Raw genomic sequence first — 144,179 nt, 5'->3', positions numbered from 1 at the left:
GCGTGAGAATAATCTGTTTGCTAAGTTAGAAAAATGTATTTTCCATGCTTCGGAAGTGGAATTTCTGGGGTATGAGATAACCAGTAAAGGAATCCAAATGAGCCAGTCTAAGGTTAAAGTGGTTTTGGAATGGCCTCCGCCCACCTCTTTGAAAGCCCTGCAATCCTTTTAGGTTTTGCAAACTTTTACAGGCGGTTTATTAAGGATTTCTCCACTTTGGTCGCCCCATTGACCTCTTTGACGAGCAGTAAAGCGGTTTTTATTTGGGACGATGTTTGTGATCAAGCCTTCCAGAGTCTCAAGGCAGCTTTCACCAGCGCTCCGGTGCTTCAACACCCTAATCCGAATCTACCATGTGTCGTAGGGGCTGACGCTTCGGACATTGCTCTTGGTGCCATATTGTCTCAGGAGTGCCCAGAAACCAAGGGGTTGCATCCAGTGGCATTTCATTCAAGGAAACTGACTTCCTATGAGCGGAACTATACTATAACTGAAAGAGAGTTATTAGCGGTACGGGACTCCTTTTTGACCTGGCGTCATCATTTACTGGGTAGAGCATTCCCTGTTCAGGTTTTTACTGACCACAAGAATTTAGTAGCCTTACAGTCTGTTAAGTGTTCCACTGCTCGGCATGCTAGGTGGCATGAATTCTTTTCAATGTTCAATTTCACCATTACTTACCGGCCCGGTTCTTTAAACACGAAGGCCGATGCACTCTCACGCATTCATGGGGAGTCATCTTCTCCAAGTACAGATGGTCGTACTCTATTACCACACCAAGTGATCTGTGCGTGTACTCTACAACCCACCTTGCGTGATGGATTACGGGAATGGGTGAGAGACAATCCTGTGGAAACCGCCAGACTTAACATTGAAGTCATACAAGGGTTGCCTCATATCAAGGGTCTGCTATTTCTTCCAGATGAAGATACACGTAAGAAGGCCATCAAGTGGTGTCATGATTCAATGCTAGCAGCACACCCGGGTACCAAGAAGACCATCAATCTGCTACAACGGTGGTGCTGGTGGCCTTCTATGGCTAAAGATGTTACTGAACACATTGCTTGTTGTTACGTATGTGCCGATATAAAAGTCCTCGTTCCAAACCTGTCGGCTTGCGTCAGTCTATGCCTATCCCTGATTATCCATGGTATATGATTTCCATGGACTTTGTGGTGGATTTGTGTCATGATGCCTACCCCCGGAGCACCAGGCCAGGCCCAGCACCCCCGGGAGCAGGCATCATGCCCCCGGGTAAAAGCCCAGCGGCCCATTATAGGGGCTCTTTGGACTCTGTCCTGGCGCCGTTGGCGCCAGGCTCATGTTGGACATCAGTCCTGGCGCCATAGGCACCAGGCTCATAAAGGAAGGTGTTTTGTGCACTTACCTGATGCAGATCATGCTGCAAGATTCAGGCCTCCCTGTGACCTGAAAGGGACTATTTTTTCATTGGGACTATTTTGCCACTCGGGCGTGGCCAGGGAAGGATACTTACCTGGAACTACTTTGGGGGCTATTTAAGCCACGCCCAAACAGTAGCTCACGCTTTGCGTTGTTCTGCATCCAAGCAGCTGAACGCTCACCGTGTCTGCTCTTGCATCTGGTCTCCAGCCACACCCGCCTCGATCCTGGAACACCTGTAAGGAAAGAAGAGAAGAGAAAGGTGAAAACCAAGAATTTTATCAAACTTCTTACCTGCATCCGGAACCTTCACGCCAGCGTTCCTGTTCCAGAGATAAGACTTTCATTTAAAAGCACTGCGTTGCTCGCTGCAGCGCTGCGCTTCACTCACCTGTCCTCGGGAGTTCTTCTGGTTCCACCGCGACTGTCTGCACCGGTCGCCACATCTCTGCGCCTCGGGGAGAGAAGAAGAGACAAAAGGTGAGCAGAAGGAACATATGAGGAAAGCCTAATTTTCCGCCATAACACTTACCGGTCTTCTGTTGGTGGATCATTCCTCATATCGGGTTGGCGCCGCTTCGTTGGCAGGTACCGCACCCCGGCCCCTATGGGGAAAGGACAAAAGACATTACTGGAGGAATATAAAGACATTAAGAGGGATCGCCCCCTTCGCTAACTCACCTGAGTTTACCATCGGCAATTCAATCCCTCAACGCATCGCCTTCATTCTGCACCTGAAATAAAGGACGGATCACAGTTTAGGAAGGCAACAGAAAAGGAGGCTCAACACTTGAACTTTTGTAATCTTCATACTTACGGCGTTCCGCTCGGAAAAGTCAAGTGGATTTTGCCAGCGCCATTCTGAAAACCAGTGAAGTAACTGGACAAACACGCGCCCCTGCACCAGAAGCAGGATGGAGAGTTCATCCTTTCAAACCATAAGGTGAGCTTCAACCGGGGATTTCGGAGGAAGTTAGAGAAGAACGAAGGGGGGAAGGAGGGAGCAAGCACACTATTCTGCAGACTGTTAATCTCCTTTCTCATCTGCAGAAGGATATTCCTACGGGCCAGACAAGCAAGATTTGATGGTCCTGTTCAGTCGGTGTTCCGAGTTCTGCGCATCACGCTCGAAGAGGCCACAGCAATCCAGACTAGACCAGCGCCTCCGTGGGAGTCAGGTGAGCGTTACAATTTGCCCCCGGTTTCTGGCTTCAATACCATTTGGGTGATCATTGATTACTTTACTAAATTGGCGTTGTTCGTACCTTGCCAAGGACTCCCTGTCGCTCCTACATTGGCGGATCTGTTTCTTAAACATGTTTTCCGTTTTTTTGACCTCCCTTGCATTATCATTACTGATTGGGGCTCACAATTCACTTCTCGTTTCTGGAAATCTCTTACCGCTTCTTTTGGTATTGATGAGCGCTATTCCATCTCGTACCATCCTTAAACGGACGGACAGACCGAACTTCTCAATTCAACTATGGAACAGTATCTTAGATGTCTTACTCACCAGTATTAGGACACCTGGTTGTCCATGCTTCCTATGGCAGAGTTCGCTTATAATAATTCTCTCCATACCTCTACACGTTCTTCGCCATTTTTTGCTTTATATGGTAGGCATCGTAGGTCGATGCCTCTTTCTCCGGCCATGCCCGCTCACCACCCTGCAGCTTCCTCTTGCATTCAGTGACTTGTTTCGATACAGACGCAGGTTAAACTACACCTGGACAGTGCTCAGTCTACTGCCAGACGATTCGCTGACGCCCATCGCTCTCCGTCTCCTAAGTATGTTGTGGGGGGTAAAGTTTGGCTCTCCATGAAGAATTTGCGTATCCCTGGTAGACGAGCGCTTCTCCCACGATACGTCGGTCCGTTTGTTATCACTGCGGTAATAAATCCTGTCGTTTTACGGCTGTCTCTCCCTGCCAAATGGAAAGTACACCCTGTTTTCCATGTGTCCCTCGTCAAGGCCTTTTATCCTGGTACCTCTCTCCCTTCCCGCCCACCTCCCCTGTCTGTGAAGGGTGAGGAGGAGTATGAAGTCCACAAGATCCTGGATACCAAGGTTTCCAGGGGTGTCAGAATGTATTATGTGGATTGGAAGGGTTACGGTCCAGAAGAGAGGACATGGGAACCTGTCGATCATATTCATGCTCCTCGTTTGTTGTCTGAGTTTTGGGCCTCAAGAAGACGGAGCCCATCTTTGGGGGAGGGTACTGTTATGTGCGCAGGTTCTCGGAATGGTGTACGTACTTTTCATGCAACCAGAAAAAACACGGGAGTCAGCCGAACTTTGTGTAGTGGTTCACGGGGAGGAATATCTCGAGCCTCGGTCTTCCGAGGCGGCTGGAGGTTGCCATGGAAGCTTAGCAATGCGTTGCGAAGGAGACGCAACGTGCGTGCTGGTTCACGGCGGTGATCATGTGACATTGGGTATTTAACCTCGCCCCCCTGCTTGCTCAGTGCTTCTGATCAAACATTTTTGGCGCTACTTGTTTACTTACCTTGCATTTTGTTTACCTGGTATCTTGAACCCTTGCTTCTCTAACCGACCTTGCTTTTGGATATTCCTAGTCTGTTTTGGTGCTTCAGTGATTTACTGGTTTTCGACCCTTGCCTTCTGCCCTTGGATATTGTTATTGCCTAATCCTCAGTCTAAGTTAGCTCGTATGGATTTGACCCGGATTCTTTAAAGGATTTCTTTTGAAGTTGTTGACTTCAGTCACTCTTGCTATTTTCTTGTTACTTCTTGTACTGTTAAACACAGTATCTGTTACTTCGTGGAACAGCCTCCGCTGCAACGTGGGACAGCCTCAGCTGCACCGCAGGACAGCCTCCGCTGCAACGTGGGACAGCATCAGCTGCGCCGCGGGAGCGACGTGGGAAGGCATCCACCGTCCAGCGAAACAGCCTCCGCTGCAACATGGGACAGCGTCCGCTGCATCGCAGGAGTTGTTTCACCGTTTGGTAAAACACTTTGACTTTTCGTATTCCTTCTAACTCAGACGGAAATGATCTTTCTCTTTCATCACGAACCTTTACCATGTGCAATTAACCCTGGAATCCCTCTGGTAAGAATCTCTGTGTCTTTTCTTGTTATTGGTAGTCTAGTATTAATAGGGATTGTAACCAGAGAGGTCACTTGTTTTTGCAGAATATTCCTAGTATTTCCCGATTCCTGCTCAGATCGTGGTTAATCTTCTTAGGATCAATTCTATCATTGAGCAGGTTAGTGTGGGAGGAGTGTTAGTATTTAGTGAAGCCACACAGTATACTTGGATACTAATTGTGCTTCTTTCCTTCTACAGCTACGGTGGTCTCGGAGGGATATCCAAACATCTTTCAATTAATTGATCCCTCTGTATGTGTATTGTTACCATTCAGAGGGGTACATTGGTGGGAAGAATTCTTCTTCTACACTACGGGGTCAACCAGTGAAGAGGAATTCTGACAGAGCTGATTTCAATTTCTTTGGTGGTAGTATTGGGAGATCATGTATAAGTTCTGATTGCATGAGTTTTCTTTTACAAAGTTTGTGTTTTTGAGGAAGAGGGTACATTTTGAGATGGGGTGTGTAGAGTGCATGTAGTCTATTGTACTCTACGATACAAGGAATGTCAGCGTTGACTTTAGTTGCATAAAAATTTACTAGAAATAGTCCTTCAAGTATACGTAAGCGTGACAGTGCTATGTAACTAATGCCGTCTTTAAAATTTGTGTTGCCAATATCAATCAATGCTTGATCTAGAGTTAGACCATGCGATTTATGAATAGTGACTATGTATGATAGCGACAGAGAAAACTGTTCTCTGCGTACATACATGTCTTTGAAAAGAAGGAATCGGGCTGTTGAGCATCCTATCCTTTTAACTTCTGAAAGTTTGTCAAAGTGAACATTGATAAACTGAATGCTGTTGTCACATGAGTATGTCCGGAAGCCAACAAATGTACCAAGTGCTCCATTAACTAAATCTTGATCCACGTCAAGATTATGCTTCAGCATCATTCTACAGTTTAAACACAATGGGCCTCATTACAAGCTTGCCGGTCCGGAACCAACGGTACCGGTAAGCTTGCCGGTACCATTGTTTTGGGACCAGCAAACTACAAGGTCTGCGAGCGGGTGCCTTACAGCCCGCCAGGTCTGACCTGGCGGGCAGACTGGCACCCACTCGCAGACCTACATGGTAGCACCGGCACCGTTATAAACGGTGCCGGAGCTACTGTCCTCCCCATTCCATTGAGCCCTACGGGGCTCAAATGGGAATGGGGACTAATAATTACCGGCAGCCAGCAATGGGCAATTACCGGGTCTGCCGGGGCCGGAATTCCCCGGTAATTGCCGATTGCCGGTAAAGAAATGAGTCTGGCAGGTACCGGCACGGCTTCCGCCAGTCTCATAATGAGGCCTAATAGGTATTTAGTTGTGCTGTGACTTGTTGACACATAGGTAGTGTCATGCCGTGCACGTCCAGTTTGTCTGTGGAGTAAATTTGCACTAGTGGTTGCATTTCTTTTTTCAGCATTGTTTCATTGAATTGAGCGCAGCTTGCAAGAGTTGGCAGGACATACAGTTTACATTTTTGTGTGCTAATTGTTCCATGACATCAGTAGCACATGTGTTATGGCCGTATTGCTCATGGATGCATCTGGTATTTAAGATAGAATGTGCTCCCTTAGATAGTACGCCAACCCGAATACTTTTCTAAATGTTGGCATAAGTGAGGTCTGCAGACTGACGCATGTTTTCAGGTAGTTCTTTGTATTGGAAATGTTGCCAGAGATTTACATTCCCTATGCTGCCAAGAGTTTTACGGTACAGTTTGTGTCCTAAGTTTTTCAAAATAGGTTCACCTTTCACTGGTGTTAATTGAAGAAGATGTTACCCGGGGCTCAAGGGGTTAATGCCCATGAGCCCCCTCCGTTGTAAAGGCGGAGTTTGGAGTGGGCAAGGGAGTTATGGGGCACGTGCGCAGCAAGCGCCAGTTCCTGCTTGGTTGTAGAAGAATAAAGAAGTTCCTCCTATCTCTCCGTGTGTGCGTCCTTCATTGGGCCTAGATCCCTAGGCAACATTTGGCGACGAGGATTTCTCCCGCACACTGGAGTCTTCCTCCTCCAGCAGCCCGCTCGTGGTGGGCAACCCAGCGAACCTCCTCCTCCTGCTCCACCTCCACGCAACACGACACTCCGCCGGTTCCGCCTCGCCGGACCTCCTCCACCGAAGCTCCGCGGAAGCGATACCGCCCACGCCTCCGTCCTGTACCCTGCCTGTCGACACCTGGCCGTTGAAGTGGCCTGAATCGGCAAAGGCGGCGGACTCCCTTTGCCGGGCGCCGGGTGCACGTAGGCTCGGCCTCGGCCCGACTACCTCGCCCCACGCGTCGCCTACGCAAGTGCGGGCCTCGTCTCCCAGGCGCCATGAGCATCTCCAACCCTGGGTCCAGCCAGGGCTCTCCTCAACTGCCGCGGGCGGCGAAGTCGATTCAACTACGTCTGCCCCCGCCGTTCACCATGACTCCTCAAGCCACCAAAGGCCCCAGGTGGACCGACTGGATGGATGATTTTCGTCATTTCGTGAGAGGATCCGGCGACGGGGACTCCCCCAACATGAGAGACATTTTCCTCAACCTGGTAGGGGGGGAAATCAAAACGGTCGTCAAGGCCATTCCGGCCGCAGACCAAGATACATTTCCCAAGTTGATTGGTGCGTTGGACAGACTGCTGATTATTGAGGTCAACCGGGACTATGAAAGATATTTGTTCAACCAGTGCACCCAACTCCCGCAAGAGACTGTCGACGAATTCATCACACGCCTACGAGTGAAAGGGGCGAACTGCCAATTTGATGCGTTCTCGCTAGAGGAAGCCATTCGACTGAGGGTAATCGAAGGGTGCCTCTCCCCCGCACTCAAGAAACAGCTACTCAAAAAACCGCTCACCATGCCCGAGGTCAGCGAACTTGCCCGCATTCACGAGAGAGTGGATGCGCAGGCCTCAGCCATGGGACACTCCAGCAACCCTAAAGCAGACACGGGGGAACTTGTGGCCGCCATACTGCCCCCCCGTCAAGGCGACAGGGGCCCTCAGCCATACAGGCCGCCGACACCCTCTTCGACGTCCACCCCGCGTCTACAAAGACAGTGCTACCGCTGCGGGATGTCCTTCCCCCATTCGGGGTCCTGCCCAGCCCTGTCCCAGCGATGCACCAACTGCGGGAGAGAAGGACACTTTCACTCCGTCTGCAGGGAGGGCGTACCTTTTCCGATGCGACCCCAGGCGGCCCCCAGAATGCTCTTCGGGCCGCAGCCCCTGCAGTACAGTCAGCCTAGACCATACCAACAGGGTTTCGGGCAGAGGCGCTACGTTCGAGCGATGGATGAATACCAAGCGACAGGATACGCCCCACCGTATGATCAGGCTGATCAGCCTAGACACTTCACAGACGAATATGACAACCCTCCTGCAGATTACAGGCCTGAGACCCTCTACCAAGAAGACCAGGCGATGGCCTACTACGCACCGCAGGACCAATACGACCACGACGAGTTTGTGAACCTCATACTCGACAACAAAGAGGCCAGGGAGGCCCCGCAAATCCCGCTCAAGATGGGGAACTGCCAATTTCAATTTATGATTGACTCCGGGGCCACAGTGAACATCATGGGTGAACAAGACTATGATCGTATACCATGCCCACCACAGCTCAATCCGTCCCGTTCCAGAATTTTCCAGTGGGGAGCTGCCACCCCGTTACAGACGGTGGGCCAATTCACCCAATGCCTTCTCCTGAATGGGCGGCAAGTGGATGCGACCATTCACGTGATACGGTCTCTCGCCAGGAGTCGATGCCTCCTCAGCTACCACACGGCGTCGCTTCTGGGGCTGATCGAGATCCACGTGAATGTGGGAGACGTAATCACCGCCGCAGAGGCCAACCCCAGCCTGGGGAACGCTGTAGGATCGATAGCTTCTCATCAGACTCAATCGCTCGTCTCACAAGAAGACATCGTGGGTGCTTTCCCCAAGCTATGCGAGGGGCTAGGGAAGCTCCGGGGACCCCCCATCAGGCTCCACATCGACCCCGACGTACGGCCAGTGCCGCAACATCCCAGAAGGGTTGGTTTCCACCTCCAGGAGACAGTTTCGGAGGCACTCCAGCAACTGCTCCACGACGGCATCATCGAACCGGCGACGGGGCCGACGCCGTGGGTGTCCCCCCTCGTGGTAGTACCCAAGGAAGGGGGAAAGATCCGGTTGTGTGTGGACATGAGGGTGGCCAACACGGCGATTCAACGGGAGAGACACCCGGGACCATGTATCGAGGACATGATTGTGCTGCTGAACAGTGCCCAAATGTTCTCCAAACTGAACCTAAATCAGGGATACCATCAGTTGGAGCTCCACCCTGATTCCCGGCCCATAACCACGTTTGCGACACACGATGGGCTTTTCAGATACCGGAGACTGAACTTTGGAATCTCATCGGCCGCTGAGATTTTCCAGGAGGCAATACGCCAGATCATCCGACCTATAAAAGGGGCGCTTAATTACAGCGACGACATTCTCGTCTTTGGATCGTCCAAGGAAGCCCATGACAGGGCACTACACGACACTTGCGAAGCCCTTCAGAGAGCCGGCCTCACGCTTAACATCTTGAAGTGCCGGTTCAGTAAAACGAAACTCAAATTCTTTGGACACATCTTTTCCAAGGATGGCATGATGCCTGACCCCGAGAAGGTCGAGACGATCTCCAACCTCGGCGAGCCCCGGCAGGTGGCAGACGTCCGCTCGTTCCTCGGCATGGCAGGATACTGCGCGAGGTACATCCCCCACTACGCCTCCATCACAGACCCGCTGAGGAAACTGCTGCAGAAGGAGTCGTCGTTCGAATGGACACCGGCCTGCCAACAGGCCTTTGCGGACATCAAGCAAGCCCTTGCGGAGGCTCACCGTCTAGCATACTTCAACCCGCTGTGGCACACCGAGGTGGTAGTGGATGCCAGCCCCGTAGGCCTCGGTGCCATCCTGGCCCAGACCAGTGGTGCGGATGTTAACCCCAGACACGTGGTTGCATACGCGAGCCGGGCGCTGTCGACGCCTGAACTAGCCTACTCCCAGGCCGAGAAGGAGAGCTTGGCAGCGGTCTGGGCGTGTGAGCACTTCCACAACTTCATAATCGGCAAAAGGTTCACGCTGGTCACCGACCACCAGGCACTTCTATCACTGTTCGGGAACCCGCACACCAAGATGCCACCGAGGATTGAGAGGTGGGGCATCCGCCTCCAGGAATATGATTATGACATTGTACACCGCCCGGGGGGCGACCTCAACCCCGCAGACTACCTCTCCCGACACCCCGTAGGGGCCCCGCTTGCACGGAAGGGCGACGTCACGTATGTGCAGTACGTGGCGGCCCAGGCGCTGCCTCCGGCGCTGTCCCTTGAAAGGGTAGCGGCCGCATCGGCAGCAGACCCAACGACAGCCTTGGCGATTAGCCTCACGACGGCCAGCAAGTGGAAACATCACCACAGAGCCATCCTAGCTCACCCGGGGGTGAACAAACAAGAAATCGAACGGCTAGCCCGTGTACATGGTGAACTTGCGGTGAAGGACAATAATATCCTGCTCAGAGGATGCAGGATCGTCATCCCCGCCACACTCAGGAGCGAGGTGGTCAGCATAGCGCACGAAGGTCACAGAGGAGCCGAGAACACGAAGAAGCAGCTCAGGTGCCACGTGTGGTTCCCCCTCCTGGATGTGGCCGTTGACGAGTGGGTAAGGAACTGCCACGCCTGTCAGTGCACAGCCCCTGCAGAACGTCCGCCCCCACTCCAACATACTCAAATACCTGATCACCCATGGGAACGAGTAGCCATGGACTTCTACGGGCCGACTGAAGCGGGTGACTACATTTTACTCTTCATAGATGAGCACTCAAGGTTCCCGATTGCCAAGGTGGTCAATTCCACGGCGTTCACTCAAGTGGCGGCGACGATAGAAGAGGTGTTCAGTGAGTGGGGGATCCCCAAGTGGGTCAAGTCCGACAACGGACCACCATTCTGTGGACACGAGTTTGGAACACTGGCAGAGCACCTGGGGTTCAGGCACATGAAGATCACACCACGCCACCCCCAGGCAAATGGAATGGCGGAGCGCTTCATGGCGTCGATCAAGAAGACCCTACAGAGAGCACGGCTTGACGCAGTCGATACACACCAAGCACTATGCCGCCTGTTAAGAGACTACAGGAACACTCCCCATGAGGTCACAAATAAGACGCCCGCCGAGCTCATGTTCCGATATGAGGTGCGAACCCGCATCCCGAGAAGTACGGCGCAGGCAGAGCCGGCCGACCATGATCTACTCCAGAGAGACGCGGCGGCAAAGGAAAATGCAAGGCTCCGTACCGATGCACGGAGAGGAGCGGTGCCGCCGGAGCTCCAGGTAGGAGATGAAGTTCTGGTGCAACAGCCGGTGAATAGAAAGACAGATTCGCGGTTTGCTCCAAGCCCCATGAGGATCGTTGCAGTGAAAGGTACAATGGTGACGGCTGAAGACCAGAATAGGACCGTCACCAGAAACTGTCAGCAGTTCAAGCAATATGCAAGAAGAGAAAACACAGAAGGACCTCAGAGGGCACTTTCACCAGAACCATGGAGGCAGAGGGATGATGAGTGGTTTCCCCCGGAAGGAGATCCCGGGGACATGGGCCAGAGTGGGGCGACTGAAGAGGAGCCAGATCTTGGGACTCGAGGTGAGAGGCCGAGACGACTCATAAAGAAGCCGATGAGACTTGTTGAAGAGTGCTGAGTTATTGTTTGGACACAGAGTGTCAAGTTGATGTTTGGACATATTGTCCGGGGGTAGTGTTACCCGGGGCTCAAGGGGTTAATGCCCATGAGCCCCCTCCGTTGTAAAGGCGGAGTTTGGAGTGGGCAAGGGAGTTATGGGGCACGTGCGCAGCAAGCGCCAGTTCCTGCTTGGTTGTAGAAGAATAAAGAAGTTCCTCCTATCTCTCCGTGTGTGCGTCCTTCATTGGGCCTAGATCCCTAGGCAACAGAAGACCTCCAAAAAAAATAACATGTTTTCCACCAAAGAGTTGTTCGTAGGCTGTTTTGAGGACCTCTTGCAATCTGAGGTGAATCAAAGCTAACATTAGGTTGGAGACCATGCTCACCTCCTCTATTAGGAGCACATTAGTTTAGTTTAGTTTAGTTTATTATTTGATAATGTGCTCCAAACCCAGGGGTAGCCGGGCACAGCAGTTACAAGAATACTTAGGCTTAAGTTGCATACCTACAGAGGATACATACAGAAGATGCATTATGTGAGTTATTAACATATACATAATACAAATATACAAATGTACAAGAGATACAAAATGTGAGTCCCTCTCATTGGTCTGGTGTCGGAAGAATCAAAAGTGGTTATGCGCAGTGATAAGACCGGGTTCAATAGGTTAGTTGTCGTTGCTCCAAAGCCAACTTTTCACCTTACATCTGAATCTAGCGTAGGGTAGATTGGCTCTCAATGCTGTAGGGAGTGCATTCCAGGCACAGGCAGCTCTAACAGGGAAGCTTGCACCGCCTGCTTTAGTTAGTCTAAATCTGGGCGTTTCAACATTCATTTGTTTTAAAACTCTGCGTAGCTTCTTAGCAGCTTCTGCTGAAGGTTTGTAGTAGTCTAACTTGTTTTGGTGTTCTACTAGAAGGAGAAATAATCAGTGCAAAGCGACACCACCTATGTTGAAGGCAGCTAAACCTGTGGGGGCAGTTACAACAGCTGAAAGCTTGCTGTTTTACAATTGTCGGAGGAACTTGCTGATGATTTTTATTAAGAATGTTTTGCCTGAGCCAGCTTGACCACTTACATACAGCAGTATAGGTTTATAGTGTTGACAGGTACAAGTTTTAGTTTTGTGTTGCACACCATGTTCTTTTGCTTTAGTTACTTCTAGGAAAATGCTACGCTGATCATTGTTTAACTGTGATTTCAGTAGAGCAAAGTCTTCTGCAGATTGCTCATACTGACACATGCGGCCTCATTACACGGTAGGCGGTAGGGATTTAACATTACCGGTAATGGAATACCGGTAACGTTAAATCCCCATGCTAATTACGACCCGGCTCACCGCTATTAGCGGCACCGCTAAGTACGGTGCCACTAATAGTGGCCAGTCCACGGGCGCGCGACCCTCCATCCCGTAAATAACGCCATGCCGCTAATAGCACACCATCACAAGGCGAGCGGACATGCCAATAGCGGCATGGTAAAGCCCCCAAAACCCCTTACCAGCATGGCGCTAATACCGCCATCGTGAACCACCCTTTAAAATAACTGTGCAGTGTTACCACCTGCCACAGGTGGCCACAATCAGCACAGGTGGAGGCAATGGAGACTGTGGCTGCTCAAAAGGAGCACACCACACCCTTTCCTACACCCCTTCCCACACCAAGATGGTTCCAATACTAGCAGCATTACATGGCCTGGAGGACACGATAGCAGCACAGCTGCAACAACAACAGGCAGCACAGAGGAGATGCAGGAGGAGGAGGGCAAGACAGGCACAGCAAGCACCACCACGGCACCTAATCATACCACAGAGGCACCCACCAATTCCCAGGATCAGAGCCAGTCCATTTAACCTCACACCTGAGCAGATACACACCCTGTACCATCTGGACCGGGATAACATCACCAGCATCGTGGACATGATACACAACGACATTGTGAGCCTCATAGACATCAGAACTGCCATCCCCCCACTACTCAAGGTGGTGACTGTGCTCCACTTCCTGGCCACAGGCACCTACCAGCATACAGTGGGGCAGATGCATGGCATCTCCCAACCAGTATTCTCACGCACACTGAACCAGGTACTCGATGCCCTCCTGAAGCATGCATTCGAACACATATACATGCCACGGACTGCTCAGGAGATTGCAAACACCAAAGTCAGTTTCTATTCACTGGCAAGCATCCCAAGTTGCATCGGGGCCATCGACTGTACACATGTGGAATTTGTCGTCCCACATCACAATGAAGTAGTGTACCGAAACAGGAAGCAATTCCACTTCATCAATGTCCAAATGGTATGTGACGCCAACAAGATAATCACACATTGCTGTGCCAGATTTCCCAGATCTACCCATGATTCCATGGTCCTGCGGAACTCAACTATCCCACGCTACATGGAGCGACAAACGGGACAGCGTTCGTGGCTACTTGGTGAGTAGCAGGCCAAGCAGTGGCAGTGTGCGTGGGGGGGTGGAGAGATAGATACTCCAACTGGGTGTGCGTGGGGGGGAGAGATAGATACTCCAACTGGGTGTGCATGGGGGGAGAGATAGATACTCCAACTGGGTGTGCGTGGGGGGCGAGAGATAGATACTCCCACTGGGTGTGCGAGGGGGGGAGAGATAGATACTCCAACTGGGTGTAGCCTGTAGTCCATCGTTCAAATGCACATACAGATGTAAGCCAATGAAATGAACAGGCCACACTTGAGGTGAACAGTAACAGGACCCCATTCCTTCCCCCATATAGGTGATGCCAGCTATCCCCTGAAGAGGTGGATCCTCACACCTCTACGGAACCCACAGAACAGGCACGAAGAGGAATACAATCGTGCACATACCAGTACCCGCATCGTGATCGGGCAGACTTTTGGCCTATTGAAGTCACGGTTTAGGTGCATTAGCAGGTCTGGTGGCACTCTCCTGTATGGCCATGAGAAGGTGGCCAAGATCCCCATGGCATGTGTCATGCTGCACAATATGTGTATCAGACGGAATGTGCCACTGCCCCCTGACATTGAAATAGAATCACCTGATGAGGATGATGATGGTGATGAGGATGGAGGTGAAGGGGATGCAGGTCATGCAAGAGGACGTGCTGTGAGACTGCATCTGATCAACCAAATTTTCTGAGTAACAAGTTCTCGTACTGTCACCTGGATATGGCTAGTGATGCACTGGTGTCTGTTTGTTAGCTCACAATGGACCCTGGCTTCAATAAATTAAAAATACACAATGAAGAAGTCCAGGCCTGTATTTTGCTCTGGTGTCCAGTCAATTGGTCGACAACAAACTGGTCGACTGCAATTTGGTCGACACCATTTGGTCGAATGCCAAATGGTCGAATTTTTTATTTTTTTTTATAAATGTGTTTTGTGGGTTTTCGTGTGGGGAAAAAAAAAAGAAAAAAAAGGGGGTTGGGGTGGGACCCCCCCAAAAAAAACCAAAAAAGGGGTAAAAAAAAAAATTTAAAAAAAATTCGACCATTTGGCATTCGACCAAATGGTGTCGACCAGTTGTCCCGTCGACCAAATGTTTTCGACCAATTGACCTATAACCTTTTGCTCTAACACCAGTGTATTTATGAACTCAAACAGGAAAATGTGCATGTACCCAAACATCCCACCACCCTACTCCCCACCCCCCACCCCCCACAACTGTCCCATCACACCCTACCCCCCACCCCCACAACTGTCCCATCACACCCTACCCCCCACGCCCCACAACTGTCCCATCACACCCTACCCCCCACCCCCCACAACTGTCCCTCATGTGTCTTCCACAATTTTTGCATTAAGGCATGCACGCGGAAGCATGGATATTCACTCCCTATTGGTCATTGCCTAATCCAGCATTTGGAGGTTGCCGGGAGGAGCGCCTGGTGGTGCGTCCGGAGCATCGGAGTGGGCTTGTCTGCCGCGAACTGGCGGACGAAGAAGTGGCAGACTGTCCTGGTGCTGGTGGTGGTGGAAATTGACGGTCCATTGCATGAGCAATGCGTGTGAGGACCTCACGACCTCTGATATGCTCCCCACACAGCCTGTCTGTGCAGGTCTCCATACCCTCCCTGGAGTGCCTGGATGTCTCCCCAATCTCCACCCTGAGACGGGCAGCCTCCGCCACATGCTGACCAACCAGCGCAGTGAGACCCTGTTGCCGCTGGCTGATGCTGGCCAGGTCAAGGGCAGTGTCGGCCTCTGGTGGTGTGGCTGCTGTGCATTGTGATGCTGGCAGGTGTACAGATGGAGGGCCCGGGGGGCTACTGAATGATCCCATGGCCTCGTCACCAGTGATGTTGGAGCCAGGTGTGTGATGGGGTGATGGCTCAGGGGTTCTAGGTGGGCTTGGGGTGTGCATGCCCAGCTCGAATTCAGTTGGGTCCTCCACATCAGATAATGGTGCGGTGGTTGCTGCCTCTCCTGCTGAACTAGCAGTAGCTGAGGGTGGTCCCTCGGTGGCTGTGAGTGGTGGTGGTGAGTGCACCTCCTGAGGTGGGGCAGTTGGGTTTGGCGTGGCCTTGGCAGTGGCGCTTGAACAATGTTTGGAACTCTGCAAATGGAGCCTTGCGCCTTTCCCCTTGATGGCATGGGGGTGTCCTCGGTGGGCTGTGGCCTTTTCTTCTTCTGTGCAGGGGGTGCCTGGGATGCTTCCTCACTGTCTGTATGTGACCCTGTCGGGGACAAGAAGGGGGATGGCATTGGTTAGGGCTCGATGTACTTAATGCAGGATACATCATCAATGCAGTTGTGGGCATTTGCAATTCATTGTGAAGGGTGCAGGTGATGTGCCAGTTCAGTGGCTCATCCATGCAGTGTTGTGTGTGGCACTTGGCTCTGTTGATGTGTGCATGTGTGTGTGTTTGGGTCTGGCACTGACATGGGCAGGGTGGGATGCATGTGTGGATATATGGCCATCCATGAGGTGAGCCTGGGCTGACATTTGTGGGGACCTGTAGATACACATTGCATGCTTTCATCAGTACACTTACCTCCATCCGACATGTCTGCCACGCCATGCTCCATCCTCCCGACTCCCTCGATACATTCGACTCCAATCAGGTTGGCGCATGTCTCCTCCCATTCCTTTAGCTTGATTGGCAACCCAGATCTGCCAGCGGTGGCAGTTTTATGATTCTCTGCCAGGACTATTCTGACCCGGAGTCTCAGGTCATCCCATCTTTTCCTGCACTCACGTACATTGCGGGTGCTGGTGCCCACAGCACTTACTTTCATTGCCACTTCGGCCCAGATAGCCTTTTTCTTAAGGAGGGTCTGCCGCCGCATGTCGTTAGTGAAGACCACTGCAGCATTGTCTGCTAAGGTTTGGGTCAGCATGAGTAACTCCTCATTAGAGAACTTTTCTTTCCACTGGCGGTCAGTTGTTTTTTTCAGTGCCTTGGGCATTTTAAGGGTATTCCAGTAAATCTCAGACAGCAAAGTACCACAAACAAGTCCAGGGGGCAGAGGATGGCAATGGATTGTGTTTTTAAAGATGGCCGCCGTGCTCTTTCCCGTTCCTGTGTGATGACGCTATTTCCGGTTCCGCAATTTAACGGTGACCGCTAATAGCGGGGACCGCTATTTGCATGCAGCGTGAGGTGCTATCTGCACTTTCGTCGAGGACGGTAAGTGACTTTTTGGGGTCTTTAGCGGCATGGCGGTTGGGTCATTACCGGCATGGCGCTATGCTTGTGTCCGCGTACTCGTAATGGTGTGCTATTAGCGCCCTCTTGCGAGGGCGGACACGTTAAGAGCACCATGCCGGTAATTGTGGATTTTTACCGCACAACGTGTAATGAGGCCATTGGTGTTTTCTACTTCTGTCATGGCTAATTCTGCCTCATTTACTATGAGTGGTTGCCCAAGTGGTTCTTGGCTTCCTGTTAGAAAAGGAGTGTCTATATTTAGTTGTGCTTGAAATTCTTCTTCTTGTTGGCGTTCATTGTCCAACATGGTTTGTACTGTATAAAATGTATATCTGTTATAGTGCTTTCACTTGCATTGAAAGCATCTTCATAGGAGGCATGCCTGTCTAAGAAATCTTCTTCCTTTCTTCATGGTTAAAAAGGTTGCAGCAGGGCCATGAAGTACAGTTCTTTATGTTGAGGAGTTTTTAATAGCAACTTCATATGATTAATCAGACTGCATTTGGTAAGTTTAACTAGGCTGCACTCACAACGTTTGACTATGTAATTACCTTTTTTCTCATCTGGTTTAATAATATTTTTGTATGAGAAGTTTTGGGCTATGTGGTATAGACACATGTTTTCCAAAGCAGTACTCCTGTTTGGGTAGTATGTGTCTAATAAGTTGTTTTTCAAATTGTCCTGGCTGTTGCAATCGTTTTTTGGCAATTGTTTCTATGGGCCTCAATACACGGATGGCGGTAAGGATTTACCGGTACCGGTAAAATACCGGTACCGGTAAATCCTTACCGCCTTACTACGAGGTCCCTTTGCAGGTTGGGGGATTTAACGCCTGCTTTTTGCAGGCATTAAAAACCAACCCGCAAAGGGACCCAGGGAGCTAATTACGGTACCGCAATTTGCGGTACCGTAATTAGCGCCTTCCCCATTCCCATAGAGCCCTATGGAGCAAAAATGGGAATGGGGAAGGGCAATGGTGGAAGGGGGAATTACCGCCCTGCCAACCTTGGAATGGGGCGGTAATTCCCCTTTCCGCCAAGGCGGTGCCGGTATTTTACCGACATGAACCATGGCGCTAATAGCACCATGGTTCTCGGCCATCCGTGTAATGAGGCCCTATGTCTTGGTTTGATTTGAGAACTATTTTTCTGCATGCTGCAGGACCAAGGCTTAGCCAGACTATGGGCCTCATCATGAGTTTGGCGGTAACCCTTAAATGCGGCGGTACCGCCGCATTTAAGGGTCTGCCAGATCATGGCCTTGGCGGATTTCCCCCCAGCTCTGAGCTGGGGGTAAATACGCAGCAAATTTGCTGAGTTTCACCGCTATTACCGCCGGCAGGAAATCCGCCGGCGGTAATAGCGCAAATTTTCCCCATTGGGCCCAATGGGGAATGAGGAATTCTCAAATGGGCCCAATGGGGAATGGGCACTAACCATTCCGGCAAACCCGTGATCCGGCGCTAATAGTGCCGGGGGGTTTGGCGGTAGGGCTAATAGTGCCGGCGGTAATAGCACCGGCGTTACCGCCCAACTCGTGATGAGGCCTATGTTTTCAGATTTCCCATACAAGGCGGTGCCGGTTAAACGGTCTACAGCTTCTATGGGAGAGCATGTTTAAACCAAAGCTGTACAATTTCTGTGACAGTGTTTTGTCAGATGACATGTCATCCTAGAAGTCTTTGAGCTCTGTTTTCTCTGCTTTGGTTAAGTAGGCTATGACATATCGTGCAACTGCAGTCGAATTGTCTGCAATGTACTGCACATCTGTAGTTGCATTCCATAGGAGGGCAATGATTGCATTGTAATCATTGATATACTTTGATGCTTTGCTTCTTTTTATGCAGTATGTGTTCTTAGGAGATTTGCTTTTCACACTGTGTCTAGCAGAAGACATGAAGCTGTTCACTTGTCCTGCTGCTGAAACTGGTCTATGGAAACCAAAGCACCATTTGGTGTAGTGTTTCCCTTTTTTTTTATATTTGCACCGACAATACATGCACTCTTGTGTCTTTGAAACTGCAAAATGTGTGCATGTAGCTCGCTATGTGTACTTTCTGAAGGGGTTTCGCAAGTGACATATTTGTGAATGAACTGCCAAACAGTGGCATCACTGTCCTGACCAAATGTAAAAGCATGTGGATATGTGGTGCTCCCCTGGCTTGATATTCTTTTCTCCAAAAGAAGTGTTCCACTTCCCCAAGAGGAGGATGTGTTTTATTACACATAAAGTTCAGCATGGCTATAAAGCGATGATGGAAGTACCTTGATACATTTACAGGATCAAGATGTAGAGTTCTCCTGGTGTTTTTACGTCTATCCCTGCTTTGTTTTCGTTTGCTATGTGTAGGAAGTCGTGCAAGTCTTCCCATCCATACTCTGCACAACTTAAAGTGACAAACCATGTGGGTGGGCTTAGGTTGCGTAGCATACACTGTACATCTGCGTGACGTCGGAGCCAGTACTCTTTCGTACCACGCATGTTTGCCAAGAGATTTGTAATACTGGAATGTAAACCTTCTTCTTTCTCTTGCACCTTTTGGAGTAGCTGCGTAGCAGACATGTTTTGAAAATTGAAAACTGTTTTCAATGTGTGTGCAACTCCGTAACATAGAGTTGCTAGTTCACTTTCAAACAGGAGGTGGAATATGTATTCAATGTTTTGTCTGAATCTGGGGTCTTCAGAATACATGTGTAAACAGCAGCATTCTGATGCAGTTATTTGTGTGCATCCTTCATCATATCTTCCCCCTTTTCCAGTCGGAAAGAGTAGAGGAAATGCGCATGCTTCTACACTTTTTCCCATATGCTGATTGGAGATCCTTTGCCTTGCCGCATTTGGTATGTTTCCAGTGCATAGTCTATGGTGTCTTTGGAGTGCAGTGGGTGAATTGTATAATGGTCTAAAATATTGGAGGCTGCAGTAGGATCTAGAAGTTCAAATTGTCCAGTTTCTGAGGAATCCTGAATTATTTCGGTCATTTCTCTCAGATTTTCTTCAATGTTTACTTCTTTGTAGTATTCATTGTTGTATTTAAGATATTTCAGGGCTTCTCTCACTTTGTTTAAGTCTACTAGTTTCTGCCAAATTATTTTGACTTTTGTAGGTACACCATACACTAGGATAATCAGAGATTGATCTATTGGCCGTTGTACTCCTAGAGTGTCTACATTTTCTTTGAGATCTAATGGCAAATAGATTACTTTGCCACAAATGCCTTTCAGTAATTCAGAGGGAGGCAACTTCGCTGTTTTTGGTTGAAGGTGTATTATCACTTGAAATGGGTGTACTGTTTGGATTATAATGCTCTCATATAAATTAAGCTGTTGGAGTGGTTTTGGCAGTGGGAATATTTCTAAGTTGTTACTGATTGCCCGTGAAGGCATTTTGTTATTGTCCAGTTTTGCAGTGCAGTACTTGCACAGTATTGAGGGGTTAATAATTTCGTATTTGTTTTCTGCTATAAGGTAGAGAGCTAATTGGAACCATTGGGATTCTTCATTGGGCCTCATTACACATTGTCCGGTAAAAATCGGAATTTTACGGCATGGCGCTATTAGCGGGACCACCCTCGCAAGAGGACGCTAATAGCGTCCCATTACGAGTTCGCGGACACGAGCATAGCGCCATAGCATAAAAGTCCATACCGCCATGCCGCAAAAGTCCCCAAAATGCCCCTTACCGGCTTCGACCAAAGTGCTGATAGCACCTCTGCCCCCACGCTACATGCAAATAGCGGTCCCCGCCATTAGCGGTCACCGCTATTAGCGGTCACCGTAAAAAAGCGGAACCGGAAATAGCGTCATCGCACAGGAACGGGAAAGAGCACGGCGGCCATCTTTAAAAACACAATCCATTGCCATCCTCTGCATCCAGGACCTCTTTCCGGAGAACTCCGACAAGAAATCATCCAGGAAAGCCCGAAGATGCCCAAGGCGCTAATAAAATCTTCAGATCGTCAGCGGAAAGAAAAATTCTCAAATGAGGAGCTGATCATGTTGACCGGGACACTTGCAGCTAATGCTGACGTTGTTTTTGCCAATGATATGCGGCGGGAGGCCATCAACAAGAAAAAGGCCATCTGGGCCGAAGTTGCCCGCAAAGTCAGTGTGGTGGGCACTACCACCTGCAGTATCAAGGACTGCCGCTTTGAAGCTGAAGGAGTGGGAGGACACATGTGCCTCCACAATTGGAATCGAATCCATAGAGGGAGTCAGAGATATGGAGCATGGTGTGGCCATTTCATCCGATGGAGGTGAGTGTATACATCAAACAATGCACAGTGAAGGGTGAGGGGTCCCCCAAATATGTGTCCATGACCAGGCCATTGATCCAGCAACACACTATATGCATGCATCACCATATGCACGTGCAACAGAGACCCATCCATGCATGACCAACCTGACATCCCCATTACTAGAATCAATGATAAAGAGGCCCCAATGCATAGAGCAGCATGACGTGAACATTCTGCATAAGGCACCTAGAACCATTAACGATGATATACCCTATTTTTGTCCACTACAGGATCACCGACAGACACTGAAGGCACATGCACTGCAACACGTACCCCCCCAGCAGCCGAAAAGGCCAGGATGAATGAGAAAGGTGACACCGCCACCACCTCTAGGGGAACTGGGCGGAGTGTCCATCAGCAGAGGCCCAAAGGCAGCAGGAGCACCAGTTCCACACAGCCTGAGGGCACGGCTGCTGTTATTACTGAACCCACGCCAGTGTGCCCCATCATAGGTGAAATGGGCACGGAGGGCATGCACTCCGCTGCCACCAGTTCAACTGGTGAGGCAGCAGCCCCCGCACTGCTCACTGATGAGGAGGACGCAATTGACATTCTAGAACAAAGCCATTCCCCAAGCCCGACACATTGCATTGCAGAAAGTCCAAGGGCAACGTCCAGATCAGGTAGCCATGGAGCACATGACACCCACACCGTTGAAGGGGCATGGAGCCGTCAGGTGCCCTCACGTGACGCCGGAGGCACGACCAGGACGCAGCAGCCAGCCCAACATCACATACCACCCAACCTGACCTTGCAACCATCAGCCGGAGGCAGGCAGACATTACTGCGCTGGTCGCCCAGCATGTGGCCGAGACAGGCCGTCTGAGGGATGACCTCAGCAAATATGCAGGCCAAACAAGGGAGGCCATTGAGGCCTGCACTGACAGGATCTGCAAAGGAAATGGGCCAACTCCGCCAGGCCATTAACCATATTGTGGACATCATGGAGCGGCAATACCAACCCCCAACACGGGATCAACCGGGCACCTCCTCCTCCTCGGGTTCCCAGCAGACAAGCCCCCTGCGCCGCTCTCTGTGCAACCTGAGGCGCCCCACGTCACAACCACCCAATGGTGGAGGAGGCCCTGTGGCTTAGGTCCAGCAAGGACTAGGTGGCACTTGTGGAGCAGGACACGTAGACACTATAAGGCTCACATGGGGGTGTTGTGGGGGGAGGGGGGAGAAGGTGTTTTTGGGGGTGTTGTGGGGGGAGGGGGGAGAGGGTGTTTTTGGGGGTGTTGTGGGGGGAGGGGGGAAAAGGGTGTTTTTGGGGGTGTTGTGGGTGGAGGGGGGAGGGGGTGTTTTTGGGGGTGATGTGGGGGAAGGGGGGAGAGGGTGTTTTTGGGGGTGTTGTGGGGGAAGGGGGGAGAGGGTGTTTTTGGGGGTGTTGTGGGGGGAGGAGGGAGAGGGTGTATTTGGGGGTGTTGTGGGGGGAGGGGGGAAGGGGCATTTGCAAAGTTGGGGTCGTGCACATTTTTATCACATTATGTTCACAATACACTGTTCTGAAGTTGAAAACCAGGCGTCGTCTCCATCATTGTGTATGTGTCATTTATTGTGGACAGGGTCCTTTGTGGGCCTCAAAACATGCACCAGGGCAACAATACCCATCTACGTCCATGTAATTTCACCTTTGTACCTGATGAAATTCCTGATTCAGATGCTGACGCACATCGTGTGCCTCCTTGACATCGCCTCTTGCATGTCCTGCCGGAGCATTTCACCCATACTCAGCCCCATCCACATCATCCCCATCTGGCGGTTGCATGTCAATGTCAAGTGGCATAGGCACATAGATGCACATTTTGTGATGCTCTACACATGCCATGGTTGTCTTTGCCACTTTGTCACGGTCGTACAGGAGAGCCTCACCCAGGCCGCTTAGGCACCAGCGCACTGTCATTGGAAGGCCGAATGACGGCTCTATCACGATGCGGGTACGGGTATGTGCAATATTGTAGTCCTCTTCCTGCTGGTTCTGTGGGTTCCGTACAGGGGTTAGGAGCCACCTCGTAAGTGGATAGCTGGCATCGCCTGTATGGTGTGAGGAATGGGTACCTGTTACGGGTCACCTCTGGTGCAGCCTGTTGTTGTTGGTGCTGCACTGCAATCATGTACTGAAGTCCATGTCATAATGGTGGTATTGGGACCATCTTGGTGTGGGAAGGGGTGTGGGAAGGGTGTGGGAAGGGGTGTGGTGTGCTCTTTTGTGCTGCGTGTCTCCATTGCCTCCACCTGTGCTGATTGTGTCCATCTGTGACAGATGGGAACACTGCTCAGGTCTCTTAACGGGTGCTTTTAGATGCTGTAATTTGCGCCATGCCGGTAAGGGGTTTTGGGGTCTTTTTCATGCCGCTAATGCCATGTCCGCATGGCTTGTGATGGCGTGATATTAGCACCATGGTGCTATTTCTGGTATGGGGGTCGCCCGCCCACGGCCTTGCCGCTATTAGTGGCACCGTACTTACCGGGTCGCTAATAGCGGTGGGTCAGGGTCGTGATTGGCTTGGGAAATTACCGGTACCGGTAATTCTTTACCGGTATTCCCTTACCGGACAACGTGTAATGAGGCCCATTGTCTTTTATTTTGTGCATTATAGCTAAAGTTTTGGTGCTTTTTGTATAAAAAGTTCTGCGGCACCACATACATACTTGGTTTGGTACATCAGCAGATGTGCGCTTAAACTTTTCTATTTCTTTTTTGTATGTGTGTAATAGAAGGTTGACATCGGCAATGGTGTCGCTATACTTTTCTAACGTTACTGGATTTTGAAAATGCTCATCAGTTCCAAAATATTCGCAGGACTTTTTGCATAGTACAGTTTGTTAACGAGATTTCTTACAGCTGAATGGTGGGTTGCTAAGATTTTGATATGGTGGTAGGTGCTTTTGCAAGCAGGTCCAGAAATGCAGGCTAATGAATGTCCTCGTAGTCCTGTGTATTTGCGCACTGGACAGGAATCCATAGTTTGCAATATGTACATTTTTACTTTGTCCTTGGCTTTTACATATCGAATGAGGAACTGCTGCAAAGATTTGAAAGTTTGTTTGTGCACTTTTGTCATGACCCGGAGTACGAATCCAGTGTCCCACCATACTGCCAGCAATACCTGGAGGTTGACTTGGCATTTAATGCAATCCCGACACCGGAGGCACTACATTTCCCAGCATCCCAGAGTCCGACACGGTCACGTGACTCACGCACGACTTGCCTCCCATCACTTGCAGAAAGTTATATGAAGGAACTGTTAACACTGTTCAAGTGCTCCTTAACTGTGGATTTGCTCGTTAAGTCGTGCTACGTTTCTCTGTGTTTCCTACTATACCTTGGTACATCGATTATGGACTGCTCTACGCATTGCCTCGGTTTTTGCCTTCTCTGTTTCCTGATGCCAGGTCCCTCCCCTTGTTGAACTTACTGGTTACCGACTTCTGCTTCGTCCCTGACACCGCCTCTGTGATTTCCCTCGGAACCTTTGCCTCATCTCTTGCCTTGACCTGCTCCATGCTTGGACACCACAACCAGTGTGTGTCTGATTTCGGAAGGAAGTTCGCATCGATATTTCTTTTAGCGTTCCACTTCACATCCGCTCCTTTTGAGTCCCACTGTTTATTCACTTTGCTGAATTACTCCCTCTGCTCCTTTTCGACCACTTATTTCATCACTGCTCTTCACTGTGTCCTAAGCTTTTTCTCTCCTTCAACCTTTTGGACGCTATGCAGCTTGATTATTTCATGTACCATTTTCACCTCTACTAAGGGTACTGGATGCTTTGCTTATTCTACCCTTCTCGTCACGTCTACACTTTTGGATTGACTAAATGGACGCTTTGCTGCTCCTGGTGGATTGTTATGGACACTGGTTAGTTGCGCCCTCGTGCCGTTAGGGATAGGTGTTTTGGAACTTCTTCTTTGAGAACATTTCTTGGGGACATTTCTTCAGTCTTCACTACCTTCATATACAAGTACCTGGTGTTTCACTGTTATCACAGTCAAGTAGGTTCTTCACAGTTTCACCATACACTGCAGGTAAGAGTGGGGTTGTGTGGGGGAGGATTTACGGATGTACTATGTGATCAAGTTCTCTGATTATTGACCTTGTAACCTCACCCTTTCTTCCTTAGCTCTGTTGCTGCTCCTGACTTTTCACCCAAGCCCCTGGCCTGTCAGGTGTATTTCCTACCCTGCAAGCTGAGCTCTTGGGGGGAAGGTTTTTTTCTGTCATCGGTCCACGGAATACGACTGAACCAACTACTAGGAAGTGATCAGAGCAGGCTCATCGTTCTAGTGGTTCACGACAACTTTACACATTGATATGCACGGCCATTTGTAGACGAGCCGTATTGGGTTGTTGGATTGGAGAGTTGATGCTAAGTTTGCAAGGGTTAGTCTTGCTATCAGTGTTTCTTCTTCCATAATGATATTGTCTACCTTTTCATACCCTCGCTCACTGCAATGTATGGCAACTTGGTTTGTTTGCTTTTGTTTGTATGCTTCTTCATTCAAATATGGTTCTGTGCTGGTGGTGTGACTCCACTCACCTGTACAGATGTTTCCAAAGGTATCTCTGCTGATATTGCATTTGTTTTGAAACGCTTGTAGTTTTGTAATACATTTTGTTAGTGGTTTCATTCTGTTCAAAGTTAATATAAAGATGTTCCTTTTGAGGAGCATTGCACTGTCTACGAGAGCGTCCAGGATCAGTTTTCTGCAGTAAGTTTTAAGGGTTGAGCGTAACTTCTCGCCTGTTTTTAAAAGGTTCTGAATGACTCTGTTGTGGAAAATGTTTTGTAAAATGTATTTTTTGGAATGCTTCCTTGTGGCTACATTAACATTGGTAGGTGCAGTGTTAGCACTAGTGGTTGTTGAAAGCTTCTTAAGAAATTTCTTTTTATATTTACATTTTGAAAGAGGAGTCACAGGGCCTCATTATGACTTTTGCGGAATGGGTTAACGGGTTCCGCTAATGGAGGCGGAAACGTTAAACCCATTCCGCAAGATTACAAGGTCCCCTCGCGGGACCCGGTAAGGATGCCTGGGCGTCCTTACCGGGTCCCGCGAGGGGACCAGAGAGCTAACAACGGGCCGGTCGTAATCGGCCTGTTGTTAGCTCCCGCTCCCATTCCCATTGAGCCCTATGGGGGCTCAAATGGGAATGGGGAAGGTCCATGCGTGTGCTCCCTGAGGGAGGAATTACCGGGCCCTCCGACTTGGAATGTCCCGGTAATTCCCCATTCAGGGAACCCGGAACCGGACTCGGTTTTGGAGACAGCAATGGCGCCAATAGCGCCATGGCTACCGCCAAACCCGTAATGAGGTCCACAGTTTCTTTCCTGTTAGCTGCTTCATTTTGGCTTAGTGACTGTATTAGCTGTTTTGTTTGAACTTTGTGTACAAATTCTGCTAGAGACGGATGCCTATTTGTACGCTTTTAGTTTGATTTGCTCTATTTCTATTTCTACAGAGTTGCTTTTTGGTAGGCATTCTTTGGTGTCAGTTGGAGAAAAAAGAAAGTGTGGGTTGGGAAGTTGAACAATGTATATGTGTGCACTGTAAATGAGTGTCTGAGTATGAGAGTAGACATACATGTAGAGGTGTGTGATTGTGGAATGGGCTGTTACTTCACATTGGGAAGGCTGTACTCATGTCTGTGTGTTACTATACTGTAGTTCAGATGACAATCCAAAGTGTGCACCTGCTTAGGTGTAATCAGTAATAGTGAATAAAATGCTGTTGGGTTGATACAATTGTGCAGCCTACAATAGAAGAACACTGCACTGTCTGAGTAACAGGCAGAACACTACGGCAGTATTGCACTTACTTTGTTGGATGTGAAGAGTAGGTTTCTTCTGGGTTCTGTTTTGCACTTCAGACACCACTGGCTATGAGGAGTGTCGTCTTCACTGCATTTGCAAAAGAAGGAATTTAGTACATATGTGTGTTAGTGGCATAGTAATTGCACTTGAAAAACAGATTAGTTAAATTTGTAGAATGATTTCTTGACAGGAAGAGAAGGTGTATGTGTTAAATTGCACAGCTTTGTATATGAATGGAGACTTTGGCGCATCAGCATCATTGCTAAGGGGCTTTGGGCCTTATTACAACTCAGGCGGTAAGGGTTTTACGGCGCCGTAAACAGCGCCGACCCTTACCGCCTGAGTACGAGGTCCCTTAGCGCCATGGCGGATTTAACACCTGCTTTTAGCAGGTGTTAAAATCCATGGCGCTAAGGGACCATGGAGTTAATTACGCCACCGTAATTTATGGTGGCGTAATTAACGCCTTCCCCACTCCCATTATGCCCTATGGGGCAAAAATGGGAATGGGGAAGGGTAAATGGGGATTGGGGACTTACCGCCCCGCCAAACTCGGAATGGGGCGGTAAGTCCGCCAACCACCATGGCGTAAACATAGTTTACGCCATGGTGGTAAAGTCACGGCCCAGGCGGTAACTTACCGCCTGGGTCGTAATGAGGCCCCTAGTGTTGTATTTATAAGTGTGTCCTATGAGGTGCACATTTGCAAGTGTACGTGTTGCTGTTGCACTATTTAGTGTGGAAATGGATTAGTGGATGTTGTAGTAGGGTGCGAATTCTGCACCTAGATGCTTGCTACATTAGGGGAGGAAATATTTCAGTTTTTTGATTTTTGTATCCACATTTCAAATGGCACTGTTCTCAATGTGCACTTGCATTTGTTTGTTTTTGCAACAATGGTGTGTTCTGTTAATTGTGCAAAGTATGTACGTGCCATGGTTTGCCAACATACATGCAGTTTCCCTTCTATGTTTGCATTCTGGGCATTTTACATAGGACCTGCCTCTTCAACTTGCTTTAAAAATGATTCCAATATGGTTTTCTTTTTTGAATGTCCAAATACATCTGAGAGAGTGGTGATGAATTGGAAATATGAATTTTGAAACAATTATGCATGTGGGCATTAAAAGAAAAGTTTGTAAGCATACAGCTTTGTAAGTAAGTGCCACTCTATGTAAGGAGATGGGATAAATGACAGTATGATTATTTAACACATTATGGAAGATAAGTGGCAGGCACCCTGTTCAAATGCTTGCAATGTATGTACTTACAATGCTTTGGTAAGATACATGCTGGTTTCCTGTTCTGTGTGCATTCTAGGAATTTGATAACAGGTGTCTTAAGGGGGAAGTGTAAAAATGACAGAAGGAAAGAAGAGAATAACTGTTTGCACATTACAATGAGTGATATGGGTACATGAAAACTTGGAAAGCACACCGCATTGCAAGTGACACTTGATGATAGGAGATGGGACAAATGACAGTATGCTTTTTAGCAGGTTATGCAGGGTAAGTGGGAAATACCCTGTTCATATACATTTAAAAAAGAGTTGCACATGTACTGTACACAAAATATTCATACCGGTAATTTGCGTTGATGCACGTAGATGTGGATGAATCTGGAAGCAGAAATCTTGGAGAGTTTTACAATACTTTTTGCTATTGGTGCTTTGCAATCACAGAAGACTTTTACTCAGAGTGATGAACAGTACATCTAAAGTGCTGAACTGTGATGACAGAGTTAGATGTACAGTTCTTGGATGTGATTGATGGATGGTTGTGTGGCTGCTTAACAGTAGCCAAAGAGGGAGTGGTGCAGAGAGTGAAGTGGAAGGGAAGGGAAAGAAGGGCAGCCCCTGTGTTAAGTGGTCCGTCAGCGGACAGGGCGTGCCACATCCGGTGCTTCTCAGCATGCCTGGCATGGAAATGGGTGTGCACTGTGGGTATTAGCCAATGAAGTGTTAAGGGTGTGTTTTTCAGGAAGGGAGGGTTATACTTCTTTTCATTCCTGTGTTGGTTGTGTAGTGAAGATGGCTGGTGTTGGAGAGAGACAGAGAATTACTAGGCCTCATTACGAGTTTGGCGGTAGCCATGCTGCTATTGGCGCCGAAATCGCATCCGGGTCCGGGACCTCAGAATGAGGAATTACAGGGCCATTCCGAGTTCGGAAGGCCTGGTAATTCCTCCCTCCGAGGACCCAGACCCGGTCCTTCCCCATTCCCATTTCAGCCCCCATAGGGCTGAATGGGAATGGGAGAGGGAGCAAACAATGGACCATTATGAGTTGGCCCGTTGTTTGCTCCCTCTTCCCCTCGTGGTTTTTCCAGGCGTGCTTACTGTGTCCCGCGAGTGGACCTCGTAATGTGGCGGAACGGGGTTAACGGCGCCGGGACCTTTTACGGCACGGTTAACCCTATTCCGCCAGGGTCGTAATGAGACCCACTGTGTGGATAATGGGATATATTTTTGTGCATTATCTAAAGAGGTATGCTGAGGCAAGAGGCGTTTTAGGAGATCTTGGTTTTCCAGGCCTGCAGGCTTTCTGGTACTTTGTGCCATGCCGTAATTTGCAGGCATTGCTTACTTTGTGCAGAGATATGGCTTATTCTGGTAGTCCTGATGTTTTGGTACTTCACTGTGGAGGAGAGAATTTGGGCTACATTAGTGCTGTTAGTTTGGTTCCAATCTTGAAGAAGTTGGTGCAACAAGTGAAGCTGCTGTTTCCTACTGCGAATGTGGTCTTCTCATATATACCACCTAGAGCAGTGTGGAACAACCCCAATGTACTATGCCCCGGCAAGATGCCGGAAGATGTCTTGTAAACTGTGGCATGTCTGCATTTCTTTGCAGTGCTCTGATGTTCTCCTGTGACACTGAGAACATTAATTCTCTTACTTTGAACTTTTACAATGCAGATGGCATTTCTTTGTCCACCATTGGAAATGCCATTTTGTTCTACAATCTAAGGGATGCTTTGAAGAGGTTCATGTAAGAATGTGAGGATGAGAAGAAGAGAAACATGTAAAAAAATACAAAACAAAAGGTGTTTGTATACAATACCTTTAAAAAAAGGCTCTTTTTTAGAGCCACCACTTAACAGAAAATCTCCTAACCTGGTTGAAATTTCTGTCCCCACCTTTGCAAATTGCACGATATGTCCCCGGACACTCCGGTAGTACGCGGATCGCACGTGCCACATCTGGGGATTTTGAGGCTGGCAGGCATGAAAATGGGACTCTGGAGGCCAGGGGATTGTTCAATAAGGTTTACTGAGTGTGATGTGTAAGGAGAGACTTTGACAGAAGGTCTGTTTGTTGAGAGGAGAGCAGATGGCTATGGCTGTGTCTTTCAGTAGGCAGAGAGTCTGGATTTTGGGAGACTTCTGGATACATTGGTTGGAGGTGCATGCACAGTATTGTGGAGTGGCAGCACATCTTGGATTGCATCATGTGGATGTCCACTGGCATGGCGTGTGCGGAATGAAGTGGCTTGATATGCGTCCTCTTTGTGCCACTTTTGTGACACACCGTTATCCAGACATTATTATTATTCATTGTGTAGGGAACGGTTTTGGACATGTTACTGGAATCTCGTTGCAGTTTGCAATGAAAGAGGGACTTGGGAAAGTCATGGACATGGTTCCAAACTCCTGAGTTATTTTTTCTCGTATTGCGAGACAAATGTAGCTGAGCTTGTCTTCATTTGGTCCACAAATGGAGAAAGCGAGGCGCAATGTCAGCAAGGCTGTTTGCACCTTTTTGAGAGATGTTGGCATGTCCTCTTTCCACAATGAAAATATTATGTTTCGGAGCACAAACATTTTTCGCAGAGATGTAGTCCATCTTACTGATGCTGACAATCAGCTTTTTCTGGGAAACCTCCAAAATGCATTGCAGCCCTTTTGCAAGTATAGCATTTCTCCAGTAGGTGTTGGCCACTTGAACTTGACCAAAAACAACACCACAAAAAGGATCTTTTCAGAGCCACCACTTTCTCCCGGAGACAAGTGCAATGTTTTTGATCGTGCCACACCCAACATTTTTTAAAAGTCAGCGGACTGTTCGCGGACTTCACAGGTTGCACAGGGGCCTGCACCAATGTATTGGCACTTCCATTTTTAAACTGTGAAAGGTGGCTCTGAAAAGAGCCTTTTGGGGGGGTTGTTGTTTTGTATTTTTTGGGTGTTTTTATACACAACACACAAGGGAAGGAAGGGAAGGGAGGGTAGGGAAGGGGCGCCAACCATGGGGATAAGAAAGGGCAGGTGGAGAGAAGAAGATGTTGGGTGGGCCTCACTTGGGTAGGTGGCACTCTTTCTCATGCTCCCAGAACGAAGCCTCGAAAGCACTCTGAAATTGTTCCCCCCTGCAGAATACTCCGCCGTTGCAGTACATGAATGTTAGTGAGAATTCTCCAGAATGGCTAATTTCCTTACCTACCGAGTCCCTCAGCAGCTTTGCTGGATTTCTAGGATTTTCTTTTTCACCTGGTAAGAGGGATGGCCTTTTTTTCCAACTCTTACATGTGTTTTTGCTGTGTGTTGTACATTTTGTGCTCATGGGCTATGGAGTCTCACCTACTCCATAGGCATCGTCGTTTTACTGTGTGTCACACAGCACCTTTAGTGCAGTGACACAGGGTTGTCTTTTTAGACTTCTCATTTTAAACTCCATTTTCTGGGACTGGTAAGCCAGCTTGAGAGGGTCCCTTCGTGCTTTTAAAGAGTGCACCTTTTATTTGTCGCTTTGCTCTGCTGTTGGTTTCTTCCCTGGGTAGCGCAGGACCCTCCAGTCTTCATCCTTCTTGTCAGTCCGACAGTCGGTTCAGGAACCAGGAGCCTGCAGGAACTACCAGGAACTACCGTCTCAGCTACAGCATACTTCTTCATCTAAGGTACTGTTCAAATCCGGTCGTTCATTCCGTCCAACCGCAGTGAAAGTGTTTTAAATCTTGCACCTCTCCGAAGGCTTGTCCTTCTCTACTCTTTTGAATAACTTTTCCTCCGACCAACTTCATTTTGAACTCTTGGCAAAGACTTAACCGCAAACTACTCTGAACTGTGTGATCCTCTGCAAAGACTCTGTACCATTAAAATTGGCCCAGACCTATTGATTTGAATCCTAGTAGTTGTAGTAAGCCTTTTCTAGATTTCCCTGTCTATCACTTGTTGGTGTTATTGATTTTTGATAACCTTGTCCTTTCCCTCCCTTTTTAAATTGCTGGAGTGCTATTTTGCTCACACTTCATTTTGAGCTTAACTTGTCCAGAACTGATTGGGTGGTGTGCAGTGTATTAAGATTGTGATTTTCTGCTGATTTATATTAGTGAACTGTTTTATAACTGGTGGTGTAAATGTACATTCTTCTACTCAGAAACCTTGAGTCAGTGTTTGTTTGAATCATAGTAATTGCTATCCTTTGTGTAACTATTGGTACTGCTCACTTTATTCTGGAGATAAGTCTGGCTGCTCAGCAATCGCTACCACATTACTGTGTAGTACAGGCTTGTACCAAAGGGGAATTTGTACTTGCACTTGCAGTTTAATTGTGTGTGGTGTTCCCAAAGGGTACTGCATATGATTCTGTCTAACAATGCACAATATAGTGACCCTCAAAAGGTAAGGGTCTACTGTGTCGTGGATGGCCTGCGAGGCTGGTTCAGGGATGCACTGCCCCACAGGAGTGTATTTTATGGTGGCAGGAGCAGATACAGAGGATGTTGTAGAGGATCTCAACTCATCTGAGCGCAGATGGTCCTGTTGGCTTTGCCAAAGAATTTCTCACTGGTGCTTCAGCCACCGAGGTCATGGCGGTTGGCTTCAGGGCCAGAGCCGCCATTGCCAGGGCCTTGGCAAAGATGTCAAGCATCTTCATCCTGAATGCCTCCCATTCCTAACAGGTAGAGGTCTGAGAGGGAAAAGGTACATGCATGCCCTTTTCCTCTGTATCATCTTTTTAGTGGTGGCTCCTCTTCTTCCATCATGAATGGTAATGCCTTGAAGAACTGCCTGGGGATCTCGATCGCAATGTTTGTTCTTTCTCTTGTCCTTTCAGACTGGGGACTGTTCCTCTATGTCGCGGTCCACACCGGGCAACATCGACCAAGTCCGTTTATCACCTCTCTCCTTCTGAAGATTTCCCTGACACTTTTGAAACACTTTCAGGTGTATCGATTGGCACAACGTCCAGTCTTGCGTACAGTCAAATGCAGTGCGGATCTGATACAGACATTTGACGCCCGCAATCCATGTAGGGTTTCAAATCTGAGGACTTTGTCAGATTTGTAATTGCGTCAAATTACAAAGAACAGAAGCGAACGATTTGAGAAAATCAAATATATTTTAAGAGCCGCACAGTGTTCCTAAAGAGAGCAGAGGGCATGGAAAAAAGGAACTGAAGTCACGGAGTGCAGAACCTCTATGTATACACGTCCTGCTGTTGTATAGCGCTTGCTGCCATTGATATGGCCTCAAAATGCTGTGCTGATGAACGCCCTTTGAAATACCCTATTCCGTGTTAAAAGGTAATGAAATGAGTGGTAAAATGCGAGGTCTCTAAGAGCAGCCCACAAAGCAAAGGCATGAGGAACAGGTGCTACGTGAAAGTGTCAAGTTATGTGAACAGCTGGACCGAATTTTGCATTAAACCGAACTGTATTCTATGGGTCGTAGCGACGTTTGTTTAGGATGAGGTATTAGTCAAATAGTGTTGTTAGGGAGAATTCTCTCTTTAGGCTGAATTTCCTAACCTAGTGAGTCCCCCAGCAGCTTTGTGGGTTTCTGGAGTTTGTTTTTTTGTCCTGCCAAGAGTGAGACTCTTTTTCCCCCACTCTTGGACATGATTTATGGTGTTCCTTTGACTGTTAACGTGTTTTATGGGCTATGGGGTCCTTTACTCCATAGGGTCTCATGTGTTTTTACTATGTGTGTTACACAGAACCCTCGTACAGTGACACAGGGGTGTCATAGTGACACCCCACCATAGACTCCATACCCTGGGACTGACTACTGTCTCCCAGGGCATGTAAAGTCACCATTGGCTTTACTAGTCTCAAATTATTAACAGAAACCCGTACAAACCATCATATTGTGGACGTACTGGTCGGGGCAATTCGATTGCCCCGGGGTCTGTTAGTCGAGGGGGCACATCTCCGTCCCCCCTGATCGAGTTTTGGTTGGTGGCAGTGGATACTACTTTTTATATTCGACCGCGAATATATCCCTCTGGCATTTTCCCATTGTTCGAGGCTACCAACTTTAATTATTTAATTTTCATAGCCTCGAACATACCGCTGGTTTATTTATTTAATATAAATTCGCCGGTTGGTGTTTTTTGCCAGGACTCGATTCTAAAATGGCGTTTGTGTTCTCTTCTGTGACTCCAACCCAAGTCGAGCCCTTTGTTCCACTTTTTGGCGGGCTTCTCCACAGAAGCCTCCAAAAGTGGTGCCACTCTGTCTGGGTACCACAGGGGGTGTGGGAGGGGGTTTAAGCACCCTGGACTGAGTTACCTTGGTAACTCAAGTCGCACTCTTGTGTGATTGGCCCAAGTGGTGAGCCGGCCGGCTCACCACTTGGCATGTTTGATTGACAGCTAGGCTGAGTGAATGGGGGTGTGCTGCATAAAAAAAGCAGGGCTTTGGGGACTGGAACTTCAGAAGTCGCCACAGGACCTGAGAATCCGACGAGGGAGAAGCTGAGCCGACCTACCACGATGACACCACCGGTGGAGCCCTGCGGAACCGACTCACCACTTCCCGACGACAGAGAAGATCTCCCGGCTGGAGAGGCTTCTTCCCCTGACTGGTGGGCACAACTAGTTTACCTTCTTCTCTTCGCACCCCAGACCGGCTTGTGGTCAAATTGCCCGTGCCAAGCGCCCCGGCAACCGGATAGCCACTTACCACTGGACCGCGAACCAAAGGACCGCTCCTTTTACCTGAGAAACTCCGCGGCTGGTTTCTTCTCTGGCAGTGCAACGGACTCCTGTCTTCCTCCCCAACGAGATCCTCTCTTCCCCCGGACGAAGCACCGACTTGCATCCGCTGCCAGGAACAACTGACCCCGCTGGCGTATTCTCACCACTTTAAGGTACCGTGTCCGCCAGGCCTCCCTTTCTAAAGATTGCTACAAGGTAATAATAACCCCTTAACCTTCTGGACTGGGCTGGCCGCTTTGACCTTCTAACTGGTCCCTTTCTGTGGTCCAACTCCTTTTTGAAAATTTCAAGACTTTTGTGCACTGCAACCGTGTGACCTTGGACACATTTCGTTTGATCCTCTCAAAGTGGATCCAGCCTATTGAACTCTAACTTCACGGTTTTACTTTGCCTTCCTCTCTTTTTGTGTTCTTGTAAAAGTGTTGGGACCTGTTTCAATTTATTCGCTGCTTTTCCCTCCCTTTTAAAACACATTATTAGAGAGCCATCTGCGTTAAGCGCTCACTGCTGTCTGAAAATAAGTGGGGCTTTACTTAAGACTTGTCTAATATTCTTCTAAGGGAGTGTATATCTTTTAGTGACCGTGTTTTTGAATTGCTTACTATTAGTGCCTGTGTGTTTTTCTAGATGTGGTTTTAAATAAATAATTATATCTCTTTTACACCAAGCTCTGGTCAGTGTTTACTTGTTCTACTGTTTTCTCTTGACCTATTGTGAATACTCTGTATACTGCCTAACTCTTCTTAAGGGAAGTCTGACTGCTCAGCCACAGCTACCAAGTGAATCTGTGTGGTACAGAATGCTACCAAGTGGGTTTACTGCCAAACACCTGTAGTCTTAAATCTTTTGCAGTGGTCCCAGAGGGAACTGCACAGGTTTCTGCCTAACAAGTGTATATCTCAAGACAACTTTATAAGCCTAAACTCTAGATATCTGCTCCCAAAGTAGATACAAATGCTAAGTGAAAAGTAATGAAATTACTATGAAGCCCAAACCAAGAGAATGACCAGTATGTTTACTAGATTTCCCCCTGGATATTGCATAGTATGCGGCGGGAATGTTTCAGCCATAACCGCTTGTTTGTCAAGCCTTTCTTATCCTCTGAGACACTTTATAAAACTTCACTATGTGGGTTTGCCTGCCCACCCCCCATTACTTTTGGTGTTGATGAGTCAGTGGCTCGACGTTTATATATATGGACTCTATCCTTTGTCACAAAAGGATGCAAAGGAGCCATAATGGAGTGGACTTCAGACTTGCACAGCGCCCCCTGGTGGTGGTCAACACGTGTTCTGAGCAACACAGCATGTAAAGGTGTAATGATTTATAGGAGTTAAAATGTCTAGGATTTAATTTCCCCATCATATATGAAGCAGCATTTTATAATGTGGTTTGGGAATGTACAAACATGCATATGGGGTTGTTTTATAGGTAAATTTTGTTTGACATTGCATGTTTCAGAAGTTAACAAATGTAATGCGAGTTATTACAGCACTATCTTCACATTTCAAGAATGATGATTTATTCTGATAAACAGCAAAGAGTCTCAGACATATCTGAACACATCAATACCCCTCACCTGAGCTGCCTAGTACAAGTACACAGGTTCTACAGACATCAGCCTTCTCACGTGGCAGTGTGAACATATCAATACCCCTCACATGAGCTGTCTAGCACAAGTACACAGGTTCTACAGACATCAGCCTTCTCACGTGGCAGTCTGAACATATCAATATCCCTCACCTGAGCTGTCTAGCACAAGTACACAGGTTCTACAGACATCAGCCTTCTCACGTGGCATTCTGAACTCATCAATACCCCTCACCTGAGCTGTCTAGCACAATTACACAAGTTCTACAGACATCAGCCTTCTCACGTGGCAGTCTGAACACATCAAGCCCCCTCATCTAAGCTGCCTAGCACAAGTAAATAGGTTCTACAGACATCAGCCTTCTCACGTGGCAGTCTGAACACATCAAGCCCCCTCATCTAAGCTGCCTAGCACAAGTACACAGGTTCTACAGACATCAGCCTTCTCACGTGGCAGTCTGAACACGTCAATACCCCTCACCTGAGCTGTCTAGCACAAGTACACAGGTTCTACAGACATCAGCCTTCTCACGTGGCAGTCTGAACACATCAATACCCCTCACCTTAGCTGTCTAGCACAAATACACAGTTTCTACAGACATCAGCCTTCTCACGTGGCAGTCTGAACTCATCAATACCCCTCACCTGAGCTGTCTAGCACAAGTACACAGGTTCTACAGATATCAGCCTTCTCACGTGGCATTCTGAACTCGTCAATACCCTCACCTGAGCTGTCTAGCACAAGTACACAAGTTCTACAGACATCAGCCTTCTCACGTGGCAGTCTGAACACGTCAATACCCCTCACCTGAGCTGTCTAGCACAAGTACACAGGTTCTACAGACATCAGCCTTCTCACGTGGCAGTCTGAACACATCAAGCCCCCTCACCTGAGCTGTCTAGCACAAGTACACAGTTTCTACAGACATCAGCCTTCTCACGTGGCAGTCTGAACACATCAAGCCCCCTCACCTGAGCTGTCTAGCACAAGTACACAGGTTCTACAGACATCAGCCTTCTCACGTGGCAGTTTGAACACATCAAGCCCCCTCATCTAAGCTGCCTAGCACAAGTACACCGTATTTCCATACTTGGGCAAAATACATTTGAGATTTTACTTTTGACCAAATTCTTTTGATTGTTTTTTGGTCATAATTCGGTCAAATTTAATTAAATATATATATGGGGTGCGGTAAGGGAATAACTGGGGTATGCAGGGGGGTCTCCGCCTGCATTTCCAGTCAAGAAAAGAGCACATAAAATGGTATCACGTAATATTATCCCAACTAATATTATCGCCATATGTATAGTTGTCGGGAAACGACATAGGCGATATAATGGATGGGGTTAATATTAGGTTTAAATGGGAGTGGGGGTTGCGGGGGTGTCCCCTGCCCCTTTAAAAAACTATGGGGGTTGCAGGGGTGTCCCCCGCAGGTTCCATGGAGTAATATCAACACAAAAAAACGGCACAATTCTTGTATAGCGACATTTTTGCGGCGAAAGTAACACATGGAACCCATAAAATGTGGTCAAAAGTGAAAAGGTCAAATATTCTGGGACCCAAACACAAGTACACAGGTTCTGCAGCCATCAGCCTTCTCACATGGCAACCTGGCACCAGGAGTCAGGGGCAGTCCAGCCTCTCAATACCCAGGTTATCACGTAGGCACTTGAGCAGGATGGCATGGTTAACTGTCGAAAGCAGAAGAAAGATCGAGGAGAATGAGGACAGAAGGATGATTAGACTCAAGGTTGGTGAGCCGGTCTCCTTGCGGATGTTCAGGAGAGCAGTTTACATGCTTCTGGCCACTCTAAATCCAGACTGGTGGTCATGGACACAACCGACAGATTCAGTGTGAAGGTTAAGCTGGTAGATGGCCCGCTTGTCCAAGAGTTTGCCCAGGGAAGTCAGGCGGCAGATTTAGTGTTTCGAGGTTACCGCTGACCTCGTAATGAGGCCCAGTGTTTCAAAGTGTCACAAGGCAAAAGGGAAGGGAACAAGGGAGCAAATAAACAATGGAAATGACAAGACTAAATAAAAACAAACAGCAGTCCTACTAGGCCCTGTGACCTTCAGAACGTGTACATGCAGTGAAAAGGAAAAGGGGGTGGAGGGATAAGTGCTATTAGGGTCGCCCAGGGAGAAAAGTGCCAGAGGTGCCTGTAGGGGAGGCAACAGGTAAGTGCATCGGTGGGGACGTCCCAAGCGAAGAGGGAGGTCTGCCGCCCAACAGGTAAGTGCAGGGTGGGGACAACCCACCCAACAGGCAGGTGTGGGCACAGAGGGCAGTGCAGGGGGATGCTAGTGGCAATGGGCTGATGGCCAGGACCCTTTTGGACTCTTGAGGGACCAGGCCACCAATCTCAGTAACAGTGGGGATGGTTAGCACGGCAGGGAGAGAGGGAAGGAGAAGGAGAAGAGAAAGCTCTTGGGTTGTTTGCAGAACTTGAGGTGGTCCGGTTTAAGACAGAGAGAGAGGGGAAGACTGTTCCAGAGGAGGTAGCCAGCTGGGGAGAGAGATCTGCCCCAGCTCCCTGCTTGGAGAAATGTTTGATCAGCAGAGAGTTGAAGCCGGAAAATTGAACGGATCTGGAAGGTGAGTATTTAGTAAGAGAGCGCCGTTGGGAGACTACTCTAGTTCACTTTCTGTTTTGATTTGTACGTTTCCTCCTTTTATCTCAGCTTCTTTATTGGTCTAAGAGCTCTTACTTCATCCCCCTTCCCATCATGCTCTTTTGGCCCCCATCTCATGACAGGTGATATAAACCCCATCAGTCATTTCAGATGGTCCAACCCCCATGGGACGTTTGGCACTTTCCCAGCTCTCTTTCAAGGTGACTACGTTTTCTTCCCTCGTTTGGGGCTCCTTTTCACTTCTCCTGGCGAGGATCTTTCTTGGACATGATGCCAGTGAAGTAAAGTCACTGTTGCCGGGTCTGGTCTGATGGCAGCCGTTTACTCCTCGATATCATGTTTGGTGATTTCCTGGGCATTGTGCCCCATTGGTAAGTGTGCCAGTTTTTGCCATCCTATGCTGAGATTTCAGCTTACTTTCAGCTGCCCATGATGATTATATATGTAGTTTTACCATCCATTTTATATATGTATGTTTTATATTATAATTGTTTAACAAATGACCAGTACTTAGAAAGTCTGATTGAATGGTTTCAGTTCAGCCCATCAAGTCTATATGAACAGAACTTCACCAGGGTAGATTTTACAAAGATGGCTACAATTAGCACCTATTTTACATGTGCACTGTATGTGCGTTATGTGTGCACTGTATGTGCTTTACATGTGTACTGTATGTGCTTTACATGTGCACTGTATGGTTCCTGCACAATGGCTAGAATTCAGCATTGCTGGTGCTTTAGTTCCACACGACGTTACTCCTCAGTTTAGTTTAGTTTATTTATAGAGCGCACAGAGCCCTTAGCAAACTGGGCGCTGAACTTACATGTTACAGAAAGTACAGTCATAGTATAGGCAATCGGTGAATTACAACATTTACAAATATACACTAAGAGAACATAGAATGGTGCAAATTACAGATTTAGGTATACTCTCCAACCTTGATTCCAACACAACCTGTGTCCTCATCTTACTTGATCTCTCTCCTGCCTTCAACACAGTCAACCATGCCATCCTTCTCAAGCATCTCCGTACTAACCTTGGTATCACCAAACAGGCCCTGGCCTGGCTGACCGCCTTCCTCTCCGATCGACCCTCCCAGGTCCAACTCGGGTCCTTCCTTTCCTCTATCTCTCTCTCTACCTGTGGTGTTCCCCAGGGTCTAACCTCTCTCCCTGGCTGTTCACTCAATACCTGGCACTTCTTGAAACCGCATTGCTGCTCTCTGCCCCTACTTTCAGTGCTATGCGGATGACACTCAGATCATTTTCAGGCTCTACTCAGCCTCCTCTTCTCCTTCTCTCATCTCTGACTGTCTGTCCGCCATCCAGAAGTGGTATGCCGCCAATGATCTCTGCCTCAATGCCAGTAAGACTGAGATTCTCCTCATCAGCACACCTGCTCCCTCCTTTCCTGTCACTCTATGGCCAGCCACTCTTGGCCCTCTTCCTGCTCCCACCTGTGAGGCTAAAAACCTCCGGGTCATCTTCGACTCCACACTCACATTCTCTCCTCACATCTCTCATGTCTCTAAGAAGTCATACTACCAGCTGCTCCTCCACAGAGGTATTTTTCTCTTTCCTCTCCTTCCCCCAGAAGCTCACTGTCTCCAGAGCCCTTTTTCTCTCTAGGCTGGACTATTGCAACACCCTCTATCTTAATCTGCCTGCATCTACTCTCCGCCCTCAGCAACTCATCCAGAACAGGACTGCAAGACTTGTCCTTGGCCTCAAGCCCAGGCACCGTATCTCTCCAGGACTGAAATCCCTGCACTGGCTCCCAGTGGCTGCGAGGATTAAGTTCAAAACCCTCTGCATTGTCCACAAGGCCTTCTGGGGCTTGGGGCCGCAATACCTTAAAATCTCTCTCCCTAAATATCTTCCTTCTCGAGCACTTCGCTCATCCGCCTCCAACTCCCTCAGGGTTAGCCGCTTCTCCAAGCAGCGAGCTGCTGGTAGATCTCTTTCCTCTGCTGGAGCCTCCCTCTGGAACAGCCTCCCTGCCTCTTTGAAACTTGAGGAGAACCATCTCCAGTTCCAGAAGCACCTCAAGACCTTCCTCTTTGCTTCTGCTTTCTCTCCCCTCTCCCTTGATGATCCCCTGGACGAATCTGAAACTGCACTGGATTACCTGGCTACCCTCTGATCTCGGGCCCAGGTCCCCCCCATCTGCCAGTTGCACCCCTGCACTGCACTGCCCCCATGGCAACTCTTGCACTCTGGGACTGTTTCTGTATCCCTACAACCGCTACTAGCACTTGACACCTGATGTCTGTACTTACTCTTGCACTTGCCACCAGCTGGCTGCACTTCTTATCCTATTTATTCTATTTTTTATCCTTATTAAATCACTGTTCATCCCATGCACTTTTCCCATTCCCCCCCAACACCGCACTTGCGTGATCTCAATCTCACCTGGCTTGGTAGGATTGCTGTCTGTCTTCCCTCTGTTTTCACTCCCTTACCTCGTCGCGCCTTGAAACACTTGTGTATAGGTGCGTTATAAATGCCATATCATATCATATCATACCATGTACATCAGATTTTACAAGGTAAAAGTTAAAAGTTATTTACAGAGAGATGTAAATCAAGACTTGGTTAAACAGTTGGAGTGGTGTCTTGCTCATGGGTATATATCCTGCCCACAGCTATCCCAGAGTGCAGCCTATAGGTAGCAGGAAGACAGGTGTGGACTCTATATGGGTATATATCCTGCCCACAGCTATCCATGAGTGCAGGTAATAGGTAGCAGGTAGACATGTGTGGATTCTATATGGGTATATATCCTGCCCACAGCTATCCATGAGTGCAGGTAATAGGTAGCAGGTAGACATGTGTGGATTCTATATGGGTATATATCCTGCCCACAGCTATCTGAGAGTGCATCTTATAGGTATCAGGTAGACAGGTGTGAATTCTATATGGGTATATATCCTGCCCACAGCTATCTGAGAGTGCATCTTATAGGTATCAGGTAGACAGGTGTGAATTCTATATGGGTATATGTCCTGCCCACAGCTATCCCAGAGTGCAGCTTATAGGTAGCAGGTAGACAGGTGTGGACTATATATGGGTATATATCCTGCCCACAGATATCCCAGAGTGCAGGCTATGGGTAGCAGGTAGACAGGTGTGGATTATATATGGGTATATATACTGCCCACAGCTATCACAGAGTGCAGCTTATAGGTAGCAGGTAGACAGGTGTGGATGCTATATGGGTATAAGTCCTGCCCACAGCTATCCCAGAGTGCAGCTTATAGGTAGCATGTAGACAGGTGTGGACTCTATATGGGTATATATCCTGCCCACATCTATCCCAGAGTGCAGTTTATAGGTAGCAGGTAGACAGGTGTGGATTCTATATGGGTATATATCCTGCCCACAGCTATTCCAGAGTGCAGCTTATAGGAAGCAGGTAGACAGGTGTGGACTATATATGGGTATATATCCTGCCTACAGCTATCCCAGAGTGCAGTGTATACGTAGCAGGTGTGGATTCTATATGGACCTGCATCCTGCCCACATATATCCCATGTTACAGTGTATAGGTAGCAGGTAGACAGGTGTGGATTCTATATGGGTAGTCATCCTGGCCTCATCTATCCCAGAGTGCAGCTTATAGGTAGCAGGTAGACTGGTGTGGATTCTATATGGGTATATATCCTGCCTACAGCTATTCCAGAGTGCAGCTTATAGGTAGCAGGTAGACGGGTGTGGATTCTATATGGGTATATATCCTGCCCACAGCTATCCCGGAGTGCAGCTTATAGGTAGCAGGTAGACAGGTGTGGATTCTATATGGGTAGTCATCCTGGCCTCATCTATCCCAGAGTGCAGCTTATAGGTAGCAGGTAGACTGGTGTGGATTCTCTATGGGTATATATCCTGCCCACAGCTATTCCAGAGTGCAGCTTATAGGTAGCAGGTAGACGGTGTGGATTCTATATGGGTATATATCCTGCCCACAGCTATCCCGGAGTGCAGCCTATAGGTAGCAGGTAGACAGGTGTGGATTCTATATGGGTAGTCATCCTGCCCACGTCTATCCCAGAGTGCAGTTTATAGGTAGCAGGTAGACAGGTGTGGATTCTATATGGGTATATATCCTGCCCACAGCTATTCCAGAGTGCAGCTTATAGGTAGCAGGTAGACGGGTGTGGATTCTATATGGGTATATATCCTGCCACAGCTATCCCAGAGTGCAGCCTATAGGTAGCAGGTAGACAGGTGTGGATGCTATATGGGTATAAGTCCTGCCCACAGCTATCCCAGAGTGCAGTTTATAGGTAGCAGGTAGACAGGTGTGGATTCTATATGGGTAGTCATCCTGGCCTCATCTATCCCAGAGTGCAGCTTATAGGTAGCAGGTAGACTGGTGTGGATTCTATATGGGTATATATCCTGCCCACAGCTATCCCGGAGTGCAGCCTATAGGTAGCAGGTAGACAGGTGTGGATTCTATATGGGTAGTCATCCTGCCCACGTCTATCCCAGAGTGCAGCTTATAGGTAGCAGGTAGACAGATGCGGATTCTATATGGGTATATATCCTGCCCACAGCTATTCCAGAGTGCAGCTTATAGGTTGCAGGTAGACGGTGTGGATTCTATATGGGTATATATCCTGCCCACAGCTATCCCAGAGTGCAGCCTATAGGTAGCAGGTAGACAGGTGTGGATGCTATATGGGTATAAGTCCTGCCCACAGCTATCCCAGAGTGCAGCTTATAGGTAGCATGTAGACAGGTGTGGACTCTATATGGGTATATATCCTGCCCACATCTATCCCAGAGTGCAGTTTATAGGTAGCAGGTAGACAGGTGTGGATTCTATATGGGTATATATCCTGCCCACATCTATCCCAGAGTGCAGTTTATAGGTAGCAGGTAGAGAGGTGTGGACTATATATGGGTATATATCCTGCCTACAGCTATCCCAGAGTGCAGTGTATAAGTAGCAGGTGTGGATTCTATATGGACCTGCATCCTGCCCACATATATCCCATGGTACAGTGTATAGGTAGCAGGTAGACAGGTGTGGATTCTATATGGATATATATCCTGCCCACAGCTATCCTAGAGTGCAGCTTGTAGGTAGCAGGTAGACAGGTGTGGATTCTATATGCGTAGTCATCCTGCCCACATCTATCCCAGAGTGCACCTTATAGGTAGCAGGTAGACTGTTGTGGATTCTATATGGGTATATATCCTGCCCACAGCTATCCCAAAGTGCAGTTTATAGGTAGCAAGCAGGTAGACAGGTATGGCTTCTATATGGGTATATATCCTTCCCACAGATATCCCAGAGTGCAGCTTATAGGTAGCAGGTAGACAGGTGTGGATTATATATGGGTATATATCCTGCCCACAGCTATTCCAGAGTGCAGTTTATAGGTAGCAGGTAGACAGGTGAGGTTTCTAAATGGGTATATATCCTGCCCACAGCTATCCCAGAGTGCAGGTTATAGGTAGCAGGTAGACAGGTGTGGATTCTATATGGGTAGTCATCCTGCCCACGTCTATCCCAGAGTGCAGTTTATAGGTAGCAGGTAGACAGGTGTGTATTCTATATGGGTATATATCCTGCCCACAGCTATCCTGGAGTGCAGCTTATAGGTAGCAGGTAGACAGGTGTGGATTCTATATGGGTAGTCATCCTGCCCACATCTATCCCAGAGTGCACCTTATAGGTAGCAGGTAGACTGTTGTGGATTCCATATGGGTATATATCCTGCCCACAGCTATCCCAAAGTGCAGTTTATAGGTAGCAAGCAGGTAGACAGGTGTGGATTCTATATGGGTATATATCCTGCCCACAGCTATCCCGGAGTGCAGCTTATAGGTAGCAGGTAGACAGGTGAGGTTTCTAAATGGGTATATATCCTGCCCACAGCTATCCCAGAGTGCAGCTTATAGGTAGCAGGTAGACAGGTGAGGATTCTATATGGGTAGTCATCCTGCCCATGTCTATCCCAGAGTGCAGTTTATAGGTAGCAGGTAGACAGGTGTGTATTCTATATGGGTATATATCCTGCCCACAGCTATTCCAGAGTGCAGCTTATAGGTAGCAGGTAGACGGGTGTGGATTCTATATGGGTATATATCCTGCCCACAGCTATCCCAGAGTGCAGCCTATAGGTAGCAGGTAGACAGGTGTGGATGCTATATGGGTATAAGTCCTGCCCACAGCTATCCCAGAGTGCAGCTTATAGGTAGCATGTAGACAGGTGTGGACTCTATATGGGTATATATCCTGCCCACATCTATCCCAGAGTGCAGTTTATAGGTAGCAGGTAGACAGGTGTGGATTCTATATGGGTATATATCCTGCCCACAGCTATTCCAGAGTGCAGCTTAAAGGTAGCAGGTAGACGGGTGTGGACTATATATGGGTATATATCCTGCCCACAGCTATCCCAGAGTGCAGCTTATAGGTAGCAGGTAGACGGGTGTGGATTCTATATGGGTATATATCCTGCCCACAGCTATCCCAGAGTGCAGCCTATAGGTAGCAGGTAGACAGGTGTGGATTCTATATTGGTATATATCCTGCCCACAGCTATCCCAGAGTGCAGTTAATAGGTAGCAGGTAGACTGGTGTGGATTCTATATGGGTATATATCCTGCCCACAGCTATCCCGGAGTGCAGCTTATAGGTAGCAGGTAGACAGGTGTGGATTCTATATGGGTAGTCATCCTGCCCACGTCTATCCCAGAGTGCAGCTTATAGGTAGCAGGTAGACAGGTGTGGACTCTATATGGGTAGTCATCCTGCCCGCATCTATCCCAGAGTGCAGTTTATAGGTAGCAGGTAGACAGGTGTGGATGCTATATGGGTATATATCCTGCCCACAGCTATTCCAGAGTGCAGCTTAAATGTAGCAGGTTGACAGGTGTGGATTCTATATGGGTATATATCCTGCCCACATCTATCACAGAGTGCAGCATATAGGTAGCAGGTAGACAGGTGTGGATTCTATATGGGTATATATGCTGCCCACATCTATCACAGAGTGCAGCATATAGGTAGCAGGTAGACAGGTGTGGATTCTATATGGGTATATATCCTGCCCACAGCTATCCCAGAGTGCAGCCTATAGGTAGCAGGTAGACAGGTGTGGATTCTATATTGGTATATATCCTGCCCACAGCTATCCCAGAGTGCAGTTTATAGGTAGCAGGTAGACTGGTGTGGATTCTATATGGGTATATATCCTGCCCACAGCTATCCCAGAGTGCAGCCTATAGGTAGCAGGTAGACAGGTGTGGATTATATATTGGTATATATCCTGCCTACATCTATTCCAGAGTGCATCTTATAGGTAGTAGGTAGACAGTGTGGATTCTATATGGGTATATGTCCTGCCCACATCTATCCCAGAGTGCAGCTTAACAGTAGCTGGTAGACAGGTGTGGATTCTATATGGGTATATGTCCTGCCCACAGCTATCCCAGAGTGCAGTTTATAGGTAGCAGGTAGACACGTGTGGATTCTATATGGGTACATATCCTGCCCACAGCTATCCCAGAGTGCAGTTTATAGGTAGCAGGTAGACAGGTGTGGATTCTATATGGGTATATCTCCTGCCCACAGCTATCCCAGAGTGCAGTTTGTAGGTAGCAGGTAGACAGGTGTGGACTCTATATGGGTATATATCCTGCCCACATCTATCACAGAGTGCAGCATATAGGTAACAGGTAAACAGGTGTGGACTATATAGGGGTATTTATCCTGCCCACAGCTATCCCAGAGTGCAGCTTAAATGTAGCAGGTAGACAGGTGTGGATTCTATAGGGGTATTTATCCTGCCCACAGCTATCCCAGAGTGCAGTTTATAGGTAGCAGGTAGACAGGTGTGGACTCTATATGGGTATATATCCTGCCCACATCTATCACAGAGTGCAGCATATAGGTAACAGGTAAACAGGTGTGGACTATATAGGGGTATTTATCCTGCCCACAGCTATTCCAGAGTGCAGCTTATAGGTAGCAGGTAGACAAGTGTGGATTCTAAATGGGTATTTATCCTGCCCACAGCTATCCCGGAGTGCAGTTTATAGGTAGAAGGTAGACAGGTGTGGATTCTATAGGGGTATTTATCCTGCCCACAGCTATCCCGGAGTGCAGTTTATAGGTAGCAGGTAGACAGGTGTGGATGCTATATGGGTATATATCCTGCCCACAGCTATCCCAGAGTGCAGCTTAAAGGTAGCAGGTAAACAGGTGTGGACTATATATGGGTATATATCCTGCCCACAGCTATTCCAGAGTGCAGCTTAAATGTAGCAGGTAGACAGGTGTGGATTCTATAGGGGTATTTATCCTGCCCACAGCTATCACAGAGTGCAGCTTAAAGGTAGCAGGTAGACAGGTGTGGATTTTATATGGGTATTTATCCTGCCCACAGCTATCACAGAGTGCAGCATATAGGTAGCAGGTAGACAGGTGTGGATTCTATATGGGTATATATGCTGCCCACATCTATCCCAGAGTGCAGGCTATAGGTAGCAGGTTGACAGGTGTGGATTCTATATGGGTATATATCCTGCCCACATCTATCACAGAGTGCAGCATATAGGTAGCAGGTAGACAGGTGTGGATTCTATATGGGTATATATGCTGCCCCCATCTATCACAGAGTGCAGGCTATAGGTAGCAGGTTGACAGGTGTGGATTCTATATGGGTATATATCCTGCCCACATCTATCGCAGAGTGCAGCATATAGGTAGCAGGTAGACAGGTGTGGATTCTATATGGGTATATATGCTGCCCACATCTATCACAGAGTGCAGTTTATAGGTAGCAGGTAGACAGGTGTGGATTCTATAGGGGTATTTATCCTGCCCACAGCTATCCCGGAGTGCAGTTTATAGGTAGCAGGTAGACAGGTGTGGATGCTATATGGGTATATATCCTGCCCACAGCTATTCCAGAGTGCAGCTTAAATGTAGCAGGTTGACAGGTGTGGATTCTATATGGGTATATATCCTGCCCACATCTATCACAGAGTGCAGCATATAGGTAGCAGGTAGACAGGTGTGGATTCTATATGGGTATATATGCTGCCCACATCTATCACAGAGTGCAGGCTATAGGTAGCAGGTTGACAGGTGTGGATTCTATATGGGTATATATCCTGCCCACATCTATCACAGAGTGCAGAATATAGGTAGCAGGTAGACAGGTGTGGATTCTATATGGGTATATATGCTGCCCACATTTATCACAGAGTGCAGGCTATAGGTAGCAGGTTGACAGGTGTGGATTCTATATGGGTATATATCCTGCCCACAGCTATCACAGAGTGCAGCATATAGGTAGCAGGTAGACAGGTGTGGATTCTATATGGGTATATATGCTGCCCACATCTATCACAGAGTGCAGGCTATAGGTAGCAGGTTGACAGGTGTGGATTCTATATTGGTATATATCCTGCCCAAAGCTATCCCAGAGTGCAGTTAATAGGTAGCAGGTAGACTGTGTGGATTCTATATGGGTATATATCCTGCCCACAGCTATCCCGGAGTGCAGCTTATAGGTAGCAGGTAGACAGGTGTGGATTCTATATGGGTAGTCAACCTGCCCACGTCTATCCCAGTGTGCAGCTTATAGGTAGCAGGTAGACAGGTGTGGACTCTATATGGGTAGTCATCCTGCCCGCATCTATCCCAGAGTTCAGCTTATAGGTAGCAGGTAGACGGGTATGGATTCTATATGGGTATATATCCTGCCCACAGCTATCCCAGAGTGCAGCCTATAGGTAGCAGGTAGACAGGTGTGGATTCTATATTGGTATATATCCTGCCCACAGCTATCCCAGAGTGCAGTTTATAGGTAGCAGGTAGACTGGTGTGGATTCTATATGGGTATATATCCTGCCCACAGCTATCCCAGAGTGCAGCCTATAGGTAGCAGGTAGACAGGTGTGGATTATATATTGGTATATATCCTGCCTACATCTGTTCCAGAGTGCAGCTTATAGGTAGTAGGTAGACAGTGTGGATTCTATATGGGTATATATCCTGCCCACATCTATCCCAGAGTGCAGCTAAACAGTAGCAGGTAGACAGGTGTGGATTCTATATGGGTATATGTCCTGCCCACAGCTATCCCAGAGTGCAGTTTATAGGTAGCAGGTAGACACGTGTGGATTCTATATGGGTACATATCCTGCCCACAGCTATCCCAGAGTGCAGTTTATAGGTAGCAGGTAGACAGGTGTGGATTCTATATGGGTATATATCCTGCCCACAGCTATCCCAGAGTGCAGTTTATAGGTAGCAGGTAGACAGGTGTGGACTATATATGGGTATATATCCTGCCCACAGCTATCACAGAGTGCAGCTTAAAGGTAGCAGGTAGACAGGTGTGGATTCTATAGGGGTATTTATCCTGCCCACAGCTATCACAGAGTGCAGCTTAAAGGTAGCAGGTAGACAGGTGTGGATTCTATATGGGTATATATCCTGCCCACAGCGATCACAGAGTGCAGCATATAGGTAGCAGGTAGACAGGTGTGGATTCTATATGGGTATATATGCTGCCCACATCTATCCCAGAGTGCAGGCTATAGGTAGCAGGTTGACAGGTGTGGATTCTATATGGGTATATATCCTGCCCACATCTATCACAGAGTGCAGCATATAGGTAGCAGGTAGACAGGTGTGGATTCTATATGGGTATATATGCTGCCCACATCTATCACAGAGTGCAGGCTATAGGTAGCAGGTTGACAGGTGTGGATTCTATATGGGTATATATCCTGCCCACATCTATCACAGAGTGCAGCATATAGGTAGCAGGTAGACAGGTGTGGATTCTATATGGGTATATATGCTGCCCACATCTATCACAGAGTGCAGGCTATAGGTAGCAGGTTGACAGGTGTGGATTCTATATGGGTATATATCCTGCCCACAGCTATCACAGAGTGCAGCATATAGGTAGCAGGTAGACAGGTGTGGATTCTATATGGGTATATATGCTGCCCACATCTATCACAGAGTGCAGGCTATAGGTAGCAGGTTGACAGGTGTGGATTCTATATGGGTATATATCCTGCCCAGAGCTATCCCAGAGTGCAACTTATAGGTAGCAGGTAGACAGGTGTGGACTCTATATGGGTATATATCCTGCCCACAGCTATCCCAGAGTGCAGTTTATAGGTAGCAGGTAGACAGGTGTGGACTCTATATGGGTATATATCCTGCCCACAGCTATCCCAGAGTGCAGTTTATAGGTAGCAGGTAGACTGGTGTGGATTCTATATGGTTATATGTCTTGCCCACAGCTATCCCAGAGTGCAGCTTATAGGTAGCAGGTAGACAGGTGTGGGTTCTATGTGGGTATATATCCTGCCCACAGCTATCCCAGAGTGCAGCTTATAGGTAGCAGGTAGACATGTGTGGATTCTATATGGGTAGTCATCCTGGCCTCATCTATCCCAGAGTGCAGCTTATAGGTAGCAGGTAGACAGGTGTGGATGCTATATGGGTATATATCCTGCCCACAGCTATCCCAGAGTGCAACTTATAGGTAGACAGGTGTGGATTCTATATGGACATGCATCCTGCCCACATATATCCCATGGTATAGTGTATAGGTAGCAGGTAGACAGGTGTGGATTCTATATGGACATGCATCCCACCCACATATATCCCATGGTACAGTGTATAGGTAGCAGGTAGACAGGTGTGGATTCTATATGGGTATGCATCCTGCCCACATATATCCCATGGTACAGTGTATAGGGGGCAGGTGGAGAGGTGTGGATTCTATATGGGTATGCATCCTGCCCACATATATCCCATGGTACAGTGTATAGGCTGCAGGTAGAGAGGTGTGGACTCTATATGGACATGCATCCTGCCCACATATATACCATGGTATAGTGTATAGGTAGCAGGTAGAAAGGTGTGTATTCTATATGGACCTGCATCCTGCCCACATATATCCCATGGTACAGTGTATAGGCTGCAGGTAGACAGGTGTGGATTCTATATTGGTATTAAGCATAGGGCCCACAGAGAAACCTGAACAGGCCCATACGCTGAGAGCAGATGAACTCATGTTGCTAATTCCCAATGGAACTTTGCCTTTGTTCCTTAACTGTTGCAATGACTTCTTATCCCAGAGAGGAATGTGCCCTGCAAGGACATGAGATAGCACCAGGCTCCTCGCGGCGCACATTCATTACTGCCATGTCAACAGCAGACCTCCAACCCCCACCCAGCCCACCAGGAGTAATGGCACCCACCACTGACCCATTTCAAGAACCCCTGAATTCTTCAATAGAGGGTGATGTAAGGAAGGCATGGTATCAACAGTAAGGCAGACCCAAGTGACCACGGTTCAAGGGTGTTTATTGAACTTTCACAAGGGTGAGATAAACACCTAGCTAAACCTAAATCTATGGATGGGAGCAAGCTACAACCATCAAATAATAATAATGCAGTCCTAGTGGAGTCTAGTCAAATCAAAAAAGGGCCTATACTAAAACAAATTATTGCCAATCCTTACCACTAATTTACAAATAATGTGGGGTGATGTTCATGAAAAAGAAAGAAGTGTTCACAAAATGATAAGTCAGGATATTTGGGCCGTTGGCCTCCCTCTGCCATGTTTTCAGCATGGGACAAGGCGGTTCACTCGATCAAAGCACACACTCTGGCGGCACGAGGATACAGTTCAAATTTCACAGTTCAGGACCTTTTGTGTCCAAGCCCCTTTACTTCTTGTACGTCTTTTGCCTCATAGGGCCTGGTATACAAAAACAACATGAATTTTTTTTCCAGTATTCCATTTGGGTGTACACCCTGGATCCCCCTCAGATCCCTTTCCAACTATGTTCAGATAATTCTTTCTTGGGTGACGCAAGGATCCCCACTGGGTCCCCCTCAGCCAGTCTCAGAACACTTTGTTTCACTCAATTAGTCTCCCTCAGCTGGGCTTGGACCAATTGTGATGCACTTTAAACTATCAAAGACTTTTGAATGTGCACAGGGTTTAGCTTGACTCATTGCATGACCACTTCGATCTTAATATTCCTTTTCTCATACTCACCATCAGTTGGACACCTAACAGAGACTTTCAAATGAGCACCCATGTGGTGCCAGAACACTCTGTGTATGGTATCTGTTCTTGGCCTTCCAAAGTTCAATTATAAAGTTCAACTACTTCCTTTGGCTTCCAATTGTATTTGCGTCGCTCAACACAGTCTCTCATCCTGTTCTCTTTATACAATCTTGCCGCTTGCAACATTGGTTCAAAACACAAGCTGGTTTGGTATCAGTCTCTTTGTCTCACCGGCTGTGCTGTCTTTTTTGATGCTGCTTTGTTGTAGGAGTTAAGGATAGTACCATAGAGGCAATCGCTCCTCCCCGCCTTGGTTATTGATGCGGGAGAGCGCTGGGTACCTCTGACACACTGTGCAGGTTTGATCATCCTTAGTTCCTGGTCTTTGTTTCTTAATTCCCACTGCTCACGAAATTAACGGTCTTTACTGGTCAAGGTTACTTCCCTACTTAGAACCCTCTCTGGTCTTGCTACCTTTCTCCTAGTATTAAACTGCCATCTTGGAACTGCTATTTTTTCGTGTGTTTTGCCTCGCTCAGAGTGTGCTTTCGTGCTCTGCCTTTTATCCATGTGGGGAAGTGTGATGGAAGTCAGGTGTGTGCAATGATACGTAATTGCCTGACCTTTTCTGACCTGGTTGTTGGGACATGCCAGGTATACAGCTCTGGTGTTAGTCCGTTGTCACTCACTGTGAACTGTCTGTGAGACCGTGTTCGTGTGGAGAAAGGGGTGGGGGGAGTTCAGTTCCTAGGTATCCTACTTGGTAGGATGGGGAAATAGATGTTACAAGGAAGGGGATACCGTGTCTCAACCTCTGGTGTCCCACTTCCTCATCCAGGTGATCCTCCTGTACTGGTCCACCCCCAGGAACTGGATCCAAAAGTGATGGCCATGTCCTGGCCACCTCGATGACAGATCTCCGGGGACTAGCGGGTGAGACACCTTCAGGTTTCTCACAGTGATCACAGACCACTACCCATAAAATCAATGGTCATAAAAGATCTAAACGAACATGACCATTTCACCTTTTCCAGAAATACATTATAGTTCAAAACGAGGGTGGAAGCCTTCGGTCCAGAGATTGCGATATGAACTGAACCGCGCCAAAAATGTGTGGGTCCGCGTGATTGTGTTCCTCCCCCTGTGCCATTCCCCAAGTTTCCCAGGTGCTGCCATAATGATGTAGTAGCATTATCTTACAATGGTAACTCTAGAATAGCAACATGTGAAGAGCCTGATCTTCAGTCTCTGGAGAGATGAGCCCAGATGACCCAAGGTGAGGGAAGACAGTCGGACGAGACTGGCACCAATCGTACCCCGGCATTCCCTATGGAGCAGACCCATGTTTCACCAACCGGCCACGCAGGTTTCTACTATATGTAATGATGCCACCTATGACACTGTTTACCTTTATAATCTGTTGTTCATGCATATGGAGACCAGAGCGTTCTCGAGCAGCAGAGTTCTTTGCTTGCACCCTCACTTTTTGTACGATTAAAACTTGTTATCCTTGAAAGAAATCTCTTGGCCTTTTTACCCCTGCGGGTTGTATTTTTCTTTTCCTTGAGCGTACAGGGGTGTGCATTCACTATCCTAGCTGGTATTGATTTGCAGCACTGGTAGAGGTTCTTGAGGAGTGGAAATGTTCTTCCTGTTGCTAGCCTGGCTGGTGTAGATTTGCAGCACTGTTAGAGATTTTTGAGGATTGGAAGTGTTTTTCCTGTTGCTAGCCTAGCTGGTATTGATTTGCAGCACTGGCAGAGGTTTTTGAGGAGTGGAAATGTTCTTCCCATTGCTAGCCTGGCTGGTGTTGATTTGCAGCACTGCTAGAGTTTCTTGAGGAGTGGAAATGCTCTTCCTGTTGCTAGCCTGGCTTGTGTTGATTTGCAGCACTGCTAGAGGTTATTGAAGAGTGGAAATGCTCTTCCTGTTGCTAGCCTGGCAGGTGATGATTCGCCGCAATGGTAGAGATTTCTGAGGAGTGGAAATGATCTTCCTGTTGCTAGCCTGGCTGGTGTTGATTTGCAGCACTGGCAGAGGTTCCTGAGGAGTGTAACCGTTCTTCCTGTTGCTAGCCTGGCTTGTGTTGATATGCAGCACTGGCAGAGGTTCTTGAGGAGTGGAAATGTTCTTCCTGTTGCTAGCCTGGCTGGTGTTGATATGCAGCACTGGTAGAGGTTCTTGAGGAGTGGAAATGTTCTTCCTGTTGCTAGCCTGGCTTGTGTTGATTTGTAGCACTGGTAGAGGTCCTTGAGGAGTGGAAATGTTCTTCCTGTTGCTATACTGGCTGGTGTTGATTTGCAGCACTGGTAGAAGTCCTTGAGGAGTGGAAATGTTCTTCCTGTTGCTATACTGGCTGGTGTTGATTTACAGCACTGGCAGAGGTTCTTGAGGAGTGGAAATGTTCTTCCTGTTGCTATACTGGCTGGTGTTGATTTGTAGCACTGGTAGAGGTTCATGAGGAGTAGAAATGTTCTTCATGTTGCTAGTCTAGTTGAATATGCTAAGAAATATTCTGTGGGATGATGAACTTGTTTTTAAATGTCTTTCTTAGGAGGTTATAGACTGACTGATTACTCTACTGGTTATTGTTAGACAAACTACTGTGTGATAATTGATTAATTTCTTATGGCATGATATGTTTTTTTAACTTGCTTAATGATGCAATTGTATTTTGGGTCTGTGGTTTAATGTTGTTTACATGTGTAAAGTGTTGCTTGTTAAAACTATATCACACACTAAAATAATATATTTTTGCCTAATAATTTTTTGGGGCTAACATGTGATGTTTCAGTGTGACTTTATTGTTTTCCTGAATGCTCTGTAGAATCGTCTTACTATTTCTGCTTCTTGAAAGATCTTCTGTTTGCATGTAAAGAATTTCAGGTCGTTCTCAGTCACGGTGGCGTTCTCTGTCACAGTGGCGTTTTTCTGTCATGGTGGCGCTCTCTGTCACGGTGGCGTTCTCTGTCACAGTGATGTTCTCTGTCACAGTGGTGTTCTCTGTCACGGTGGCATTTGTTTTTTTATTTTTTTATTAATGCTTCTCAGTACTTTGGCTGTAATTATTCTAATCAGAGGTGTTTTGAGTATTGTCAGATCTGCCGAGGGTGTGAAGCACAGGGCACTATAGGATCACGTTTATTCCCCGCATTAGAATGGAATTGCCTGATTCATCTTGTGCTGTACGTCCTGTTCATTGCTGTGAATGTATTTCTTTCACAGCGCCACAACATCTCTTCACTTAGCAATATGGGAACTTAAGGGTCTACAAAGACCCCCAAAAGACTACATGGTTCTTCAGTCTTTTAAAAAAAGAATGAATCTACTGATGGATTCTCAGTAATGAGAGGTCACTGAAGCTTTCCTTGCATTCTGTACACTCCCCCAGTATCGACCCGCCGATGGACTCTCAGTGCCGAGGAAAGACTGAGGCTTTTCATGCACACTTGTGCACTGGTAGGGCTTCTCCTCAGTGTGGGCCCTCTGATGGACTTGCAGTGCTGAGGGTTCACTGAAGTTGTTCTTGCATTATGTACACTGGTAGGGTTTCACCTCAGTATGGATTCTCTTATGGACTCTCAGTGCTGAAGAATCACTGAAGCTTTTCTTGCACACTGTGCACTGGTAGGGCTTCCCCCCCAGTGTGGATTCTCTCATGGACTCTCAGAGCTGAGGAATCACTGAAGCTTTTCTTGCACTCAGTGCACTGGTAGGGCTTCACCCCAGTGTGGATTCTCTCATGGACTCTCAGTGCTGAGGAATCACTGAAGCTTTTCTTGCACACTGTGCACTGGTAGGGCTTCTCTCCAGTATGAATCCTCTCATGGACTCTCAGAGCTGAGGAATCACTGAAGCTTTTCTTGCACTCAGTGCACTGGTAGGGCTTCACCCCAGTGTGGATTCTCTCATGGACTCTCAGTGCTGAGGAATCACTGAAGCTTTTCTTGCACACTGTGCACTGGTAGGGCTTCTCTCCAGTATGAATCCTCTCATGGACTCTCAGTGCTGAGGAATCACTGAAGCTTTTCTTGCACACTGTGCACTGGTAGGGCGTCTCCCCAGTATGTATCCTCTGATGGACTCTCATGGCCGATAGGTCACTGAAGCTTTTCTTGCACTCTGTGCACCTGTAAGGCTTCTCCCCAGTGTGAATCCTCTGATGCTTTATCAGATGACAAACCTTACTGAACAATCTCTTGCACTCTGAGCACTTGTAGGGCTTCACCACAGTATGTGTCATCTGATGGGTTTTCAGAGCTCCGATGCCATAGAATCTTTTCTTGCACTCAGAGCACTTGTAGGGCTTCTCTCCAGTATGGATCCTCTGGTGCAGTATCAGAGCAGAGGACTGAGTGAAGCACTTCTCGCACTCTGTGCACTTGTAGGGCTTCTCCCCAGTATGGATCCTCTGATGGCTTATCAGGGCCCATTTCAAACTGAAACATTTCTTGCACTCTATGCACTTGTAGGGCTTCACCCCAGTATGGATCCTCTCGTGGCGTTTAAGAACTGAGGGTTGACTGAAGCTTTTCTTGCACTCTGTGCACTTGTACGGCTTCTCTCCTGTATGGATCCTCAGATGACGTTTAAGAACTGTAGATTGACTGAAGCTTTGTTTGCACTCTGGGCAACTGTAAGGCTTTTCCCCAGTATGGATCCTCTGATGGGTTCTCAAATGTGAGTATTGACTGAAGCTTTTCTTGCACTCTGTACACTTGTAGGGCTTCTCCCCAGTATGGCTTCTCTTATGAATATTTAATTGTTTGCAGCTGCTGAAGCTTTTCTTGCACTCTGTGCACTTGTGGGGCTTCTCTCCAGTATGGACCCTCTCATGTTTTCTCAGAGATGAAGGGTCAGTGAAGCGGTTCTTGCACTCTGTGCACTCATAGGGCTTCACTCCAGTGTGGATCATCTCATGCTTGTGTAAGTTTGATTTCTGTGAAAAACATTTTTTGCACTCTGTGCACTGGAAAGGCTGCACCCCAGTATGGATCTTCTCATGGCTTCTCAGAGCGGAGGAGTAGCAGAAGCTTTTCTTGCACTCTGTGCACCTGTAGGGCTTCACCCCAGTATGGACCCTCTCATGAAGATTCAATGTATTGCAGAGACTGAAGCTTTTCACACACTCAGTACACTTGTATGGCTTCACCCCTGTATGGGTCCTCTGATGGTATCTCAGAGACGAAGGTAGACTGAAGCTTTTCCTGCACTCTGTGCACTCATAGGGCTTCACCCCTGTGTGTATCTTCTGATGTTTGTACAGGTTTGACTTGTGGGTGAATCTTTTCTCGCACTATGTACACTTATGGGGCTTCACCCCAGTATGGACCCTCTTATGTCTTCTCAGTGTTGAAGGGTCAGTGAAGCTTTTCCTGCACTCTGTGCACTTGTATGGCTTCACCCCAGTATGTATTCTCTGATGACGTCTCAGAGATGAAGGTAGATTGAAGCTTTTCTTGCACTCATTGCACTCATAGGGCTTCCCCCCTGTGTGGATCTTCCAATGCTTGTATAGGTTGGGTCTGTGGGTGAAGGTTTTCTCACACTCTGTACACTTGTACCATTTCTCAGCCATGTGAAATTCCATGTGCACGATTCGACTGAGCCTGAGACTGAAGCAGCAGACCAATGTCTTCTTGTTTGTATGGATCCTCGTCAATGTGCAGAGCACTGGGCTGTCCTGTGAGGGTGTGAATGTCTTTACACGTTCAGTGGAATGATGCTCCATATCTTCTGTAGTACTGCTCGTGTTCTTCTGCATAGCCCATCTTCTTGTGGTGATTTCCAGAGATTGGTTTTAGTTATGGCTCTGCTCTCTGTTGACAGAAGAAAAGGTTTCATTATTATAATTGTATAGTCTGCAGGATAATGTTCTAACTTCTTATATGTAATATTCATTATTCCCAATCCTACTCTTTCTTATCACAGTGCTTAACAATGAAGGCATCTGCTTTCCTATAGCAGTCTACTCGCAAAAATGATTTTGGATTGTGGCATTTTGTCCCCCTCCCCCTGTCATACAGGGTACAAGACTGCTTAACTCTCATGGAACTTTATGTATGATATGAAGGCGGGAGCAATCCATTCTCCAAGATAAGAGAGGTGGATGTAGAGGAGTCTAGGACGAGGAGTAATAAAGATCACGGTACGTAATGAAGGCATTAACCCTAATCACGCTTCTTGGTTCCAGTACGTACAATGACGTTTACCAAAACCAAATCATCTCACTCTCAGATCTTTAAGAAAAAGACACTGGGCCTAATTACGAGTCCGGCGCCTGACTTCTTGGTGCCACCTGGAGATTCCATGTCCGGCGGCCCAGGAAGTCAGGCGCCAGTAAAATGTAAGTCCCCATTCCCATAGAGTCTCATAGGATTCTATGGGAGGGGGGACTCGGAATCGCCGGCACCATTGTTAACGGTGCCGGCACTTCTGTGAGGAGTCTGGCTACTGTGGACTTCTGTGAGGAGTCTGGCTACTGTGGCCGCTGCACCCGGCAGGGTCAGACATGTCAGTCACAGCGGCCACAGCAGGCAGACACGTAGTTTGCCGGTCTAGAAAGAAGGGGGACGGTGAGCTTACGTGCACCCTTGTTTCCGGACCGGCAAACTCATGATGAGTCCCACTGACACCTAAATGGTGCAAAACCTAGGGTTTTTTGTGCAATACTAAGTATTCAAGCTGGTGCCTCCGAAAGGACCCCAGATCCAAAGTAATAGTCTCCAGCCTCCATTCTCTTGCTGGCAGGAACATATAGCTTGTACTCTAGTACATAATCCTCCTGTTCAATCCTACATACCTATAGAATCCTTGCAATATTGGGTATAGACATTATATTGTACTATTATTTAACTGATTAAAGAGTCCCTAATTCTGTAGCTACTGGTCCTTATAGCATATACTATGTGGTGATGACATCTAACCCTCGGGTTTGGAGGTATATTGTACATATTTTATGTGACTGGGCCTAGTAAGATTGCTGTTTCCTTTTTTGCTCTCCTCTGTTCACCTCACTTTTTGCCTGGTCGCGCTCTGAAACACTTGTGTATGAGCGCAATATAAATAAAATATCATTTCATTTCAAAGCTATAAGCACCACTTGAAACATACCTAAAAGCTCGGTCCATAGTATAATAGTCCCGGTTTTAAAAAAAGGGAATAGATTTTTGACACTGGAGGCCTGATTCATGGAACATTTTCCTATGGGATTGTGCCATTATAAATCACTTCCATGAATCAGGCCTTATATGTCTTTATTGTATTGGTTAATAAAAACCTTATACAAAAGAAAAAAAAAACACACATCATAAAATCCTCACAATAATATCAGAAGATCCACCCAATAACATCATACCATCATACACATTCATAATTTAGTCATCATCGATGCAATAACAGTAAAAAAGCGAGATTAATGAAACTATCAAAATAATTAATAATTAAAATGAATCAGTGAACTTCAAAATGGTTAAAGATTAGATAACCGTAATGAACAGTGTTGCTGGTCGGCCGCTAAAACTCCTATACCAGAAGTAAATTTAATTTAGAAAAGTAGTGTAATGAACACATTTCATGAAGAATATTTCTTCGAGTATGAAGGGCAGGACATTGGATACAACTATGTGTCAAGGCTTCCACTGCCTGCTGACAGACCCTGCAGTTATTGTCTACACCAAGACTCCTGATATAGAAGATCCCTCGCGTGTATATTAAGATTTAGCCTCATTCTAAGGAAGGTTCTCATTACACCTCTATCGAGACATTGAAAGATGTATAAAGAGACAATACCCTGGCACTTATTCTATAAGCTAATATCCTCAAACAGTTTGTAGAAGCCCCTTTTTATCACAAGTCTGAATCCAGTCAGGATCATACAGTTTCTTTTTTGCTTCTTCTGGATTTGTGATAAGGAGTTCAGTATTTATGTTCATTTTCGCAAGCGTATTAATACTAGTAACACAACCTGGAATATTTTTTCCAACCTGAATACAAAGCAACTGATATAAGGTGGTAATAGTTGCCATAATGATGTTTCTATACAGGGTGATCACGTTCAAGGCAACGACAGAATGCCTTGATATTATCTCCATCTCACATCCTATGAACACATCTGGCCGGTCAGGGCTCTACGACAAATTCTGCCTTCTAATTTTTCGAAAGTAAAATCATCCGAAAATGTTTAGGAGAACGTAGAGCTTAGAGATATAAGTGGAATCAAGGAGAAGCAACAGTAGTTCCGCCAATAAAGCTCTTCTGAGTCCCAGACTGAGACCCCCTCTCCACTTACTGATCACATAATGCAGCACCATGTGAAACTCTCATCAGAATAAAGCCCAAATATTTAATATTCTGATCCACCATCAGGTTGCTATCGCCCAAAGACCGGCTATATTTAGAGGGTCTGAACCTGGCACCATTAAAACACATTTCACTTGTCTTCTGTGAACTAACTTTTGACTCATTCTCACAAGTGTAAAAACAAGATAAACTCAGGTTCCATCCGTAAAAAATACATCGTCAGCAGGAGCATTTTGCATTACATTGGGAGGTACAAATGCGATAAGATCTAAAAATGTGCCCAGGTCAGACACATATAAATTAGAAACGCCAATACGCACCCCTTCCTAAGACCCCTTGCAGTCAGGATTGCCTTTAAAACGAAACCTTGCATATCCAGCCTAAAAACGAGCGTGGTAACAGACTATAAACAAACCAAAATTGACAAAAGTGAATCTGGAAAGCTCCAATTTCTCAACTTAGACCAAAGCATGGGTCTGTGCGCCATGTCAAATGCCAGAGTCAGGTCCATGCACGCTGCGTATAATGGGCCTGTCCACCATGTCAAATGCCAGAGTCAGGTCCATGCACGCTGCGTATAATGGGCCTGGGTCTGTCCACAATGTTGAATGCCAGAATCAGGTCCATTAACTCTGTGTATAATGGGCCTGGGCCTGTCCACCAGGTCAAATGCCAGAGTCAGGTCCATGCATGCTGCGTGTAATGGGCCTGGGTCTGTCCACAATGTCGAATGCCAGAATCAGGTCCATGCACACTGTGTATAATGGGCCTGGGTCTGTCCACCAGGTCGAATGTCAGAGTCAAGTCCATGCACGCTGTGTGTAATTGGCATGGGCCTGTCCACCATGTCGAATGCCAGAGTCAGGTCCATGCATGCTGCGTGTAATGGGCCCGCCTCCTTCCTTCCTGCCATTTCAATTAGTGCAGTGATCACAGGCCTGCTCACCTTTATCCCTATTCCCCTCCTGATACCAGATTGAAACCTGGACAGACGATCGGTCTTCAACATCCATTCTTCGATTTCTTTCAAAAGAAGTGCCAAAAAGATCTTTCTATCAGCATCCAGTAGGGCAATGGGCCATTAGCTAACAGCAGACATGCAATCTCCCTTCCTAAAAATGGGAACTATAATTGAGGTCTACCAAGTTGCTGGGATAACTTTAGTTTTCAAAATATTTTCAAAACGTAAAATCAAAATCGATGCGCATCATAACCCCTTAGGGACCGGGGTTCGTGAATCCAAGCTTGCTCGCATCATAGCCCATTAGGGCCCACGGCTAACAAATCCAAGCTTGCATGCATCATAGCCTATTAGGGCCCAGGGCTCGCATATCAAAGCTTGCTCGCTTCATAGTCCATTAGGGCCCGGGGCTCACAAATCCAAGCTTGCTCCCATCATAGCCCATTAGGGCCCAGGGCTCACAAATCCAACCTAGCTCGCATCATAGCCCATTAGGGCCCGGGGCTCGCAAATCCAAGCGTGCTCGCATCATAGCCCATTAGGGACCAGGACTCGCAAATCCAAGCTTGCACGCATCATAGCCCATTAGGGCCCAGGGCTCGCAAATCCAAGCATGCTTGCATCATAGCCCATTAGGGTCCGCAAATCTAAGCTTGCTTGCATCATAGCCCATTAGGGCCGGGGGCTTGCGAATCCAAGCAAACTCGCATCATAGCCCATTAGGGCCCAGGGCTAGCAAATTCAAGCTTGCTCGCATCATAGCCCATTAGGGCCCGGGGCTCGCAAATCCAAGCTTGCTCGCATCATAATACCATTTGGGCCCGGGGCTCGCAAATCCAAGCCTGCTCGCATCATAGCCCATTAGGCCCAGGGCTCACAAATCCAAACTTGCTTGCATAATAGCAAATTAGGGCCCAGGGCTCGCAAACCCAAGCTTGCACACATCATATCCCATTAGGGTCGGGGGCTTGCGAATCCAAGCTTGCTCGTATCACAGTCCATTAGGGCCGGGGGCTTGCGAATCCAAGCTTGCTCGCATGATAGCCCATTAGGGCCCAGGGCTGGCAAATCCAAGATTGCTCGCATCATAGCCCATTAGGGCCCGGGGCTCGCAAATCCAAGCTTGCTCGCATCATAGCCCATTAGGGCCCAGGGCTAACAAATCCAAGCTTGCTCGCATCATAGCCTATTAGGGCCCAGGGCTTGCAAATCAAAGCTTGCTCACTTCATAGCCCATTAGGGCCTGGGGCTCACAAATCCAAGCTTGCTCCCATCATGGCCCATTAGGGCCCAGGACTCGCAAATCCAACCTAGCTCGCATCATAGCCCATTAGGGCCCGGGGCTCGTAAATCCAAGCATGCTCGCATCATAGCCCATTAGGGACCAGGACTCGCAAATCCAAGCTTGCACGCATCATAGCCCATTAGGGCCCAGGGCTCGCAAATCCAAGCATGCTTGCATCATAGCCCATTAGGGTCCGCAAATCTAAGCTTGCTTGCATCATAGCCCATTAGGGCCGGGGGCTTGCGAATCCAAGCAAACTCGCATCATAGCCCATTAGGGCCCAGGGCTAGCAAATTCAAGCTTGCTCGCATCATGGCCCATTAGGGCCCGGTCTTATAAAAGCAAACACGCCAATTGTGTTAACTAGGTGCTTTTATTAGGTAATGTGAAGCACAGTATCTTGAGACCCGCAACACATCCAAGATCTCAGGTTCAACTGTTATAACTCAAGCAACAACAAACTCTCCAAGATTCAGTGGTCCAATTAGAGCATCATGTCGCATGCTCATTCTAGAATGAACATGGCAAAGCAAAGCATAAAACAAGTCATTTATACAACACATTCCCCTCCCCTATTTTACAAAAAAAATTATAATTCATGAACACACATATTTACAAATGTATCACTTTAAATGAGCACGAAACAAGTTATCTCTTAATTTTTGCAACTCTGGACATGTTCCAGATTTGCCCACTTTCCAACCCCACAGTATTTCTAAAAACCTGCACAACTTTAACAGGGTCCGTATACAGGGGCTCTCCTTTCTTCGAGGGCTCTCCTTTCTTCGAGAGCACAGCCTTTCTTATCCGAACCCAGTCTCCAACTTTAACCACCCTTCTCTTTTTAGGATTTCTCTCATTGACTTTTTCCACCCATTTTCCTTTACGTACATCCATTCTCTTTTTTACATCTTCCACAACTACATCCGTCTCTCATCCCTTGCCCATCGAAGCTGGAGCCACCACTGTATTAGCTTTCCTGCCCCTCATGAGTTCAAAGGGGCTCACACCTGTCTCAGAACCAGGAGCCATCCGCAACGCATGCAACCTTTCCCTCACAGCTACTCTTTTATCTAAACCACATTTGTTCGCTCCATGGATAGCTTCCATAATACATCTATTGACCCTTTCGACAATACCATTTCATTGTGGATAATACAGAGGCGTCCTTTTGTGCCTAATCCCACATTTAACCAGATAATCTCTGAGCAACTTTCCAGTGAATTGGAGACCATTATCTGTGAGAATACTACTAGGTAGACCCTCCCTTTCAAATACATTTTCAAGAAATTCTATAATGCGTTGACATGTAACTTCTCTCATGATCTTGAACTCCGTCCATCTTGAGAATGTGTCAACTAGGGCAAGAATGAACTTTCCTCTTCCCATCCCCATGTCAACCGGACCTAAATCTTGCCACACTCCCTCAGGTATACTTGTCTTTCCCATGGGTTGAGACACAGCCATCAAATTTTTGTCCAGATCTAATACAATCTGTACATGCACCAACCACTTTTCAATTTCGCGGTCAATACCAGGCCACCAGTAATCCGCCTTTATCACTTCTTTCGTTTTACATACCCCTATATGCCCTTGATGAGCAGATTTTATCAGCTTTTCCCTCAGGCACCCAGGAACTACCAATTTGTCCCATCGGAACAATAGCCCCCCTTTCACTGACAATTCAATTCTTACTTCCCATAATGACCTTTCCTCCCCGGAAAGTAATCTTTTCTCCGGCCACCCATTTTCTACAAACATCACTATGCGTTTCCACATTTCATCTGATTCTAACACCCAAATCCATTCTTGCTTTTGTATGATACCCTCTGCAGTTACAAAAACCATTTCACTCTCACCACACACATTATTGCTGCTCTCACTTGCCCCATCCTCCAGCTTCACCCTAGAGGCATGGTCTGCTCGCACGTTTTCTTTACCTGCAACCACTTCTATATAGAACTTGTGGCATTGTAATCTTGTGACCCAACCAGCAACTCTCCTTGATACCTTGTCAAGGCTTTTATTTTCAAAAATTGCCTTGAGAGGCTTATGATCTGTTCTCAAAGTAAAATCCTGACCCCACACAAAATTCTTCATTTTCTCAATGCCCCAATAGCACACCAAGGCTTCCTTTTCCAGCACAGAATAATTAAGTTCTGCCCCTCTCAACATTCGTGATGCATGATGCATTACAACCATCTCTGAGCCATCCACATCTGGTTGCAACATCACTACTCCTATACCAGTATCACTGGCACCCACTGACAGAATAGTTATTTTCCTTGTATCAAACATCGATAAGGGTTTGGCCATATCTATTTTTCTTTTCATCTCTTCAAACTCTCTTTCACATTCCCTACTCCAAACGAATTCAACTCCTTTCCTTAACAATGCCCTTAAAGAGGTTATACAGTCAGCATAATTCTCAACAAACCTATGATAAAATTCAATAGTACCTAGAAATGACCTCAATTCAGCTTTATTGCTAGGAGATTTTGCCTTAAGAATGGAATCCACCAGATTCCTTTTTGGTTGAAGCCCATGCTCTGATATTTCATGGCCTAGATATTGAACAACCTGTGTCATAAAAACACATTTTTCACTTCGCAAAGTTATGCCTCTCTCCTTAAAAATATTAAGAACCTCATCCAGTCTCCCTTTCAATTGTTCCTCATCCTTGCCACATATGAGAACATCATCCTGAAAGCACCAGACACCTTTGACATCTTTTAACAACTTGTCCATAACCTTTTAGAATACCGAAGATGCCGATATTAAACCAGAAGGCATGCGCCGAAATTGATACATTCCCTCATAAGTAATGAAAGCAGTCAATTTGCGAGATTCAGCATCTAAATTGATTTGATGATAGGCACTTGCCATATCTAGTTTGGCAAAAAAATGTTGCACTTCCAATTCAACTCAACAACTCTCCCATGTTTGGGAGAGGGTGGCGATCTGCCACAACACACCGATGAAGTTCTCTTAGATCGATGCACACTCTCAAATCTCCACTACTTTTCTTCACCACTACCATAAGAGAAATCCACTCTACTGCCTTGGCCGGCTCAATAATGCCTTCTTTTTCTAATTTCATCAGTTCCTCACGTACAGCTTTTCGCATCGACAAAGGTAACGGCCTAAGTTTAGATACAACTGGTTTGCTTCCCTCTTTTACAACAATCTTGTGAACCATTCCTTTTAAACATCCTACATTACTCTTGAATAATTCTGGATACTTAAATACCAACTCATGTCTTCCAGAATTATTTCTAAATGATCCATGTATATTGGCCACATTAAGTACTTGTTCCTCACTATTAGTGTCTAACTTAATGCATAATCCTCTCTGCTCCTTCCAACCCAGCAATGTTTCTCCCCTTTTAGTGACATACATTTTTCCACGAGTCACTCTGCCTTTAAACTCGAACTTGGCATTACAACACCCCAAAATGTCTATTTTATCACCATTGTACCCACCCGGCATTTTATCAGAGGGTAGTAATTGCTCTATAGAACCATCAACTACATTCTCGAACACCACTCTGGACGTTAACGTGATCTTTGAACATGAATCAGCCAACATCTTAACTAAGTGGCCATTCACTTTTATCCAAGCAGAGGGGTGTTCACATTCATCAGACCCCAAGCACTTTACCATGTGAACAGTAACAATTTCATTCTCAGAAATATCACCTTCCTCAGATGTTGCACCATCATATTCTTCAATGAGAAGAGTTCCTTTTCCACTACCAACCCGATAATGTTTGCAACAGCTCTCAAAATGACCCCATTTCTTACAAATGCTGCAATTCATGCGCCTTCCAGGACATATGGGAGACGTGGACAAATGTCGAGCACTACCACATCTGAGACACAGTCTGTCTTCCCTTTTTATGTGACTTTGGGGACCATCTTTCTGAACGCGTCTATTTACCTGTTCACCACCCCTACCTTTGTTTTGGGCATACTCATAGCGTCTATCAGGTTTGACCTTTTGTTTTTTCTTTTCTTTCACAAAGGCTCCCTTCTTATCATTCACCTACAGAACCTCAACAGTTGACAATGCCTTATTTTCCTTAACCCCCAATTTGGCTACGCACTGTAAGGTGTGCTCGATCCTTTTTGCAATGCCTATTACCTCCTCTAAATTAGGGTCATCTTTCAACCAAATTTCCTCGCAAATTTTTACATTCGCACAATGTAACATAAACTGGTCCCTTATATGTTCATCTAGACTACCACCAAATTTACAATTAAGAGACAAGTGTCTTAGAGCCGTGATATAATCTTCAACAGATTCTCCTTCATTTTGGAACCTCATGCCAAAATGATATCTTTCCAAGACAGTATTCGTTTTAGCTTCAAAATGTTTGTCCAATTTTAACAAAGCCACATCAAAATCGTTAGATCCCTCTTCCAAATCCAGTTGAGAAATCTCAGGGAGAGTGTCATATATTCTCTGACCTTCATATCCCAAAAAGTGCATGAGCATTGCCACCTTTCTCTCCATCGACATCCCATTACCACAGGTAGCTTTAACGTAATGTAAAAACCCCTTTTTCCAAGGCACCCATTTAATCTTGGGTGGGCCTGGCGTAGGCATAAACACTTGGGGACCCGGTACTCCAGAAAGTGCCATATTGTGACTTCAATCCGCAGCACTGGATATTATATATATGCGTCTGGTGCCGCTCATCCAGGACCAGAGCAGCCAAGTCAGACAATCTCTCCTCTTTCACTGGGTAGATATCTGTTAGCCAAAACTGGGGTTATTCGAATCAGAATCTAGACTGCTGGAAATGTCTCACCTGTTCCTGTTTTCAGCAGCAATCCCAGGCCGCCTTCCCCGGAGGGCCCTAGGTGGGTTCAACAGAAAACACGCTTCACCCTGTGAAACTAGACCTCCATTTAGAAAGCAGAGTTTCCACCACGGAATTTGCCTGACATCCGCACACATGACTCACTTGTTTATAACGGCAATCCAATGAAGGGCACATACGCTGTTCCTTCCACGACAACTACCTGAGTTCTGGATACGTGGTGGATCACGTGACAGGTGTACGCTTGGACGCGCACTGTGCTGCCCCTTATCCTGAAATGCCAAGCGGACTGCTGGCATAGAGGGACGGGGCTCCTACAGGGAGATGTACACTGAGGTGTTACAGCTCCAAGACGCCCCAGCGGCGTCGACACAAATCCCGATGAGACTTTTCAATACGTCTCTCACCTCTCTTCGCTTGCCGGGTCAACACAGCTTCTCTCGTCGGCGCCAATCTGCTCCTCTGCAGAACTGAGTGCGCGGCTGGCAGGACGACACTGGGACATGCAGGGTGCCTCTCCACTGCTTCACACGCGGTGAGCGTCGTCACTTTCCACCAGCTGGTGTTGGGGGTCTCAGTGGGGATTAACGTTATAAAAAATACAGAGCAGGCTTCACCAGAACATTAATCCCACCTTCGTCGCCATTCTTATAAAAGCAAACACGCCAATTGTGCTTTTATTAGGTAATGTGAAGCACAGTATCTTGAGACCCCCAACAAATCCAAGATCTCAGGTTCAACTGTTATAACTCAAGCAACAACAAACTCTCCAAGATTCAGTGTTCCAATTATAGCATCATGTCGCATGCTCATTCTAGAATGAACATGGCAAAGCAAAGCATAAAACAAGAGTCATTTATACAACACCCGGGGCTCGCAAATCCAAGCTTGCTCGCATCATAATACCATTAGGGCCCGGGGCTCGCAAATCCAAGCCTGCTCGCATCATAGCCCATTAGGGCCCAGGGCTCACAAATCCAAGCTTGCTCGCATAACAGCCTATTAGAGCCCAGGGCTCGCAAATCCAAGCTTGCTCGTTTCATAGCCCATAGAGGGGCCTGGGGCTCACAAATCCAACCTTGCTCGCATCATAGCCCATTAGGGCCCGGGGCTCGCAAAGGCAACCTAGCTCGCATCATAGCTCATTAGGGCCCGGGGCTCGCAAATCCAAGCTTGCTCGCTTCATAGCCCATTAGGGCCAAGGGCTCACAAATCCAAGCTTGCTCACATCATAGCCCATTAGGGACCTGGGCTCGCAAATCCTACCTAGCTCGCATCATAGCCCATTAGGGCCCGGGGCTTGCAAATCAAAGCGTGCTCGCATTATAGCCCATTAGGGCCCATGGCTCGAAAATCCAAGCTTGCTCACATCATAGCCCATTAGGGCCCAAGGATCGCAAATCAAAGCATGCTTGTATCATAGCCCATTAGGGCCCGCAAATCTAAGCTTGCTCTCATCATAGCCCATTAGGGCCGGGGGCTTGCGAATCCAAGCTTGCTCGCATCATAGCCCATTAGGGCCCAGGGCTTGCAAATCAAAACTTGCTAGCTTCATAGCCCATTAGGGCCTGGGGCTCGTAAATCTAAGTTTGTTCGCATCATAGCCCATTAGGGCCAGGGGCTTGCAAATCCAAGCTTGCTCGCATCATAGCTCATTAGGGCCGGGGTCTCGCAAATCCAATCTTGCTCGCTTCAAGGACCATTAAGGCTTGGGGCTTGTAAATCCAAGCTTGCTCGCATCATAGCCCATTTGGGCCCTGGGCTCGCAAATCCAAGCTTGCTCACATAATAGCCCATTAGGGCCTGGGGCTCGCAAATCCAAGCATGCTTGCATCATAGCCCATTAGGGCCCGGGGCTCGCAAATCCAAGCATGCTCACATCATAGCCCATTAGGGCCCGGGGCTTGCAAATCCTACATGCTCACATCATAGCCCATTAGGGCCCGGGGCTCGCAAATCCAAGCATGCTCACATCATAGCCCATTAGGGTTGGGGGCTCGCAAATTCAAGCTTGCTCGCATCATAGCCCATTAGGGCCCGGGGCTTGCAAATCCAAGTTTGCTCGCATCATAGCCTATTAGGGACGATGGAATGCAAATCCAAGCTTGTTCGCATCATAGCTCATTAGGGCCGGGGCTCACAAATCCAAGCTTGCTTGCTTCATAGTCCATTACGGCCCGTGGCTTGCAAATCCAAACTTGCTCACATCATAGCCCATCAGGGCCCGGGGCTCGCAAATCCAAGCTTGCTCGCATAATAGGTCTTTAGGGCCGGGGTCTCACAAATCCAAGCATGTTCGCATCATAGCCCATTAGGGCCCGGGGCTCAAAAATCCATGCTTGCTCACATCATAGCCCATTAGGGCCAGGGGCTTGCGAATCCAAGCTTGCTCGCTTCATAGCCCATTAGGGCTGTGGGCTTGCAAATTCAATCTTGCTCGCATCATAGTTCATTAAGTCTGGGTTGCTTGAGAATCCAAGCTTGCTCACATCATAGTCCATTAGGGCCCGGGGCTCGCAAATCCAAGCTTGCTTGCATCATAGCCCATTAGGGTCCGGGGCTCGCAAATCCAAGCTTGCTTGCATCATAGCCCATTAGGGCCCGGGGACTGCAAATCCAAGCTTGCTCACATCATAGCCCATTAGGGCCGGGGGCTTGCAAACCCAAGCTTGTTAGCATCATAGCTCATTAGGGCCCGGGGCTCTCAAATCCAAGCATGCTCACATCATAGCCCATTAGGGCGGGTTCTCGCAAATCCAAGCTTTCTCGCATCATAGCCCATTAGGGTCGGGGGCTCGCAAATCCAAGCTTGCTCGCATCATAGCCCATTAGGGCCGGAGGCTCGCGAATCCAAGCTTGCTCGGATCATAGCTCATTAGGGCAGGGACTTGCAAATCCAAGCTTGCTTGCATCATAGCCCATTAGGGCTGGGGGCTTGTGAAATAGCCCATTAGGGCCAGAGGGTTGCAAATCCATGCTTGCTCACATCATAGCCCGTTAGGGCCGGGGGCTCGCGAATCCAAGCTTGCTCGCTTCATAGCCCATTAGGGCTGTAGGCTCGCAAATGCAAGCTTGCTCGCATCATAGCCCATTAGGGCCATGGGCTTGTGAATGCAAGATTGTTCGCATTATAGCTCATTAAGTCAGGGTTGCTCGCAAATCCAAGCTTGCTCACATCATAGCCCATTAGGTCCAGGGGCTATGATGTGAGCATGCTTGGATTTGCGTGCCCCGTGCCCTAATGGGCTATGATGCAAGCATGCTTGGATTTGTGAGACCCCGGCGCTAAAGACCTATTATGCGATCTAGGGATTTGGGAACCCCTTCAGTGTATGGAGGGGTAGCAGGAAGGACAGGAAGGAGGATACCATCCTGCCCAATCATCCAGGATGATAAACAGGCTTTCAGGTGATAGGAAGGGAGCGGTTCTAGTAGGAAGGCGCCCATCTCACATCTAGGGATTTGGGAACCCCTTCAGTGTATGGAGGTGGAGCAGGAAGAGCAGGAAGAAGGATCTCCTGCAGCATAAGGAACTTTTGGGCCTAAAGCAAGGGTCGAACCTTTGTGTGAATGCTTACAGACCCACCGTCAGGAATGATGGACAGAAGAGCAGGGTACCCAGCTCACCGATCCTTGGGGAAAATGCGAGCGACTGCCAGTAAATAAACTTTCTTCATCATTAAGAATCTCCAATAGAGAAAGAGGGTTCGAAGGGGGAACCCTGGTGAATTCTTAGTACCAGCAGAAGATCCCAGGTGGAGACAAGGGGCCCCATCACGAGTTGGGCGGTAACGCCGGCGCTAATAGCGCTGGCGCTATCTGCCATACCGCCAAACCCCCCGGCGCTATTAGTGCCGGATCACAGGTTTGGCGGTAATGGGAGTCCCCATTCCCCACTGAGCCCATTCAGGAATGCCCCATTCCCCTTTGGGCTCAATGTGGAATTTTCGCGCTCATACCCGCTGGCGGTATGAGCGTGAACTTGGCGGATTTCCCCCCAGCTCAGAGCTGGGGAGAAATCCATCGAAGCCCTGATTTGGCGGACCCTTAAATCCGGCGGTAATAGCGCTACCGCCGGTTTTAAGGGTTACCGCCAAACTCGTGATGAGGTCCAAGTGCTATGACCACCAGAAAGAATATGGAGATGCTATGAGTCAAGGGAGCCTGCTCCCCAATGTTCTCTGAATGCTCAGATGGCTCCCCAATGCTCTCTGAATGCTCAGATGGCTCCCCAATGCTCTCTGAATGCTCAGATGGCTCCCTAATGCTTTCTGAATGCTCAGATGGCTCGCCAATGTTCTCTGAATGCTCAGATGGCTCCCCAATGCTCTCTGAATGTTCCGATGGCTCCCCAATCTTCTCTGAATGCTCTGATGGCTCCCCAATGCTCTCTGAATGCTCCGATGGCTCCCCAATGCTCTCTGAATGCTCGGATGGCTCTCCAATGTTCTCTGAATGCTCTGATGGCTCTGCAATGCTAGCTGAATGCTCATATGGCTCGCCAATGCTCTCAGAATGCTCTGGTGGCTCCCCAATGCTCTCTGAATGTTCAGATGGCTCTCCAATGTTCTCTGAATTCTCTGATGGCTCCCCAATGTTCTCTGAATGCTCTGATGGCTCCCCAATGCTCAGGTGGCTCCCCAATGCTCTCTGAATGCTCATATGGCTCCCCAATGCTCTATGAATGCTCAGGTGGCTCCCCGATGCTCTCTGAATGCTCAAGTGGCTCCCCAATGTTCTCAGAATGCTGAGATGGCTCCCCAATGCTCTCGGAATGCTCAGATGGCTCCCCAATGTTCTCTGAATGCTCAGGTGGCTCCCCAATGCTCTCTAAATGCTCATATGGCTCCCCAATGCTCTCTGAATGCTCAGATTTGTTTGTTTGTTTGTTTGTTTAGAATTTATTGTGCGCACCGGACCCTGGAGTATAAGGGCGCAAAAAGTAAGAATATGTACAGCTTAGAGCATAGGTTACAGGTTACAGTTACAAATTACAGACATTACCAGTTACAGAAATTACCAATTACAGGTGCAAGTTTACAATACAGATGGCTGCCAAATGCTCTCTGAATGCTCCAATGGCTCCCCAATGTTCTCTGAATGCTCAGATGGCTCCCCAATGCTATCTGAATGCTCAGAACGCTTCCCAATGTTCTCTGAATGCTCAGATGGCTCCCCAATGTTCTCTAATGCTCGGATGGCTCCACAATGTTCTCTAAATGCTTGGATGGCTCCCTAATGATCTCTGTATGCTCAGATGGCTCCTCAATGTTCTCTGGATGCTCAGGTGGCTGCCCATTGAGCTATGAATGCTCAGATGGCTCCCCAATGTTCTTTAATGCTCAGATGGCTCCCCAATGCTCTCTGAATGCTCAGATGGCTCCCCAATGTTCTCTAATGCTCAGATGGCCCATTGGCTCTGGGGGAAGTGTGTTTCAACCCCAGGTGAAGCCCCTCCTGAACCAATTGGGCGATGCTCATTGTGAAGGATTGCCAAGTGGCAAGGGTATAGTAGCCCTAGCTTTTTTATTTTTATTAATAAAGAAATTAAGCAGGCAATACATCTAATAAAAGGTGGTCTGCTACCCAGATACCCCTCTTATAAACTATGTGCCAAAATCAGTGTACACATATGCTCCGCTACGCCAGTCTCTTGTCAGAGCTGCAGAAACTACCCCCCAGTGGCACAGAGCTGGTTCAAGAGTTTGTGTGCCCTTTTTACAGCTGCTGCGGGCACAATGTCCAGCAGCTAATTTTCTGCACCTTTGATATAAAGTATCATAAATATGGGTCTTTCCTCCTGGTGGCAGAGTAAATTGTAAGAGTAGGCCTCACTGATGTAGGTAAGGTGGCTGATGTCAAAGCCACCTCCATTGGATAACGCCCCAGTGTCAACAGTCCAGCTCTAAGGGGCTATGTAGATTCCAGAAAGCCTGCCCCTGTTGCCTTTCCAGGAGGAAGGGCAAGTCCTACCTGCCAGGCCCTGGAGCTCCCACCCAGGGATCTCCTGAGAGCCTGGCTTTAACATTGCCAGGAATCAGGCACAGGGGAGGCAGCAACATTAAGTGCAGGTACAATATGGGCAACGAAAATGGGTTGCCAAGCATCTGCCACTCATAGTGCAGGAGCAGCATCATGTACTAAGACTACAGGCTGCTGCTTTACCCCTCCTGCAGGCACAAGCATTGACAGCATCACTGGATTACAATAACCAGGAAGCTCAGGACTACAGAATGGTGGCCATCTTGGGTGCGCACAGTTCATTTGACATGCGCAGCCGCAGCCCGTGCTTGCGCTCGAGACTTCACCAAGAGAGGGCGTGTTTGGCAGAGCTCCGTGCATCAGAGCATGTGCCAGGGCCCACATGCCACCAGAACGCCTCACTGGCCCCTCGCCCCGCCTGTGGGCTGGGAGGGGAAAGACAGCGTGCCACAGCAGCTTGAGCACCAGAGCGGGGAACACACGCAGGGGTCAAGCACCCACCAAATTCCTCTGGCCCCTGCTCTGAGTGCAGCATACGCAGTGATTGTGCCCCACGAGTGCCTGCTTAACCTTACTAGCGTCACGACCAGCGCTTGTAATCACAATCCCACCTAGCGCCACAGCAATCGCACAGAATCTAACCTTGGGAACCGCTCCACATGACAACAGTTCTCTGTGCCATAGTCTGCAGTTCTAAGCAATACTAACCACACAAACAGCAGCTATTGAGTGAACCCGTGTTCGCCTTATATCAGTGGCCGCATCGTTTATTAAGTTGATACCAGATTGTGTGTACACACGCTCATACGGCTCGTTCTTGCAGCTCTATCTGCTGCACCCAGAGGACCCAGGCAGCATTTCTGGAGACAACGAAGGACACGAAAGACACTGCAGAAAGCTAAGTGCCTTATCATTGTATTGTGTGTTGCTGTATTGAACATTTCATAGTCACTGCGTGATGGAAGCCAGCAAGTTTTAGGTTGTTGGTTTAACGCAGTAACTAGGGCCCAGAGAGTGAAAAACACAAGTCAAGAGACCTGCTAAGGGTGGATGCCACTGTGGATGTTGACTGAAGTGTGCATGTTTGATCATGTGTGCATGTGTGTAAAGGGCCACCAGAATTGGAGTGCAAAATGCAAGAGCCAAGGATCAGTTTGTACCCTAATTACCCCCTACCTATCCATAACCTCTCCCTTTAACCTGTACCCAGTTTCCCTAAACTCACCCTACCCATCCAACCAATGGACCCTAACCCTCCCTTCCTGCTGGGGTTGCGGGAGGCCTGTGTGTATAAACACCTGCAGGTCCCAAAACCACAGTAGGGGCAAGAGACTCGTGCTACCCCTGCCCAAGGCTACATGGATCCTGTCAAGGATCCACTTCCAAAAAGAAGGCATGCCTCACAAGGGGGCACACATAAGAGCTCCTTTCAAGCTTCAGGCCTAAGGCAATGGGGTGGAGACTGAGAATGGGTTTCTCCATCTTGGTTTTCTCTGGGATTCTTTCTCCTTCCTGTCACCTTCATTTCCTGCAGAGCCACACAAACAGAGAATGGCATCAGGAGGAAAAGGTCACTTGTCTCAGTTATGGGGCTTGGACCCCTTAAGGCAGGCTTGCTTTCCACCAATTCCTTGTGACCAGGTCAATATAAAAGAAGGGGGTAGCCACCGTTGAGGCACTTTTGGAGCTTCTCAGGACACCCAAAGAATTGATCTGGATACTGTAGGGAGCGCAGTCCTTTCAAAAGCCCTCTGCCAGAGGTGAAGACAGATGTTCCAAGGCAGGGGCAAGATCTGCTCCCTACCCATCCTTTGGGTACATTGGGGATGGCCTTTCTGAGGACAAAGACCTGTCACTCTGTTTGCAAACCACCCTAGGATTGAAGACCAGAGACTGAAAACGAATCACAAAGGATTCATGTCAGCCTGTCCGGTCCAACACGCATTTCCAGCACATGCAGCAAGCTCCCACTGCAGGGCAGAAACGAGACTCCAGAGCACCATATGTGCTTCCAGGCACAGCAGAGCACCCACTGACATGGCAGCGATTGAAGTGATGCCCCCTACCGATATTTCGGGACCGGGAAGTTCAGCTTGTACAACCTTGAACAATAATGATAATTCTACAAAATGCCATTTAAAAATGTCTGCCTCTGACATACCTCTCCCTGCCTGCAATAAACCACCCAGCAGAGCCCTCGTCATCTGGTCCTCCGATTGGCCCACGTGGCCCACAAAGATGTCCAATGACCAACACCGGCAAGCGGAGCCGGACGAAAACCAAGGCAGAGACCTAAGGCCATGTAAGCCTGTCTGGGCCTGTCCGTGTTGGAAGGGGCCTATCCTGCCTTCAGTAATAAGGGACATGCAAAGTAAATCTACAATGCCTCATGGTAATAAATTCCTGTCTAAACTCGTACCCCATTACACCGCCATTCAACCTATCGACTTCCTCCCTCCAGCCACGCTGGTTACTACAACTAATAACACCTATGCCTGCAAGGCATCTCCCCGCCAAGCTGATATCTTACGTGATCGTCTTCCTCTAGCACAACCTTGAGTGCCTGCCCTGGGCAACCTAAGGCACTCTTCTATCTCGATGCATGCATCTCAGTCATGTGCCCCACCACTACGTTCCCTACTGCCCGTAGAAAGTCATGACTTCAATACTGTACACACCCCGCACTCTCCACCTCCACAAGCAGCCCTACAACCCGTATAGACAGTCCCATTTACCACTGCCTGTCCACTAACTCCAAATTTGCCCTTGATGGCATATAGCTCCACTCTAGCCCTACAATGCCTCACGTCCGATCCACTCTTCCACACAAGTAGGATCTGGCCCACTATGCCCCTCCTGTCCCCACTGAGACCATGGCCTCTCACTGCACATCCACTGAGCCCATCATACAAGATGCTGGTGAGAGATCAGTGAGCAGGAAGCAGCTAAACAACCAGCAGAGCATGAAGATGCTGGTGAGAGCTCAGTGAGCAGGAAGCTGCTAAAAAAACAGCAGAGCATGAAGATGCTGGGGAGAGCTCGGTGAGCAGGAAGCAGCTAAACAACCAGCAGAGCATGAAGATGCAGATGACAGCTCAGTGAGCAGGAAGCAGCTAAACAACTAGCAGAGCATGAAGATGCTGGTGAGAGCACAGAGAGCGGGAAGCAGCTAAACAACCAGCAGAGCATGAAGATGCAGATGAGAGCTCAGTGAGCAGGAAGCAGCTAAACAACCAGCAGAGCATGAGGATGCTGGGGAGAGCTCAGTGAACAGGAAGAAGCTAAACAACCAGCAGAGCATGAAGATACAGATGACAGCTCAGTGAGCATGATGCAGCTAAACAACCAGCAGAACATGAGGATGCTGTGAGAGCTCAGTGAGCAGGAAGCAGCTAAACCACCAGCAGAGCATGAAGATGCTGGGGAGAGCTCAGTGAGCAAGAAGCAGCTACACAACCAGCAGAGCATGAAGATACCTGCGGGAGCTCAGTGAGCAAAAACTGCAGAGCATGAAGATAATGGTGAGAGCTCAGTGAGCAGGTAGCAGCTAAACAAGCAGCAGACCATGAAGATGCTGGGGAGAGTGCAGAGAGCGGGAAGCGGCTAAACACCCAGCCGAGCAAGAATATGCTGGTGCGAGTGCAGAGAGCATGAAGCAGCTAAACAACCAGCAGAGCATGAAGATGCTGGTGAGAGCGCAGAGAGCGGGAAGCAGCTAAACAACCAGCAGAGCATGAAGATGCTGGTGAGAGCGCAGAGAGCGGGAAGCAGCTAAACAACCAGCAGAGCATGAAGATGCTGGTGAGCGCAGAGAGCAGGAAGCAGCTAAACAACCAGCAGAGCATGAAGATGCTGGTGAGGGCTCAGTGAGCAGCAAGCAGCTAAACAACCAGCAGAGCATGAAGATGCTGGGGAGAGCTCAGTGAGCAGGAAGCAGCTAAACACCCAGCAGAGCATGAAGATGCAGGTGAGAGCTCAGTGCGCAGGAAGCAGCTAAACAGCCAGCAGAGCATGACGATGCTGGTGACAGCTCAGAGCAGGAAGAAGCTAAACAACCAGCAGAGCATGAAGATGCTGGGGAGAGCTCAGTGAGCAGGAAGCAGCTAAACACCCAGCAGAGCATGAAGATGCAGGTGAGAGCTCAGTGAGCAGGAAACAGCTTAACAACCAGCAGAGTAAAAAGATGCTGGTGAGAGCTCAGTGAGGAGGAAGCAGCTACACAACCAGCAGAGCATGAAGATACCTGCGGGAGCTCACTGAGCAAGAAGAAGCTAAATAAACTGCAGAGCATGAAGATGCTGGTGAGAGCTCAGAGCAGGAAGCAGCTAAACAACCAGCAGGGCAGGAAGATACTGGTGAGAGCTCAGTGAGCAGGAAGCAGCTAAACAAGCAGCAGACCATGAAGATGCTGGGGAGAGCGCAGAGAGCATGAAGCAGCTAAACAACCAGCAGAGCATGAAGATGCTGGTGAGAGCGCAGAGAGCATGAAGCAGCTAAACAACCAGCAGAGCATGAAGATGCTGGTGAGAGCGCAGAGAGCATGAAGCAGCTAAACACCCAGCCGAGCATGAAGATGCTGGTGAGCGCTGAGTGAGTGGGAAGCAGCGAAACAACCAGCAGAACATGAAGATGCTGGTGAGAGCTCAATGAGCAGGAAGCAGCTAAACAGCCAGCAGAGCATGAAGATGCAGGTGACAGCTCAGAGCAGGAAGAAGCTAAACAACCAGCAGAGCATGAAGATGCTGGTGAGAGCTCAGTGAGCAAGAAGAAGCTAAATAAACTGCAGAGCATGAAGATGCTGGTGAGAGCTCAGAGCAGGAAGCAGCTAAACAACCAGCAGGGCATGAAGATACTGGTGAGAGCTCAGTGAGCAGGAAGCAGCTAAACCACCAGCAGAGCATGAAGATGCTGGGGAGAGCTCAGTGAGCAAGAAGCAGCTACACAACCAGCAGAGCATGAAGATACCTGCGGGAGCTCAGTGAGCAAAAACTGCAGAGCATGAAGATAATGGTGAGAGCTCAGTGAGCAGGTAGCAGCTAAACAAGCAGCAGACCATGAAGATGCTGGGGAGAGTGCAGAGAGCGGGAAGCGGCTAAACACCCAGCCGAGCAAGAATATGCTGGTGCGAGTGCAGAGAGCATGAAGCAGCTAAACAACCAGCAGAGCATGAAGATGCTGGTGAGAGCGCAGAGAGCGGGAAGCAGCTAAACAACCAGCAGAGCATGAAGATGCTGGTGAGAGCGCAGAGAGCGGGAAGCAGCTAAACAACCAGCAGAGCATGAAGATGCTGGTGAGCGCAGAGAGCAGGAAGCAGCTAAACAACCAGCAGAGCATGAAGATGCTGGTGAGGGCTCAGTGAGCAGCAAGCAGCTAAACAACCAGCAGAGCATGAAGATGCTGGGGAGAGCTCAGTGAGCAGGAAGCAGCTAAACACCCAGCAGAGCATGAAGATGCAGGTGAGAGCTCAGTGCGCAGGAAGCAGCTAAACAGCCAGCAGAGCATGACGATGCTGGTGACAGCTCAGAGCAGGAAGAAGCTAAACAACCAGCAGAGCATGAAGATGCTGGGGAGAGCTCAGTGAGCAGGAAGCAGCTAAACACCCAGCAGAGCATGAAGATGCAGGTGAGAGCTCAGTGAGCAGGAAACAGCTTAACAACCAGCAGAGTAAAAAGATGCTGGTGAGAGCTCAGTGAGGAGGAAGCAGCTACACAACCAGCAGAGCATGAAGATACCTGCGGGAGCTCACTGAGCAAGAAGAAGCTAAATAAACTGCAGAGCATGAAGATGCTGGTGAGAGCTCAGAGCAGGAAGCAGCTAAACAACCAGCAGGGCAGGAAGATACTGGTGAGAGCTCAGTGAGCAGGAAGCAGCTAAACAAGCAGCAGACCATGAAGATGCTGGGGAGAGCGCATAGAGCGGGAAGCAGCTAAACACCCAGCCGAGCAAGAAGATGCTGGTGAGAGCGCAGAGAGCATGAAGCAGCTAAACAACCAGCAGAGCATGAAGATGCTGGTGAGAGCGCAGAGAGCATGAAGCAGCTAAACACCCAGCCGAGCATGAAGATGCTGGTGAGCGCTGAGTGAGTGGGAAGCAGCGAAACAACCAGCAGAACATGAAGATGCTGGTGAGAGCTCAATGAGCAGGAAGCAGCTAAACAGCCAGCAGAGCATGAAGATGCAGGTGACAGCTCAGAGCAGGAAGAAGCTAAACAACCAGCAGAGCATGAAGATGCTGGTGAGAGCTCAGTGAGCAAGAAGAAGCTAAATAAACTGCAGAGCATGAAGATGCTGGTGAGAGCTCAGAGCAGGAAGCAGCTAAACAACCAGCAGGGCATGAAGATACTGGTGAGAGCTCAGTGAGCAGGAAGCAGCTAAACAAGCAGCAGACCATGAAGATGCTGGGGAGAGCGCAGAGAGCGGGAAGCAGCTAAACACCCAGCCAAGCAAGAAGATGGTGGTGAGAGTGCAGAGAGCATGAAGCAGCTAAACAACCAGCAGAGCATGAAGATGCTGGTAAGAGCGCAGAGAGCAGGAAGCAGCTAAACAACCAGCAGAGCATGAAGATGCTGGTGAGAGCTCAGTGAGCAAGAAGTAGCTAAAACAACCAGCAGAGCAGGAAGATGCTGGTGAGAGCTGAGTGAGCGGGAAGCAGCTAAACAACCAGCAGAACATGAAGATGCTGGTGAGGGCTCAGTGCGCAGGAAGCAGCTTAACAACCAGCAGAGCATCAAAATGTTGGTGAGAGTTCAGTGAGCAGGAAGCAGTTAAAAACCAGCAGAGCATGACGATGCCGGTGAGAGCTCAGAGCAGGAAGCAGCTAAACAAGCAGCAGAGCATGAAGATGCTGGTGAGAGTGCAGAGAGCATGAAGCAGCTAAAACAACCAGCAGAGCATGAAGATGCTGGTGAGAGCGCAGAGAGCATGAAGCAGCTAAAACAACCAGCAGAGCATGAAGATGCTGGTGAGAGCGCAGAGAGCATGAAGCAGCTAAACAACCAGCAGAGCATGAAGATGCTGGTGAGAGCTCAGTGAGCAAGAAGTAGCTAAAACAACCAGCAGAGCAGGAAGATGCTGGTGAGAGCTGAGTGAGCGGGAAGCAGCTAAACAACCAGCAGAGCATGAAGATGCTGGTGAGAGCTCAGTGAGCAAGACGTAGCTAAAACAACCAGCAGAGCAGGAAAGAGGGTAGTAGAGATGGAGTCACGGGAGGTAAGGAGACAGAGGGTACGAACAGCAGAGTGGTAGATGGATTTGAGGGGGGCAAGATGAGAAGTAGGCAGTCCAAAGAGTAGGGATGAGCAGTAGAAGAGGCGGGAGAAGATGAGGGTGGAAATTAAGAGTTTAGTAGCATGGAAGGTGAGAGAGGGACAGATTTTACGAATATTGAAGAGGTGGTAGCGACAGGTGCGAGAAGTGAGAGAAATATGTTGGGAGAAGGAGAGAGAGGATTCAAAGTGAACACCTAAATTACGAGCATGGAGAGAGATAGGGAGATTAGAGGGAGGAAAGTGAATGAATGGGGGAGGAGAGGGAGGTGGAAGAGAGTTGGAGGGAAAGAATACGACTTTGGTCTTGTCAGTGTTAAGGGAGAGAAAGCGGGAAGACATCCAGTTCTTTATGGCAGTAAGGCAGGAAGAGAGTTTTTGGTGAAGGTCAGTTCAGAAGGAGGAGAAAGAGTCAGCGGACCGAAGGGAACGGGAGGGGGAGTAGAAAGAGAGAAGGGAGGAGAGATAAGGGGGAGCGAGACCATGGAGAGATTTGAAGACAAGGCAGTGAAAGGGAAATGTAATGGTGGGAGTAGTCCTGGCTACTGCAGGGTGTCATGGTGGGAGTAGTCCTGGCTACTGCATGGTGGGAGTAGTCCAGGCTACTGCAGGGTGGCATGGTGGGAGTAGTCCAGGCTACTACAGAGTGGCATGGTGAGGGTAGTCCTGGCTACGACAGGGTGGCATGGTGAGAGTAGTCCTGGCTACTGCAAGGTGGCATGGTGGGAGTAGTCCTTGCTACTGCGGGGTGGCATGGTGGGAGTAGTCCTGGCTACTGCAGGGTGGCATGGTGAGAGTACTCCTGGCTACTGCAGGGTGGAATGGTGGGAGTAGTCCTGGCTACTGCAAGGTGGCATGGTGTGAGTAGTCCAGGCTACTGCAGGGTGGAATGGTGGGAGTAGTCCTTGCTACTGCAGGGTGGTATGATGGGAGTAGTCCTGGCTACTGCAGGGTGGCATGGTGTGAGTAGTCCAGGCTACTGCAGGGTGGCATGGTGGGAGTAGTCCTTGCTACTGCAGTGTGGCATGGTGGGAGTAGTCCTGGCTACTGTAGGGTGGCATGGTGAGAGTAGTCCTGGCTACTGCAGGGTGGCATGGTGAGGGTAGTCCTGGCTACTACAGGGTGGCATGGTGAGAGTAGTCCAGGCTACTGACAGGGTGGCATGGTGTGAGTAGTCCAGGCTACTGCAGGGTGGCATGGTGGGAGTAGTCCTTGCTACTGCAGGGTGGTATGATGGGAGTAGTCCTGGCTACTGCAGGGTGGAATGGTGGGAGTAGTCCTTGCTACTGCAGTGTGGCATGGTGGGAGTAGTCCTGGCTACTGTAGGGTGGCATGGTGAGAGTAGTCCTGGCTACTGCAGGGTGGCATGGTGAGGGTAGTCCTGGCTACTACAGGGTGGCATGGTGAGAGTAGTCCAGGCTACTGACAGGGTGGCATGGTGTGAGTAGTCCAGGCTACTGACAGGGTGGCATGGTGGGAGTAGTCCTTGCTACTGCAGGGTGGTATGATGGGAGTAGTCCTGGCTACTGCATGGTGGAATGGTGGGTGTAGTCCTTGCTACTGTAGGGTGGCATGGTGAGAGTAGTCCTGGCTACTGCAGGGTGGCATGGTGAGGGTAGTCCTGGCTACTGCAGGGTGGCATGGTGGGCCTAGTCCTGGCTACTGCAGTGTGGCATGGTGGGAGTAGCCCAGGCTACTGACAGGGTGGCATGGTGGGAGTAGTTCTGGCTACTGCAGGGTGGAATGGTGGGAGTAGTTCTGGCTACTGCAGGGTGGAATGGTGGGAGTAGTCCTTGCTACTGCAGTGTGGCATGAGGGTGGCATGGTGAGAGTAGTCCTGGCTACTGCAGGGTGGCATGAGGGTGGCATGGTGAGAGTAGTCCTGGCTACTGCAGGGTGGCATGAGGGTGGCATGGTGAGAGTAGTCCTGGCTACTGCAGGGTGGCATGGTGAGAGTAGTCCTGGCTACTGCAGGGTGGAATGGTGGGAGTAGTCCTTGCTACTGCAGTGTGGCATGGTGGGAGTAGGCCTGGCTACTGCAGGGTGGCATGGTGGGAGTAGTCCTGGCTACTGCACGGTGGCATGGTGGGCCTAGTCCTGGCTACTGCAGTGTGGCATGGTGGGAGTAGTCCAGGCTACTGACAGGGTGGCATGGTGGGAGTAGTTCTGGCTACTGCAGGGTGGAATGGTGGGAGTAGTCCTTGCTACTGCAGTGTGGCATGAGGGTGGCATGGTGAGAGTAGTCCTGGCTACTGCAGGGTGGCATGAGGGTGGCATGGTGAGAGTAGTCCTGGCTACTGCAGGGTGGCATGAGGGTGGCATGGTGAGAGTAGTCCTGGCTACTGCAGGGTGGCATGGTGAGAGTAGTCCTGGCTACTGCAGGGTGGAATGGTGGGAGTAGTCCTTGCTACTGCAGTGTGGCATGGTGGGAGTAGTCCTTGCTACTGCAGTGTGGCATGGTGGGAGTAGTCCTGGCTACTGTAGGGTGGCATGGTGAGAGTAGTCCTGGCTACTGCAGGGTGGCATGAGGGTGGCATGGCGAGAGTAGTCCTGGCTACTGCAGGGTGGCATGGTGAGGGTAGTCCTGGCTACTGCAGGGTGGCATGGTGGGCCTAGTCCTGGCTACTGCAGTGTGGCATGGTGGGAGTAGCCCAGGCTACTGACAGGTTGGCATGGTGGGAGTAGTTCTGGCTACTGCAGGGTGGAATGGTGGGAGTAGTTCTGGCTACTGCAGGGTGGAATGGTGGGAGTAGTCCTTGCTACTGCAGTGTGGCATGAGGGTGGCATGGTGAGAGTAGTCCTGGCTACTGCAGGGTGGCATGAGGGTGGCATGGTGAGAGTAGTCCTGGCTACTGCAGGGTGGCATGAGGGTGGCAGGGTGAGAGTAGTCCTGGCTACTGCAGGGTGGCATGAGGGTGGCATGGTGAGAGTAGTCCTGGCTACTGCAGGGTGGCATGGTGAGAGTAGTCCTGGCTACTGCTGGGTGGAATGGTGGGAGTAGTCCTTGCTACTGCAGTGTGGCATGGTGGGAGTAGGCCTGGCTACTGCAGGGTGGCATGGTGGGAGTAGTCCTGGCTACTGCACGGTGGCATGGTGGGCCTAGTCCTGGCTACTGCAGTGTGGCATGGTGGGAGTAGTCCAGGCTACTGACAGGGTGGCATGGTGGGAGTAGTTCTGGCTACTGCAGGGTGGAATGGTGGGAGTAGTCCTTGCTACTGCAGTGTGGCATGAGGGTGGCATGGTGAGAGTAGTCCTGGCTACTGCAGGGTGGCATGAGGGTGGCATGGTGAGAGTAGTCCTGGCTACTGAAGGGTGGCATGAGGGTGGCATGGTGAGAGTAGTCCTGGCTACTGCAGGGTGGCATGGTGAGAGTAGTCCTGGCTACTGCAGGGTGGAATGGTGGGAGTAGTCCTTGCTACTGCAGTGTGGCATGGTGGGAGTAGTCCTTGCTACTGCAGTGTGGCATGGTGGGAGTAGTCCTTGCTACTGCAGGGTGGTATGATGGGAGTAGTCCTGGCTACTGCATGGTGGAATGGTGGGTGTAGTCCTTGCTACTGTAGGGTGGCATGGTGAGAGTAGTCCTGGCTACTGCAGGGTGGCATGGTGAGGGTAGTCCTGGCTACTGCAGGGTGGCATGGTGGGCCTAGTCCTGGCTACTGCAGTGTGGCATGGTGGGAGTAGCCCAGGCTACTGACAGGGTGGCATGGTGGGAGTAGTTCTGGCTACTGCAGGGTGGAATGGTGGGAGTAGTTCTGGCTACTGCAGGGTGGAATGGTGGGAGTAGTCCTTGCTACTGCAGTGTGGCATGAGGGTGGCATGGTGAGAGTAGTCCTGGCTACTGCAGGGTGGCATGAGGGTGGCATGGTGAGAGTAGTCCTGGCTACTGCAGGGTGGCATGAGGGTGGCATGGTGAGATTAGTCCTGGCTACTGCAGGGTGGCATGGTGAGAGTAGTCCTGGCTACTGCAGGGTGGAATGGTGGGAGTAGTCCTTGCTACTGCAGTGTGGCATGGTGGGAGTAGGCCTGGCTACTGCAGGGTGGCATGGTGGGAGTAGTCCTGGCTACTGCACGGTGGCATGGTGGGCCTAGTCCTGGCTACTGCAGTGTGGCATGGTGGGAGTAGTCCAGGCTACTGACAGGGTGGCATGGTGGGAGTAGTTCTGGCTACTGCAGGGTGGAATGGTGGGAGTAGTCCTTGCTACTGCAGTGTGGCATGAGGGTGGCATGGTGAGAGTAGTCCTGGCTACTGCAGGGTGGCATGAGGGTGGCATGGTGAGAGTAGTCCTGGCTACTGCAGGGTGGCATGAGGGTGGCATGGTGAGAGTAGTCCTGGCTACTGCAGGGTGGCATGGTGAGAGTAGTCCTGGCTACTGCAGGGTGGAATGGTGGGAGTAGTCCTTGCTACTGCAGTGTGGCATGGTGGGAGTAGTCCTTGCTACTGCAGTGTGGCATGGTGGGAGTAGTCCTGGCTACTGTAGGGTGGCATGGTGAGAGTAGTCCTGGCTACTGCAGGGTGGCATGAGGGTGGCATGGCGAGAGTAGTCCTGGCTACTGCAGGATGGCATGGTGAGGGTAGTCCTGGCTACTGCAGGGTGGCATGGTGGGCCTAGTCCTGGCTACTGCAGTGTGGCATGGTGGGAGTAGCCCAGGCTACTGACAGGTTGGCATGGTGGGAGTAGTTCTGGCTACTGCAGGGTGGAATGGTGGGAGTAGTTCTGGCTACTGCAGGGTGGAATGGTGGGAGTAGTCCTTGCTACTGCAGTGTGGCATGAGGGTGGCATGGTGAGAGTAGTCCTGGCTACTGCAGGGTGGCATGAGGGTGGCATGGTGAGAGTAGTCCTGGCTACTGCAGGGTGGCATGAGGGTGGCAGGGTGAGAGTAGTCCTGGCTACTGCAGGGTGGCATGAGGGTGGCATGGTGAGAGTAGTCCTGGCTACTGCAGGGTGGCATGGTGAGAGTAGTCCTGGCTACTGCTGGGTGGAATGGTGGGAGTAGTCCTTGCTACTGCAGTGTGGCATGGTGGGAGTAGGCCTGGCTACTGCAGGGTGGCATGGTGGGAGTAGTCCTGGCTACTGCACGGTGGCATGGTGGGCCTAGTCCTGGCTACTGCAGTGTGGCATGGTGGGAGTAGTCCAGGCTACTGACAGGGTGGCATGGTGGGAGTAGTTCTGGCTACTGCAGGGTGGAATGGTGGGAGTAGTCCTTGCTACTGCAGTGTGGCATGAGGGTGGCATGGTGAGAGTAGTCCTGGCTACTGCAGGGTGGCATGAGGGTGGCATGGTGAGAGTAGTCCTGGCTACTGAAGGGTGGCATGAGGGTGGCATGGTGAGAGTAGTCCTGGCTACTGCAGGGTGGCATGGTGAGAGTAGTCCTGGCTACTGCAGGGTGGAATGGTGGGAGTAGTCCTTGCTACTGCAGTGTGGCATGGTGGGAGTAGTCCTTGCTACTGCAGTGTGGCATGGTGGGAGTAGTCCTGGCTACTGTAGGGTGGCATGGTGAGAGTAGTCCTGGCTACTGCAGGGTGGAATGGTGGGAGTAGTCCTGGCTACTGCAGGGGGGCATGGTGGAGTAGTCCTGGCTACTGCAGGGTGGCATGGTGGGAGTAGTCCTGGCTACTGCAGGGTGGCATGGTGGGAGTAGTCCTGGCTACTGCAGGGGGGCATGGTGGGAGTAGTCCTGGCTACTGCAGGGTGGCATGGTGGGAGTAGTCCTGGCTACTGCAGGGGGGCATGGTGGGAGTAGTCCTGGCTACTGCGGGGGGTAGCATGGTGGGAGTAGTCCTGGCTACTGCAGGGGGGTAGCATGGTGGGAGTAGTCCTGGCTACTGCAGGGTGGCATGGTGGGAGTAGTCCTGGCTACTGCAGGGTGGCATGGTGGGAGTAGTCCTAGCTACTGCAGGGGGACATGGTGGGAGTAGTCCTGGCTACTGCAGGGTGGCATGGTGGGAGTAGTTCTGGCTACTGCAGGGTGGCATGGTGGGAGTATTCCTGGCTACTGCAGGGTGGCATGGTGGGAGTAGTCCTGGCTACTGCAGGGGGGCATGGTGGGCCTAGTCCTGGCTACTGCAGGGTGGCATGGTGGGAGTAGTCCTGGCTACTGCAGGGGGGCATGGTGGGACTAGTCCTGGCTACTGCAGGGGGGGTAGCATGGTGGGAGTAGTCCTGGCTACTGCAGGGTGGCATGGTGGGAGTAGTCCTGGCTACTGCAGGGTGGCATGGTGGGAGTAGTCCTGGCTACTGCAGGGTGGCATGGTGGGAGTAGTCCTGGCTACTGTAGGGTGGCATGGTGGGAGTAGTCCTGGCTACTGCAGGGTGGCATGGTGGGAGTAGTCCTGGCTACTGCAGGGGGGCATGGTGGGCCTAGTCCTGGCTACTGCAGGGGGGCATGGTGGGCCTAGTCCTGGCTACTGCAGGGAGGCATGGTGTGAGAAGTCCTGGCTACTGCAGGGTGGCATGGTGGGCCTAGTCCTGGCTACTGCAGGGAGGCATGGTGGGAGTAGTCCTGGCTACTGCAGAGGGGCATGGTGGGCCTAGTCCTGGCTACTGCAGGGGGGCATGGTGGGCCTAGTCCTGGCTACTGCAGGGTGACATGGTGGGAGTAGTCCTTGCTACTGCAGTGTGGCATGGTGGGCCTAGTCCTGGCTACTGCAGGGAGGCATGGTGGGAGTAGTCCTGGCTACTGCAGGGGGGCATGGTGGGAGTAGTCCTGGCTACTGCAGGGGGGGTAGCATGGTGGGATTAGTCCTGGCTACTGCAGGGAGGCCTGGTGGGAGTAGTCCTGGCTACTGCAGGGAGGCATGGTGGGAGTAGTCCTGGCTACTGCAGGGGGGCATGGTGGGATTAGTCTCAGGTATTACAGGGCTGTATGTGGGTGTATTCCCAGATACTTCAGGGGGGCATGGTGGGAGTAGTCCTGGCTACTGCAGGGTGGCATGGTGGGAGTAGTCCTGGCTACTGCAGGGTGGCATGGTGGGATTAGTCCTGGCTACTGCAGGGGGGCATGTTGGGCCTAGTCCTGGCTACTGTGGGGTGACATGATGGGCCTAGTCCTGGCTACTGCAGGGTGGCATGGTGGGAGTAGTCCTGGCTACTGCAGGGGGGCATGGTGGGACTAGTCCTGGCTACTGCAGGGGGGCATGGTGGGAGTAGTCCTGGCTACTGCAGGGGGGCATGGTGGGAGTAGTCCTGGCTACTGCAGGGGGGCATGGTGGGCCTAGTCCTGGCTACTGCAGGGAGGCATGGTGGGAGTAGTCCTGGCTACTGCAGGGGGGGTAGCATGGTGGGAGTAGTCCTGGCTACTGCAGGGTGGCATGGTGGGCCTAGTCCTGGCTACTGCAGGGGGCATGGTGGGAGTAGTGCTGGCTACTGCAGGGGGGCATGGTGGGAGTAGTCCTGGCTACTACAGGGGGGCATGGTGGGAGTAGTCCTGGCTACTGCAGGGTGGCATGGTGGGAGTAGTCCTGGCTACTGCAGGGTGGCATGGTGGGAGTAGTCCTGGCTACTGCAGGGTGGCATGGTGGGATTAGTCCTGGCTACTGCAGGGGGGCATGGTGGGCCTAGTCCTGGCTACTGTGGGGTGACATGATGGGCCTAGTCCTGGCTACTGCAGGGTGGCATGGTGGGAGTAGTCCTGGCTACTGCAGGGGGCATGGTGGGAGTAGTCCTGGCTACTGCAGGGGGGCATGGTGGGCCTAGTCCTGGCTACTGCAGGGAGGCATGGTGGGAGTAGTCCTGGCTACTGCAGGGGGGCATGGTGGGAGTAGTCCTGGCTACTGCAGGGGGGCATGGTGGGAGTAGTCCTGGCTACTGCAGGGGGGCATGGTGGGCCTAGTCCTGGCTACTGCAGGGAGGCATGGTGTGAGAAGTCCTGGCTACTGCAGGGAGGCATGGTGGGCCTAGTCCTGGCTACTGCAGGGAGGCATGGTGGGAGTAGTCCTGGCTACTGCAGGGAGGCATGGTGGGAGTAGTCCTGGCTACTGCAGGGAGGCATGGTGTGAGAAGTCCTGGCTACTGCAGGGGGGCATGGTGGGAGTAGTCCTGGCTACTGCAGGGAGGCATGGTGGGAGTAGTCCTGGCTACTGCAGGGGGGCATGGTGGGATTAGTCTCAGGTATTACAGGGCTGTATGTGGGTGTATTCCCAGATACTTCAGGGGGGGATGGTGGGATTAGTCTCAGGTATTACAGGGCTGTATGTGGGTGTATTCCCAGATACTTCAGGGGGGCATGGTGGGATTAGTCCTGGCTACTGCAGGGTGGCATGGTGGGAGTAGTCCTGGCTATTGCAGGGTGAGAGTAGTCCTGGCTACTGCAGGGGGGCATGGTGGGCCTAGTCCTGGCTACTGCAGGGTGGCATGGTGGGAGTAGTCCTGGCTACTGCAGGGTGGCATGGTGGGAGTAGTCCTGGCTTGCAGGGGGGCATGGTGGGAGTAGTCCTGGCTACTGCAGGATGGCATGGTGGGAGTAGTCCAGGCTACTGCAGGGTGGCATGGTGGGAGTAGTCCTGGCTACTGCAGGGGGGTGGCATGGGGGGCCTAGTCCTGGCTACTGCAGGGGGGCATGGTGGGATTAGTCCTGGCTACTGCAGGGGGGCATGGTGGGAGTAGTCTTGGCTACTGCAGGGTGGCATGGTGGGAGTAGTCCTGGCTACTGCAGGGGGGCATGGTGGGAGTAGTCCTAGCTACTGCAGGGTGGCATGGTGGGAGTAGTCCTGGCTACTGCAGGGGGGCATGGGGGGCCTAGTCCTGGCTACTGCAGGGTGGCATGGTGGGAGTAGTCCTGGCTACTGCAGGGGGGCATGGTGGGAGTAGTCCTGGCTACTGCAGGGGGGCATGGGGGGCCTAGTCCTGGCTACTGCAGGGGGGCATGGTGGGCCTAGTCCTGGCTACTGCGGGGTGGCATGGTGGGAGTAGTCCTAGCTACTGCAGGGTGGCATGGTGGTCCTAGTCCTGGCTACTGCAGGGGGGCATGGTGGGAGTAGTCCTGGCTACTGCAGGGGGGCATGGTAGGAGTAGTCCTGGCTACTGCAGGGTGGCATGGGGAGAGTAGTCCTGGCTACTGCAGGGTGGGAGTAGGCCTGGCTACTGCAGGGGGGCATGGTGGGAGTAGTCCTGGCTACTGCAGGGGGTGATGGGGGGCCTAGTCCTGGCTACTGCAGGGGGGCATGGGGGGAGTAGTCCTGGCTACTGCAGGGGGGCATGGGGGGCCTAGTCCTGGCTACTGCAGGGGGGCATGGGGGGCCTAGTCCTGGCTACTGCGGGGTGGCATGGTGGGAGTAGTCCAGGCTACTGCAGGGGGGCATGGTGGGCCTAGTCCTGGCTACTGCAGGGGGGCATGGTGGGAGTAGTCCTGGCTACTGCAGGGGGGCATGGTGGGAGTAGTCCTGGCTACTGCAGGGGGGCATGGTGGGAGTAGTCCTGGCTGCTGCAGGGGGGCATGGTGGGAGTAGTCCCGGCTACTGTGGGGTGGCATGGTGGGCCTGGTACTGGCTACTGCAGGGTGGCATGGTGGGAGTAGTCCTGGCTACTGCAGGGGGGCGTGGTGGGAGTAGTCCTGGCTACTGCAGGGGGCGTGGTGGGAGTAGTGCTGGCTACTGCAGGGTGGCATGGTGGGAGTAGTCCTGGCTACTGCAGGGTGGCATGGTGGGATTAGTCCTGGCTACTGCAGGGGGGCATGGTGGGCCTAGTCCTGGCTACTGTGGGGTGACATGATGGGCCTAGTCCTGGCTACTGCAGGGTGGCATGGTGGGAGTAGTCCTGGCTACTGCAGGGGGCATGGTGGGCCTAGTCCTGGCTACTGCAGGGGGGCATGGTGGGCCTAGTCCTGGCTACTGCAGGGAGGCATGGTGGGAGTAGTCCTGGCTACTGCAGGGGGGCATGGTGGGAGTAGTCCTGGCTACTGCAGGGGGGCATGGTGGGCCTAGTCCTGGCTACTGCAGGGAGGCATGGTGTGAGAAGTCCTGGCTACTGCAGGGAGGCATGGTGGGCCTAGTCCTGGCTACTGCAGGGAGGCATGGTGGGAGTAGTCCTGGCTACTGCAGGGAGGCATGGTGTGAGAAGTCCTGGCTACTGCAGGGAGGCATGGTGGGAGTAGTCCTGGCTACTGCAGGGGGGCATGGTGGGAGTAGTCCTGGCTACTGCAGGGAGGCATGGTGGGAGTAGTCCTGGCTACTGCAGGGGGGCATGGTGGGATTAGTCTCAGGTATTACAGGGCTGTATGTGGGTGTATTCCCAGATACTTCAGGGGGGGATGGTGGGATTAGTCTCAGGTATTACAGGGCTGTATGTGGGTGTATTCCCAGATACTTCAGGGGGGCATGGTGGGATTAGTCCTGGCTACTGCAGGGTGGCATGGTGGGAGTAGTCCTGGCTACTGCAGGGTGAGAGTAGTCCTGGCTACTGCAGGGGGGCATGGTGGGCCTAGTCCTGGCTACTGCAGGGTGGCATGGTGGGAGTAGTCCTGGCTACTGCAGGGTGGCATGGTGGGAGTAGTCCTGGCTTGCAGGGGGGCATGGTGGGAGTAGTCCTGGCTACTGCAGGATGGCATGGTGGGAGTAGTCCAGGCTACTGCAGGGTGGCATGGTGGGAGTAGTCCTGGCTACTGCAGGGGGGTGGCATGGGGGGCCTAGTCCTGGCTACTGCAGGGGGGCATGGTGGGATTAGTCCTGGCTACTGCAGGGGGGCATGGTGGGAGTAGTCTTGGCTACTGCAGGGTGGCATGGTGGGAGTAGTCCTGGCTACTGCAGGGGGGCATGGTGGGAGTAGTCCTAGCTACCGCAGGGTGGCATGGTGGGAGTAGTCCTGGCTACTGCAGGGGGGCATGGGGGGCCTAGTCCTGGCTACTGCAGGGTGGCATGGTGGGAGTAGTCCTGGCTACTGCAGGGGGGCATGGTGGGAGTAGTCCTGGCTACTGCAGGGGGGCATGGGGGGCCTAGTCCTGGCTACTGCAGGGGGGCATGGTGGGCCTAGTCCTGGCTACTGCAGGGTGGCATGGTGGGAGTAGTCCTAGCTACTGCAGGGTGGCATGGTGGTCCTAGTCCTGGCTACTGCAGGGGGGCATGGTGGGAGTAGTCCTGGCTACTGCAGGGGGGCATGGTAGGAGTAGTCCTGGCTACTGCAGGGTGGCATGGGGAGAGTAGTCCTGGCTACTGCAGGGTGGGAGTAGGCCTGGCTACTGCAGGGGGGCATGGTGGGAGTAGTCCTGGCTACTGCAGGGGGTGATGGGGGGCCTAGTCCTGGCTACTGCAGGGGGGCATGGGGGGAGTAGTCCTGGCTACTGCAGGGGGGCATGGTGGGAGTAGTCCTGGCTACTGCAGGGGGTGATGGGGGGCCTAGTCCTGGCTACTGCGGGGTGGCATGGTGGGAGTAGTCCAGGCTACTGCAGGGGGGCATGGTGGGCCTAGTCCTGGCTACTGCAGGGGGGCATGGTGGGAGTAGTCCTGGCTACTGCAGGGGGGCATGGTGGGAGTAGTCCTGGCTACTGCAGGGGGGCATGGTGGGAGTAGTCCTGGCTGCTGCAGGGGGGCATGGTGGGAGTAGTCCCGGCTACTGTGGGGTGGCATGGTGGGCCTGGTACTGGCTACTGCAGGGTGGCATGGTGGGAGTAGTCCTGGCTACTGCAGGGGGGCGTGGTGGGAGTAGTCCTGGCTACTGCAGGGGGGCATGGTGGGAGTAGTGCTGGCTACTGCAGGGTGGCATGGTGGGAGTAGTCCTGGCTACTGCAGGGGGAGTGGCATGGTGGGAGTAGTCCTGGCTACTGCAGGGTGGCATGGTGGGCCTTGTCCTGGCTACTGCAGGGAGGCATGGTGGGAGTAGTCCTGGCTACTGCAGGGGGGGTAGCATGGTGGGAGTAGTCCTGGCTACTGCAGGGGGGCATGGTGGGAGTAGTCCTGGCTACTGCAGGGGGGCATGGTGGGAGTAGTCCTGGCTACTGCAGGGGGGCATGGTGGGAGTAGTCCTGGCTACTGCAGGGTGGCATGGTGGGAGTAGTGCTGGCTACTGCAGGGTGGCATGGTGAGCCTAGTCCTGGCTACTGCAGGGGGGCATGGTGGGAGTAGTCCTGGCTACTGCAGGGTGGGATAGTGGGCCTAGTCCTGGCTACTGCAGGGGGGCATGGTGGGAGTAGCCCTGGCTACTGCAGGGGGGCATGGTGGGAGTAGTCCTGGCTACTGCAGGGGGAGTGGCATGGTGGGAGTAGTCCTGGCTACTGCAGGGTGGCATGGTGGGAGTAGTCCTGGCTACTGCAGGGGGAGTGGCATGGTGGGAGTAGTCCTGGCTACTGCAGGGTGGCATGGTGGGCCTTGTCCTGGCTACTGCAGGGAGGCATGGTGGGAGTAGTCCTGGCTACTGCAGGGGGGGTAGCATGGTGGGAGTAGTCCTGGCTACTGCAGGGGGGCATGGTGGGAGTAGTCCTGGCTACTGCAGGGGGGCATGGTGGGAGTAGTCCTGGCTACTGCAGGGTGGCATGGTGGGAGTAGTGCTGGCTACTGCAGGGTGGCATGGTGAGCCTAGTCCTGGCTACTGCAGGGGGGCATGGTGGGAGTAGTCCTGGCTACTGCAGGGTGGGATAGTGGGCCTAGTCCTGGCTACTGCAGGGGGGCATGGTGGGAGTAGCCCTGGCTACTGCAGGGGGGCATGGTGGGAGTAGTCCTGGCTACTGCAGGGTGGCATGGTGGGAGTAGTCCTGGCTACTGCAGGGTGGCATGGTGGGAGTAGTCCTGGCTACTGCAGGGGGGCGTGGTGGGAGTAGTCCTGGCTACTGCAGGGGGGCATGGTGGGAGTAGTGCTGGCTACTGCAGGGTGGCATGGTGGGAGTAGTCCTGGCTACTGCAGGGGGAGTGGCATGGTGGGAGTAGTCCTGGCTACTGCAGGGTGGCATGGTGGGCCTTGTCCTGGCTACTGCAGGGAGGCATGGTGGGAGTAGTCCTGGCTACTGCAGGGGGGGTAGCATGGTGGGAGTAGTCCTGGCTACTGCAGGGGGGCATGGTGGGAGTAGTCCTGGCTACTGCAGGGGGGCATGGTGGGAGTAGTCCTGGCTGCTGCAGGGGGGCATGGTGGGAGTAGTCCCGGCTACTGCGGGGTGGCATGGTGGGCCTGGTACTGGCTACTGCAGGGTGGCATGGTGGGAGTAGTCCTGGCTACTGCAGGGGGGCATGGTGGGAGTAGCCCTGGCTACTGCAGGGGGGCATGGTGGGAGTAGTCCTGGCTACTGCAGGGGGAGTGGCATGGTGGGAGTAGTCCTGGCTACTGCAGGGTGGCATGGTGGGAGTAGTCCTGGCTACTGCAGGGGGAGTGGCATGGTGGGAGTAGTCCTGGCTACTGCAGGGTGGCATGGTGGGCCTTGTCCTGGCTACTGCAGGGAGGCATGGTGGGAGTAGTCCTGGCTACTGCAGGGGGGGTAGCATGGTGGGAGTAGTCCTGGCTACTGCAGGGGGGCATGGTGGGAGTAGTCCTGGCTACTGCAGGGGGGCATGGTGGGAGTAGTCCTGGCTACTGCAGGGTGGCATGGTGGGAGTAGTGCTGGCTACTGCAGGGTGGCATGGTGAGCCTAGTCCTGGCTACTGCAGGGGGGCATGGTGGGAGTAGTCCTGGCTACTGCAGGGTGGGATAGTGGGCCTAGTCCTGGCTACTGCAGGGGGGCATGGTGGGAGTAGCCCTGGCTACTGCAGGGGGGCATGGTGGGAGTAGTCCTGGCTACTGCAGGGGGGCATGGTGGGAGTAGTCCTGGCTACTGCAGGGTGGCATGGTGGGAGTAGTCCTGGCTACTGCAGGGGGGCGTGGTGGGAGTAGTCCTGGCTACTGCAGGGGGGCATGGTGGGAGTAGTGCTGGCTACTGCAGGGTGGCATGGTGGGAGTAGTCCTGGCTACTGCAGGGGGAGTGGCATGGTGGGAGTAGTCCTGGCTACTGCAGGGTGGCATGGTGGGCCTTGTCCTGGCTACTGCAGGGAGGCATGGTGGGAGTAGTCCTGGCTACTGCAGGGGGGGTAGCATGGTGGGAGTAGTCCTGGCTACTGCAGGGGGGCATGGTGGGAGTAGTCCTGGCTACTGCAGGGGGGCATGGTGGGAGTAGTCCTGGCTGCTGCAGGGGGGCATGGTGGGAGTAGTCCCGGCTACTGTGGGGTGGCATGGTGGGCCTGGTACTGGCTACTGCAGGGTGGCATGGTGGGAGTAGTCCTGGCTACTGCAGGGGGGCGTGGTGGGAGTAGTCCTGGCTACTGCAGGGGGGCATGGTGGGCCTAGTCCTGGCTACTGCAGGGTGGCATGGTGTGAGTAGTCCTGGCTACTGCAGGGTGGCATGGTGGGCCTAGCCCTGGCTACTGCAGGGTGGCATGGTGGGCCTAGCCCTGGCTACTGCAGGGTGGCATGGTGAATGTAGTCCCAGCTACTGCAGGGTGGCATGGTGGGAGTAGTTCTGGCTACTGCAGGAAGGGATGGTGGGAGTAGTCCTGGCTACTGCAGGGTGGCATGGTGGGAGTAGTCCTGGCTACTGCAGGGTGGCATGGTGGGAGTAGTCCTGGCTACTGCAGGGGGGGTAGCATGGTGGGAGTAGTCCTGGCTACTGCAGGGGGGCATGGTGGGAGTAGTCCTGGCTACTGCAGGGGGGCATGGTGGGATTAGTCCTGGCTGCTGCAGGGGGGCATGGTGGGAGTAGTCCTGGCTACTGCAGGGGGGCATGGTGGGAGTAGTCCTGGCTACTGCAGGGTGGCAAGGTGGGAGTAGTCCTGGCTACTGCAGGGTGGCATGGTGGGAGTAGTCCTGGCTACTGCAGGGGGGCATGGTGGGAGTAGTCCTGGCTACTGCAGGGTGGCAAGGTGGGAGTAGTCCTGGCTACTGCAGGGTGGAATGGTGGGAGTAGTCCTTGCTACTGCAGGGGGGCATGGTGGGATTAGTCCTGGCTACTGCAGGGTGGCATGGTGGGAGTAGTTCTGGCTACTGCAGGAAGGGATGGTGGGAGTAGTCCTGGCTACTGCAGGGTGGCATGGTGGGAGTAGTCCTGGCTACTGCAGGGTGGCATGGTGGGAGTAGTCCTGGCTACTGCAGGGGGGCATGGTGGGAGTAGTCCTGGCTACTGCAGGGTGGCATGGTGGGAGTAGTCCTGGCTACTGCAGGGTGGCATGGTGGGAGTAGTCCTGGCTACTGCAGGGGGGCATGGTGGGAGTAGTCCTGGCTACTGCAGGGGGGCATGGTGGGAGTAGTCCTGGCTACTGCAGGGGGGCATGGGGGGCCTAGTCCTGGCTACTGCAGGGTGGCATGGTGGGAGTAGTCCTGGCTACTGCAGGGTGGCATGGTGGGAGTAGTCCTTGCTATTGCAGGATGGCAAGGTGAGAGTAGTCCTGGCTACTGCAGGGTGGCATGGTGGGCCTAGTCCCAGCTACTGCAGGGTGGCATGGTGGGAGTAGTCCTGGCTACTGCAGGGTGGCATGGTGGGAGTAGTCCTGGCTACTGCAGGGGGGCATGGTGGGAGTAGTCCTGGCTACTGCAGGGTGGCATGGTGGGCCTAGTCCTTGCTACTGCAGGGGGGCATGGTGGGAGTAGTCCTGGCTACTGCAGGGTGGCATGGTGGGCCTAGTCCTTGCTACTGCAGGGTGGCAAGGTGAGAGTAGTCCTGGCTACTGCAGGGTGGCATGGTGGGCCTAGTCCTTGCTACTGCAGGGGGGCATGGTGGGAGTAGTCCTGGCTACTGCAGGGTGGCATGGTGGGAGTAGTCCTGGCTACTGCAGGGTGGCATGGTGGGAGTAGTCCTGGCTACTGCAGGGGGGCATGGTGGGAGTAGTCCTGGCTACTGCAGGGTGGCATGGTGGGAGTAGTCCTGGCTACTGCAGGGTGGCATGGTGGGCCTAGTCCTGGCTACTGCAGGGGGGCATGGTGGGAGTAGTCCTGGCTACTGCAGGGTGGCATGGTGGGCCTAGTCCTGGCTACTGCAGGGTGGCATGGTGGGAGTAGCCCTGGCTACTGCAGGGTGGCATGGTGGGAGTAGTCCTGGCTACTGCAGGGTGGCATGGTGGGCCTAGTCCTGGCTACTGCAGGGGGGCATGGTGGGAGTAGTCCTGGCTACTGCAGGGTGGCATAGTGGGAGTAGTCCTAGCTACTGCAGGGTGGGATGGTGGGAGTAGTCCCGGCTACTGCAGGGGGGCATGGTGGGAGTAGTCCTGGCTACTGCAGGGTGGCATGGTGTGAGTAGTCCTGGCTACTGCAGGGTGGCATGGTGGGAGTAGTCCTGGCTACTGCAGGGTGGCATGGTGGGAGCAGTCCTGGCTACTGCAGGGGGGCATGGTGGGACTAGTCCTGGCTACTGCAGGGGGGGTAGCATGGTGGGAGTAGTCCTGGCTACTGCAGGGTGGCATGGTGGGAGTAGTCCTGGCTACTGCAGGGTGGCATGGTGGGAGTAGTCCTGGCTACTGCAGGGGGGCATGGTGGGCCTAGTCCTGGCTACTGCAGGGTGGCATGGTGGGAGTAGTCCTGGCTACTGCAGGGGGGCATGGTGGGACTAGTCCTGGCTACTGCAGGGGGGGTAGCATGGTGGGAGTAGTCCTGGCTACTGCAGGGTGGCATGGTGGGAGTAATCCTGGCTACTGTGGGGTGGAATGGTGGGAGTAGTCCTGGCTACTGCAGGGTGGCATGGTGGGCCTAGTCCTGGCTACTGCAGGGTGGCATGGTGAGAGTAGTCCTGGCTACTGCAGGGGGGCATGGTGGGCGTAGTCCTGGCTACTGCAGGGTGGCATGGTGGGAGTAGTCCTGGCTACTGCAGGGGGGCATGGTGGGACTAGTCCTGGCTACTGCGGGGGGGCATGGTGGGAGTAGCCCTGGCTACTGCGGGGTGGCATGGTGGGAGTAGTCCTGGCTACTGCAGGGTGGGATGGTGGGAGTAGTCCTGGCTACTGCAGGATGGCATGGTGGGAGTAGTCCTGGCTACAGCAGGGGGGCATGGTGGGAGTAGTCCTGGCTACTGCAGGGTGGCATGGTGGGATGAGTCCTGGCTACTGCAGGGTGGGATGGTGGGAGTAGTCCTGGCTACTGCAGGGAGGCATGGTGGGAGTAGTCCTGGCTACTGCAGGGGGGCATGGTGGGAGTAGTCCTGGCTACTGCAGGTTGGCATGGTGGGAGTAGTCCTGGCTACTGCAGGGGGCATGGTGGGAGTAGTCCTGGCTACTGCAGGGGGGCATGGTGGGAGTAGTCCTGGCTTGCAGGGGGGCATGGTGGGAGTAGTTCTGGCTACTGCAGGGTGGCATGGTGGGAGTAGTCCTGGCTACTGCAGGGGGGCATGGTGGGCCTAGTCCTGGCTACTGCAGGGGGGCTGGGTGGGCCTAGTCCTGGCTACTGCAGGGGGGCATGGGGAGAGTAGTCCTGGCTACTGCAGGGTGGCATGGTGGGAATAGTCCTAGCTACTGCAGGGTGACATGATGGGCCTAATCCTGGCTACTGCAGGGGGGCATGGTGGGAGTAGTCCCGGCTACTGCAGGGTGGCATGGTGGGAGTAGTCCTGGCTACTGCAGGGAGGCATGGTGGGAGTAGTCCTGGCTACTGCAGGGAGGCATGGTGGGAGTAGTCCTGGCTACTGCAGGGGGGCATGGTGGGAGTAGTGCTGGCTACTGCAGGGGGGCATGGTGGGAGTAGTCCTAGCTACTGCAGGGTGACATGATGGGCCTAATCCTGGCTACTGCAGGGGGGCATGGTGGGAGTAGTCCCGGCTACTGCAGGGTGGCATGGTGGGAGTAGTCCTGGCTACTGCAGGGAGGCATGGTGGGAGTAGTCCTGGCTACTGCAGGGAGGCATGGTGGGAGTAGTCCTGGCTACTGCAGGGGGGCATGGTGGGAGTAGTGCTGGCTACTGCAGGGGGGCATGGTGGGAGTAGTCCTGGCTACTGCAGGGTGGCAAGGTGGGCCTAGTCCTGGCTACTGCAGGGGGGCATGGTGGGAGTAGTCCTGGCTACTGCGGGGGGGCATGGTGGGAGTAGTCCTGGCTACTGCAGGGGGGCATGGTGGGAGTAGTCCTGGCTACTGCAGGGTGGCATGGTGGGCCTAGTCCTGGCTACTGCAGGGTGGCATGGTGGGAGTAGCCCTGGCTACTGCAGGGGGGCATGGGGAGAGTAGTCCTGGCTACTGCAGGGTGGCATGGTGGGAATAGTCCTAGCTACTGCAGGGTGACATGATGGGCCTAATCCTGGCTACTGCAGGGGGGCATGGTGGGAGTAGTCCTGGCTACTGCAGGATGGCATGGTGGGAGTAGTCCTGGCTACTGCAGGGGGGCATGGTGGGAGTAGTCCTGGCTACTGCAGGGTGGCATGGTGGGAGTAGTTCTGGCTACTGCAGGGTGGCATGGTGGGCCTAGTCTTGGCTACTGCAGGGGGGCATGGTGGGCCTAGTCCTGGCTACTGCAGGGTGGCATGGTGGGAGTAGCCCTGGCTACTGCAGGGGGGCATGGTGGGAGTAGCCCTGGCTACTGCAGGGGGGCATGGTGGGAGTAGTCCTGGCTACTGCAGGATGGCATGGTGGGAGTAGTCCTGGCTACTGCAGGGGGGCATGGTGGGAGTAGTCCTGGCTACTGCAGGGTGGCATGGTGGGAGTAGTTCTGGCTACTGCAGGGTGGCATGGTGGGCCTAGTCTTGGCTACTGCAGGGGGGCATGGTGGGAGTAGTCCTGGCTACTGACGGGGGGCATGGCGGGATTAGTCCTGGCTACTGCAGGGGGGCATGGTGGGAGTAGTCCTGGCTACTGCAGGGGGGCATGGTGGGAGTAGTCCTGGCTACTGCAGGGGGGCATGGTGGGAGTAGTCCTGGCTACTGCAGGGGGGCATGGTGGGAGTAGTCCTGGCTCCTGCAGGGTGGCATGGTGGGGCTAGTCCTGGCTACTGCAGGGTGGCATGGTGTGAGTAGTCCTGGCTACTGCAGGGGGGCATGGTGGGCCTAGTCCTGGCTGCTGCAGGGGGGCATGGTGGGCCTAGTCCTGGCTGCTGCAGGGTGGCATGGTGGGATTAGTCCTGGCTACTGCAGGGGGGCATGGTGGGAGTAGTCCTGGCTACTGCAGGGTGGCATGGTGGGAGCAGTCCTGGCTGCTGCAGGGGGGCATGGTGGGCGTAGTCCTGGCTGCTGCAGGGGGGCATGGTGGGCCTAGTCCTGGCTACTGCAGGGGGGCATGGTGGGCCTAGTCCTGGCTGCTGCAGGGTGGCATGGTGGGATTAGTCCTGGCTGCTGCAGGGTGGCATGGTGAGAGTAGTCCTGGCTACTGCAGGGTGGCATGGTGGGAGAAGTCTCAGGTATTACAGGGCTGTATGTGGGTGTATTCCCAGATACTTCAGGGGGGCATGGTGGGATTAGTCTCAGGTATTACAGGGCTGTATGTGGGTGTATTCCCAGATACTTCAGGGGGGCACTACCCTCCCAGGGGTGTATATATCAGGCAGCCCCAGAGAGCTCAGGGTCGAGGATACAGTCAGGAGGGAAATCTCTCACCGTCCACAGGCCGCCACGGGGTCCACAGTCGAGGGGTGAAGACTTCAGTGACAAGGAAGCAAGAGGGCTCTGGCTCCGACACTCCGCTCTGGTGACCCCGAAAAGACAAAGAGCCGAGACTTCAGACTGCGCATGTGCAGAGAGATGGCGTCAGTGGGACCCTGCCCAATAGACTGAAGGTTTACTCTGCGCATGTGCAGAACATCCGCACTCCTTTATTACACGCGATCTAGGAGTAGCACAGTGCGCATGTGCAGAGAAGCTGTTTATTCAAGACGCCTGACCTTTAGACTGTACTCTCACACTGCGCATGCGCTCTGAAATAGTCTCTTCCGTGAAAAATCGGCATTAATTTTCCTTATAGGAAGTTCTCGCGTGTCTATTCTTCGAGGAAGGGCATATTTTTGTGTGCATGAGATGTTTGTGCACAACTATTTCTCGCTCGCCATGTGCTGTCCAGAGGGGGCTGTGTGCCTGTCTCTACACTGGCATACATGCCAACATTCTGTGACCAAAAATCTGTAGGAATCTTAAAGTTTCAAAAATAGTCAGGCGAGGAGGTAATGATAGGAATAGGGCGCGTCAGCAGCCCATTGTCATTGAATGAGCCCGCCGCCACGGGTGCATTCAATGACAATGAGGCACCTGCCACGCCTTCTGCCACCACGCCAGCTCGGGGGAGCCCTTGAAAGACTCCCCCAAGCTAGCGTGGTGGGGGGCTAATGGCGTCTTTTGTCAAAGGCACCCACGGCGGAGGGGCGCTTTTAGCCCCCCGCCGTGGGTGCCTTTGACATTAACAGCCTGCATGCCGCGCCTTCTCCCGCTACGCCAGCTCGGGGAAGTCCTTGAAAGACTCCCCCAAGCTGGCGTGATGGGGGACTAATGGCGCCTTTTGCCAAAGGCACCCGCGGCAGAGGGGCGCTTTAGCCCACCGCCGTGGGTGCCTTTGACATTAACAGCCTGCATGCCACGCCTTCTCCCGCTACGCCAGCTCGGGGAAGTCCTTGAAAGACTCCCCCAAGCTGGCGTGATGGGGGACTAATGGCGCCTTTTGCCAAAGGCACCCGCGGCAGAGGGGCGCTTTAGCCCACCGCCGTAGGTGCCTTTGACATTAAAAGCCTGCATGCCGGGCATTCTCCCGGTACGCCAGCTCGGGGGAGCCCTTGAAAGACTCCCCCGAGCTGGCGTGGGCAAAAAAAAAAATGTAAAAAAAAAAAAAAAAAAAGTTTTTTTTTTTTTTTTTTTTTTACAAAAAAAATCGGTATTTGGTGTCAAAAAATCGGTAGGCGGTAGGACTGCTTAAAAAGCGGTATCCTACCGCCTAAATCGGTAGGGTTGGCAAGTATGCACTGGGAGCAGTGTTCCTGTCTGTTCACTGGGAGGGCGCTGTGTGCCAGTCTGTGCACTGGGAGGACGCTGTGTTCCTCTGTACACAAGGATGGTGCTGTGTTCCTGTCTGTGCACTGAGAGGACGCTGTGTTCCTCTGTTCACTGGGAGGGCGCTGTGTGCCTGCCTGTACACTGTGAGGGTGCTGTGTTCCTGCCTGTACACTGGGAGGGCGCTGTGTTCCTTTCTGTGCACTGGGAGGGCAATGTGTGCCTGTCTGTTCACTGGGAGGGTGCTGTGTTCCTGTCTGCACTGGGAGGACGCTGTGTTCCTGTTTGTGCACTGGGATGGCGCTGTGTTCCTGTGTGTGCACTCTGGTGGCGGGCGCTGTGTGCCTGTCTGTTCACTGGGAGGGCGCTGTGTCCCTGTCTGTGTACTGGGAGGGCGCTGTGTTCCTCTCTGTTCACTGGGAGGGAGCTGTGTTCCTCTGTACACTTGGAGGGTGCTGCGTTCCATTCTGTTCACTGGGACGGTGCTGCGTTCCATTCTGTTCACTGGGAGGGTGCTGCGTTCCTGTCTGTTCACTGGGAAGGTGCTGTGTTACTGTCTGTGCACTGGGTGGGAGCTGCGTTCCTCTATGTACACTGGGAGGGTGCTGTGTTCCTGTCTGTACACTGGGAGGGCGCTGTATGCCTGCCTGTACACTGGGAGGGCGCTGTGTTCCAGTCTGTTCACGGAGAGGGCGCTGTGTTCCTCTCTGTTCACTGGGAGGGCGCTGTATTCCTGTCTGTGCACTGCAAAGGCACTGTGTGCCTGTCTGTTCACTGGGAGGGCGCTGTGTTCCTGTCTGTGCACTGGGAGGGCGCTGTGTCCCTGTCTGTTCACAGGGAGGGCGGTGTGTGCCTGTCTGTTCACAGGGAGGGCGTTGTGTTCCTCTCTGTAAACAGGGATGGTGCTGTGTTCCTGTCTGTGCACTGGGAGGGTGCTGTGTTCCTCTCTGTTCTCTGGGAGGGCGCTGCTTTCCTGTCCGTTCACTGGGAGGGCGCTGCGTTCCTGTCTGTTCACTGGAAGGGCTCTGCGTTCCTGTCTGTTCACTGGGAGGACGCTGCGTTCCTGTCTGTTCACTGGGAGGACGCTGCGTTCCTGTCTGTTCCCTGGGAGGGTTCTGCGTTCATGTCTGTTCACTGTGAGGGCGCTGCATTCCTGTCTGTTCACTGGGAGGGTGCTGCGTTCCTCTCTGTTTACTGGGAGGGTGCTGCATTCCTGTCTGTGCACTGGGAGGGAGCTGCGTTCCTCTCTGTACACTGGGTGGGAGCTGCGTTCCTCTCTGTTCACTTGGAGGGGCTGTGTTCCTGTCTGTGCACTGGGAGGGCGATGTGTTCCTGTCTGTGCACTGGTAGGGCGTTGTGTTCCTTTCTGTACACTGGGAGGGCGCTGTATGCCTGCCTGTACACTGGGAGGGCGCTGTATGCCTGCCTGTACACTGGGAGGGCGCTGTGTGCCTGTCTGTTCACTGGGAGGGTGCTGTGTTCCTCTCTGTACACAAGGATGGTGCTGTGTTCCTGTCTGTGCACTGGGAGGGTGCTGTGTTCCTCTGTTCACTGGGAGGGTGCTGTGTTCCTGTCTGCTCACTTGGAGGGCGCTGTGTTCCTGTCTGTTCACTGGGAGGGTGCTGTGTTCCTGTCTGTGTACTGGGAGGGCGCTGCTTTCCTGTCTCTTCACTGGGAGGGCTCTGTGTTCCTCTTTGTACACAGGGATGGTGCTGTGTTCCTGTCTGTGCACTGGGAGGGCGCTGAGTTCCTCTCTGTTCACTGTGAGGGCGCTGCATTCCTGTCTGTTCACTGGGAGGGTGCTGCGTTCCTGTCTGTTTACTGGGAGGGTGCTGCATTCCTGTCTGTGCACTGGGAGGGAGCTGCGTTCCTCTCTGTACACTGGGAGGGAGCTGCGTTCCTCTCTGTTCACTGGGAGGGTGATGCGTTCCTGTCTGTTCACTGGGAGGGAGCTGTGTTCCTCTATGTACACTGGGAGGGTGCTGTGTTCCTGTCTGTGCACTGGGAGGGCACTGTGTTCCTGTCTGTGCACTTGGAGGGTGCTGTGTTCCTGTCTGAGCACTTGGAGGGTGCTGTGTTCCTGTCTGTGCACTGGGAGGGCGTTGTGTTCCTGTCTGTGCACTGGGAGGGCGATGTGTTCCTGTCTGTGCACTGGGAGGGCGATGTGTTCCTGTCTGTGCACTGGGAGGGCGTTGTGTTCCTGTCTGTGCACTGGGAGGGCGCTGTGTGCCTGTCTGTTCACTGGGAGGGTGCTGTGTTCCTCTCTGTACACAAGGATGGTGCTCCTGTCTGTGCACTGGGAGGGCGCTGTGTGCCTGTCTGTTCACTGGCAGGGTGCTGTGTTCCTCTCTGTACACAAGGATGGTGCTGTGTTCCTGTCTGTGCACTGGGATGGTGCTGTGTTCCTCTGTTCACTGGGAGGGTGCTGTGTTCCTGTCTGCTCACTTGGAGGGCGCTGTGTTCCTGTCTGTTCACTGGGAGGGTGCTGTGTTCCTGTCTGTGCACTGGGAGGGCGCTGCTTTCCTGCCTCTTTACTGGGAGGGCTCTGTGTTCCTCTTTGTACACAGGGATGGTGCTGTGTTCCTGTCTGTGCACTGGGAGGGTGCTGAGTTCCTCTCTGTTCACTGTGAGGGCGCTGCATTCCTGTCTGTTCACTGGGAGGGTGCTGCATTCCTGTCTGTGCACTGGGAGGGAGCTGCGTTCCTCTCTGTACACTGGGAGGGAGCTGCGTTCCTCTCTGTTCACTGGGAGGGTGATGCGTTCCTGTCTGTTCACTGGGAGGGAGCTGTGTTCCTCTATGTACACTGGGAGGGTGCTGTGTTCCTGTCTGTGCACTGGGAGGGCACTGTGTTCCTGTCTGTGCACTTGGAGGGTGCTGTGTTCCTGTCTGAGCACTAGGAGGGCGATGTGTTCCTGTCTGTGCACTGGTAGGGCGTTGTGTTCCTGTCTGTGCACTGGGAGGGCGTTGTGTTTGTTAGGCAGAAACCTGTGCAGTTCCCTTAGGGAACACTGCAAAAGATTTAAGACTACAGGTATAGCAGTAAACCCACTTGGTAGCAGTCTGCACCACCCAGATTTACCTGGTAGCTGTGGCTGAGCAGTCAGACTTCCCTCAAGAAGAGTTAGGCAGTATGCAAAGTATACACAATAGGTACTCAAACACAATAGTACAAGCAAACACTGACCAGAGTTTGGTTTCAAAAGTATATAGTTATTTATTTTAAGAACACATAAGTTGAAAACACTCTAGCAATATATAGTAAAACACTTCAAACACAGTTATATGGAAAGCAGTCCCAACCCTTATTCCTAACTAGACAACTCTTGGTTAACACCACATAATTCAAACAGAGGTGAGTGCTTAACGTTAGATGACACTCTAGTGGTTCAAAGAAGGGAGGGAAAAAGAGCAGAATTAGGATAAACGCACCACTCTAAGGTCAAGAACACTTTCAGTAGGCTCAAAGAAGCACAAAGTCACAGGTGAGCAAAAGTCACTAGGCAGGGCCCACTCTTAGAGCAGACAGAGCGAAAATGTGCCCAAGATCACACAGCTATTAGGGATTCAGAGTCTTGCAAAAGAGTTCAGAAAGAGTTTAGAGAGGCTTAGAAAGTTTAGCCAGGGTGCCCCAGGCACTCCCAGGTTCGAAAGCCGGGGGCTAAAACTACCCCGTACAGTCGGTGGCAAGGGAAGCCAGGCGGAACACGGTACCTTAAACGGGAAGGATCCTCCAGCGGTGGCAGTTGTTCCAGGCAGTGGCAGCCAGGCTCGACGTCGGTCAGGGAAGAAGAAGTTCTCGCTGAAGAGCAGAAGAAGAAGGTCGTTGCACTGCCCGGGAAGAAACCAGCCGCGGAGTCCTCCGGTTAAAGGGTTGTACCGACTTTCGCGGTTGTGGTAAGAGTGTGGTATTCCGGTTGCCGGGGTGCTTGGCACGGGCAAGGCGGCCACGAGATACCTCGAAGAAGCGGAAAGAAGGTGAAAACTGGTTGTCCCCACCAGTCAAGGGAAGGAGCCACTCCGTTAAGAGTTCTCCTCGGTCGTTGGGAAAAGTGGTGAGACGGTTCAGCAGGGCTCCACCGGGTGGTGTCGTCGTAGCAGGTCGGCTCAGCTCTTCCCTCGTCGGATTCTTGGTCCTGTGGCGACTTCTGAAGTTCCAGTCCCCAAAGCCCTGCTTTTATGCAGCAAACCCCCATTCACCCAGCCTAGCTGTCACTCAAACATGCTAAGTGGTGAGCCGGCCGGCTCACCACTTGGGGCCAATCAGGACGGAGTGCGACTTGAGTTACCAAGGTAACTCAGTCCAGGGTGCCTAAATCCCCCTCCACCCCTCCTAAGTACCCCAGACAGAGTGGCACCACTTTGGAAGGCTTCTGTGGAGAAGCCCGCCAAAAGTGGAACAAAGGGCTCCACTTTGGGTCAGAGTTACAGAGGCGAACGCCAACGCCATTTTAGAATCAAGTTTTGGCAAAAAATCCCAACCGGAGTTATAATAATAAATATATAAACCGGCGGTATGTTTGAGGCTACCGTAAATAAATAATTAAATGTGTTAGCCTAAAACAATGGGAAATCCCATAGGAAAATATTCGCGGTTGAATATAAAAAGTAGTTTCCACTGCCACCAGCCAAAACTCGATCAGGGGGGACGGAGACGTGCCCCTTCGACTAACAGACCCTGGGGCAATCGAATTGCCCAGCCAGTACGTCCACAATATGATGGAGTGTACTGGTTCTGTTCAGGATTTAAGACTAGTAAAGTCTTTGGTGACTTTACATGCCCTGGGAGACAGTAGTCAGTCCCAGGGTATGGAGTCTATGTTGGGGAGTCCCTAGGACACCCCTGGGTTACTGCACAGAGGGTGCTGTGTAACCCACATCACAAAAATATATGAGGCCCTATGGAGTAAAAGACCCCATAGCCCATTCAACACAAGGTTTAACCAAGAAAACACACTTCAAACATGCCCAAGAGTGAGGGTAAAAGAGTCTCACTCCTGGCAGGAGAAAAAAGAAACCCCAGAAATCCAGCAAAGCCGCTGGGGGACTCACTAGGTAGGGAAATTCAGCCTAAACAGAGAATTCTCCCTAACAGTGTTCCTGTCTGTTCACTGGGAGGGTGCTGTGTTCCTCTCTGTACACAAGGATGGTGCTCCTGTCTGTGCACTGGGAGGGCGCGGTGTGCCTGTCTGTTCACTGGGAGGGTGCTGTGTTCCTCTCTGTACACAAGGATGGTGCTGTGTTCCTGTCTGTGCACTGGGAGGGTGCTGTGTTCCTCTGTTCACTGGGAGGGTGCTGTGTTCCTGTCTGCTCACTTGGAGGGCGCTGTGTTCCTGTCTGTTCACTGGGAGGGTGCTGTGTTCCTGTCTGTGCACTGGGAAGGAGCTGCGTTCCTCTATGTACACTGGGAGGGTGCTGTGTTCCTGTCTGTTCACTGGGAGGGTGCTGTGTTCCTGTCTGTGCACTGGGAGGGCGCTGCTTTCCTGTATCTTCACTGGGAGGGCCCTGTCTGTACACTGGGAGGGCGCTGTATGCCTGCCTGTACACTGGGAGGGCGCTGTATGCCTGCCTGTACACTGGGAGGGCGCTGTGTTCCAGTCTGTTCACTGGGAGGGTGCTGTGTTCCTCTCTGTACACAAGGATGGTTCCTCTCTGTACACAAGGGTGTTCCTGTCTGTGCACTGGGAGGGTGCTGTGTTCCTCTGTTCACTCGGAGGGTGCTGTGTTCCTGTCTGCTCACTTGGAGGGCGCTGTGTTCCTGTCTGTTCACTGGGAGGGTGCTGTGTTCCTGTCTGTGCAGTGGGAGGGCGCTGCTTTCCTGTCTCTTCACTGGGAGGGCTCTGTCTGTACACTGGGAGGGCGCGGTATGCCTGCCTGTACACTGGGAGGGCGCTGAGTTCCTCTCTGTTCACTGGGAGGGCGCTGCATTCCTGTCTGTGCACTGGGAGGGCGCTGTGTTCCTGTCTGTGCACTGGGAGGGCGCTGTGTTCCTGTCTGTGCACTGGGAGGGCGTTGTGTTCCTGTCTGTGCACTGGGAGGGCGCTGTGTGCCTATCTGTTCACTGGGAGGGTGCTGTGTTCCTCTCTGTACACAAGGATGGTGCTGTGTTCCTTTCTGTGCACTGGGAGGGCGCTGTGTTCCTGTCTGCTCACTTGGAGGGCGCTGTGTTCCTGTCTGCTCACTTGGAGGGCGCTGTGTTCCTGTCTGTGCACTTGGAGGGCACTGTGTTCCTGTCTGTGCACTTGGAAGGCACTGTGTTCCTGTCTGTGCACTTCGGGGGCACTGTGTGCCTGTCTGTGCACAGGGAGGGTGCTGTGTGCCTGTCTGTGCACAGGGAGGGTGCTGTGTGCCTGTCTGTGCACAGGGAGGGTGCTGTGTGCCTGTCTGTACACAGGGAAGGAGCTGTGTTCCTCTCTGTATACTGGGAGGGGCTGTGTGCCTGTCTGTACACTGGGAGGGAGCTGTGTACCTCTCTGTACACAGGGAGGGTGCTGTGTGCCTGTCTATTCACTGGGAGCGTGTTGTGTGCCTGTATGTACACTAGGAGGGAGCTGCGTGCCTATCTCTACACTGGGCGGGAGCTGCATGCCTGTATTTACAATGGGATGGAGCTGTGTGCCTGTCTGTACACTGGGAGGGATCTCTCTACCTGTCTGTGCACTGGGAGTGGGCTGTGTCCCTGTGTGTACACTGCGAGGGAGCTGTGTGCCTGTCTATTCACTGGGAGGGCGCTGTGTGCCTGTCTGTTCACTGGGAGGGCGCTGTATTCCTGTCTGTACAAAGGGAGGGCGTTGTGTTCAGGTCTGTACACAGGAAGGGCGCTGTATGTCTGTCTGTTCACTGGGAGGGGGCTGTGTTCCTGTCTGTACAAAGGGAGGGCGTTGTGTTCCTGTCTGTAAACAGGAAGGGCGCTGTGTGGCTGTCTGTACACTGGGAGGGCACAGTGTTCCTGTATGTACACTGGGAACACGCTGTGTTCCTCTCTGTAAACACGGATGGTGCTGTGTCCCTGTCTGTACACAAGGAGGGCTCTGTGTGTCTGTTCACTGGGAGGGCGCTGTGTGGCTGTCTGTACACTGTGAGGGCGCTTTGTTCCTGTCTGTACGCTGGGAGGGATCTGTGTTCCTCTCTGTACACTGGGACAAAGCTGTGTTCCTTTCTGTACACAGGGAGGGTGCTGTGTGCCTGTCTGTACACAGGGAGGGTGCTGTGTTGCTCTCTGTACACAGGGAGGGTGTGGTGTGTCTGGTCACTGGGAGGGTGCTGTGTTCTTGTCTGTACACAGGGTGGGCGCTGTATGGCTGTCTGTACACTGGGAGGGCATTGTGTTCCCGTCTGTTCACTGGGAGGGCGCTGTGTGCCTGTCTGTTCACAGGGAGGTTGCTGTGTGCCTGTCTGTACACAGGGAGGGCGCTGTGTGGCTGTCTGTTCACGGGGAGGTTGCTGTGTTCCTCTCTGTAAACTGGGAGGGTGCTGTGTGCCTGTTTGTACACTGGGAGGGACCTGTGTTTTTTTTTTTTTTTTCGGTTTATTTGTATATGGTTTTTAAAAAACCTTTACAAAATAGAACACAAACAAACAGTAAAAAGGCAATATAATTAATCTCAAGTTTAAACATAATTACTATACAACATTACTCTAAAAGCAAGAGGAAAAAATCCTAAGGTAAAGGTAAAAAGAGTATAAAAATGGAGATAATACCTGCTTCAGAGGACAATTTACATTAGACCACACTCTGTTTTAAGAAATCTGACAATAGCTAGTTGTAACCAGACTTTGTTGTCAAATAGCATACATTTCCAGAGTTGATCTGAATCAACATGTGCCACGTCAGGAACAAAACAAGCAAAATACGACAGTCTCTTTGGGATCAGAGTGGGACATTCCAATAGCAGATGTCTCAAAGTGTTCATTACAGTGTCTGCCTCTTATCATAAGGAAAATGGGTTTTGTTTCTGCTGTAATTATTTCCCCAGTAAGCAGGACGTTAAATCTAAATCTCATGTAAACATTTCTCCACCCTCTATTGGGAAAGAGGCATAGATACGGTTCCATTGATCCCATGTATTTGTAATAAGACCTCATATGAGCATATAGCCTGTGTTGGGATAATTTGTTGGTTGTAATTGCCCAAACCACATTTTGCAAAAGCTGTTTCACTTCTTTAGGATTAACTATGAGAGTGATCACGTGCTCCAACGCTGTTCAATAATGTTTTACACAGTTCCAATAATTTGTTCAGAAATATTGATTTTGGTACGCCCTGTTTCAATATCTCAGACAATTCTTTGTACAGGTTGTTTTCGGATTGTACTAAAAGATTGCAACACAGCAATAGGCATTCCCACTGAACAATGCCCTTGAGTGATTGTAGGCCAAATTTGTAGCGAATAGCTACTATGGGGACACATTACTGTAGACAAATAATAGTTTTCCTAAGAATGGTCACCTCTTGCCTATTTACATCTAATTTCCTCATTACAAATGGGATTTCACTTCCGTAGAGGATTTTTGGAGTGGCTTTAAGTTTGTAAAATCTCAAGCAGGGAGTGTAGGAGTAACTTCCGAATTTATGGTCTACTACGCGCAACTGTGTAATGCAAAGTTTAACTTTGGATAGATAATGATTTAGAACGGAAGTATTATTTGCATTCACAAAGAAGCCCAGATAGATCATGGCATTTTTGATAAGCAGTTTATGCTTATCCATGGACCAACATTTTAATAGAGGTCTTCTTTTTCCACTAAAGCATAAAATAAGTGATTTTTGTGGATTCACAGCAAGGCCCTTATTAGCCATGTCATTTGCAAACGCTGATAACAAGTGCTGGAGTCCTACCGGGGACCTATCAAACAGTATAAAATCGTCCGCATAGGAGCACCAGCACATTTTCTTACCTTCCAGCTTGGACTGTATAAGCGAGGCATTCCCTAGTACTGGCCCTATATCAGATATGTATAAATTGTATAAGGTCGGGGCGAAGATACAGCCTTGTCGGAGTCCATTGGAAGTCTTGATTGGTATGGAAAGATGGCATTCATTGTTAAGTTTAATCTGCACCGTAGAGCCTTTATGCAGATGCATCAGAATGTCCAGAAGGTCACGGGGAAGTGCCACCTGGGCCAACTTCCTCCATAGTATTGTACGACTCACCAGGTCAAAGGCAAGGGACAGATCCATGCTTGCCAAGTATACCGGACTCGCCCCTTTTTGCCAACCCAATTCTTGTAGCAGTGAGATCACCAATCCTCCAGCCAATGTTCCAATACCTCTTCTAAACCCGAATTGGGCAGACGAGTAGATCTTTTCCGTGCTAGCCCACAATTCAATTCTTTGTAAGAGGAGACTTGCATATATTTTTGAGTCCGAATCTAGGAGGGCTATTGGCCGATAATTTAACGGCATGGGTCTGTGTCCCTGTTTATAGATGGGGATAATATAGCTCATATTCCATGAGACAGGGATGCACTTTGTCCGGCCTATATCTTCAAAAAGAAGGAATAGAGCTTTTGACCATTTATCCAAATTCCCCTTAAAGAGAATATTTGATAAGCCACTGGGGCCTGCAGCTCTGGAAGGGCTAGCCTTTACTATCCTCTCTCTGATCATGTCAATCGAGAACCCCCCGGCCACTGTATGATTTCTTGGCTAAAAGAGGAGTAATCTACACGGTCTCTATTTGTATATAAGTTCTTGTAATGTGCTATCCATGTCTGTTCATCGATGGGATTAAGATTACGTACTGTGGCGGATCTGGAGGAATTATTTATGAGCTGCCAAACTGTCTGATTGAATTGCTTTTTAAGGAGCGCAACATTTCCTCATTATCCGCTTGTAACAGCTTGAATTTGCGGTTTTTAATCCAATTTGTATATATCTGTTTGACATATTTGATCCCTTTTCTTCTGAGATTTTCAGGAATGTTTAATGATAGGATTTGCCTCAAGGTGCGTGGTAGTAGGATGTTACTTATATATACTAATGGATCATACTTGTGTAAATGTCTTCTGAGAGTGCTTGTCCCCTTATTTTTTACAGAGTTTTCAATAAGTGTTTTTACGTAGGGTCCAAAATGCTCATGTATGAACCTTGTTTGTTTTTCTTCGTATGTAGAGTCATTGGGCCTCATTACAAATCGCCCGGAATGGAAACAACGGTGGCGGTAAACCCGCCGCCACCGTTGTTTCTATGCTGGGCGATCACAACTCCTGCAGGCAGGAGGTGATGTTCCCCCCAGGTCTGACCTGGCGGGTTTAACACCCCCCTCCTGCAGGTGGACGAGGAAACACCAGCAGCATTACGTTACGAGATGCTGCCGGTGTTTCCATGATCCCCATTCCCATCGAGCCCATAGGACTCAATGGGAATGGGGATTAACACCATTCCGCCTCCGTGATTCCCGGAAAACCGGGGTTGTAATGCCCCGGTAATTCCGGGAATCACGGAGGCGGAATGGTAATACGAGTCTGGCAGTAACCAGGCGGTTTTACCACCGCGGTTACCACCGGACTCGTAATGAGGTCCATTGTGATCTTAGCAAAATAGGTTGTTGCATGCCTGCACGTTTCCGGGATGCCAAATGATCCTTTTGTTCCCCGGATTTACAGTCAAGTTACAAGACATCTGGTTGGGCGTTACCTTTCCTGATGGAATGAACACATTCAGTTCGAGCATCGTATGATCACTCCTCATATCCGGAGATATCCTAAAGCTTTTGATCAAATGAAAAATGTTTGCCGATAAATAGATATAATCAATGGCAGAGGACCGAACTCCTGATGTCCAAGTTATGTATGGCTTCTCTGGGTTCAATATTTCATGCACAGATTTCAGACCCCAAGTTTTAAACAGCATAGACCAACCAATTAGGTCACACTTTTTAAATATCGATCCCTTAAGCTGAGGCTCTGTTGTTCCCAGAGATTCTCCCATTGCGTTCAGAGGAGCAGTGTCTGGTAACACTGCGCTCTCTTTTGACAACATCATCATCTTTGTGTTCAAGTCCCCCATTATGAGGATTTGCAATCCTGGATGTCTACAGAGGCATTTCTCCATAATCGCCTCCATTTTAAGGGTAGTCTCATATAAGTTAGATCCTGGTGACCAATATATATTCCAGATTAGTATGTGGGTGAAGTTCTCGAGCTTTGCGAGAACTCCCAATCCCGTAGGATGAATAGTAAAGATTTCAACGACATTGATGCCAGTGCCCAGCTTTATTGCCAACAGTAGGCCTCCTTTAGGACGCCCCATTATGCCCTTGGAGGCTAGAAGATGGTAACATTCAAATCCATCCATCTGAGCAGGAGAGGTCATCCATGTTTCTTGTATGCCGAAGATATTTTTTGTTCTTAATAGTTGGCATAGATCATTAGAGGAGAATAAATGGAAATTCCCACGTGAGTTCCAGGATAGGATGTTAAGTATGTTATTTGCATCAGTATCTGGTATTTGAGATTTTGCAACCGGGCAATTGAGTCTCGAAGGCTCAGGGCCAGCCATCTCCAGCTTGGGTCTTGTTCCTGGAGACTCTCTAGCTCTTTTTTTTTTTTACTTGTTCTCCCATCCCTCCTGGTCTAGATAATTCATTTTCATTGAGTGCCTCTGACTGTTGTGAGCCATCTCCAAAGATAAGTATATTGAAGCCCCTTTTATTGAACTGATCAAGTTCTAGAAGAACATTCTGGAATACCAATTTGGAGTGGAAAACTATTCTGACATGATCATAACATTGTGGATGGATGAAGTCCATCCTTTTGATATCTGCCGAGGTTAAATTTGCTAGGGCAGGAATATCATTGAAGAGTTGCAAGGCTCTATTTCTATTCATAGCAGGTTGGAAGCCACAATCAAATAATGGATAAAATAAGATACTTGGAGAGTATAGAAAGCACGGTTTTCTCCAGGCAATGGCCCTCATTACGACCCTGGCGAAATCGAAAAACGATGGCGGAAATGGAATACCGCCATCTAATAGCGCTCGGTGCGATTATGACCCGTCACCGTAAAGTACGATGCCATTAGCGACACCGTAGTGAACGCCAACGCTAACTGCACCAAGTACGCGCACGCGCGCCATGCCAAACCGTAATTACCACCATGGCGCAATGGTACGCGAATTCTGACCCTAGCGGACATGTACCTAACGCCATCAAGCATGGCGGAAAGTACCATTCCGCCATGGTGAGAAGTACGGCATCGCGAATCAACCGTAAACGGCCCTACTGAGTGCCTGTACACCACTCCCTGGCCACATTGCACAACTCCTCGTAGGTGCAATGAAGTCACACAATGCAACCAGTCAAATGTACAAGTCACCCATGCATGCCAACGAACAAATGAATCTAGGGGCTCCAAGTGCCTTGTGAGTGGCCATCCATATTTGCCATGGCACCATTGCCGCACTGATGCAGCACAGGCATGTGAAGGTTCAAGTACAGCAACATGAGCAGAAAAATGAGACAAACAAAAACAGGCCCCCCCCATCGACTGACACCAGTGTAAGGCAACATTCAAAGCAGTATCCTGAGTCAGACTGCACCAGCCCTGTACTCCTGCCAGTAAACAAACCAACCAGCAGCATAAGCATGTACCACACAAGTTGGCAGAGTGACTGAGCAGCCAGGCACATCTGAAGAGGGGCCAATGGGAGCTGCAGGGCACAGATGGCACGAATACAGAAGCTATTCCAATGGACATGACCTCAGTCTCCCTCCAAGAAACGCACGCAAACACAGGCACCTGTGACCAGCCATATACTGATAATCACATCATTCCACCAATCCACCTGGCTGACCGGCATCTGTTACACAAAAGCTAATCCCCCGCCCCTGAGCATGACATCATCAAAACAGTCATAGTGGTAGCCCCTATCCCTGACCACACTGGGCTTCGTAGGCAAACGCGGCCAGTACAGTACCACGCAACTATACTCAGAAGCCGGAACCCAATGCAGATCTACTCACAATACATCGCTCCACAAATAGGAATATGCTACATTACTTGCAAAGAATAACGCTACACGGTTAATATCAGAATAGAAATTTAATGCACCACAAAATCACCAAGCCCATACAGCCATTAGGTCATGAACCCCAAAATATATTTCATCATTGTGGGCTGCATCCGCAATAAATGACCAGCTTCTTCTTGTGTGACGCCCTGTTCCTTCATGGTACACAGGGGCTACATTCACGTTCAAAAAGGCAACATGGAAGCGCCTAGAACCGCAGGGCCGTCCCATTAGGTAGGCACTAGTCCAGCTGAAAGGTCGAAATGTTGCTCCTAGCCACTAGTACCGCGTAAGGGCATGTGGCCCATTGGCGATCGTCCCATAAGATCGTAATGGTGCTCCACTGATTAACTCGAAGCAGCAGGTGTCGGGAGTAAAAGCCATCTGCAGGAGTGGCATACAGATGGCAGCGGCAAAAGGGGAGGAGATACCTGTCACCCAAATGAAATGAAAAAGAATAGTATGGCCATCAGAACTTGATTTGTATTACTCACTTCAATGACCACACTAAATCTACAGCCATATGCATGCTAGCCCACTCCAAAGGATTATTCCCACCCAAATATCACTTGCGAATCATAACTATAAATATCGAGGTGAAAACACTATTACAAACGAGTGTTTGTGTGCATGCGTCTGTCAAAACAGAATCCATTTGATGGGATTAGTAACGTGCATAGACACAAGTGTTTGAAGGCGCGTCGAGACAGGGAGGGTTCAACAAGGCCAGATAGACGATGGTCCCACTATGGCAGCTCTGTATCACATAGCGCAGGGGAGGTGGATAGATTCCAAAAAGCCCTGTACATGGCAAACTCTCCATCAAATCATCTGTCCATGCATCCATACATCATTCCCTCATCCCGGTATGAAAACGCCTGATTATGTACTCACATAACATGTGAAATTTCCATTGAGTCTGTGCGTAATGCAGTCTGCAAAATCCACTGTGCTCCAGGCTCGAATTCCAGTGTTGTGAAGTAACATGTATTTGGGAACGTCCTGACTTATCGTCCACCACGCTATTGCGCATCCCATACTATTCATATCAATCATTGCATTCTCGCCATGGCCCCTGTCCCAAGGACATTAAACAATAGAACGTTATATTTGCAGTCAGACCTGTGGGCGTCTCCTCGCCGCTAGCTGAAGACCGAAAGCGCCGTCCTTCGAATTCCTCATTTGCAACATCACGTCGAAAAGGCATCTGTGACCGCTTGAAATAACAAATCCATCCATGTAGTGCGGCAATGTGTGAAAATGCAAAGTGGCTTCACTCACAAATGGGACGCCCCGCCCGTCGGTGAACCGCGGTACAGTGCTGCATGAGGGTCCACCGTTAATCGAGTACTACATTCCACTGAGCCTTCACAAGTTTGTTCGCGACTGCAAAGATAGTATGGGAAACAATGGGACCATAGCAGAATGAACATATGAACCAATATTTCACTGCCATCGGGATCAAATACATGATTGTAATAGCAAGATGCCATGCGTCGAATTGCAGCGTTGCGTGCGGGACGTGCTCGCCCAAAGGGGATTGCAGCTTGCACAGGTGGAATGAATCACCACAGGTGGAGGCAATACAGCTTGAAAACACATAAATTGCACACCAAACCCCCTCACACAACCACACCCACTCCAAAATGCTACCTGCCGGACTAGCGATGTTGGCCCTGGGGGACCTGATAGCACTGCAAGTACTCCAACTTCAAGAAGAAGACGAACACCAACTACTACAACAACCGGCCGCACAGAGGAGACGCAGGAGGAGGAGGAGGGCAAGGCAGGGCCAGCAAGGCCCGCCAGCACAGCCACTACCACCACGCAGGCAGCCCGCAATCCCACGCCTCCGAGCACATCCGTTCAACCTCACGGATGAGCAGATCCACACCCTCTACCGTTTGGACCGGGACACCATAACCGCCATTGTGGACATGACACAGGCTGACCTTGTCAGCATGATAGATAGCCCAACCGCCATCCCACCCCTACTGAAGGTGGTGTCTGTACTCCACTTCCTGGCCACAGGCACCTACCAGCACACAGTCGGACAGTTGCATGGCATTTCACAGCCACTGTTCTCACGGACACTATTGCAAGTGCTCGATGCCCTCCTGAAGCACGCAGACGACTACATCTCTCTACCACGCTCGGAGCAGGAAATTACGAACACAAAAGTGGGATTCCATGCACTTGGCGGCATACCGGGTTGCATTGGTGCCATCGACTGCACCCATGTTGAATTGGTCGTCCCACATGCCATGGAGGCTCAGTACGGCAACCGAAAACAATTTCATTCTCTTAATGTACAAATGGTGTGTGACTCCAACAGGATCATTACACATTGTTGTGCACGCTTTCCTGGATCAACCCATGATTCTATGGTCTTGAGGAACTCTAGAATACCACGCTACATGGAGCGACACGCAGGGAACAGATCCTGGCTACTCGGTGAGTCTCATTTCATGCATGATAATGTGGGGTATGTGATGCGGCAATGACCTGGCAGAAGGGGGGGGGAGGCGTACGTAGCAATGTCATTCCACAAACATCCTTTATTGTCCACATACAGGTGATGCCGGGTATCCACTGAAGAGATGGCTCCTTACACCACTCCGGAACCCACAGAACCAGCCTGAGGAGGACTACAACCATGCCCACTCACGTACCCGTGTAGTCATAGAACAGGCATTCGGCCTACTGAAGACTCGTTTCCGCTGCCTCAGCAGGTCTGGCGGGGCACTCCTGTACCGCCATGAGAAGGTTGCAAAGATGGTCATGGCATGTGTCATGCTACACAACATGTGCGTACGTAGAAATGTGCCCATGCCCCCTGACGCAGAACTGCAAGCACCTGAAGATGGTCATGATGAGGGTGGGGATGTGGCAGCACCTCAAGGAGTCCGCGAGGCACAGGAGGGCCGTGAGATTCGTCAGAATATCATAGATGCATGCTTCTAGCACTCACGCCTGGTGGCTGTTACATGGACACGGGACTTGTGGCACTGTGTGTGTCTGGAACATGCACAATATGGACCGTACGCCTATAAAGGCCTCGTACACAAAGATCAATGTCCACACATCTCATTGGATGATTATGAAATGTTTATAGCATATGTGAAATTATGTTACACACCCCATCGACCCGCCACCCAAGTGAGCCCAACACACCCCCTCCACCCTCCTACCTCCCCCCCGAACACCAGTGTCCGAAGATGCTCATTGTCAGTGGCAGACGCTATTGCAAGCCCCCTCTCCGGGTATCAGGGGCACCCCTGCCTGTGGAGCGCAGGTTCCTCCCAGATCTACGTTGGGGGCTGCCCTGGACGGAACTTGCAACGGATGATGTCTCTGCCTGCTCACGTCCATGCATGTCCCTAAGGGTTTGTGAGAGCTCAGTGAGCACACGGGGCACAGCGGCAAGTTCAGCACATACGTCTTTGGACGTCGCATGCAGTTGCCCCCTCAGGCTCTCGGTGCTTCTCTCCATTTGTGCCCTTAGTGTCTCTGTACTTCTCTCCATTTCTGCCCTAAGTGTCTCAGTTGCTGTTTCTATGGCTGCCTTAGTACCCCCACATTCATCAGCATGGTCCTTGAGGAGCGTGGCCAGTTGCTGCTGTTGCACGATCACCTGGTCGAGGGACTGTTGCCTCTGCTGTGCCATGGCCATTTGCGGTGGTGTCACAGAGGGGCTGGACACCTCATGTTGCCTTGCCACAGGGCTTGTGGGGGATGGCCAGTCGTCGTCTTGTGGGTGCCCCTGCGTGGTATCCTCATGGTGTACGGGATGGAACAAACAGGGGGATTGAGACAGGTCATGGATGGATCTTACTTCGACATCCCCGTTTTCTGTGTCGGAGCATGCTGCCATTAATGCAGTGTCACCTATGGTGCTGCTGCCACCAGAAGCAGTGACTTCTGTGGCATCCATTGGGGGGACCTGTGGTGGTGCTGTTGTGGGCATGCTGGCTGCTGGGGTGCCTGTTGAAGTTCCCTCCTGTGTGCTGCCACTTGATTTGTGCTGCTGCCGTGTCTTGATGCGTGCAGCTGAGGTGGAGGGTCTTTGGCCGTTGGTCTTGGCCGTCTTTGCAGGTGTGCTGGTAGGGGTGTCCTGGAGCTCGTCGTTTGAATCGGACCCTGTGGTGGAGTAAAGGAGGGCGAGCGTTATTAATGGGTCTGTGGAAATTGGAATGGCAATGTATCACATGCATTGGGGTGGTACCTGAGGGTGATTTGGGTCGGGGGCTTGGAGGTGGTTTCATTTTTGTGTGGATTGAGGATGCAGTTGTTTTGCAGCCTGCAGTTAGGGTGTGCCTGCTGCACGTGTAGAGGGTGTTTTTAGGATTTTTAATTATTTATGTATTTAATGTGAGTTTTAAAGTGCGCTATCAGGCCAATGTATGTGGACGTTCTCCTGGACATGTGTTTCTGTTGCACTATGTGGACACATGGTACTTCACATGATTGGACATTGTGGATTTAGCATGGTTTTATTTGGCCCACCTACCTGATTCTTCGGATGTCTGCACTCCTTTCTCCATCCCTCCGACTCCCTCTATACTCTCCATTCCAATGGTGGAGGCACAGATTTCTTCCCAGGGGGTCAACTTGATGGATGATTCCGATCCTCCCCCGGTAGCTGTGGCAATGTTACGGTTGGCGGATAGTATGCTCCATACGCGTATCCGCAGGTCGTCCCATCGCTTTCTGCATTGCTGTGGGTTGCGGGGTGCGGTCCCCACCGCACTTACCCGCTGTGCCACCAGGGCCCATATGGCCTTCTTGTTCGCAAGTGCCGTCCTGGTCATTTGCGTCGAGAAGACGACGGCAGCATTCTCCTGGAGGGTCTCTGTGAGCACGGTGAGTTCCTCACGGGAGAAGTGGACCTGCCGCTTGCGGTCGCACGCTTTTTTCGCTACTTTTCCCATTTTTATTGCTTTCACTGGGGTGGATGACGGGTTGGGATGTGTCTCAGGGTAGTATTTTTTATGGTTGTGTGGGAATTCAGATTTTATAGGTGTACGCCGTGCTGTTTCCCGTTCCGGGACCATTTTTTAACTTCCGTTTCCGTATATTTACGGTCACCGTACTTTCCGATTGCCGCTCATTACGGTGACCGCTCAGATGGGTGGCGGAATTGCACCTAGGGCGCCGTACGACGGCGGTGAGGGGCGTTTTGGGGACATTTCCGCCATCGCGGACTTTGCACTTCCGCCATGGCGTAGTGCTCGTGCACGATGGGTCGGAATTAGCCGCACTTTGCTACGTCGTGCAATGGCGGAAACGCTATTTACGCTATGGCGGTCAGGTCAGTCACTTTCCGCCAGGGTCGTAATGAGGGCCAATATGTTTAATTTCAGCATCCATATAGTTTTTAGGGGTCCTTGCCTCCGCTTCCTCCCTCAACCTTCTAGGAGGAGGAGCTGAAATAGAAGTGGGGGTCGGCCTATTGATAGGCGCTTTATCCAGAACCTCAGAAATAGGAGGAGTAGAATCCGGGATCTTGGGCTCTTTTATGTTTCCCCGCATCTCTTGTTGATTTTGCAGAGCAGTTAAATTGTCAATTCCCATAGGAGAGTGAGGGTCTTGCATCTCCAGCGATATTCTGCCCTTCAGTGCCTCTTCAACTGCTGTGTTGATTAGCATCTGTACCTCGGATTTGCTCAATGTAATCTTATCTGTGGGGCTAGGAGGAAGGTCATTCTCCCTGGGGGGGGACCTCTACCAAATCTTCTTTAGTTGAGGATCCTACCCCTGATTGATGGCTTGGAATCTGTTCTAAAGGTGCTGATGGTTCCGCATTTGCTTGGACCTCGTTTGTAAAAGGGTTCAATGGGAGAGCAGCAGGTCCTTGGGTATGTATTTTAAGTTTCGAGAAGAGACCATAACTCTCTTTCTGGTTAATCGTGGGTACCGATTTGTCTTTTACAGTAATCTTTTTTTTGTTAGTGCCCAAGTTTATTGCGGTTGGGGTTATTTTATGGGTCATTTCTTCAGAAAGAGTATTGGTTGGGAGGCCTTGTGCGCCCGCCTCTAGATTGCATGTCGTATCAGTGGACTCCTTTGCTTCTGCATCGAGATCTGGGGATTGTGTCCTTTCCTCTCTTATAAAGTTTCTCCAGGTGTTTTTTGGACGCTTTGTTTCTTCTATTAAAGAAGGAGGAATTTCCTATCCTCCTATTCTTTTTATTACTTTTATTTTTATTGTTTTTAGTTTTGAAATCGATCCACCCCACCTTCTGCGCCAGGTTCTTATTCACAGTAGGGTGCTCCGGGATTATCGGATTTTGTGCCTACATACTCGATGGCGCAGAGACCCCAGATTTTGTTTCTAGTTTTCTATCATCTTCCCTGATTGAGAATATGCCCAGGGTCAGCATTTTGGTCGCAATTTTGTAGGCAAATGTTCTAATACTTCTATGCCAGACTTGGCTAGAGAGATTTGTCTCTCGGTCAGTTCGTGAATTAGTTGTATCCAGCAAATGCTGTGTTAGATCCCTCATATCCACCTCTGCGGAGAAGAAGTCCGGTGGAGTGTCCAGGAAGGAGAACTCTGGAATAATCACATCCTCCACCCTCGGCACTACTCCGGACAAGCAAGGATCCAAAGCTTCCTTCTGAGAGGCCTGCACATGGCCTCTTATGGATAGTATAGATGAATGGGCGATTGCCTCGGCATCCAACAGGAGAGAATCGGTTGGTTCTGAAGGAGATGGTGGTAATGGCATATTCATAGCCATTCTTAGCGTATTTTTTAACAGGTGTGTAAATTAGCAGAGCCGACAAGATATCATCGTATAACCTTGTGCCCTGAGCTGTGGAGCTCCTAGTAGAGGGACCGGAAGATGAACCCCCGGAGTATACATACTCAATGCTATTACTGTGGATAGGGAGTGAGTATAAAACCAAGTCCCCCGTTCAGCCCTTCAGTACCACCCTCCTAGGGGGTAGACCACAGCGCCACAGATGGGGTTATCAAATCAGAGGCAGGAAAATTATTGAACAAGAATTGCGAGGCACATCCCCCGCAATGTGGGTCAAAACAGCTGCGTGTTGCTGGAGTATCACACCATGCTCACTATGCTTCCATACTTGCCATGAGTACCTATAGCCTATAGTAGTTTATCTTACATTCCTGTGCCCCTTGCGAGTTTACTTCAGAAGCTCCGTGCAGCTCTGATTAGTACAATATCGCTTCCCAAATGATTAATTTCCCCACATACTGGCTCACAATCTTATTTATCTATTTATCAGCCCTATCACCAGGTGTTAGGGGCACCCCGGTGACGTAAGCAGGCCGTGCAGAGCACGGATTCTGACACAGACAGTGCAGATGCATCAGGGGTGATTAGAGCGCTCTGCAGATCTTTACAGCAGTCATCCCCTACGACAGTCTCCCAGAGGGCTTACCTGAGCTGGCCCCAAAGACCCCGCCGCACACCCGAACAGCCAAACAGCTTCACTTGGGGTCCACTTCGGGTGCGTGCGTGGGTGCGCAGGCACGCTGGTAGATGTAGCGATTCGAATAGTGAAAAAGGGGAGGGGCCCAGAAAGCCCTGCGAATTCACTATGAGTCCAGGCGAGTTCGCCTCTGTTGAAATCTTCGCCTCCCTCTTGCCGACTAGGTCGCAAGCCGGGCGTTGTAGATGAAGCAGGGAGAGCTAGGAGCATTCAGCATTCAGGGCAGCCAAACAGCTTCACTTGGCATCCACTTCGGGAGCTGTGTTCCTCTCTGTACACAATGAGGGCGCTGTGTGCCTGTCTGTTCACTGGGATTGCGCTGTGTGCCTGTATGTACACTGGGAGGGGGCTGCGTGCCTGTCTCTACACTGGGAGGGAGCTGCGTGCCTGTCTCTACACTGAGAGGGAGCTGTGTGCCTGTATGTACACTGGAAGGGAGCTGAGTGCTTGACTCTACACTGGGATGGAGCTGTGTGCCTGTATGTACACTGGGAGGGAGCTGCGTGCCTGTATGTACACTGGGATGGAGCTGTGTGCCTGCCTGTACACTCGGAGGGAGCTCTCTGCCTGTCTGTACACTGGGAGGGGCTGTGTGCCTGTCTGTACACTGGGAGGGAGCTGCATGCCTGTATGTACACTGGGATGGAGCTGTGTGCCTGCCTGTACACTCGGAGGGAGCTCTCTGCCTGTCTGTAGACTGGGAGGGGGCTGTGTGCCTGTCTGTACACTGGGAGGGAGCTGCATGCCTGTATGTACACTGGGATGGAGCTGTGTGCCTGCCTGTACACTCGGAGGGAGCTCTCTGCCTGTCTGTACACTGGGAGGGGGCTGTGTGCCTGTCTGTACACTGGGAGGGTGCTGTGTGCCTGTCTCTACACTGGGAGGGCGCTGTGTGCCTGTCTATTCACTGGGAGGGCACTGTGTGCCTGTCTGTTCACTGGGAGGGCTCTGTGTTCCTGTGTACACAGGGAGGGTGCTCTGTGCCTGTCTCTTCACTGGGAGGGCGCTGTGTGGCTGTCTGTACACATGGAGGGCGCTCTGTGGCTGTCTGTACACTGGGAGGGAGCTGCGTGCCTGTCTCTACACTGAGAGGGAGCTGTGTGCCTGTATGTACACTGGAAGGGAGCTGAGTGCTTGACTCTACACTGGGAAGGAGCTGTGTGCCTGTATGTACACTGGGAGGGAGCTGCGTGCCTGTATGTACACTGGGATGGAGCTGTGTGCCTGCCTGTACACTCGGAGGGAGCTCTCTGCCTGTCTGTACACTGGGAGGGGGCTGTGTGCCTGTCTGTACACTGGGAGGGAGCTGCATGCCTGTATGTACACTGGGATGGAGCTGTGTGCCTGCCTGTACACTCGGAGGGAGCTCTCTGCCTGTCTGTACACTGGGAGGGGGCTGTGTGCCTGTCTGTACACTGGGAGGGAGCTGCATGCCTGTATGTACACTGGGATGGAGCTGTGTGCCTGCCTGTACACTCGGAGGGAGCTCTCTGCCTGTCTGTACACTGGGAGGGGGCTGTGTGCCTGTCTGTACACTGGGAGGGTGCTGTGTGCCTGTCTCTACACTGGGAGGGCGCTGTGTGCCTGTCTATTCACTGGGAGGGCACTGTGTGCCTGCCTGTTCACTGGGAGGGCTCTGTGTTCCTGTGTACACAGGGAGGGTGCTCTGTGCCTGTCTCTTCACTGGGAGGGCGCTGTGTGGCTGTCTGTACACATGGAGGGCGCTCTGTGGCTGTCTGTACACTGGGAGGGAGCTGCGTGCCTGTCTCTACACTGAGAGGGAGCTGTGTGCCTGTATGTACACTGGAAGGGAGCTGAGTGCTTGACTCTACACTGGGATGGAGCTGTGTGCCTGTATGTACACTGGGAGGGAGCTGCGTGCCTGTATGTACACTGGGATGGAGCTGTGTGCCTGCCTGTACACTCGGAGGGAGCTCTCTGCCTGTCTGTACACTGGGAGGGGGCTGTGTGCCTGTCTGTACACTGGGAGGGAGCTGCATGCCTGTATGTACACTGGGATGGAGCTGTGTGCCTGCCTGTACACTCGGAGGGAGCTCTCTGCCTGTCTGTACACTGGGAGGGGGCTGTGTGCCTGTCTGTACACTGGGAGGGAGCTGCATGCCTGTATGTACACTGGGATGGAGCTGTGTGCCTGCCTGTACACTCGGAGGGAGCTCTCTGCCTGTCTGTACACTGGGAGGGGGCTGTGTGCCTGTCTGTACACTGGGAGGGTGCTGTGTGCCTGTCTCTACACTGGGAGGGCGCTGTGTGCCTGTCTATTCACTGGGAGGGCACTGTGTGCCTGTCTGTTCACTGGGAGGGCTCTGTGTTCCTGTGTACACAGGGAGGGTGCTCTGTGCCTGTCTCTTCACTGGGAGGGCGCTGTGTGGCTGTCTGTACACATGGAGGGCGCTCTGTGGCTGTCTGTACACTGGGAGGGAGCTGCGTGTCTGTCTCTACACTGAGAGGGAGCTGTGTGCCTGTATGTACACTGGAAGGGAGCTGAGTGCTTGACTCTACACTGGGATGGAGCTGTGTGCCTGTATGTACACTGGGAGGGAGCTGCGTGCCTGTATGTACACTGGGATGGAGCTGTGTGCCTGTCTGTACACTCGGAGGGAGCTCTCTGCCTGTCTGTACACTGGGAGGGGGCTGTGTGCCTGTCTGTACACTGGGAGGGAGCTGCATGCCTGTATGTACACTGGGATGGAGCTGTGTGCCTGCCTGTACACTCGGAGGGAGCTCTCTGCCTGTCTGTACACTGGGAGGGGGCTGTGTGCCTGTCTGTACACTGGGAGGGAGCTGCATGCCTGTATGTACACTGGGATGGAGCTGTGTGCCTGCCTGTACACTCGGAGGGAGCTCTCTGCCTGTCTGTACACTGGGAGGGGGCTGTGTGCCTGTCTGTACACTGGGAGGGTGCTGTGTGCCTGTCTCTACACTGGGAGGGCGCTGTGTGCCTGTCTATTCACTGGGAGGGCACTGTGTGCCTGTCTGTTCACTGGGAGGGCTCTGTGTTCCTGTGTACACAGGGAGGGTGCTCTGTGCCTGTCTCTTCACTGGGAGGGCGCTGTGTGGCTGTCTGTACACATGGAGGGCGCTCTGTGGCTGTCTGTACACTGGGAGGGAGCTGCGTGCCTGTCTCTACACTGAGAGGGAGCTGTGTGCCTGTATGTACACTGGAAGGGAGCTGAGTGCTTGACTCTACACTGGGATGGAGCTGTGTGCCTGTATGTACACTGGGAGGGAGCTGCGTGCCTGTATGTACACTGGGATGGAGCTGTGTGCCTGCCTGTACACTCGGAGGGAGCTCTCTGCCTGTCTGTACACTGGGAGGGGGCTGTGTGCCTGTCTGTACACTGGGAGGGAGCTGCATGCCTGTATGTACACTGGGATGGAGCTGTGTGCCTGCCTGTACACTCGGAGGGAGCTCTCTGCCTGTCTGTACACTGGGAGGGGGCTGTGTGCCTGTCTGTACACTGGGAGGGAGCTGCATGCCTGTATGTACACTGGGATGGAGCTGTGTGCCTGCCTGTACACTCGGAGGGAGCTCTCTGCCTGTCTGTACACTGGGAGGGGGCTGTGTGCCTGTCTGTACACTGGGAGGGTGCTGTGTGCCTGTCTCTACACTGGGAGGGCGCTGTGTGCCTGTCTATTCACTGGGAGGGCACTGTGTGCCTGTCTGTTCACTGGGAGGGCTCTGTGTTCCTGTGTACACAGGGAGGGTGCTCTGTGCCTGTCTCTTCACTGGGAGGGCGCTGTGTGGCTGTCTGTACACATGGAGGGCGCTCTGTGGCTGTCTGTACACTGGGAGGGAGCTGCGTGCCTGTCTCTACACTGAGAGGGAGCTGTGTGCCTGTATGTACACTGGAAGGGAGCTGAGTGCTTGACTCTACACTGGGATGGAGCTGTGTGCCTGTATGTACACTGGGAGGGAGCTGCGTGCCTGTATGTACACTGGGATGGAGCTGTGTGCCTGCCTGTACACTCGGAGGGAGCTCTCTGCCTGTCTGTACACTGGGAGGGGGCTGTGTGCCTGTCTGTACACTGGGAGGGAGCTGCATGCCTGTATGTACACTGGGATGGAGCTGTGTGCCTGCCTGTACACTCGGAGGGAGCTCTCTGCCTGTCTGTACACTGGGAGGGGGCTGTGTGCCTGTCTGTACACTGGGAGGGAGCTGCATGCCTGTATGTACACTGGGATGGAGCTGTGTGCCTGCCTGTACACTCGGAGGGAGCTCTCTGCCTGTCTGTACACTGGGAGGGGGCTGTGTGCCTGTCTGTACACTGGGAGGGTGCTGTGTGCCTGTCTCTACACTGGGAGGGCGCTGTGTGCCTGTCTATTCACTGGGAGGGCACTGTGTGCCTGTCTGTTCACTGGGAGGGCTCTGTGTTCCTGTGTACACAGGGAGGGTGCTCTGTGCCTGTCTCTTCACTGGGAGGGCGCTGTGTGGCTGTCTGTACACATGGAGGGCGCTCTGTGGCTGTCTGTACACTGGGAGGGAGCTGCGTGCCTGTCTCTACACTGAGAGGGAGCTGTGTGCCTGTATGTACACTGGAAGGGAGCTGAGTGCTTGACTCTACACTGGGAAGGAGCTGCGTGCCTGTATGTACACTGGGATGGAGCTGTGTGCCTGCCTGTACACTCGGAAGGAGCTCTCTGCCTGTGTGTACACTGGGAGGGGGCTGTGTGCCTGTCTGTACACTGGGAGGGTGCTGTGTGCCTGTCTCTACACTGGGAGGGCGCTGTGTGCCTGACTATTCACTGGGAGGGCACTATGTGCCTGTCTGTTCACTGGGAGGGCACTGTGTGCCTGTCTGTTCACTGGGAGGGCTCTGTGTTCCTGTGTACACAGGGAGGGTGCTCTGTGCCTGTCTCTTCACTGGGAGGGCGCCGTGTGGCTGTCTGTACACATGGAGGGCGCTGTGTGGCTGTCTGTACACATGGAGGGCGCTGTGTGGCTGTCTGTACACGGGGAGGGCGCTGTGTGGCTGTCTGTACACATGGAGGGCGCTCTGTGGCTGTCTGTACACTGGGAGGGAGCTGCGTGCCTGTCTCTACACTGAGAGGGAGCTGTGTGCCTGTATGTACACTGGAAGGGAGCTGAGTGCTTGACTCTACACTGGGAAGGAGCTGCGTGCCTGTATGTACACTGGGATGGAGCTGTGTGCCTGCCTGTACACTCGGAAGGAGCTCTCTGCCTGTGTGTACACTGGGAGGGGGCTGTGTGCCTGTCTGTACACTGGGAGGGTGCTGTGTGCCTGTCTCTACACTGGGAGGGCGCTGTGTGCCTGTCTATTCACTGGGAGGGCACTATGTGCCTGTCTGTTCACTGGGAGGGCACTGTGTGCCTGTCTGTTCACTGGGAGGGCTCTGTGTTCCTGTGTACACAGGCAGGGTGCGCTGTGCCTGTCTCTTCACTGGGAGGGCGCCGTGTGGCTGTCTGTACACATGGAGGGCGCTGTGTGGCTGTCTGTACACATGGAGGGCGCTGTGTGGCTGTCTGTACACGGGGAGGGCGCTGTGTGGCTGTCTGTACACATGGAGGGCGCTCTGTGGCTGTCTGTACACTGGGAGGGAGCTGCGTGCCTGTCTCTACACTGAGAGGGAGCTGTGTGCCTGTATGTACACTGGAAGGGAGCTGAGTGCTTGACTCTACACTGGGAAGGAGCTGCGTGCCTGTATGTACACTGGGATGGAGCTGTGTGCCTGCCTGTACACAGGAAGGTTGCTGTGTGCCTGTCTGTTCACTGGGAGGGTGCTGTTTTCCTGTCTGTACGCTGGGAGGGAGCCTTGTTCCTCTCTGTACACAGGGAGGGTGCTGTGTGCCTGTCTGTACACAGGAAGGTTGCTGTGTGCCTGTCTGTTCACTGGGAGGGCGCTGTGTTCCTGTCTGTACATAGGGAGGGTGCTGTGTGGCTGTCTGTTCACTGGGAGGGCGCTGTGTTCCTGTCTGTACACTGGGAGGGAGCTGTGTTCCTCCCTGTACACTGGGAGGGTGCTGTGTGCCTGTCTGTTCACTGGGAGGGAGCTGTGTTCCTCCCTGTACACTGGGAGGGTGCTGTGTGCCTGTCTGTTCACTGGGAGGGCGCTGTGTTCCTGTCTGTACACAGGGAGGGCTCTGTGTGGCTGTCTGTTCACTGGGAGGGTGCTGTGTTCCTGTCTGTACGCTGGGAGGGAGCTGTGTTCCTCTCTGTACACAGGGAGGGCGCTGTGTGGCTGTCTGTACACTGCACTAGTCACAATTACAGAAGTGCAAACACAGCTTCACAGAACAGAGTTCAACTCGACCAGACTGGTTGGGAGCCTTTTCACGAGTGACTCGACTCAGGACTCTGCAGAGGCGCTCCGCGCCACCTCAAGGTCGATATAGGTTTTATTAAAGCTGCATTAGTCACAATTACTGTTGCCCAAACACAGCTTCACAGAGCAGAGTTCACCTCAACAAGTCTGCTTACGAGCCTTTTCACAAGTTACTGGACTCGGCTCAGGACTCCGTGCAGGCGCTGCGTGCCACCCGAGGCAGATATAGGTTTTCTTAAAGATGCAGAAGTCACAATTACTTAAAGCAGGCGCTCCGTGCCAACCCGAGATCAACTGTGCCTTCATGGCATTGACCTGGGCTGGGGTGGTGGGCAGTGCAATGTCGCGTCACACTTGCCACAGAAGGGTTTCAAGCACCTGGCCCAGCACTGTGCAGAATGTGGGCTTTTCCATGCCGTGCATCATGGCCACAGAGTGCTGGAAGTTGTCATCCTGTGTTGTGGTCAGCAGCTCGGTAATGGTCTCCCTGTTGAGCCTGCAGAGGATGACAGACTGACTGTCCATGAGGGTCCAGGGTGAGGGCCTAACCCTGGGGATCGGTGCACACCTTGCGTGGGCCTGCAACCCCCCCGCCTCCTCCTCCAAACACCCCCTGTACTCCATGTACCCTGGACCTGGGATGTGTCTGTAGGCCGTGAAGAAACAAATTAATTATTGGCCTTTTACATCTGGACCTCCTAATAACTCCCTTACTTGCTAGAGTAATATCGATATGGGGGATGATTTTGTCTTGTTTCAAGACAGGGGTTTATCCAGACAGTAATTCTTTCTAATCCTTTAATATATGTCATGTTTGTGGGAAACTGTGTTCCCTGTGTTATAATAAGTACCTTGCATATTTTTTCAAATTTATTTTGAATTTGTTTTTTTCATGTTCTGTGTGGGTAATAGAATGCCCCGATCTTATGGACAATTAATTGGTCCAAAATACATAAAATTGTATATTTCATATATTAAATATTCTTCCTATGGTATCTTAATTAGTTTTGACCTAGCACACAACTGCCTGTAGCCTCATTCCTTGGGCCTCATTACGGGTTTGCCAGTAGCCATGCCGCTATTGGTAGGATGGCTGCCTCCAAAACCGGGTCCTGGTTCCCTGAATGGGGAATTACCGGGCCATTCTGAGTTCAGAGGGACCGGTAATTCCTCCCTCAGGGAACCCGAGCCCGGACCTTCCCCGTTCCCATTCGAGCCCCCATAGGGCTCAATGGGAATGGGAATGGGAGAGGGAGCTAACAAAGGGCCGATTACGACCGGCCCGTTGTTAGCTCCCTGGTCCCCTCGCAGAACCCGGTAACGACTCCTGGTTTTACAAGGCATCCTTACCGGGTCCCGCGAGGGGACCTTGTAATCTGACGGAATGGGAATAACGGGTCCGCACCCATTAGCGGACCCCGTTAACCCATTCCGCCTCACTTGTAATAAGGCCCATTGTGTGGTTTCTGAATGGTCCATTTTGGACAATCCTCCTTGTTTTGATTTATAATACTAATTTGTCCCTGACTGCTTTTGAGTGTTACCTTTGGGTACTTCTCCCTGTGCCCTGGCCTGGTTGTCCAGACCCTCTGTTTCCAGGTGCAGCATGAGCAGCTGCCTGTCCCAGCTCACAGTGGCTAGTGGCAGCATGGTGTTGAGAACAGTGTTTGGGGCAGGGGTGTGCCTTATGTAGCTCTCTCTGGCGGATTGGGATCACCTTTGGCTTCATTTAAGGCACCTGTGTTAATTTACCTCCAGCTGGATACATGAGGTACCTGCACTGTGCTTTCAGCGCTATTTATGCTGGATTTTTGCGAAAACACCGCCAGTGGTGGACTTGTGATGCGGCTGTATTTGCGCTGGCTGCAATAGTGCTGGCTACTTTTACAGCCGGTGGTATTTGCGCTGGGTCATGATCCGGCAGAACAGTATTTGCTGCACTATGACAGTTACCGCCGTTTTTAAGGGTCACCGCCGGATTTGTGATGAGGCCCTAAGTATCAAGTCTAGCTTTTTTACAATACTTGTACACAGTGTTCAGAAAATGTTGCAGACCGATCCGTCTATAATCAAATAAGACTATGTCGTGGGCGTACAACAAATAGTGAATAGAGGTCGAACCCAATTTAGGGGGATTGGTTCTCACAATATCCACAGATGTTTTCAATTCCAGCATAGAAATACTAAATAAAAAAGAGCTAGTACACATCCCCCCTATCATGTATAGGAACCTGGCTGGTAAATCCTGACTCTAATATGAGTTATGCACTTATTCCATAGCACCGCTCTCTTAGCACATCCAAGAAAGATACAGAAAGCACCCTATTATTCGCACTACATTGCTCTGCCAATTTCTGGATAATAATACAATTCCAGGATGTACTAGCCTCCTTGTTTTATCCAGATTAGAAGGGATCTGCTATCCAAACATCTAATTGCGTTAAAATAAAAGTCGCACATATTTCGTACGAGGAATCTAAAAAAGATATGGGTCTGTAATTATTCGGGTCCACCCTAACCCCCTCCTTCTAAATTAAGATTACTATTGTAATTTTCTAAGGTGGCGGAAAGAGGTGTGTACGCTTTATATTGATATAGAGATGATACAGGACCTCAGCCTATAAAGTAGGAGAGGATTTCAATATAGCATTCATTAGATGAATCCTCTGGTCCCAGGGCATTCAAAGCCTAACAGGAAGTTGGGTGCTGGTCATCCCCAACTGAACCTGTACACCGAAATGGCTGGCTGCCTCCATGCCCACCAGTCCGATTTCAGGGCAGCCAGAAGCACTGAAACTGCTCCCCTGAATACCTGAGAAGAAGACCTGCTCTCCTCCACCTCACTCTCTACCTGTGGCGTCCCTCTCCAACGTCTACCTGGTCCCTTTGGCCCACCTGATCTCCACCTACTCTCCCCATTTCCAGTGTTACGCAGATGACACACAGCTTTCCTTTAAGCTACCACCCTCTTCATCTTCCTTTCTCATACCGGACTGCTATTTGGCCGTGGTGCTCTTCTAATGATCTCTGCCTCTCAATGCCAGCAATACAGAGATCCTCCTCAATGGGGCACCTGCTTCTATTTTCCCCTCACTCTCTGGCCAGACTCCTTGGGTCCCCTCCCCTCACCCACTTGTGAGGCAAAAAACCTTGGGATAATCGTTGACTGCTCTCTCTATTTCTCTCCATACATCACAAACCTTGCTAAGAAGTTACATTTTTCAGCTTCATCTCCTCGGGGGCATTCTCCCTTTCCTCACCTTCCCCCAGAAGCTCAATGTCTCCAGAGCCCTGGTTCTCTCTAGGCTTGACTACTGCAATAGCCACTTCCTCAACCTTGCTGTTTCCTCCCTTCGCCCCCTCCAACTAATCCAGAACAGGACTGCAAGACTTATCCTTGGCCTCAAGCCCAGGAACTGCCTCTCTCAAGCCCTAAAATCTCTCCACTGCTCCCGGTGACTGCAAGGATCAAATGCAAAACCCTTATCCACAAGGTTGTCTGGGGCGTCGGATTCCTCTACATCCAGCTCTCTCTTCCGAAAGGCCTCCCAAGCAGAATCATTTGGTCTTCTGGCTCCAACTCTGCAGGTCAAACGTTTGTCCAAGCAGAGAGTGGGAGGCTGATCCCTCTCCTCGACTGGCACATCCCTCTGGAACATCCTCCCTTCCCCCCTCAGACTTCAGCCAGATCATCTTAAGTTCCAGAAACTTCTCAAGACCTTCCTTTTCTCCCATTCCTTCCCTCTCCCCCTACATTGCTTAACTCTCCACCTGCCGCTGCGACTGAGGCCTGCTCCCTTGAGTCATACAGGTAGCAGACCACCCCCCACCAGTCCCTGACAGCATCCTTTGCCAGCACTTGCCCTTGGGCTCCCTTTCCCCGATTATCCCACCTTAGTCCTCCGTGTCCACTGCACTCTTTCTCCCCTCCCCCATTTCCCCTGGCTCTTGCCACTTTGGCCTGACCAGCACTTGCCCGTCCACACTCCTGCACTTCCCCTTCTACCCCACGCACCCCCTGCACTTATCACATTGTCATGCTCTTGCATGGTAGAATGGTCACAAGGCCAATATAACTGCTTCTTTGTTGTTGTATTCTTATTGTTTCCCATGTCCCCCAAACCCTCATCTTGTCCTGTGTCGCCTGGAAACACCTGTATATAGGCACCATACAAATGTCCATTAAATAAATAAATCTCCATATATCCCTTACTAGTAAATCCACTTCAATGTTCAAGCAAAACCAACCCCTAGGACTCTCGGGAACATCCAAAATATCACCATCGTTAAGAAATGAAGCGTGAAATGAACTGAAGAATTCTTCCCAGAGAACCCGGGAAATTGATTGACCTTGTGAAACGGCTGGTGTAGCTGGGCTTTAATCACAGCCCAAAACTGTGATTCCCCTCGACTCTGTAAAGTACTGAGCAAGCTTCAGCGTCTCTCCGATATCTCAGGGATGGATATCTCAAGGATTCATATCCCAAGGATCGATATCTCAAGAATCGATATGGACTTCAATTTCTTAATCTGCTGCATACCCTGGCCCCTTCTTTTGCAAAGCCCTGACCTCGCTCTTGAATTCCCTTTTTTTGTTCTGAGTTATTGCATTGAAACTATGCATATGCTTTTTGGATGTGCCCGTGCCTTTAATGAACCCAAATGACATCAGATGCAATAATAAACAGGTCATTTGCCAGGTGGATTCAGCAAGAGACACACTCATAAGAAATCCCTTTAAGAAATGATCTTCCACTAAAGAGTTAAACTCTCCTGTCATAGAATGCCTCTATAACACAGCATGGTCGCGTTCCCTCACCTCAACCAGACAAGGTGCCACACTAGTCTGGTGAGAGCTCAACCAGACAAGGTGCCACACTAGTCTGGTGAGAGCTCAACCAGACGAGGTGCTACACTAGTCTGGTGAGAGCTCAACCAGACAAGGTGCCACACTAGTCTGGTGAGACCTCAACCAGATGAGGTGCCACACTAGTCTGGTGAGACCTCAACCAGATGAGGTGCCACACTAGTCTGGTGAGAGCTGAACCAGACGAGGTGCCACACTAGTCTGGTGAGAGCTCAACCAGATGAGGTGCCACACTAGTCTGGTGAGACCTCAACCAGATGAGGTGCCACACTAGTCTGGTGAGAGCTGAACCAGACGAGGTGCCACACTAGTCTGGTGAGAGCTCAACCAGACGAGGTGCTACACTAGTCTGGTGAGAGCTCAACCAGACGAGGTGCCACACTAGTCTGGTGAGACCTCAACCAGATGAGGTGCCACACTAGTCTGGTGAGACCTCAACCAGACGAGGTGCTACACTAGTCTGGTGAGAGCTCAACCAGACAAGGTGCTACACTAGTCTGGTGAGAGCTCAACCAGACGAGGTGCCACACTAGTCTGGTGAGAGCTCAACCAGACGAGGTGCTACACTAGTCTGGTGAGAGCTCAACCAGACGAGGTGCGTCACTAGTCTGGTGAGAGCTCAACCAGACGAGGTGCTACACTAGTCTGGTGAGAGCTGAACCAGACAAGGTGCGTCACTAGTCTTGTGAGAGCTCAACTAGACGAGGTGCTACACTAGTCTGGTGAGAGCTCAACCAGACGAGGTGCTACACTAGTCTGGTGAGAGCACAACTAGACGAGGTGCTACACTAGTCTGGTGAGAGCTCAACCAGATGAGGTGCTGCACTAGTCTGGCGAGACCCCAACCAGATGAGGTGCCGCACTAGTCTGGTGAGACCCCAACCAGACGAGGTGCTGCACTAGTCTGGCGAGACCCCAACCAGACGAGGTGCTACACTAGTCTGGTGAGAGCCCAACCAGACGAGGTGCTGCACTAGTCTGCTGAGACCTCAAACAGACAAGTTGCTACACTAATCTGGTGAGACCTCAACCAGACGAGGTGCTACACTAGTCTGGTGAGAGCCCAACCAGACGAGGTGCTGCACTAGTCTGGCGAGACCCCAACCAGACGAGGTGCTACACTAGTCTGGTGAGACCTAAACCAGACGAGATGCTACACTAGTCTGGAGAGACCTCAACCAGATGAGGTGCCACACTAGTCTGGTGAGACCTCAACCAGATGAGGTGCCACACTAGTCTGGTGAGAGCTCAACCAGACGAGGTGCTGCACTAGTCTGGTGAGAGCTCAACCAGATGAGGTGCCACACTAGTCTGGTGAGACCCCAACCAGACGAGGTGCTGCACTAGTCTGGCGAGACCCCAACCAGACGAGGTGCTACACTAGTCTGGTGAGAGCCCAACCAGACGAGGTGCTGCACTAGTCTGCTGAGACCTCAAACAGACAAGGTGCTACACTAATCTGGTGAGACCTCAACCAGACGAGGTGCTACACTAGTCTGGGAGAGCTCAACCAGAAACGGTGCTACACTAGTCTGGAGAGAGCCCAACCAGAAGAGGTGCTGCACTAGTCTGCTGAGACCTCAAACAGACAAGGTGCTACACTAATCTGGTGAGACCTCAACCAGACGAGGTGCTGCACTAGTCTGCTGAGACCTCAAACAGACAAGGTGCTACACTAGTCTGGTGAGACCTCAACCAGACGAGGTGCTACACTAGTCTTGTGAGAGCTCAACCAGACAAGGTGCTACACTAGTCTGGTGAGAGCTGAACCAGATGAGGTGCTACACTAGTCTGGTGAGAGGTCAACCAGACAAGATGCCACACTAGTCTTGTGAGAGCTCAACCAGACGAGGTGCTACACTAGGCTGGTGAGGCCTATACCAGACAAGGTGCTACACTAGTCTGGAGAGAGCCCAACCAGATGAGCTGCTACACATTCTGGTGAGAGCTGAACCAGACGATGTGCTGCACTAGTCTGCTGAGACCTCAAACAGACGAGGTGCTACACTAGTCTAGTGAGACCTCAACCAGATGAGGTGCTACACTAGTCTAGTGAGACCTCAACCAGACGAGGTGCTGCACTAGTCTGGTGAGAGCTCAACCAGACGAGGTACTACACTAGTCTGGCGAGAGCTCAACCAGATGAGGTGCTACACTAGACTGGTGAGAGCTGAACCAGACAAGGTGCCACACTAGTCTGCTGAGACCTCAACCAGACGAGGTGCTACACTAGTCTGGTGAGAGCTGAACCAGCCGAGGTGCCACACTAGTCTTGTGAGAGCTCAACCAGACGAGGTGCTACACTAGTCTTGTGAGAGCTCAACCAGACGAGGTGCTACACTAGTCTGGTGAGAGCTCAAGCAGACGAGGTGCCACACTAGTCTGGTGAGAGCTCAACCAGACGAGGTGCTACACTAGTCTGGTGAGAGCTGAACCAGACAAGGTGCGTCACTAGTCTTGTGAGAGCTAAACCAGATGAGGTGCCACACTAGTCTGGTGAGACCTCAACCAGATGAGGTGCTACACTAGACTGGTGAGAGCTCAACCAGACGAGGTGCTACACTAGTCTGGTGAGAGCGCAACTAGACGAGGTGCTACACTAGTCTGGTGAGAGCTCAACCAGACACGGAGCCACACTAGTCTGGTGAGACCTAAACCAGACAAGGTGCTACACTAGTCTGGAGAGAGCCCAACCAGATGAGGTGCTACACTAGTCTGGTGAGAGCTCAACCAGACGAGGTGCTACACTAGTCTGGTGAGGCCTAAACCAGACAAGGTGCTACACTAGTCTGCTGAGACCTCAAACAGACGAGGTGCTACACTAGTCTAGTGAGACCTCAACCAGATGAGGTGCTACACTAGTCTGGTGAGAGCTCAACCAGACAAGGTACTACACTAGTCTGGCGAGACCCCAACCAGACGAGGTGCTGCACTAGTCTGGCGAGACCCCAACCAGACGAGGTGCTACACTAGTCTGGTGAGAGCTCAAACAGACACGGTGCCACACTAGTCTGGTGAGAGCTCAAGCAGACACGGTGCCACACTAGTCTGGTGAGACCTAAACCAGACGAGGTTCTACACTAGTCTGGTGAGAGCTCAACCAGACAAGGTGCCACACTAGTCTGGTGAGACCTCAACCAGACGAGGTGCTACACTAGTCTGGTGAGAGCTCAACCAGACAAGGTGCCACACTAGTCTGGTGAGACCTCAACCAGACGAGGTGCTAAACTAGTCTGGTGAGAGCACAACTAGACGAGGTGCTACACTAGTCTGGTGAGAGCCCAACTAGACAAGGTGCTACACTAGTCTGGTGAGACCCCAACAAGACGAGGTTCTACACTAGACTGGTGAGACCTCAACCAGATGAGGTGCCACACTAGTCTGGTGAGAGCTCAACTAGACGAGGTGCCACACTAGTCTGGTGAGACCCCAACAAGACGAGGTTCTACACTAGACTGGTGAGACCTCAACCAGATGAGGTGCCACACTAGTCTGGTGAGACCCCAACAAGACGAGGTGCTGCACTAGTCTGGCGAGACCCCAACCAGACGAGGTGCTACACTAGTCTGGTGAGAGCCCAACCAGACGAGGTGCTGCACTAGTCTGCTGAGACCTCAAACAGACAAGGTGCTACACTAATCTGGTGAGACCTCAACCAGACGAGGTGCTACACTAGTCTGGTGAGAGCTGAACCAGATGAGGTGCCACATTAGTCTGGTGAGAGCTCAACTAGACGAGGTGCCACACTAGTCTGGTGAGAGCTCAACCAGACGAGGTGCTACACTAGTCTGGCGAGACCCCAACCAGACGAGGTGCTACACTAGTCTGGTGAGAGCCCAACCAGACGAGGTGCTGCACTAGTCTGGCGAGACCCCAACCAGACGAGGTGCTACACTAGTCTGGTGAGAGCCCAACCAGACGAGGTGCTGCACTAGTCTGCTGAGACCTCAAACAGACAAGGTGCTACACTAATCTGGTGAGACCTCAACCAGACGAGGTGCTACACTAGTCTGGTGAGAGCTGAACCAGATGAGGTGCCACATTAGTCTGGTGAGAGCTCAACTAGACGAGGTGCCACACTAGTCTGGTGAGAGCTCAACCAGACGAGGTGCTACACTAGTCTGGCGAGACCCCAACCAGACGAGGTGCTACACTAGACTGGTGAGAGCTTAACCAGACAAGGTGCTACACTAGTCTAATGAGACCTCAACCAGACAAGGTGCTACACTAGTCTGCTGAGAGCTCAACCAGATGAGGTGCCACACTAGTCTGGTGAGACCTCAACCAGACGAGGTGCTACACTAGTCTGGTGAGAGCACAACCAGATGAGGTGCCACACTAGTCTGGTGAGACCTCAACCAGACGAGGTGCTACACTAGTCTGCTGAGAGCTCAACCAGATGAGGTGCCACACTAGTCTGGTGAGAGCTCAACCAGACGAGGTGCTACACTAGTCTGGTGAGAGCACAACTAGACGAGGTGCCACACTAGTCTGGTGAGAGCTCAAGCAGACACGGTGCCACACTAGTCTGGTGAGACCTAAACCAGACGAGGTGCTACACTAGTCTGGAGAGAGCCCAACCAGATGAGGTGCCACACTAGTCTGGTGAGACCTCAACCAGACAAGGTGCTACACTAGTCTGGTGAGAGCTCAACCAGATGAAGTGCCACACTAGTCTGGTGAGACCTCAACCAGATGAGGTGCTACACTAGTCTGCTGAGAGCTCAACCAGATGAGGTGCCACACTAGTCTGGTGAGAGCTCAAGCAGATGAGGTGCCACACTAGTCTGGTGAGACCCCAACCAGACGAGGTGCTACACTAGTCTGGTGAGACCTCAACCAGACGAGGTGCTGCACTAGTCTGGTGAGAGCTCAAGGAGACACGGTGCCACACTAGTCTGGTGAGACCTAAACCAGACGAGGTGCTACACTAGTCTGGAGAGAGCTCAACCGGAGAGAGCTCAACCAGATGAGGTGCCACACTAGTCTGGTGAGAGCTCAACTAGACGAGGTGCCACACTAGTCTGGTGAGAGCTGAACCTGATGAGGTGCCACATTAGTCTGGTGAGAGCTCAACTAGACGAGGTGCCACACTAGTCTGGTGAGAGCTCAACCAGACGAGGTGCTACACTAGTCTGGGGAGAGCACAACTAGACGAGGTGCTACACTAGTCTGGTGAGAGCTCAAGCAGACACGGTGCCACACTAGTCTGGTGAGACCTAAACCAGACGAGGTGCTACACTAGTCTGGAGAGAGCCCAACCAGATGAGGTGCCACACTAGTCTGGTGAGAGCTCAACCAGATGAGGTGCCACACTAGTCTGGTGAGAGCTCAACCAGACGAGGTGCTACACTAGTCTGGTGAGAGCACAACTAGACGAGGTGCTACACTAGACTGGTGAGTGCTCAAGCAGACACAGTGCCACACTAGTCTGTTGAGACCTTATCCAGACGAGCTGCTACACTAGTCTGGTGAGAGCTGAACCAGTCGAGGTGCCACACTAGTCTTGTGAGAGCTCAACCAGACGAGGTGCTACACTAGTCTGGTGAGACCTCAACCAGATGAGGTGCCACACTAGTCTGGTGAGAGCTGAACTAGACGATGTGCCACACTAGTCTGGTGAGACCTCAACCAGACGAGGTGCTACACTAGACTGGTGAGAGCTCAACCAGACGGGGTGCCACACTAGTCTGGTGAGACCTCAACCAGACGAGGTGCTACACTAGACTGGTGAGAGCTCAACCAGACGAGGTGCTACACTAGTCTGGTGAGAGCACAACTAGACAAGGTGCTACTCTAGTCTGGTGAGAGCTCAAGCAGACACGGTGCCACACTAGTCTGGTGAGACCTAAACCAGACGAGGTGCTACACTAGTCTGGAGAGAGCCCAACCAGATGAGGTGCTACACTAGTCTGGTGAGAGCTGAACCAGATGAGGTGCTACACTAGTCTGTTGAGAGCTGAACCAGACGAGGTGCCACACTAGTCTGCTGACACCTCAACCAGACGAGGTGCTACACTAGTCTGGTGAGAGCTGAACCAGACAAGGTGCTGCACTATTCTGTTGAGAGCTCAACTAGACGAGGTGCTACACTAGTCTGGTGAGACCTCAACCAGATGAGGTGCTACACTAGACTGTTGAGAGCTCAACCAGACGAGGTGCTACACTAGTCTGGTGAGAGCACAACTAGACGAGGTGCTACACTAGTCTGGTGAGAGCTCAACCAGACACAGAGCCACACTAGTCTGGTGACACCTAAACCAGACGAGGTGCTACATTAGTCTGGTGAGAGCTCAACCAGACAAGGTGCCACACTAGTCTTGTGAGAGCTCAACCAGACGAGGTGCTACACTAGTCTGGTGAGAGCTCAACCAGACACAGAGCCACACTAGTCTGGTGAGACCTAAACCAGACGAGGTGCTACACTAGTCTGGTGAGAGCTCAACCAGACAAGGTGCCACACTAGTCTTGTGAGAGCTCAACCAGACGAGGTGCTACACTAGTCTGGTGAGAGCTCAACCAGACAAGGTGCCACACTAGTCTTGTGAGAGCTCAACCAGACGAGGTGCTACACTAGTCTGGTGAAGCCTAAACCAGATGAGGTGCTACACTAGTCTGGAGAGAGCCCAACCAGATGAGGTGCTACACTAGTCTGGAGAGAGCCCAACCAGATGAGGTGCTACACTAGTCTGGTGAGAGCTGAACCAGACGAGGTGCTATACACTAGTCTGGTGAGAGCTCAACCATACGAGGTGCTACACTAGTCTGGTGAGAGCTCAACCATACGAGGTGCTACACTAGTCTAGTGAGACCTCAACCAGACGAGGTGCTGCACTAGTCTGGTGAGAGCTCAACCAGACGAGGTGCTGCACTAGTCTGTTGAGAGCTCAACCAGACGAGGTACTACACTAGTCTGGCGAGAGCTCAACTAGACCAGGTGCTACATTAGTCTGGTGAGAGCTCAACCATACAAGGTGCTACACTAGTCTAGTGAGGCCTCAACCAGACGAGGTGCTGCACTAGTCTGGTGAGAGCTCAACCAGACGAGGTACTACACTAGTCTGGCGAGAGCTCAACTAGACCAGGTGCTACACTAGTCTGGTGAGAGCTCAACCAGACGAGGTGCCACAATAGTCTGGTGAGAGTGCAACCAGACGAGGTGCTGCACAGTGCTACACTAGTCTAGTGAGACCTCAACCAGATGAGGTGCTGCACTAGTCTGGTGAGAGTGCATCCAGACGAGGTGCTGCACTAGTCTGTCGAGACCCCAACCAGACGAGGTGCTTCACTAGTCTGGTGAGAGCTCAACCAGAAGAGGTGCTACACTAGTCTGGTGAGAGCCCAACCAGACGAGGTGCTACACTAGTCTGCTGAGACCTCAACCAGACGAGGTGCTACACTAGTCTAATGAGACCTCAACCAGACAAGGTGCTACACTAGTCTGGTGAGAGCTCAACCAGATGAGGTGCTACACTAGTCTGGAGAGAGCCCAACCAGACGAGGTGCTGCACTAGTCTGGTGAGAGCTGAACCAGATGAGGTGCTACACTAGTCTGGTGAGAGCTCAACCGGACGAGGTGCCACACTAGTCTGCTGAGACCTCAACCAGATGAGGTGCTACACTAGTCTGGTGAGAGCTGAACCAGACGAGGTGCTACACTAGTCTGGTGAGAGCTGAACCAGACGAGGTGCTGCACTAGTCTGGTGAGAGCTGAACCAGACGAGGTGCTGCACTAGTCTGCTGAGACCTCAAACAGATGAGGTGCTACACTAGTCTGGTGAGAGCTCAACCAGATGAGGTGCTACACTAGTCTGGTGAGAGCTCAACCAGATGAGGTGCTACACTATTCTGGAGAGAGCCCAACCAGACGAGGTGCTGCACTAGTCTCGTGAGAGCTCAACCAGACGAGGTACTACACTAGTCTGGTGAGAGCTGAACCAGACGAGGTGCCACACTAGTCTCGTGAGACCTCAACCAGATGAGGTGCCACACTAGTCTTGTGAGAGCACAACTAGACGAGGTGCAACACTATTCTGGTGAGAGCTCAACCAGACACAGAGCCACACTAGTCTGGAGAGAGCCCAACCAGATGAGGTGCTACACTAGTCTGGTGAGAGCTCAACCAGACAAGGTGTCACACTAGTCTTGTGAGAGCTCAACCAGACGAGGTGCTACACTAGTCTGGTGAGAGCTGAACCAGATGAGGTGCTACACTAGTCTGGTGAGAGCTCAACCAGATAAGGTGCCACACTAGTCTTTTGATAGCTCAACTAGATGAGGTGCTACACTAGTTTGGTGAGACCTAAACCAGATGAGGTGCTACCCTAGTCTGGTGAGAGCTGAACCAGATGAGGTGCTGCACTAGTCTGGTGAGAGCTGAACCAGACGAGGTGCTGCACTAGTCTGGTGAGAGCTGAACCAGATGAGGTGCTACACTAGTCTGGTGAGAGGTCAACCAGACAAGATGCCACACTAGTCTTGTGAGAGCTCAACCAGACGAGGTGCTACACTAGGCTGGTGAGGCCTATACCAGACAAGGTGCTACACTAGTCTGGAGAGAGCCCAACCAGATGAGCTGCTACACATTCTGGTGAGAGCTGAACCAGACGATGTGCTGCACTAGTCTGCTGAGACCTCAAACAGACGAGGTGCTACACTAGTCTAGTGAGACCTCAACCAGATGAGGTGCTACACTAGTCTAGTGAGACCTCAACCAGACGAGGTGCTGCACTAGTCTGGTGAGAGCTCAACCAGACGAGGTACTACACTAGTCTGGCGAGAGCTCAACCAGATGAGGTGCTACACTAGACTGGTGAGAGCTGAACCAGACAAGGTGCCACACTAGTCTGCTGAGACCTCAACCAGACGAGGTGCTACACTAGTCTGGTGAGAGCTGAACCAGCCGAGGTGCCACACTAGTCTTGTGAGAGCTCAACCAGACGAGGTGCTACACTAGTCTTGTGAGAGCTCAACCAGACGAGGTGCTACACTAGTCTGGTGAGAGCTCAAGCAGACGAGGTGCCACACTAGTCTGGTGAGAGCTCAACCAGACGAGGTGCTACACTAGTCTGGTGAGAGCTGAACCAGACAAGGTGCGTCACTAGTCTTGTGAGAGCTAAACCAGATGAGGTGCCACACTAGTCTGGTGAGACCTCAACCAGATGAGGTGCTACACTAGACTGGTGAGAGCTCAACCAGACGAGGTGCTACACTAGTCTGGTGAGAGCGCAACTAGACGAGGTGCTACACTAGTCTGGTGAGAGCTCAACCAGACACGGAGCCACACTAGTCTGGTGAGACCTAAACCAGACAAGGTGCTACACTAGTCTGGAGAGAGCCCAACCAGATGAGGTGCTACACTAGTCTGGTGAGAGCTCAACCAGACGAGGTGCTACACTAGTCTGGTGAGGCCTAAACCAGACAAGGTGCTACACTAGTCTGCTGAGACCTCAAACAGACGAGGTGCTACACTAGTCTAGTGAGACCTCAACCAGATGAGGTGCTACACTAGTCTGGTGAGAGCTCAACCAGACAAGGTACTACACTAGTCTGGCGAGACCCCAACCAGACGAGGTGCTGCACTAGTCTGGCGAGACCCCAACCAGACGAGGTGCTACACTAGTCTGGTGAGAGCTCAAACAGACACGGTGCCACACTAGTCTGGTGAGAGCTCAAGCAGACACGGTGCCACACTAGTCTGGTGAGACCTAAACCAGACGAGGTGCTACACTAGTCTGGTGAGAGCTCAACCAGACAAGGTGCCACACTAGTCTGGTGAGACCTCAACCAGACGAGGTGCTACACTAGTCTGGTGAGAGCTCAACCAGACAAGGTGCCACACTAGTCTGGTGAGACCTCAACCAGACGAGGTGCTAAACTAGTCTGGTGAGAGCACAACTAGACGAGGTGCTACACTAGTCTGGTGAGAGCCCAACTAGACAAGGTGCTACACTAGTCTGGTGAGACCCCAACAAGACGAGGTTCTACACTAGACTGGTGAGACCTCAACCAGATGAGGTGCCACACTAGTCTGGTGAGAGCTCAACTAGACGAGGTGCCACACTAGTCTGGTGAGACCCCAACAAGACGAGGTTCTACACTAGACTGGTGAGACCTCAACCAGATGAGGTGCCACACTAGTCTGGTGAGACCCCAACAAGACGAGGTGCTGCACTAGTCTGGCGAGACCCCAACCAGACGAGGTGCTACACTAGTCTGGTGAGAGCCCAACCAGACGAGGTGCTGCACTAGTCTGCTGAGACCTCAAACAGACAAGGTGCTACACTAATCTGGTGAGACCTCAACCAGACGAGGTGCTACACTAGTCTGGTGAGAGCTGAACCAGATGAGGTGCCACATTAGTCTGGTGAGAGCTCAACTAGACGAGGTGCCACACTAGTCTGGTGAGAGCTCAACCAGACGAGGTGCTACACTAGTCTGGCGAGACCCCAACCAGACGAGGTGCTACACTAGTCTGGTGAGAGCCCAACCAGACGAGGTGCTGCACTAGTCTGGCGAGACCCCAACCAGACGAGGTGCTACACTAGTCTGGTGAGAGCCCAACCAGACGAGGTGCTGCACTAGTCTGCTGAGACCTCAAACAGACAAGGTGCTACACTAATCTGGTGAGACCTCAACCAGACGAGGTGCTACACTAGTCTGGTGAGAGCTGAACCAGATGAGGTGCCACATTAGTCTGGTGAGAGCTCAACTAGACGAGGTGCCACACTAGTCTGGTGAGAGCTCAACCAGACGAGGTGCTACACTAGTCTGGCGAGACCCCAACCAGACGAGGTGCTACACTAGACTGGTGAGAGCTCAACCAGACAAGGTGCTACACTAGTCTAATGAGACCTCAACCAGACAAGGTGCTACACTAGTCTGCTGAGAGCTCAACCAG

The 144,179-nt window shown here is 51.1% G+C and overlaps 1 pseudogene; it reads right to left on the bottom strand.

Moving 5' to 3' along the window:
• Positions 1-51,465: 51,465 nt before the first annotated feature.
• On the bottom strand, positions 51,466-122,360 carry LOC138511126 (zinc finger protein 850-like; annotated as a pseudogene).
• Positions 122,361-144,179: the final 21,819 nt, after the last annotated feature.

This window comes from Ambystoma mexicanum, chromosome 6p (genome assembly GCF_040938575.1).
Source record: "Ambystoma mexicanum isolate Mex_15411 chromosome 6p, UKY_AmexF1_1, whole genome shotgun sequence".
Classification (NCBI taxonomy): domain Eukaryota; kingdom Metazoa; phylum Chordata; class Amphibia; order Caudata; family Ambystomatidae; genus Ambystoma; species Ambystoma mexicanum.
This window is presented reverse-complemented; position numbering and strand designations above follow the sequence as displayed.